Source organism: Pipra filicauda, unplaced genomic scaffold (genome assembly GCF_003945595.2).
Source record: "Pipra filicauda isolate LSUMZ 115617 unplaced genomic scaffold, ASM394559v2 scaffold63_size3267554_pilon, whole genome shotgun sequence".
Lineage (NCBI taxonomy): Eukaryota > Metazoa > Chordata > Aves > Passeriformes > Pipridae > Pipra > Pipra filicauda.
Window position 1 is genome coordinate 1,320,051 of NW_024104798.1, and position 104,432 is coordinate 1,424,482.

At 46.1% G+C, this 104,432-nt stretch overlaps 2 protein-coding genes across 3 annotated transcripts; both read left to right on the top strand.

The window, feature by feature from the left end:
- The first annotated feature begins 5,116 nt into the window (after positions 1-5,116).
- FRMD4B (FERM domain containing 4B) lies at positions 5,117-87,486 on the top strand. The gene is made up of 23 exons (XM_027723028.2): positions 5,117-5,594; positions 26,491-26,556; positions 27,169-27,263; positions 29,285-29,377; positions 33,686-33,770; positions 45,347-45,403; positions 46,382-46,404; positions 60,241-60,324; positions 61,528-61,593; positions 62,640-62,697; positions 63,626-63,712; positions 73,399-73,475; positions 73,959-74,097; positions 74,586-74,727; positions 74,853-74,986; positions 75,075-75,194; positions 76,452-76,680; positions 79,859-79,915; positions 81,374-81,521; positions 81,968-82,093; positions 82,770-83,575; positions 84,136-84,268; positions 85,883-87,486. The coding sequence occupies exons 1-23, from the start codon at positions 5,433-5,435 to the stop codon at positions 86,001-86,003; spliced, it is 3,108 nt and encodes a 1,035-aa protein (XP_027578829.1). The 5' UTR covers positions 5,117-5,432; the 3' UTR covers positions 86,004-87,486.
- Positions 87,487-97,694: 10,208 nt separating this feature from the next.
- On the top strand, positions 97,695-103,291 carry LMOD3 (leiomodin 3). Of its 2 annotated transcripts, none has more exons than XM_027722939.2 (3): positions 97,695-97,991; positions 99,773-101,161; positions 102,771-103,291. In XM_027722939.2, exons 1-3 carry the CDS (start codon positions 97,695-97,697, stop codon positions 102,795-102,797), a joined length of 1,713 nt encoding a protein of 570 aa, XP_027578740.1. In that variant the 3' UTR covers positions 102,798-103,291. The 2 variants fall into 2 exon arrangements, with proteins under 2 accessions (XP_027578740.1, XP_039244296.1); XM_039388362.1 differs by lacking the exon at positions 97,695-97,991 and adding an exon at positions 99,548-99,661.
- Positions 103,292-104,432: the final 1,141 nt, after the last annotated feature.

Sequence of the window (104,432 nt, forward strand, 5' to 3'; positions counted from 1 at the left end):
GCAAGAAATTCGTGTTTCTGGCACAGCGGCTGTTCGTCTTTAAAAATGTGTTTATCTGTCACGATGTTATGTTTATATCATTAACGTAGAGCAATACAGTACAGCCCAGGCTCTCTGAGAGGAGGGAAAACATCAGCATCTCATTTACAAGTATGTAAGGCTGTTGTTAAATAAACCTATTAGGGCCTGTGCCTCACCCAGAGAGGAGGCACTAAAGCCTCCCTCTGCAACCATGGATCACTTCAGGTGTAGTTGTGGCTTTCAGCTTCATCAGTCAGGTGCAGCTCAGTGGACAAAAGTTGGGAACCAAAATTCCTGGTATAGCACCTGGCGAGGCATCCAAATACCTACATTAGATGCTGTTGTTAGCATTAAAGGAGAGTGGCATGGCCCTTTCATGCAGATTGAATTTTGATTCTAAATTAAAGTTTGATAATGTGAATGACAGTAAATAAATCTTTGTGGAAGTGCAGATTTATTTCTGAGAGATCTCAAATTTGTGCTAATACAAAGGATTAAGTAGGTTAGTTAGGAATATATTCCAATTTTTTTCCCTCAGTACTCTCAAATAACCAAATTGGTTTGCAAACACCTTTTACCAGATGTTGAATCTTGCTTCAAAAGCTCTCGATCAGGGCAGGTTGGATTACAGGCTTATCTGCTGCACTGGTGCTGCTACTTAAGCATCTTATGTACTGAGAGGTTTGAACATCAAAGAGAGGGCGCCCGATGTCTGTATTTCACTTTAAGTTGGTAATTAAGGGCCAGAGTGTAGCAAAAATGGTTTTTGAAAAGTCACTTCATCTTTATTTGGGGTTAATTGCATTAATGCTCACAGCTTGACAGGCTTGGTTCATGACAGGAATTTAAAAAAATGAAGTTGTAGGGGATATGCAGCTTCAGCATTGTCTGAGAAAGTCCTAATTCCCAAGTAATCCTGTTGTTCGTGCTCATGAAACCTCCTATAAAACAGCACCTTTGAGCAATTTTTAAATTTATTTTTAAAGACAAGGTAATGGTGTGGTGTTGGCTTCTAACTTTGAGGAAAATGGGAAGATTTTGATGAAAATCTGCACACAGACTTATACAGAGCAGAGAAACACATCTGGGTGAAGCAGGGTGAGGTGGGGCTGGTGGGAATTCAGGGGACAGGGTGGTACCACATGCTTTTGTATCCTAGCATGGACCTCAACAATGCTTATGGGTTTGAGCCCTTGGAGTTGAGGTCACAGCAGATGTCAATAGTGATGTGTGCCATCAAACAGAACTGTCTCTCATAACCTTGTGAGGACGCTTGGTATTTTGGGGTTTTTTGTCTTCCCTGAACTTTACTGCTTGTGCTGCAGAATATTATGAATATTGGTTGCAATCATATAGTCAATATGAGTACAAATTATGAATTAAAGCATGTTTTAAGGCATGGGTCAGGACAGACATCTGCTGGCCCATAGAATTAGGCATTTTGTGCATCTGTACAATAACTCACTTTTTATAGTTGAAGGTTCAGAGACCAAAAATGATCAAAGCTTTAATTTCATTAGCTATCACTAGGGACTGTGTGTGTGTGTGTGCTTTTCTGTATGTCTAATCAAAAGTCTTATCTAGGAGCAATGCTGCTTTGTAGGTTTAAAAAAAAAATTGATTGTCTTGTCCTCTGGCCTCACAGGTAGATGAATTTTTTATTCATATGAACTTCATATGATTGACTTTGAAAACAGAAGCAGCAATTCAGCTAAGCCTCATTCTGTTCATTGCAGAATATAACATGCAAGGAAGCCTGAGAATCCACTTGGGATCATCTTTTCCTATTATGTTGGTAGCAGACCTTTGTTCTTTTTAATACTCATTATTCCGGACCTACAATCAATAATATAAGGAAAAGCGTGAATCTGCCACATATCAAGTTTTCTGTCGCCTTTTAAAGTGACATTCTCCTTAGATCCCTGTGGTGTAGGCTTATTCCTTATCAGAAATGAATGCTGTGTTGTTCACATGGCTGTACATCAAACAGATCTGCAGTAGCTGCCTCTTGTGTTCCCTTGACAGTGGTACATATATCTACAAAGACCTTTTCTGAGATCTCTCTCTTCCCCCTCTTTTCCTCATGGAATAGATATCTGGATATTACAGCCTTTGGAAGCCACCTGGGTATCTGTGCTACTGACTTTCCCTTGCTGAATTTTGTGATCTCTGTTCTGACTCTTAAGGAGCTTGGATATTATTTAGGTATTTCAAATTAACCCACTTGCAACCAGGTTCTGAAAGTGGAAGACAATGTAAGACTAAGATTGGTGTGCATAGGTAATTCATCAGCTGCATATAAACCCCATCAAAATTACCCTAAAATTGCATTTAGCTGCTCTTTGCATCATAAGCTTTCTTTGCTCTTTTTTGTTCTGTTCTTCTGGGTGTTCAGTGTTATTCAGGTTCAAGGGACAGCACACCCATGTACTCAGGTCAGCTGAGAAAGTGAAGTCCAGATGGCACTTGATTCATATCTTTCATCACCTACATCATCTGCTGAAGGGATGACAAGATGGGTGAAGTTTCTATTCATGAGACTGGACTTTAATTCCATGTTCCCTAAGTAAGTGTGGGGAAATGGCTCGTTTGGCTCAAGCCTACTCATGGAGCTGTAACTTTACTGTACTGAGGGAAGGCTTGAGTACTCATGGCTCTGTCTTCCAAGGTGGAGCTGTCTGAGGTCATCACTCAGGTTCACAGTAACTTGTGACGCATAAAGAATAATTGTGCAGAACATTTAGGTTTAATTTATAGACCAATTGAAAACAAATGATAAACCTGAAAAAAAACCCACAAACAAAAAAACTGCACCAGAAATCTCTTGTGCTCTGTTAGAGGGGGGGAAAAGCCTCACCATCCTTATTTTTCAATCTATTTAGGTGATGGGGGGGAAGCAAAGGCAAAACAAAAAGGCACTGAGGACATCAGGCGTAGTGCAGAACCACGTAAACTTTTCCTAGTGGGTTGGTTGGATTTTCCTGGCGCAGGACAGGGGGCTGTTCCCTGCCCTGTTTCTTTAGCTACAAAGCTCCTTTTCTTTTCTTTTAGAACTGCAACTTGAAAATTGGATTTTCTTTCTTTTTTTTTTTTAATCTGTGTTTAAATTTGGATATGACTTGACCACAGTGCGCAGATGCCACTGGAGATCTTCCTGACTGGTTCCTCTCCAAAGCAGTGTTTTGTGAGGGAATGGCAATCACCCACTGCCAAGCTGGTACTGGCTTAGGTTAGTGGAATAACCCTGTGGATATTTGTCACCACTCTCTCCCAGTGGAAGATGGAAATTTTTTCTATTTTGTGCATGTGGGTTGATGTCAAAGTCCTCTAAACACAGAGCAGTATTGGGCAACACTGGAGGAGGAGGATTTCCTTGTGGTTACAGGCTCTAAGTAATTCCAAAAGGTGATAAAACCCTTGGGGTGGGAATATTGGTGCTGGATTTCATTGTAGAGCCCAAATCCTTACTCGTTTCTTGTTATAAGAAGCCATATCCTTCTCTGCACCAGGTCACTTTGTAACAGCTTCTAATAACATTTGAAATATAGTTGTTGTTTTCCCCATGTGAAAGTAAGGCTCGGAGGGATTGAACCTACCTGGCAACAGCATAGCCAAGGGATACCAGCACCAAGAGGGGCAGAGTTGCTTTTGCTCCGTTATGCATGAAAGGAAAACGTGTGATCTTGTAGACACAGGTCTAAAGCCTGAATGAAACAAGCTTTCATTCTGTCTGCAGAATTACATCACCCCAGCTACGGCACCGGAGCTCACTGTGCATGAGCGTCGGCTCCTGCAATACGGAGAAGGTTGATTAATAAGGAATGAAATGGGATTTGTGAATACTTGCACTGTGCTACAGGCATGCAGGTGTCTTCCTTCCGTGAGGAGCATTTGGGACAGGCAGGCAGTGCCCTTGGGGAAGCAGTGCCAGCAGTGCTGTGGGATTTACCTCTCCCATCCAGCCTTTATACAAGCTGTTCCTGCCCCTTTCCAGTCATTTCGTTGCATAAGAGAGTTTACTCTTACAGGTTTGTCTTGCTGATGTTTTTAGCCAAAAATCTGCTCTTTGAGTAGTTTCTTCAGCAAGGTGCTGATGGTGGCATGTGGGCTCCCCATGGTTTCTGTCCCAAAAAGCTTAGGAAGTGTCAAATCCTCTGAGGGGGTCTTAAAAAAGATTAATCACGCTTTGACTTCCACCCTCCCTTAGCTTGTGCTAGGAAGGAGCTCACAAATGAAAGGTGCGGCTTGGCAGCATTTAACAGTTTAAGCCCCAGAAGGGCAGGGTGCTGCTTAATTTTAAACTGACTTGAGGCAAGGCTGGAGTCTCTTGTGGGTTATTATTTCAGTGTTTATTTGCTGTAGGCTGCTTTCAAAAAGCTCAACTAGAACATGCAGCTTTGTTTTTCTCATGCAGCAAGTGCTGTGTTAATGGAGTTAGTCTGAGCATAGAGCAAAATCATCACTTTAGCAGGTGTTGGGTGTTTAACCCGTACGATGCAACAACTGAGAGGGAAGTGTTGAACAGAGATGGCTCTGAGCTGTAGGTATTTGCCACATTCTGAGCTGGAAGAGAAGTTAGTGTTTCTGTGAGGCGATGTGAAGGTGATGAGGCTCTGGCATAGGAGCCCAAGAGAAGTTGTGGCTGCTCCATCCCTGGAGGTGTTCAAAGCCAGGTTGGAGCAACCTGGTCCAGTGGAAGCTGTCCCTGCCCGGGGCACGGGGTTGGAACGAGATTTTCTTTAATGTCCCTTCCAAGGTGTATTCTATGATTCTGTTTCTGCAGGACTATTCTGAGCTCTTTTTATTTCCCTCTTTCCTCCACTTGCTGGCTCCCAGAGGTGCTTTTTTTCAAGTAGGATTCCTAGTGTATAATTTGATCACGGGCTCAGCCGGGAGAAAACGATGACAGCTTTGTTCCCTGTATGGCAGATAATGAGGTGTCGGAGGCAGATAGCGCCGGGTGTGTGTGTGCAGCGCCTGCCCAGCTCACTCAAGTGCGGCAGCGCTTAACGCCGGCGAGCGGCTTCCTCTCCTCCCGCAGCGTCTAAATGGGGTTGTTGTCAGGGCATATGGCAAAAGGGTTAAAATTTAATTAGAAAACATAGTGGTAGCTACTGGAGCTTAACAGAGCTTTATATAAGCTGCTAAGAAGGACAAGGCTGCTGTGTGAGCTGCTGGTAGGGCTGAGCTACTGCAGCCGCTGGCTGGGCGTCAGGCGCCGGGGCATGCCTGGGAATCTGCCCAGGAAGCGCCGTGAAAGAGGAGTTTGTTTTAAGGCTTGACCCTGGCTCTGTGCAACACCCCTGCCCGCCGCCCGCCGTATAAAGCCAGGCTGCCGTCATGCCAGGCGTCTGAGCGAGGCAGCGGGAGCCAGCCGGGACGGGGGATTTGTTTTCCCGGCGGAGCAGCTCATGGCTTCGGTGTTCATGTGCGGGGTGGAGGATCTGCTGTTCAGCGGGAGCCGCTTCGTGTGGACGGTGACGGTGGCAGCGCTTAGACGATGGTACGCGGCCCGGCTGCGGGCGTGCCGGCAAGCCCTGCGAGCGTGGTGTGGCCTCCGGGATGTCTACCAGGTAAAAAAAAACCCCACCCTGGTCATCGCTCCAGGTTTTGTTTGGAAAAGCATCGTGGCACCTGACGGGTGCGTGCTCGCCCTCCGGAGCGGTACCTCTGTGCGCACCCCGCGGTGAGGCGGGGACGGGATGGGGTGAAGAGCATCGAGGCAAGAGCTGGGAAAGTACTCAGCGTTCCTAACCTGGGTCTGAGCTGATGCTGATGTCCGGTATTGCTGTGCCTGAATTCAGGGTTTGGGAGAGATGTTTTCTGTGCCAAATACGTTTTATAAGTCAGTTTATCTAAAAGTGGGTTTTGGCAGCCAGCTGCCCCCTTGTATCACAGCCCCTCGGAGCCCCTCTTGCTGCTGTCACCATCCTTGCACTAAGATCTGGGGGACAGAGCTCAGCTCTGGCTGTGCTGCCATCGGGCACTGGGAGCACAATGCCCCCCCCATGGGAGAGACTGGCTGTAGCTTTTTCTGCTGTGTTTGTGTCACTGAATAGTGGCAGCTTGTAACGTGATAGTCTTTTGCATTGCAAAGTGGTTCTGCCTGGGGGGGCTGCAATGAGTCCGGGAACAGCAGTTGGGGGGCTCCCCTTCCTGCAGGCAGGGAACACAACCCATGCTTGCAATGACTGGTATCCAGTTGCAGTGAGGGTGGTGTCACTCTTCTTGGAGTCTGTTCTTGCTGGCAGTTGTTTATTTCTGTGTGTCTCTATATCTGTCTCACGTGTAAACTAGTGCTGCGTGCCGGGTCCCAGTGTCAGTGTGCGTGTTTGCTACATTACTTGAATGTTTCAAAGCAGCTTCTTCCCTCCTCCTGGTGTGTTGCAATACAGAGAATGACACAGCTCGTAGCAAACAGACACAGCTCTCCAGAAGCATCAAGATTTAACTTCCATGGGAAAGTCATGCTAACAAGACATCTGTGCCTATTTAATCCTGAAGGGATCTGTTGCTATTTAGCTTTAGGGTATGCTCAGGAATGGGAGAACAGCTTTACAGTGACAGAACTGCTTCCAAGTGCTGGAATGCATCTTGGCATTTTGTACAGGTGATGGATGTAAGCACTTTGTGATGTGTCTGACACGGGTGTCACTTGAGGAATATGGATAATGACTAGTTAGGGAATGCAGGAGTAAAGGTATCATTTGCCCATCTTTACTGAGCTGAAGGAATATGGTGGGATGAAGTCCTGGTGCTCTGCTTTCTCTAGAAATAAAATCTAGCTACACCTGTACTTAATGGGTGTTTATTTTTGGAGTCCATCACATAAAGAGTGTGAAGCTCAGACTGCCTTTGCTCTCCAATGCATCCCCATGGAGGCAAACCCCATCCTTCCAGGGCTGGAATAATGGCTTGGTGAGGACCAGCTCTGACAACAGCTGTATTCAGCCTGTTCAGCTGCCATTCTCTGATGGTTGGCTTGAAGTGAAAAGAGATTTTTTTCAAAAACAAAGTGTGACTATCTCTGCCCAAACTTACTGTGTCCTAGTTGCTGTTCGTATGTTAATCTTGTCTTTGTGAAAAGCATCACTGACTTGTGCATGTGTCCAAAAGTGAAAATGGGTAAAGAGAGGAGGTTGGTCTTTCTGTCATCTTTCCAGGCAGACCTTGAGCCAGGGGAGTGGACAGGGAGTGCCTCTTCCCCTCTCCCCACAGCTTGTTACAGTCAGATTGCTGGGGACATACAGGGACCTGTTGCTCCACACTCACTGCTCCAAGGGTCATCCCTGGGAGATGAAACCCAGCAGGAACAAGGCAACTCTCACATTTTAACATCAGGAATTTCCTAGTGGTAATTTGGGATGTATTAAAGTGAGATGGCTGAAAGAAAGCCCTGCAGCTCTTCCTTGCTGGGTTGCGTAACACTTGGCTTTTTGTGCTGGAGTCTTGGCTACTCAAACCTCTGGCTGAATCCAGCCAGTGCAGGACTGAGTACACAGCATTAAATGTCACCCAACTGGTTAGATACCAGAGCCCTGCAAGAAGTTGAATCAAATATATTTTTTTCATTTTTTTTTAGGCACTTTAAGCTATGGAAACAGCTAGAGATTGTAGCTGAGTGGCCTTGACATATAGGGATGAACTCTGAGCTGTTCTGGGTTACACTTGCTCACCTTGGGCTCAGTGGAGCAATACAGGAGCAAAACATGCAGTGCAGAGCTCTCTGTGGGGTTGTTTCTCTGAGGAGGTGGATTTTGCAGTGTCTCTGGCACTCAGCTCTAATCTTGGGCATGGGATTGTGTGTCCCATCATTACCATAGATCCTGCATTGTCTTGGGGCAGACTGTCTTCCTCCTCTGTGCCCCTGTTCTTTGTATAATGGGTATAACAGCACTATCCTACCTGCCAGGGGTGTTCTTTGTCCTCTCAGATATTTGCTACAAGTCCTGTACTTAGTGCAGCCACGTGAAAGCACCTTTTTGCCCTGTGTTCTTATTAAAATTGACACCTGGACAGGTGGTTAACCAAGTCCTTTCCCAGCCTGGCTTCTTGAAGACCGCTTATATTTCTGTAACTCCTTGGCATTCCTATTCCAGATGTGAAAGATAACACTGGTTTTATATGCAGGCTCTTCTGACTAAAATTACACTTTTGCCCTCTCTGAGGACTCTTTGGGCTGCAGATGGTATAACTGATCAGGAAACAGGGCAGAACTTGGTCACTGAGCTTTACTCATCACATGTAAGCGATGAGCAGGGAAGGGTGAGGTGACAGGTGCTTGTGCTGCTGCTCAGCCCAGGAGACTTCAGATGGCTTTGATCTGTATTTGGAGTTCATGTTGTTTTGTGGGCAAGTGGTTATTTTCGGGTGAGTTGGACACTGCTAGCAGAACTCTGTTTAATCATCAGTACATTACTGTGGTGAAAGGAAAGCCAGCAGAATTCCTTCTCCCCAGGCTGCTACATCTGTTGTTCTGGTGAGTTTGGGGTTTTTTTTCTGCTATTTTAAAATATATAAAATACTTCCTAGCCTCATGGGAGATCTGAGCTCAAGTCCCAGCTGGAGAAGCCACTAACACCTTCATGTACCTGTGCAAGGCTCCCACCTCTGCCTTTTGAAGCCAGCAGGTGCAGAGGTGGTCACGGGGCTGCACCGTCTGGCCAAGGGAGGCTGAAATCCTCTCTGCCGGCATAAAGCCCTTACCTGCCTTAGCAGCTTTAAGTACAGCTAAAACCCACCCCAACATGAACAAACCAGCCTCTGCCAGTCACCTTCTCCTTACCCTTTGTGTTTCTGGCATATGTGTGTGGGAAACACCTTCCAAGGTCTTACCTGGTCACTGGTGCAGGAACTTCAGCCCCAACCCTGCAAGCCAAGCTCAGGTGCTTCCCTGGTCCCTGCTCCAGGGTGCTTGCCATCATCTGTCCCACCTGCCAGAAGAGAACGGATGTCCTGTTTGCCCACAGCCTATTCATCTGGAGGAGCCTGTGAGCCAGAGCACTGCTGGGGTGTCCTGTTTCACTCTGAAATAACCCCTGAACCCAAGCAGGGCGAGGGGGCTGTACAGTTTGTGAGTTTATCCTCTGAGAGCTTGGGTTGTGTGCCAGGGAACATTGTCTTGTCCGTAGCAGGGAGCATTTGAAGCCTGTCCTAGAAATAACAGATTCACAGAGACAGCTGATGGAAAAGCTGGCACAAGTCTTCTGTCTAACAGCAGCTAGTTAATATGAGTTATTGGGGCTGTTAGGGCTTGGAAAAAGTCCTGGGTGACAACTCAGCATAAAGCCTTCACACAAGGGTTCCCGTTTCCTGCCAGAGAAAGGAGTTTGGGCTGTTTTTTGTTGTGGGGCTGTGGCCTGCAGCTTGGCTTTGGGGGTCATCCCAGAGCCCCTCTTGTCCAAGATGGGACAGCATGGCATTTCTAGGTGTTCTGATGCTCTCCCAAAAGAAAGCTTTCTGCAGGGCTCTCCACATGCTAGTTTTATAGGCCACCTGTCTTAGATTTAATTATAGAGCAGTAAAACAAAGTGAAACTTTTATATAAATGAGGTTAATAAACAGTGGCAAAGCCAAAAACTTTGAGGATCGACATCTGTCCCGTGTTCAGTCAGCTGTATTACCACTGGCCTGATTTTCATTAGGATGTCAACACTAACAGATCTTGGTGCAAGTCTTCCCCTGAGCTGTCAATGCCAGTTTCCACCTATACATCCCACAGCACAATGATTCCTCATTGTGTTCTAAGCATGAATGAAACTTTCCATCAAATTCTATATGCAACTAACTCTATAAATTAAAAACTGGTCAAGTGAATGCTTTAGTGTCAGGGTTAAATGTCTGTCAGTCAGTCTGCTCTACACAAAGTGGAAGAGAAACCAGGCAAACTGTCCCCAGATTCCCTGCAGAATACAGTGGCATGTTGTGATTGATCTGCTGGATGTGAAATCAAGTATGAGTGCATCTCTGTGACTAAGCAGTTTACAAATAACTGTGATTACCAGTTACACTGGTAATTTGGCTAATAAATTCTGGTGTAAAAGTGTGAACTTTTCGTGTGGGCCTTTTGGACAAAGTGCTTTTTAGCCTCTGAAAGGTCACTTCTGCTGTGTGAAGTGAAAAAATTTTGCTGATGAAGCACAATAAATCAGCTTTGTACGTGTGTCTGGCCCATAAGTACCTGGGGTGGAGGAGCGAGAGAGGAAGTGGCTGACTTGTGTTTCCTCTGGTGCTAACGTAGTTGGTTTGGATAGTGAGCACCACGTTTCCTCTGCTACCACACCTTAACTTTTCATTATAGAAAATGCTGACATCAAGTCGAGGTGCCTTTTTTCCTTTTCTTTTCACAGTGATAAAAAGCAGTGCTGGAGCAGCGGGGGGGGGGAGGATGGAGTGGGGGCTGCATTGTCAGGGCAGAGCTTTCCTTCTTCCACACCAGACAGACCTCAGGAGTGATGCTTAGCAGAAAGATCTCTAGCGTCCTGATGGATCAGAACTTTCCAAAGGGAGCTTGAAGTCCTTTTTAGAGGACACAGAATATGTGCCTGTGTCCCTCCAACGATTTAAACTTGCACACTGGGGATTACTGGTTGTCCTGGAAAAGCTTTACTCTGACTGCTTTCATCCAGATGTTTTCCTTTTTACAGGGTCTGATCTAATGCTCTGATGCTGCTCATACGTCACCTGCAGAGCTTTGACTCTGCTAAAACCCCCATCATGTCCAAACAGGACACGTGGAGGTGTCCCTGTGGTTGGGACTTCGGGGGAGCCTCCAGCAGAGCTGAGGAAGGACTGGCTCTGGGCACTGCCTCTTGACAGCTTAGAGTTAATTTTGGCTCTATGTGCTTCCAACAGCAGCTTTCCAAAGTGCTCTGCCAGACATATTTTCATCTGAGCTCATGATACAGCGTTTGCTGTTTGAGAGAGTTTATTCAAAAAAAATTATGATTTTTGTACCGCTTCTCCCTCTTCTCTCACAGACAAACTTCACAACCAGACTGTGAACTTCATCTCATTTCCTTTGGGGTGTCGCAGTGCCAGTTTCAAACAGTGCCTTCTATTCATGAGCCACTTGGGCCTGTATAAATATTTTTTTTTCTTCAATCTGACGCAGCTCACAAATACGTTAGATTTCGAATGTCGCTGGCACCACTTCTCAGAAGCAGAGTCCTGTACAAAGGTATCACTGTATGAGCTTGCCTGGATAAATCTCCAGTTTGGTCTTGTGCAGAGAGGCTGGTGAGCTCTCTCTGACTGGACAAGAACCATGTGAAAAGGTAAATTGAAAGTGTTTCAGGCACATACTTAATTTTTGTCCTTCTGAGTGTTTAGCTCTCTGTCACTTCTTTTGCAAGCGCTGTCAGTGCAGTGCTTTGTGATCTTGGATGGACAGTCCATGTGCTTAAAATAACGCTGTGCTATCTTTGTCTCCTCATTTTCTAAAAATCAGGCCATGCTTGTACAGTCTGCATTGCTCTTAAAACCTCTGAGTCATAATTAGTGATTAGTAATTCTACTAATCTTCTGTACAGATGGAGGTCAGTTCATTCTCAGGGACTGCAAAGAGGATAAAGCTATCAGTGCTGGAATATATTAGCTTAAATACCCTCCCACACACAAATACACATGTACACTTTTCCCCACTAATTGATCTGTCATTCATTTAAACATGCATCATTGGTGTATTGGGGAAGGAGATGGGGAGAGTAAGGGTCATCAAAATGCTGAGAAGAGCCTGAATGTGCTGGTTTTAGCCATTAAAAGCCATCATTGAAAGTCCAAGCAACATTAGGATTAAGACTGTGACATTTGTGATTGCTTTTCCAGCTGAGGTGGAGTAGGTGCTGTGCTGGTGATGGGTGTCCAAGTGATGGGTGCCCCACTGTGCATCTCCCCACTTGCTGTTGGGCACAGGTGGTGGCAGAGCAGGGAATAGTGATGGTGAAGTCACTGCACACAGCACTTATGCCCATGGCACCACTGGCTATGTGCTGTTTTCTGAGCATCCTGGCTTTACCTTTTGTGGGGCTGGTGGTTTTTGGGTAGGGTGAGGTGGCTGGGCACAGTGTGTGTGGTTTGGAGAAAGCCATGCTTGTTGGTGTCTCATGCAGGCTGCTTACTGGCTTGTGCATGGGCAAGGGAGGCAAAGGACTAGAGGATGGGAGTTAAGCTGGAAGAGTGGGAGAGGGTAGTGCAAGAATTACGCAGCATGAGAAGCACATGCTGTGCGAGCAAGGAAAGAGAGGGGAGAGACCAAGGAATAAAAAAATAATAAGCTTGACTCCATTCAGATCTATGTTAAAACCCCCAATACTCCAAACTGAGCACAAACTTGAAAAAGTGTGGGAAAGTGAACAGGTAGGAAAAAAAGGCAGCAGAAGTGCAGTGGGAGAGGAAAACTGAGGTTGGAGATAGGTGGGAAAAAGAATGAGGGGAACAGTGTTTCCAGAAAGGTGTGGCTTCCCTAGGCAAAGAGGACCCTGTCGTGCTGAGTGCGGAGTTGTTTGGCTGCCAGTGGACTGGACATGCTTGGTTGCCACAGTTGTTTAGGGAAGGCAAGTATGTTGGAGGAGATGAAGCCCACATGGAATCTGGTTGGGCAGGCACACTTAGCAGGTGTGAACGGTGGTGTTTGCTAAGCCATAGGGAAAGTGGCAGTAATTCCTCTCTCATATCAAGCACACTGCATCTGTTCACCTTATCAGAGAGGCTGGGGTGTGCTGCATTTGCTGTAGGGTCGTGTACCCTTTGAGGTTTGGCACTGCCATCCCCAAACCCAGCTCGGAGCTCTTCTGGGGCCTCAGAGTTGCAGGGACTTCCCCCTGGTCAACTCCCAACAGCTTCCCACCTCCTATGGGTGCACTGTATTTCTTTTAAACTTTTAATTTTTCTCATTTAGACAAGTTTTCTGTACAGCTGAATTACACAGCTCAGGTCTGTGTTTGTTTGGGAGCCCCGGATCCCCTGAGCAGCCGTGCTCTTCTCCTCCAGCTATTCCCATCCCTGTGGTTATCCCAGCAGGGCAGAAGTTGGCACCACCCAGGTAACCTTCACGTCATTTCTCTAAGGAAACATGACTCACTGTCTGTTTTCCGTCTTATTTTTGGGGCTTTGGAGTCTGTGTTTTGGAGACAAATGCAAGTTTGTTGCTCTGAAATCCTCTCCCAAAACTGTCTGGGCTGCCACCCCTTAGGTTGCTGGTGCAATCTGGACCAGCTGGCTGGACCTGACCTGGCACCCTCCTGCCTGATGTGGGGCCAGCTAATGTTTTTTTTATGAAACCTGTGATATTGCTTGGAAAGCTTTTGTAGTCTCATGACTATGAGAATGTTGGCTTTTACAAAGTAACTTTGGGGAAAAAAGACAACTCTCTGTCTGCAGCTATTTAAAAGGTGGATATTTGATCAAAGCTAGTTCTTCTGAATTAAACAAGGAGAGTGAGACACCTCTGGCATCTCACTGCATCCCAGGTGTCTGGGGTAACTGGGGCAAGTTGCCCTCTGGAGGTGTCTGGGTTGATGGTAATTCAGAAAGGCAGCCCCAGGTGAGGGGATCTGGGATGACACACTGTGTGATCGGGTGGACCAGCCCTGCTTCTCTCCCCAGCAGGGTTGGGAAGGCTTTTGGTTTACACAGTGCTCTGCAGCTTCGTGGAGCCCCTTCTTGGCCTCAGACACTCAGTACACAGAGCCTCCTGTCTGGGGGACTTTATTTGGACCAAGAGGGCTTGGAACCTCTACGAAGTAGGAGCTGTGCCTCTGAAGTGTTGCTTTCAAAAGTTTGACCCTGTGGTTCTTGCTTTCCATTCTGACACAAGCAAATTAGTTTGTTCCAGGTGTTGAGCTTATTTTTTTTCTATTAAAACAGATCCCTGGATTATAAAAGTTGGGGTGGAAAGATCTTCATAGTTTGTCCTCTCTGTTCATAGTGACTACTCAGCTAGGAGCATAAATAACTGAATAAGAGCATCCAACTGAACAAAAGAGATTGTTCTTGCTCTCAGGTGAGGTTGTTTTGGTGCTCCTGTGCTCTGTTGATGTTCTGTGATGCTCTCCCAGCCCATGTTGGTTGCTGTGGTCCTGGAGTAGGTTGTTCTGTTGGCATCAGTTTTCTTACTGTAATTTGTGTGGCCAGAGGATGTGAGTCAGTGGTGTTATTTAAAACCTTGGGTACCCGTCCTCACAGCACATAAAAGGAAATTAATGATCCTGGGCTGTGCTTGTGAAAGAGGAACAGATTTGTATTTTAGATTTTGAAGTAGCTGCATGTAGTAGTGTAGATGTGAGATCAAGTGCCTCTTGTGTACTAGGCTTGTAGGTCACATTGGAGCTCTGGAGGTTGCAGCCTCCTGGATTTGGGTGCACAGTTCTCTGTTCTTTCTGTCTGCAGTGAAACCAGTGTTACATAGTTGTTTGCCTGGCACAATTACACAGTTAGTGCTGCTGTGTCAGAGCCTAGAGGTGTGTGAAGCCTTGCGGGTTGATGTGTCAGAGGAGAAGAAATCAGGGAGACGAAGTGCAGCTCGGAGTTCTGCACACAGAGAACAGCCTGCAAAGGGAACAGCAGAACAGCAGGTAGATGACTTGCTCTTGCATCTCTACCAGTAGCAAAGTGCACTCGTGGAGCCCAGCCCTGACCCCAGAACAAATTCAGATTGATGTCCAAGGGAATAAACTGTGTCTGCACTCCTAGTTCCCTCTCCAGAGGGCAGCACCCACATCAGAGACAGCAAACCCATGCTTTGGAAAGAAGTCTGGGAGAAATCCAGTGAAACGCTGTACCTGGGGGTGTCTGTTGCAGGGAGGGTCTGTGGAGGTGTGTGTGTGTGTGTGAAGTGAGGGTGGATGTGCTGAAAAGACAAGGTCTGGTTATCTCCATTCCTGTATCCCTTCAGATGGGTCAGAGAGGCTCCTGCTGCTGCAGGGCTCAACCTTGCTCCAAGGGATTGAAAGTGGGAGTGACTTGAAGTTCTCATTGTGCTAAATTTTAAGGAAAAGGCCCCTTCTGTCTCCTGGATGAGTGGGGTGGAAGAGCTGGAGGGGTGATGGCAGCCCCCAGTGAGCACAGAGCTGTTGGTGTGGGGCTCCTCGGCTGTGTACTGGGGTGCAGGGGCTGGCAGGGACCAAGGTGTCACTGCCTCAGGACTGGCATCTGTGATGTGCCTTCAGTTGGTAGCTGCTGGTTTTTAACTTGGTTTTGTTTCACCATAAAGGGGTTAATATTACAAAGGAAAAAACCCTGCAATTGTAGCTTTCTCAGCTCGCCTCCATTTTTAACAATCACATTTCAACCCCTTGTGTCCCCTGACTCACAGTGGAAGGGCTTTTGTTTCTGAATCTGTAATCAAAGCAACAAATGCGAAGGTCACTTCCTTCAGATTATATGGCAACGGAAGAAGCCCGGGATCGTGTCTCCCTTCTTCCCCCAGCTTGAATGTACAGAAAACATGAAGGCTTAGCACATGCACGCTGTGAGTACTTCTTGAGTTTCTTCAGTCCTTTTAAATCAGCAGGGTGTGTGACGTGGAGGTAAGAGGCTATATTTTAATTTTTGATGTTTAGCAGTGGCGGATAATGTTGTTTAGTGTTGTTCAAGCGTGCCCCCGAGTTAAACATTGTGCAGAACTCGGGGCTGTGAGTGCAGGAGAACCGGCAGCCAGAAAGCAGCACGGAGCAAAGAGAGTTTGTTTTGGGGTACTTGGGTGGTACAGGCTGAAACCTTTCTGCTTGCTCTTCTCTTTGCCTTGAAGGATCACTCCATAAAAATTTATTTTGCACTCCATTGTGGAGATAAGGGGCTGTTTGTTTATCCCAGCATTTACAGCTGCTTTTTCCTGCCTTTGTTGTAAGTGCTGCCTTGGCTGCTTTAGGAAAGGGCTAAATCTATGCTGGATTCTGGTAACTTTGCTGTAGCTGGAGAGCAGGTCTATAACTTCTTGTTATAGAGAACCTCTTTTCAGAGATTACTCTTATAGGCTGCTCTGAGATATGACTTAACCCGAACAAAGCACAGATTCATGAGTCCCAAGAAAAGGCAGTCGGAGCCTGGTACAGTAACTCCTTTCAGCATGCAACTATTAAATGTCTCCTCAGAAGGTCCCCACCCCTCTCACCCCCCAAAAAAGCCTTGTGAAGAGGTTGGCTGGAGGTGCAGCAGTGCACATGGAGCTGGGTAACGGCTGCTGAGAAAGAGTCTGTGATCCAAGACACTTGTTTTGCTTTAAAAGTGGAGTGTGGAGCCTCCCAGATCAGCCCCCCTGAGTGCCTGGCAAGGTGCTGGCACTGGGCTTGCTTTCTCCTTACCACACAGAAGCCCTGCTCCCTGCCTGCTCCAGCCCACTGCCTGCTATTTTGACTTCTTACAGAAGGCTCAGGATTTTTAAAGTTATAGATTCAAAGGCAATGCAGGTGGACTTGAGCTATAGCCTTTTTTAAAATTATTTTTCATCTCCTTCTCATCTAATGTCTTTTCAAGATTGGCATCTCGGTTTCCTGAAGGTCTGCTGCCAAGCATGAGTGGCTGGAAAAGGCCAGGAGTAGGATAAGCACAAGCCTGGAGAGGATGGCAGATATTTGGTCAGAGCTTGCTTTGCCTGTGTCTCCTGCCTCGGGAACCTTCCCTCAAAAACCCAACCCAGGGGGATGAGCTGGAGGTGGTGTAGGGGGGGGACAGAGGAGCATCCTGTGAGAAGCCACCAGAGATGGGAGAAGTCTTCAGGGTTCAGGAGAGGCAAAGAGGCATTAAGGGTAGGATGCAGGTCTCTAGAGATGGGAAACCCCTCTATAAGGGTGTTTTTTAGTTTTCTGTAACTATTCCCATTACAGGGAAAGCAGAGTTTGTTCAGGTGGGTCAGGGATGGCTTCTGGGGTGGGGTAAAACACAGAAAAAGTTGCCAGAAGCTCTACGCAGAATATCTCCTGAGATTCATGTTGTAGAGACTTAAGCAAAGAAGCAGGAGCTTCTTAACTGCTTTGCCTCCTGGCTGAGGAGTGAAGGTCAGAACAGGTCATGGGAGGGCAGATGTCCAGTCCTGCCCCATGGTGGGCACTGCTCGTCCAGGACAGAGGATGCTGCTGCCTCCACACAGTGTCCTTCCCCAGGCTGCCAGTGCATTTGTTCTGTCAGGGAACATCAGGAAAGCTCTCTGATCCCACAGGATCTTTTTTTCCTCTGAATTCCCAGGAGATTGCACTGGAACAAAACATCACCATGGGCTTGTGTGCGGTAATGACCTGCCTGCAGTGTCTCAGCACTGCTGGTGATAAGTATGTCTCCACCAGACACAAATTTATTAGCTGTGTTCTGCCAAGGAAAGCAGATGTTGGATTTCATTGACTTGATATTTGTACTGATTGTTTCCTATTAATTTTCCTCTTTTTTTTTTGTAGCTTTAGAGTTGCCTGTCTTTTCCTTTCTTGTTGTTGTTTTAAATACATTGCAAAGTGATAGGAATGGTACATCAACACTTGTGAAATGTTTGAGAAACACTTCAGTTTTCAGCATGAGACACCTTTAAGGAGAATACTCATGCAGCAAGGGGACTGTTCTTTCAAGAGGATGGCTAACCTCTCCCCCTCTGTCAGAGGGACTCAGCATCTGTGATAACACTGCCAGTGAGATCCTGTGGCCTTTGGCAGTGTCAGGAGAGGTGAAATGCTGCCTGAATGCTGATTGTCAGCTGGAAAGTCTGGGGCCAGCATAGCCAGGGAAGGCTTTTCTGCAGCAGTTTGTCCCTCTGCCTCCTGCCATGGGAGCGTGCACAGGTCATGGGTGAACATCTCCTGCAGCCCCACGTGGGCTGGAGCAACAGCAAGTACAGGAAACAACCATGGGTGGCATCAGGAAGAGCATCTACCCTGCAACATTTCCTTGTGGGGAGGAGAGGGGTGAGTTTTTTTACATTGCATGCTCCTGGTAGAGAGCAGGAAGCAGCAACTCTCCTGCTTATATTTTGCTCTTGGCAAAGGGCTTTATCTCCTGGCTGGAATATTGGATTTATCATTTTGAGGATGATTGAATTAATTGATTCCCTGGATTTTAATTTATCACTGCTCTTTAATTTTAGGGTTTTTTTTATTGCAATGTGCTCATCATTATTTCTGAGAACTTTGGGAGAGGAGGAGGAGATTTAGAGCTGCACGACCTGCTCCAATGAGTGGGATCTTTCTGATGACCACAAGAGGCTGTGTCTGTCATCCTGTACAAACCATCAATAGAGAAAATTAAGTCCCTTAGATTTGCCATCCCCTGCAATGAGGAAATAATAGAATAAATGGGAAAAAGCAGAACTGCATGGAAAGTGTGCTGGCACTTGGCCCTGCGAAGCCAGAGTGCCTGCGGTGAGGGAGAGCACTTGAGCTGTTTGTTTGCCAGACTTTTTCACTGGCTCAGCTGGTGGGGCTTACATGAAAGTCAGTTGATGCTCTGCAGGAGCCAGTTTTTTCATCAGATCTCCAGTTCACATGGCTATTTTAGGAAGGTGCCATGCAACCCAGGGAGCCTCTCAGCCCCCTGTTCCAGACACTGTGTTTTATCTCTAACTCTCTGCCAAACTTCAGCAGAGCCAACATTTCCATGTAAAGCATCATCAAAGGGGCATCAAAGTGCAAAACTTGCACTTAAGATGAGGCAGGCTGGAGAGAAATGAAACATCGTTTCTGTACGTGTCATTCAGTCATCTGTCCCTGCCTGGCTGGTCCTGAGAAAGAACACCAAGGCTGGGAATGGCCCTGTACAGTTCCTGCAATTGCTGTGGGTAAAGCAGGGATGGGAATGTGAAGAGCCAGGGTGGGCTCTGCAGCACTTTGGAATGATGAGGGTGGCACTTGGAGTCAGGCTGGTGAGATGCAATAGAATGGGCCTGGTTTGGGAGTGACCTTAAAGATCATCCAGGTCCAACCCCCCCGCCACAGGCAGGGACACCTTTTGACCGGATTGCTTAGAGCTCCATCCAACCTGGCCTTGAACAGGTCCAGGAATGGGGCATCCACAACTTTGGGCAATCGTGCCATAGCACAAAGGGTGAAAGATGTAGCCAGTCACTTCAGTGCATCACTGGCTATTTAACATTAAGCAGATACTGGCTTCTGTTAAAGGTTAATAGTAAGATAACAAATGATTTAAGGCAAAATCTTGACCCTATTAAAATTAATGGCAACATTAATTGACTACACTGAAGCCAGGATTTCCTTATTATTTAAAGATTAGGAAGGAGAGGCAGTATGTCTGGAGACATGGTCTGTCCCTGTAAAGCTGATAGAAGTTCTGCCATTGCCATCACAGTGGGTTTATTGTGTCTCTGTGCCTTGGCAGGAACCCACTGGCTACCTGGGCTGGTGTGAGCAGAGACTGGGAAAACCTGAGTTTTTGGGCCCTGAGTGACTTGTGGTGTTTTGCAGGAGGAGCTGTGAGTCCAGGACACTGTAAGGGGAGGGCAGCCATGCAGAAGAGGCATCACTTGGGAGCTCTTGCAACGCACCCCTCTCTGGCAAAGGAGGTGGTGGAGAGGCACACAGTGGGGTGGGATGGGGGTGTGTTTCCCAGATCTTCACCTGTGGGAGAGGGGAGCATTTCTAATCCTCATCTGTTTCCCCCTGAGCACCTCCCACCCTGGGACACTGGGTGACAGGCACCTACATTGGTCAAGGAGGACCTGTGGGCTGCAGACAGGCTCCACAAAATGTGCATCATAGTGTTTTTGGAAACCTTTGCAGATCCTTTAAAAAGCTTCCTTAGAAATGCTGGTATAAACCCAAACTTCTGTTTGTTATTTTTCTGCTTGTTCCTTAAAGTTTTGAGTGATTCCAAGTGCTGGAATATGATGAAGCTTTGCTCTCCCAACAGACACACCAGGAAACTCTGAGGTCATTTAAACCATTATAACTTTTTCCCTCTTCCCCCCAGCTGCATGCAGGCCCCTTCCTTCCAGAAGGAAAAGCGAAGGCTTTTATTTTCTTTAGATGTGCCTAGTTAGGGCAAGCTCCATGCTGGAATACATTCTTGCATCTGATTTCATATTTTGATCAGGCCATGCGCGTTCAGGGGCCAGACCTAAGCTAGCTGGTTGTACCAAAGTCAGTGAAGCAATGCTGATCTGAGGCAGCTGAGGAGCTGATCCTACACACCTTTAGGACCAAAGGAAAAAACCCACCTAAATGCCAGTGAAAATCTGAAGTCAGTGTAGGGGCTTCAGTATTAATCTTTGAAATCTCTTATAGGCTTATGATTTACAGAAGAGAGGTTTGGATAAAAAAACCAAAGCCCTGACAGGAAATTATTGGTGATGCTTTATAGGTGGTTAACTGCAGCTCAGGCTGGGATTTGGAGATGAAATCCTTTAAAGTTTCAGGTTGTTCTCTGGGCTCATGCACCTGCAAAACAGGTGCTGCTGCTTCTGAGTCACTGGCCAAAAGCAGGATGGAAGAATTTTGGGACCCCCTCATGGTATAGGCTTTGTGGAGGCTGGGTCAACGTGGCAATATTGCTCTTTGGCTTTTTGTTATCTACAGGATTTTCTTCAGTGCTCTGACTGCTTGAGCCACAGTGTTGTGCCTGTTTCAGGAATAAATGAGCCAATTTTTATAAGCTATGTACTAATGATGCACCACAATCCAATTTCTCACTTTCAAAACTGCAGTTTTAAGGCTGTGTGCTGGCCATTTATTTAGTCAGAATGGTTCCCCTTTCTCTCTCATCAGTGCAGGTGGTTTTTCCTGCCTGTAAAATACCTTCTGGAGCTACTCACCTGCCAGTGAAGTTTAATTTCTCGTGGATACCCTACCAGGAGCTTATGGAAATAACATGCATAGTTCAGTGCAGCTGGGATTGAATCCCTGGTGTCACACTCAGATGTTTCCAGGCAGAGCCCTTTGGGTGTTCAGGAGCAGCACCCAGTCTGAACAAAAGGGTTTATCTTAGGAGGAAGGGGAGAACTGGGTGAAAAGGTTTACTCCTTCCAAAAGACTTGTCATGGAATTCAGGGTGTTAAAGGTGTGAAGCCTTGCTGGATGGTGGGAGTTGGTTTTAAATCTTCTGGTGATGATTATTTAGGTGGATGCAGGGCCCTGGCACAACCACCCTGTCCCTGGGCAGGTCACACCCATCACTGCAACTTGGGCTGCTGAGCCCAAATCGTGGCATGTCCCCAGTTGAGAACAGCTGGGAGGCATGGACAGACCTCTGAGTCTGTGGTAGAAATACCACAGTGGTATTTCAGTGGTAGAAATAGTTCCCAGTTTTGTCTTAATTATGTGCAGCTTATGTATAATCCTTCCTTCTTTGTCCAAAGAGTTGTGAGAGTTTGGGGGTTTTGTTTTTGTTTTTTGTTTTTTTGTTGTTTTTCTTTGGCTTTCCCTGGGAATGAAGACTCCAGACTTTCTTAGAACAAAAAAGGCTTTAAAATAGAAGTCAGTGACAGATATGGCCAAGCGACTTCTCTGTAGTTTGCCCAGTTCTGGGAGGAGAAATCTGTCCTGAAAGGAAAAGCAACACATTGGAGGGTTTGCTTCTGACTTGAACCCTTCACGATTCCCATTCCTAAGCTGCCCTTCAGGAGATGTGCTATTCTGACAGCTTTTTTTTTTTTGGCTCAAGTTTTTTTTTGAGATTTCCTGTTTACACCCTGTCTAATTACTCTTTTCTTTTTCTTATTTTTTCCCTAACTGGATGACACACATGGATGTCTAAAAATATTGCATGTAACAACCAGCTTCGAATAGGGAGGATGTTTCTGTCCAAGAGAAATAGCATAAATATCCTGCATATGGTTTTTTTCCCAAATAAACATTCAGGCTCAGGATATCATAGGGAATTGGTTTAAGTAGCCAAGAAGTAGTTTTTTTCTCTCTGCCTTGTTGATTTCTTTTTCTTTTTAAAGGATGGATGTTTTAGAAAATCCACCTCGATGATTTTAGATGGAGGATTTCTTATTTTTTGTCACAAAAAATGGAGGGCAAAATGTTGCTTCTTCCAGCTATATGAAACCTTTATGATAATGTTAATTTGCAGTGTAGAATCACAGTCTCAGCCTATGCTTTAATTTCCACACATGGATATTCTGAGAATTGTGTGTTTCTTTTCCGTCACTATCTGCCTTTTTTACTGAAGATTTGGGTAAATCAGATTCTTGCTGACAGCCCACTACCTGTGAGTTAGGAGAGCTGCAGTATTCTGATGTAACTACTTCTGCATTGGACAGTGTTTGTCTCCTTTCCAGTCCTCTCCATTTTTGAGTTTTTATTGCTTACTTGTGTGCAGAGCACAAAAGTGACTTTGGGAAGCAATAAGTACCCAGTATCCAGTATGGTTTTGCCAAAAATAGGACTGTGTAATGCCTCTCTGCTAATTTCATACTGGGAATGAGATGAGATACAGGGATGCTTCATGAATTTTGTGCTGCTACTTCTTTTACTGGATAATTGCTTAAGTATTAGCAAAGCTTTTAAAAATAACTACTAGGAAGACCAATTTGGGGGCATGTTGCTAAAATATAGCAAAATTCATTTGTACAAACAATGCAAAATCAATGAGAATAAGCTGAAAACAGATGTGTGTGTGTGTATATATATCTCAAGACTGCTCACACCAGCTCTTGACTGAGCCAGACAGTGATGGATTGGTCCAGCCACATAGAAAATCAATTACATTGTTCAGATTAGCAAGGTGTCCTGAATTAAAGATGAAAGAAAATGTATCAGCAAGGGCTCCAGGGTGTTGGGTCTTTGAGGAGCCCAGAGCCCTGAGAGCCAGGGAGCCAGGATGAGTCTCTTCCAGAGCCTGAGGAAACGGGCCTGTGAGCGGATGTGCTGAGGGGAAATAAATCACACCAGTGTCACTGGGGGAATTAAAAACGAGTCCTTTGCTGCTTTGGCTTCAAGAGCTCAGGGTCTCCAGTCACTGAGCTGGAGGCACTCTTCCAGGGCCAAAATCCTTATGCGTGCATGGTGATGAAGTTCTCTTCATGAAGCTCTCCAGCTCTTCTTCAGGTGAGAGGAGGGGACCTGACTGTTGATACCTGTGCTGGAGTGTGTGGTGTTGCTGCACTGCAGTCATGTCACACCTCTGTGTCACTGTGCTGGGACCATCCAGGGCTGGTGGAAGGGGATTGACACTCCAAAGCTTGTGAGGTGGGCTTGGAGCTGCAACAGCCTCTGAAGCTTTTGGTTCTGCCTCCTGTACAAAAAAGGCTTGTGAAATGTGAGTACTGCCTTGTGTATCAGAGCCCTGTCTGCACAGGGGGGCAGCTCCATGTGGGGGGAGAGCTGTCTCCTGGACCTCTCTGGTGGGCGACATTCCTGGTGTAGGATGGGCTTGTGCTGCTCTGTGATGGAAATTGGGAGTGATTTGCTTCTGATTGTGTTTGTAAGAATGGAGTAAGCCAAGTGAAGTGCTCTCTGCCCCATCAGGAATGGGGTGTGGATAGTTGGAGTGAGCTCCTGCACAGCTGCAGGAACCAGAGTGCTGGTTGCTGAAGTCTTGGGTCAGCAGGATGGAGGATAAGGGCTTGGACTGTCCGGGTTAACACCACTTTGCTTAGGGATTGGAGCCTGCAGATGCAAAGCTGGTCACCGCGTTGGCAGATTGGCGTCCCTTGGCCAGGCTGTGGTGCCACACAGTGAGTACCCACGTTGTGCCTCAGCCCAGGTGAAGGCATCTGAGTAGGGATGTAGCTCTCAGGTGTGCAGGCATAGGCTGGGGGGGGCAGAGGGATGCAAGCAGCAAGGGTAAGGAGCTCCAGAGCCCCCCTCTCTTCTTGGGGCTACAGCCAGCAACAGGCATTTCATGGCCCTGGACATTGCTGTCGTGTCCACCATGCGACAGAGTGTTCCTGGGGTGACACGAGCCCCTGGCCACACAGAGCTCTGGGGATACAGGTGGGAGCTGGTAGGTTTGTCACAGCAATGGCATTTCAGGGCGCTTTGTCACTGAGCACTCTGACATCTTCTGCTCTTCTTGGCTGAGCTTTCCAGTACTCTGGGAAGTGGCTGTATGATCTCTGAGATGAGATTCCTGGAGTCCCAGGTACTAAGTGTTGTCTGTATCTATATCTGTAAATCAGACTTCTAAGCTGTTTCCTTATGTTTTGTCATCAATAAAATCAGGGATAATTGTATCTTGCCTATCTTCAGGGGTGTCATAAGGTTTAATTACTTTCGAGTTGCTTTGCAATTACCTTGGACAGCTGAATAGAAGCAGAGACTATACTTGGTATTTCTTTTGTTTTAATCCTCCCAGCTACCTTCCTTTCTTCTCAGCACAAGGCTTTGTGGATGTGTTTGCTATAATAGAAACCTTTTTTACTTAACAACAGACAACTGAGGCAATTAAAACAGTCAGAAGTGATTAATGTGATTTCACTGGGTGAAAGCTAAAGCAGCTCGCAATTAAATAATGGCAACCCTCGTGCTATCTCAGAGCAACAGATGGGGAACAATTTAAAAACACTATTGGATCAGACACTTCGCAACAGGGGCAGATTGGTAACAGTGTGTCAGAGCCAGAAATATGCTCCACCTTGAAGGGTGCGCTGATGAAATGATTAATTGATGGTAACATGCGACTTAGTTACGAGCGTGTGATGACAAACCTTCAGCTCTCGGGAACAAATGGACCTGTGATCGGATCATAATGGATTTAGCGGCTCTAGGTGGTGTGTTTGGAGAGCTGACAAGTCTCAGGGAGCGTGCTGGAAAGCTGGAATTGGGATGGTGCAGCTTTGCTTCCAGAACCTGAAGGATGAAGCGCTGGGAGTGCAGGGCATGAGGGGGGTGAATCCTCTGCAGGGAGCAGCACCAAGGGGTGCAGCTGTGTTTTTGCATGGAGATCATCACTGCTGTCCCGGGATGATGCAGCCTGTGCTCTGCACTCCTGTGTGCACGACGTGTTGCTCTGCATCTGGCACTTTGTAATAATTCCTGTTCACAGCAGTGGGAGAAAAGGAAAGGAAGGAATTTCTTTCCGCTAGACTTGCTCTGCAAACTGTCCTTGTACCAGTATTGCTGTTCTGGTGAGCGATGTGATATTTAGCAGTGCCGTACGTGGCCAGTGCTGGTGCCACAGATGCTGCAGCCCAGTTTTTCCCAGACACTAGAGAGAGTTGTGCCCACAAATGGGTCGTCTCTGACCTGTTTGCAGAGCTCCTCAGGAGGGCACTCCCTCTTCGGCTTTTGGTCTAAATGAGCTCAATTAGTTGAAACAATGAAGCTTTGTTAATTTGGGTTCTTGGGGCTGACGGGCTGGCTGGTGACAGAGGCGGCTGTGTCTCAGCAGCCCGCCCTGCACAAACGGCCGCGCGATGAAACGGGGGCAGCGCAGGGGGGAGGTGGGAGGTCTCCTCAGTTATACTGCAGTCATGTATAAATTGCATTTATTTTTAAGTCTCTGTAAGCTTTGGGTGTGCACCATGCCAGGGCAGGAGGTGACGAGAGGTGCTGGTGGCACTAGAGCTCAGCCCTGTCCCTGCCGAGCCAGAGGGATGTGAAAGGAGAAACCATTCACATTGCTGTTAAATCCCTCTGGGAGCCCCTGTCTAAGCAAACCAGCCCCAGCCTCTGCTCGCAGCTCACAATTTGTAATCCACGAGAAGCTTGTGCTGTTGGGAAAATGAGTTACTTTGAGGCTGGGAGAATAAATATAAAAGCCAGGTTTCCTTCACCAGCTCTCACCCAGAGACTGGTCCTCACTGCAAAGCTGGTCCTCACTGAAGCTGCTGAAAGGCCCAGAATTAGAACAGATATTAAATAATGTAGAAGCTCTCATCGTAATGTATTAGATTTCAAAGGGCAGATATTAAGAGGGCATAATGTGCAGCTATTTCTGAATTGCTCACCTCTTAAAGAGAGAGACTTTGTTTGCAAGAGATAAATGGGACACAAAATAGGTGGTTCAGATATAGCATCAGAGGTTCAAAGCTCATTCGTAATCATGCAGTTCAAGCACCTTCTTGACGTGTGCAGCACCTATATAGGAATTTTATGGAGGCAACGACTTCTAAGGCTTCATGGAAGTTATCCAAGGGAAAATGTTAACATGCTGTAGAGACTCCATCTCAACTAGACGCGAGGTCAATGGACCAAATGTGCGCTGATACCTGGATAGATTTGGTTTCATGGGTCCCTGGTCGTCTGCTCCTCACCAGAGCAAACAGCCGTGGCTGCTGCTTGTAGCTGTGGTATTGGCCAGGCTGGTTCATCCTCAGGTTTAATTCTCACAGCATTTGTGTTGTTTTTTATCTGATCCTGAGTGCTGCTAAGCACCCTTAATTCTAGCTTGAAGCTGAGTGCTGAGGCAGCTCCCCAGACTGAGTCCTTGGAGAAAGATGCTTGGCTCAGGTACAGAGTCAATTCCCTTATCCCTGCAGATTACACACTTGCTCCACACTGTCCTTGTCCCCGAGCTGTGTGTGTTCTGGTGCCAGCCAGGAAAGCTGGGAATTCTGCCCTTCCTGACAGGACTGTGTTGTTGTCTTTGCAGATGACAGAGGGCCGGCACTGCCAGGTGCATCTCCTCGATGACAGGAACTTGGAGCTGCTGGTTCAGGTACAGACCTCGCTCTTTTGGGTACTAGAGTAAGTCACAGAAGTGCAATAAACAGGCATGCTCAGGCACATGGGCCCTTCCTCAGACTTGGAATAGCAGGAGGGTTTCCCTGTGCATGGTGAACAAATAATATGCCATCAATTCTGCATTCAGTTTTTGCTTTCACCAAAATTCACAAAGTGTATTAAACACGTCCCTTGTGGTGATGTTTTTTTTTTTTTTAGTCATTTAGGTGGGAAGAAAAGTCTGTGGGTTTGAGGATGTTTTATTCCCATAACAGAACCCAAAGCATGAGATTCTCAAATAGAGTATTTTCTCAATTGAAAAATCTCTCCTGCTGTAAGTGCAGGAAAGCCTGGGCTGCTGCCTTCTCCCCCAGGAAAAGGAAAGCCTGTGCCCTTCAGCTTAATGTCATGGATTAAGTACAGAACTGCCTCGCCATGCTCCACACAACTCCACAGAGACACCCTGACTCTGATGGAGCCACTTCTGTATTGAATTGTCCAGCACGGTTTTAACGTGGCTATGTGTACTTAAATGTCAGTATTTGCAGAGAAAAGTTTTATTTTACGTGAAAAGCCTGGACTGAAATGAATTTTATTCTTTCAATAGCCCAAACTTTTGTCTAGGGAGTTACTGGATCTGGTGGCCTCACACTTCAACCTGAAAGAAAAGGAGTATTTTGGGATAACCTTTATCGATGATACGTAAGTATGTTCATTTATTTTAGACAGCTGTGTGATTATTGCAATGTGAAACCTTATCTCTGACAGCATGGCAGTTTGGTGTGATGGAAGAATGACTTTTTTGAAAAAGAAAGATTTTCCTACCTTGTGCTTGGCTGAGGAAAGGGGAAGGCATGAAATAGAAAATATTTGGAAAATATCTTTTGGGCACAAACCAGAGAATACTTGCAAAATATTTTCCTGATGCTTTCACTTTTCATATTTGTCTCACAAGCTGAAAAAAATGATTCAGTGGTAATTTCCCTTGTGAGCATCCTCAGCTTTCCTCCTCTTCACTTTTAGTAACAACAAAAAAGTTTTGCATTGATTTTTTTCAAAATGAATTGCTCCTCTTGCTTTGCACTTGAATTTCAAATGTCTTATCGAGTCTTTTAAACCCAAATTTCCCAAGCAGCAGCAAAATATGAGGTTAGTCCTTCCCATAAACAGCTTTCCTCTGGCTGGGGCTGGGTGTGATGCTTGGCTCCAGGGTGCTGTGGGAGATCTGCTTCCATGGCATGAACCCAGAGTCAGCTGGGTTAATTGAAATCCCAGCTGGTGTTTAGGCTCATCTGTCAGCGTGGCACTGAAACGTGGCTTCCCCACATCTGCTGGGTGCAGGACCAAAACCCACAGGCAGGAGTCTGCTCCCCAGGGCCAGTGTCTCCAGAGGAGTTACCTTCAGCTCCCCCCAAAAAAGCTGGAGCAGAGCTGCTTGGGGCAGTGGGGACATGGAGTTGTGCACTAATAAATAAATAAACCTCTTCTTCTCTAATGGGAATAACATTAGTTCTTGCTGCTCTCCATTGCTGCTTTTTCTGGAGTCCTGGATGAAAGCCTCCCCTAAAGATCATGTTAGAGCCATGTTTGGGGCCACCCTGCCAAGGCAGATCCCATGTGCAGGTGCAGGACTGGCCCTGAGGACAGGGCTGGTGTTCCTGGAGCTGGTGGGAGCCGCTTGCTCTGGGCCCCTGACCCAACACTGTGTTATTTTTACCAGCCACTCTCATTTTGAGCTATCCCTGGAATATTTTTGCCACATCCTTGTCCCTTCACTTCTTGGAAAATACTTTCTTCCAGATCTTCTGTAAATCCCTTGAGGACGCTGTTGGCACTTGGCTTATTTTTTCCCCTGGAAGAACTGCCATGAAATTTTTCTAAAAGTTTTTTGGCTGCTGGCACTCCTTCCCAGTGAGCTTTAAAGTGCTGCCCAGGGCATTACCTAAAAGCTGTTGGCTTCCCCAGAAACACCAGTGGGATTCCAGAGCCTGCCTTGGGTGTATGGCACAGGGCTGGGTGCTTGGAAGGGAGCATGTGGCCTCTGGAGGGCACCCATGGCAAGCCTTTTGGGGCAGCCACAGGTTTCTGTGCTCCCCAGAGTCCTCAGGGAGGTTATTGGGGTTTGAATCATAGTCTGATTTGAGGTGGAAGGGACCTTAAAGCTCATCTTGTTCCACTTGATGAGGTTGTTCCAAGCCCCGTCCAACCTGGCCTTGAACACTTCTAAGGATGGGGCAGCCACAGCTTGGCAATGCCTTTGGAGGACTTTTTGTTTTCTTTCTGGCTGATTCCCATTTCAGTCAGAGAAACCACTGCAGAGAGAACTGCCTGGTTTAAGGAGGGGTGCCTCTGGTAAACTCCTCTGCCCTGAAACAGGGGTTTGTTGTGCCGAGGCAGGGGCAGAATAGGAGGAGGTGGGGATGGAACTGCAGAGCTGAGCCATCTCCATGCAGCAGAAGGATCAGACCCATTTCTGCCACTAGACGTAGAAAGTCAGTGGAAGTCACTGAGAGCCAAAGAGCATTCGTGAACAAAAGTGAATTGTATGAAAATCTGAAAATTAGGAGAAAAAAAAGGAAATAATTTAATGACATGTTTGTCTTCTTTGGAGCTGAATCTTGAACTTTTAAAAGTAACACCTGGAGTAAACATGAGCACTAAGAACCCGTTTCTGTGTTTCACCCATCCTAGTTTTTCACCTTCTCCCCAACCTGTTTCCACAGAGGTCAGAGTGTCTGGCTGCAGCTGGATCATCGTGTCCTAGACCATGACTTGCCCAAGAAACCAGGGCCAGCAACTTTGTATTTTGCTGTTAGGTGAGTAATTGTTTCCACCAAGAAAACATTACCACTTGGGTTTATTTATCACCAGGGGCTTTTGTTTAAAAGAACTGATTACAGATTTGATAAAGGAAATAAATGTCAAAGCCAAGTGTTATTTTTAGAAGGAGATTAGGTCCTGGATAAGTGCTGCTCTCTTTTGTATTTAACTATTAAATGAAGTAAGTTGGAACCTGCTACTTTTTAAACTGTTACTAGGACATTATTACAAGAGTTTTGTTGGGTTTTTTTGGTGGGGTTTTTTTGGTTGTTTGTTTGTTTGTTTTTTTTTTGGTTGTTGTTGGTTTTGTTTTGTTCAAAACCTCATATTTTAAATATCTTCTTTGCTTGACTTGTCTTTAAGTGTGCTAAATTGTAATTCAGTTTATTTAAACAATCATACTTAGTTTTTTCCTTCTATTTACTTAGGGGTTGTCTGTACTTGAAAGGGATTGCTGATGGCTCTTTGCTTTCACAGCTTAACCAGTCCTCAGGAGAGAATGAAATCCCTGACAAAATGATGATTTTGGCCAATGTAATTGCATTACTTTAGGGCTGTTGCTGGCAAAGCTCTGCTGGTTAAGGGCCTGGAAAAAAACATGTCCTATGAAACAGAGCTGTGCAGGCAGAAAAGAATCATATTCTTAATATTGTTAGAGTTTTTGGTTTTCCTTATAGTCTATGAGGAAAATGAGAGCAGACTGACCTCATTTGCTTTGCAGATCTTGGTAAATTTGTGCCTTGTGTGCTTAATTATGTGAAGCACTTCCAAGGCAGAGCCTCTTGTGTAGCTGGGTCGATTGGCACCGTTGTCTCATCACATCCCCCATGCCCTGGTCATCGAGGGAACAGGGCAAACAAGTGGCACTTTGTTTTGGCTGAATACGTGCTGATTTGTGATGGCATTCAGAGCTCCTCTTCCCCTCCACACTTTCTGATAGGAAAGAAAAAAAAAACCGCAAACATTTTAGAAGAGATGAAGGGCTCTTCACAATATTCACTGTTTGATGAGGATCTGGGAGGCCATAACCTCTGGCTGCCCAAGAGAGCTGTGAAGGCAATCCTGTGACCTGAGCACTTCTTGGTTTGGGATTCCCGCTGTTGGCTGATGGAGTTTATTTTGGCCCTCTCTACTGCACAATGGTCCTCGACAGGACAGGGTGTGCAGAGACCTGGGCAAGAGTTCACGTGTGAGGAGTGGGCTTGGAAAGATCAACTTCCAGAAGCCAAATTTTAAGCCTGACTACTCTGGGGTCATGAGATACAAACCAAGCAATTAGGACCTGAGGAGGTGGGTGGTGAGTGAGATGCAGAGCAGGAGAAGGAGGAGCATATAGAAATAATTTGCACTGCAGAAACTGTCAGATCAGTAGAAAATTGATATTCCAGCAGAAAAGCCACTTCAAAACCTGCAGCTCTCTGCTCTATTACAACTTTTTGGTTAAGGAAGCAACTCCAGGCCTTTGCTCCTCAGCAAAGGCTCTGGGTGGTTAGTTCAGACACTTATCTTGTGTGAACACATTTACCTTGTCATAGCCTATTCCTTAATTAAACTCCCATGAGAGCAGCTGAAAGTACACACTTACAGCTGAATGTGCCCATGTCTTGAGCGGAAAAGCAAGGCTGGGTGTGCGATGAATGGCATGGAGGGTGTGGGCAGAAGCCCCAGAACTTGGCACATGTTCCCTGGGCTGGATGGGCTCCAGCCCTGCACGACGTGACCCCAGTGGGTGCTGCTGCAGGGGCAGGGTGTCCCCTGGCCTGGATGAGCCCTCCTGTGCCATCCATTCCTTCTGAATGTCTGAAATCGGCTCAACCATGAGTAGAATAAATACTGAATACTGCTTCAGTTTGAGACACAACTGTAATGAGGCAGGGCACTGAGCTGCTGTTCTCCTGACCGGTGGCAAGTGTGCAGCAGAATCAGTTCCCAGCATCTTTTGACACTGCACTGGACAGTTTCCAGTAGCATAACTGGAAATAGGGGAATCCCCAGATTCCTGGTTATGACCCTCTTTTTCTTCATCACTTCTCATCTCTGAGCTTTTGCTGTTTCATAAGGAACTATGTGATAATCCTTTGAGGCTTTTAATTATTGTCAGCTGGCAGAAACTCAGTCCAGTCACGGAAGCTGTCCTATGGAACACACAGCTGAAGGGCTCTGTAATGCAGATGTAGGACTTACAGAAGCGTCATTCTAGTTTCAAGGATGCTGACAGCTTTGGAAATAAAAGCAGGACGTACGCTTTATGGTGTTTCCAAACATGCCTGTCATCCCCTGAACATCCTTATCTCTGTGGTCCAGTGTTCCCCATCTGTACTGGGGTGATAAGAATGTACAGCTTGTACCATGGAGGAAATAGAGCACAGGGACATGGCTGGGGCAGGGGGCAGTGCCCCCCACGGCCCTCTTCCTAAATCCATAGATCCTACAGGCTCCTGCTCTGTACCAGCAGTGACTGGGAGCTGCCTCTCTTCAGAGCCAGGGGTACTGTCCTGCTTCTGAGGGTAAATCAGCCATGTCTGACTCTGTTTGAAAGAAACTGCAAGTGCAAATGAGGTCGTTAGTTGAGGAAAATCACGTTCTGGTGCAGTGGAGGGAAAGAGGCTTTACCAGGCTGAGGAAGGTCCACACTGTGAAGGGCTGGTCTGGCAACAGGATGGGAAAGGATGAAGGGTGAGGATCCTGCCCTCTGCTCTGCATTTCTGGAGAGGAACACTCAAGGGTGTTTAAAGTAAAATTTAGCAAAGCTGTTGGAAAAAAATATATCAGGTGTGATCAAGAGAGGGTGAAAATACCTGAGGCTCCAAGAGTTCACATGGAAAGGTGAGTCATGGAAAGGTAAAGTAGCCTTTCAAATGTCTGAGGCAGGCTGCTGGCCTCAGGTCTGCCCCTTGGACAGGCTGCATGCCTGTAAAATGGGTAAATTATCTTCAGAGGCATTCTGGAAAGTGCTTTAAAATTAATTAGATGGAACATGTTGTAGGAATGTGAAACATTAAAACAATTACTATTGTATCACTCTTCTCAAGCCACAGCATAAACACTGCAAACATTCCTAACACATGTGGCAGGTCCCAGCTTCACTGCTCCCTACCACATGCTCCGTGCTGCTGCTGTGGGCTTCTTCCAATGTCTTGCAAACCATCCATGCCAGGAGATCAGTGGCTGGAGCCTGAGGCTGTGAGGAGCCTTAAGAGCACCACGGGGCTGCAGGAGGGTTTGACCTGCTTCTGATTCACACAGTGGGCTGTGTGCCCTGTGTTGGCCATCCAACCCTCCTGCTATCAGGGGCAAGGCATTGAAAAGCCTTGGGGTGGAGGATTGACAGGACCACCTTCACACAAATTTGTCTCTCTTTAAACTGACTTGGCAGTTCCATGCTCCTCAAATTATAGATGTGTTTTCTCTGCACCATTTAATGCACCTCAGCACTGCTGGGTTTGATGCCCCGAGTGAGTCACAGAAGCACACGGGCAGGTTGTGTGTGATTTTGCCAGCAGCAAAATAGGTGATGTTTGGTGTAGCTCTGTAACAAACTGGGGACCCATTTGCCAACCTTGGCTAGGCCAGAGTAACCAGCAGTTTGGTTGGGTTCACTTTGGTTTGTGCTTCTGTGATTGACCTATGATCTGGAAAGAGGAAGCTGTGGCTGGGAGAAGGGCAGTGAGCACCAAGGCAGTGAGCGCTGTGCAGAGCAGTGTCTTTAAGGCTGAGCCAGTTGCAACCCTTCCATGTAAGCCCCTGGTTTTGGGGCTCCCATTGCCAGTAGGATGGATCAAGCTGACCCAAAAGCGTTCCTCGTGATTTTTTTGCCTTTCCCTGCTTGCTTGGAGCAAGGTTAATGGCTCTCATTAACACCTTTGCTCTTTCCTCCTGAAAGGAAGATGGTCCTGCAAGGCTGCCAGCCCCTCTCCTCCAGCAAAGTGCCGGGCTGGCTGTCCCACCTGCAGCACCTCGTTTGGAGTTAATCTTTTCCACTGCTGTGGCTTTATCTGCATAGGAGGGATGGGCTTTGCTCCTTTAGCGTTAGACAGAGCTCTCATCTCATTTGAAAAGTCATCAGATATCCAGGATCTATTGAACCAGGAGCTGCTGTTCCCTGTGTGCTATCAGCCTGTGATTTTCTGCTGTTCTCTCCTAACAGGCCGGAAATTAAGTGCAGTAGCTCATAGTTCCTCTGTGCTATTTTATTGCTGGAGAACAAAACACTGAGGAAATAAAGTGACTTGGGAGGAAGATGAAACCTATTCAAGAAAGCAACTGAGAGTTGGTTTCTTTTTTGTTTTGTTTTTAATTTTCAGGTTCTACATTGAAAGCATTTCCTTTCTCAAGGACAAAACTACAGTAGAGCTGTTTTTTCTGAATGCCAAGTCATGTGTACACCAGGTAAGGCTGAGTGTCCTTCAGAGCTCCTTGTTGTGCGTCTCCCTTTCATTGCTCCTCCACCACCTACACTTGGTAGGAACTGTGTTTGATTTATAGATCTTATTGAAGTATTAAGATAGCGTGCTGACTCTCCTCTTTCACTTAAACACTGATTCAAGCAAATGGATAAGGATGATGATGTTTTCCTGGTCCTGTTTTCACAGCCCCACTGTTTGCTCACTGCACTAGAATGAGTCTTAAACACTCAAAAAATTTTTAAGTTGCTTGAAATCTGAGTTGTAACTTTGCAGGTAGGCTCTGCTCAGTGGCACATCCTCCTACACCCTGCATAGCAAACACTCAAGTCAAGCATCTCTCTACTGATCTAGAGTCAAACTTGTCTTAAGAAGAAAAAACCCATGAGGAATGTCCTATGTTGTGGATTTGGTCCCTTATTTCCTGCCTTAATTCAGTTAGGTAGTAAAGTAATAGTAAATCCTGTGAAGTAGCAATCACAACTAGTCATTAAAATACTTTCTGTATTTACTCTCTGGTTAAGAATCTTCCCCTGTTTCTTAAAATGTTCAAATTGGTAAAAAACATATTTTTATTAGTTACCTCATGATATGGCAAGCAAAATCTTAAAAAATAAGGTTGATTTGCTGCAGATACATCTTGGTCTGAAAAAAGAGGGGTGTGGCAGCCACCTTTGCCATGCCCCTACAGCTGCACTTCAATGAACTTTACTCTGTGATTTTTCAGTTAATGTCAAACTCAAGCATCTGGTGCCCTTTTTTTTTTTTTTTTTTTTTCACTCATGGTTCAATCAGTCTAAAGTGTCTCTTGGTTCTTACAGCCTTTCCTTGGAAAGCAATCCTCTTTCACTGGCTGGTGGTGGAGCTCGATGTAGCCAGCCAAAGTTTTCACCTTTAATATGCTTCATATTTTAGAGGATTCTTATTCAGTATCCAGTATTTATTATTTTATGGTGGGGCCAGAAACCTGATGTGAAAGTGGTTAATGGCAAAGTTGTGACTGTGCTTTGTACAGGAGTTGCTTTCTGGAAGAGTGGAGGAAATTGGTGCCTTTTTACAACATGCTGAAGTTTTAAAGGTGCTCCAAGAACTTGGGGCCTCACTGGTTAAGGTTATTAAAAAGCAAATTTCCACTTGACATATCTGCCACTTAAAATGAAGGGTTTTGGCAACTTGTAGGCATCCTTTCAGGGAAAACTGGTGAAGTTTAACTAGACAGACAGCACAAATGATTCTGGAATTGGAAAATGGCTCTGGTTTGGGGATAGAATGTGAAAAATTCCATTGCTGTTGAATACCAATACTGCATTTAATATTGAAAAATATTAAGTGTTTATGTGTATACGTAAAGCATAAGAGAGAGCAAAGGAGAAGAGAAGCATTAAAAACATTGTTCTCACTGCTCATAGACAAGTATGTCATCAAAACAATGAGGAATCACTTTTGGGATGGGTAAATATGATTATTCAGGCAGCATAACCTCATATCACTGCACTGAAATGCTGATAGCACCTGAAGCATTGATGGTGCACTGAGTAAGGCAGTCAGCAGACTGTGCATCATCCAGTGGAGTTCATGGCTTTGGGATGTGGGAGTGGTTTGAAGGAAGGCTGGCTCATGTTTCCCCCCATGGCTTGCAAGGTACATGCTCTAATTGTAGCAACCCTAAGTGTGGCTTCCCCATTCCTGCAAGCAAAACTGCCAGAAACAGAGGGTTTACTCTTGTGTCCAGTTTCTGTGGACAGCGTAGGGATGAGGAGCATCACTTCCTCCTGAGAGAAGGAGCTCTGTGGGCAGTGCCAGGTGACTCAGCACGTAGGGAAAGCTGGGAGCCCTGGCTGTGCCTGCAGTCCTCTCTGTGCTGGGTGGCTGTGCTTAAGCCTGTGGCTCTTTCAGCAGAATCCAGTTTGTCTACTTCCAAGATACACTTGGTCGAGTGGCTTTTAACCTTCAAATTAGGTCTCGTAGAGATATTCTATCCTACTTGTCAAACTTACCGTCAGTCTCTAGGTTTCAAGTAGTGCATGAAGAGCACATGGGAGCAGTCCTCATCCTTAAGCCATGGGATGTGGGCAAGAGGATACACAAAGGCCCCTCAGATGTGCTTGCACAGTGTGTCCTCTCCCGTGGTGCTGCCAACTCCCTTGTGCTGCAGGGAAGGAGCCACAGGATGAGCAGTGTCCGAAAATGAGCAGATCCCCAGCTCCGTGGAGCCGGTGGCTGATGCTCACTGATGACAGCAAGGAATGTTCCCTGGCATTTCTCAGTCATTAATCCAGCTCCATGAGGTTAGACCTGCCTCAGCTTGGCTTTATTTTCTTTTTTTTTTTCCCCCCTCTCTCTCTATTCCTTGCTGCATTCATGGAGTGAGGAAACCCGAGTGTCAAAAAGCAGGAACCCACACCCAGCCCTGTGCTCAGGAGTGCTCCCCAGTTTACTGGCAGTGCTGGAGGATGCCCTGCCAGGGCAATATCCTAACCTGGATCTCTGCACAAAACCTCTGCTCCGTGTGGGCCAGGAACGTGGCTCAGGATAGATGCTGCAATACCTGGGGTGTGCTAAGACCTGCGTGGATAAGATTGCTTAAAAGTCAGTCATGTTTTCTGCTTTCACAAAGGTGTTTCCAAAGTTTTCACAGCAGCTTTCCCCCATAGGGGAAGCCCAAATCCAGGGTGGTGCAAATGCCTGATGCTTGAGTGCTCTTCTGACATTCCTGAGTGCTGGCACGTGTTGACAGCACAGCAGTGTGTGGGTACCTGTGCTTCCATGGCTTCTGTGCTTTAAAGGACAATGATGTTTTTCTGAGCAGAGGGGGGGCAGGGTGATTATGCCCTGCATGTGACATGGGCATCATGTCAGTGCTCCTGCTGGCACACAGGACACACCAGGAGAGCCAGATGAAGGCTTGGGGGAGCACAGCCAGCACACTGGTGAAGCTCCATGCCAGTCCCTCCTGGGGAGGGGATTTATCCATGCCTTACAAGGTGTGAAATCCTGGAAGTGACTGTATCTAATCAAAGAGAATGGCATCTCTCTACTGGAAGTTGGGCATCTCTGGGGTTAGGCTGGAGCTGCTGGGCAGCGTGTGCTGGCCATCTTGCCCCAGATGACTCCAGAGAGGTTTTGCTCCCAGATGAATACAAATTTAGAATAAATAGTATACCATATAAACAGTATTATCAGTTATATAATATATTACAAAATATGATTCTGGAATAATATATAATTGAATAAAAATCTGCATGACAGTTCTGACAAGGGTGAAAGCCACAGTGCACAGCCACACTTCCTCACCTTTCAACCCCACATTCCTTCTTGCAAATCTCTCTGCTCCTTTCTGCGAATCAGGTACTGCTTTACTCTGCCAGGACTTGAAGGAATCTGGGACTTGTGCATTTTGCAATCTCTGTAGACATTTTGGCAAGGAAGGGACAAGATAGACAATAAAATCTCAGCTGCCAAAAATGTATTTCTTTCTACTCCCCACCCACTCCCCCACCTCCGTGCTCTTCCATACAGTCAAAGCTCCTTTGTGCCTCTGGGACCTTTGCTGGCACGTGCCAGGTTTGTGCATCCACTGTGACCTGTGCTGTTCTCTGTGTGGTCTCCTCTGCCTGCAAGCAGCTGAGGAGCCAAGGGAGACCCCTGTGCTGAAGGCACAAGAGGGCTGAGTTTGTGAAGTCTCCTTCTGTGTGAACTGAACGCAGCACTTGCTGTTGTACTTGCAGAGCACCCTGTGCCTCCTCACCACTGGTGCGTGCACAGACTTGGCCTGCAGCCAACACAGCAAATGCTGCCACAGCTCTTGCCCTGCCTTCTTTTATATTGAGCTGCCCATTTTTTTTCCCCTGGTCTGGTGCTGCAGTCCCCCAGGCTCTCTGCCCTGTGTGGTCCAGCCAGCTGCCTGCTCCTGCTCTCCAGCATCCGTGCTCAGGAGTGCCAGGAAAAGCCTGGGCCACCGAGCAGGAGGTGGGAGCTGGTGAAAATTAGATCTCCAGGTCTGTGGAAGGGCCTCCCAGTGACTTAGTTAAAAACTCATTTGTCAGGTGTATTTTGGGAGAAGGCAAAGGCTAGAAGTAAGCTTTGTGCACGTCTGGGCTCTGTTTTCTTACACGCCTCTCTTTTCCAAGGCTTTGAAAACCACTGCCCAAAAACCTTCAGTGGTGACAACTTCAACTGAAAAGCTTTCTCCTCTGTCACTGACTCTAAGAAGCTGGGTTAAGATTTATAGCTATCTGAAATCTACTGTACAGCTGGAATTTAAAGGAGTGAAAGCCTGGCACTCGGTTCCATGTGAAATGGGTATCTCAGAATGGCTGTGTTTGCACAGGGAGCTTTGTAACGTGTTCAGTGTGTTATTGCACAGCCCATGACCATAGCTGGGGTACTTTAAAGGAGGTGGGTCAGAACTGGTCACGCACATGTTGATGATAAATTTGGAAAGATAAATTAGCCTTTTCTTCTTTTGAAACAGCCAAGTTTGGAAAAATAACACCCTACTTGGCCAGCGAAGCGCTGTCAAGTTTATTATGCGTTAGAGCTAACCTCCTTATAGCTCTGCAGCCATACAGTTGACTCTTTGCCAGTCCTTAAAATATGTTCTGTAAACGAAATCTTGGTCAAGTTGGCTATGTTCCCCTTTTCCTCTGTATATCTGGGTGTTGGGGGGTTTATTTAATTTCCCATTTGTTTCAAGGACTTGTAAGAATGGCTTTGGGAAAAAAAAAAGAAACGTTAAAGGAAATGGAAGTTTGGAAGTTTTTGGAGGAGTCTGTAAATGTGATAGCTCCATGAACAGCAATGCTTGTGAGCACTTGGCAGCCTGAAGACCAGTGCTTACCAAGAAGAGCTGTTGAAACAGACCCCTGGTGTGAGCATAAAGTCTGGCTGGTTTCCAGCTCGTGGGGAGCAAAGTGGTCATATATCAGAGAGCTCTCGAAAGCTTTATAACAGATATTTCCTAATTCTCCCCCATCTCATGGGAGAGGGGAACGTTCCCATTCAGCCCTGTAACGTGGTGTAGTCTGATCCTAGCCAAGGCTATTAAATAGGTGCTGTCCATTGCCTGAATTTGCTGTTCAGCACATGTAAAGCCCAGGATGAGGTTCAGCAGGACCAGTTGGCTTCTGCTCCTTCAGGGCTGTCATCTCCCATGGATGCTGGCATGGCAGCCACCTCCTTGGCCCAACCTCCCCAGCAGCTTGTCAGCAGATGAGAAAGATGGAGCGTGGTTGTGCCTGTGTACAGAACGTGACAGGAGGAGGAGGCAGGACCCCATGCTGATGTGAACTGGCAGATCTCCATGGAACTCCCCACTCATTACCCCAAGAGACCTCACATGGGGCTGTGCTGGTGGCTCGGGGAGGGACTTGGCTGTGGTGTGGGTACAGTGAAGGGACTCCTCTGAGAGGGGCTGAGGTTGGTCCAAGGCTGCCTGCTGTAAAGGGTGATGGTGTCCCAGGGACCTGTGAGGCTCTTGTTGAGGGAGGTGTATGTTGTGTCCCAGCTGGCCCATTGCATATGAAGATTCAGTTGGTTTGCAGCCAAGGTTTCGTACCTCACGTCTCTTATGCAGTCACCTCCTCCTGGGTCTAACTACTGGGTTAATTGCCATGGAAAGTTCTGCACCTTTGATCTCTTGGCCACAGACTAAAGATGCTGTGACAGCTCAGCCAGTTCTGTTTTGGTGTGTGTTGGAGTAGGAAAGCAAAAGACTGATTAAATGTTAAGTCTAATGACACTTGCTATATCCCCTGGCTGGCAAACAGGGAAGTCTTTATGTCTTTCCCTATTCTCTGCTTTTACTCTTATATTAATGAAAAAAAGTGGCAGTAAATGTGTTCCTGTTGCACTGAACTGTACAGACGACTCTCAAAGTAGCTGCTGCTGTCTCTGGAGCTTCACCTAAGTGTTGGCTGAGGCACAAAAGGCAAAGGGAGATGGATGAGATGGCTGGCAGAGACAGCAAAATAAAGGGTGTAACAGAGAAACCTGAAGCTGCTCCTCACTATGAGGCACTAAGAGCTATTTTTTTTTGGAGGAGGAGGGGGTTGGCCCAAGCCTCTGAGTTGGGAAGCAGCAGGTCCTGCCAGGAAAGAGCTGTGTCGGTCACTGCGCATGAGCTGAGCTGCATTCGGTCTCAGGCTGCACTCACTTGTTTTGGGTAGGAAGGGCTGTGGCATTCCATGGATGAAATTCAGACATCATGGACCATCTAAATGCTGTGAAGCAGCTGTGAAGCCTCCTGAGCCACCCAGGCTGCAGTGTCCATAGGGGAAATGCAGCACGAGTGGAAATCTGAAGTGCCCTTCAGGCTTCAATTTGCTCCTGTAACAGCTCATATTCCACATCTCCTGCTGGTTTAGTGCTTTGCTTTACTTCCCTGTGGGTTTGGAGGCAGACACTTGCTTTGCTGTGCTTTTTCTCAGCCCGGTGTTTCTGCTCTTGGGAAATGAGTCCCAGTTAAGATGCTCAGCAAAGCTTGGAGGAGGGAATGGGTTGTGAACAGCAGGTGACACCACCAGGACTGAGACGTAGGTGTGAATGCCAGTAATTAGGACAGGCAGTTTAAGGTTGGAGGTTATCCATGTGCAGCCAGTGTTTGTCTCTGTACGGTAATTACCCGGCACAGCCACTCTGACAGGGCGAGTTGTTGGATCTGCCTGACCTAGTTCCTCCTGAGCTGCTCGGCTTGTGCCGTGTAACAGGTTGTGGCCAACACCCACTCCCCGCTCCAGCCTGTCAAAAAAAACCTTAAACACCGAACAGCTGCTAAGCTTCCTGCACTGCTGGGACCTGTCCTCCCATCCTCCGGCTGCCAGCACACACAGGGATACTGGATGCCTGCTGGGAGGTCGCCACCGTGCTGGGTAAGGGCACGAGGTGCTGGCATCGCTTTGTTCACTTGTGCTGGGTCCACACCCAGCTAATTGCCTCCCTCCATTTGAACACCTCGTTGCAGACATTTGGGTCCTTTCTTTTCCCTCTGACTAATTGCACCCTTCTTTCAGCTTTTTTTTAAATCACCTCCCAGTAATCACAGGTAATTGTATTCAATATTGTGGCTGTCTCGAGGCTATTCAATCATAGTACGTGCATATTTGGGGGTGTCTTTGGTTAATAGAAATTTTTAAAGGGATTGGTTTGAGGGAACAGGTGTGTTGGTATCTCAGTTCTCAAATCTTCCTGTGAAATGTTTCTGTTGTCACTCCTTTAACCTGTGGAGGTTATGTGTGGTCTGAATAAACCACATCCACTTTCACTTCTTCCTCTGGCTGTAAAGAGTTAAAGTTGACAGTTCCTGTGTGTTGCTTATTTTTTTTAAATCTGCTTTAATCTGAGTTTAAAGCCTAAAGATTTGCTTAGCACAGTTAATGCTCATCTGACTATCGTCACTCTTGATCTGAGTTTTCATCAGGATTTCAGACTTGTATCTCTATGGCAGTAAATTCTAGTGTTGTTGCTGTGTGTAATGAGGGTTCACTGCTCTATTCATGACCAAGCTTGTGATTTTTATCACATTCTAAGTCTGTGTCTGTGCAGCAAAAGACTTGAGCTCCTCTTTGAACTGGGGACTAAATTCTGCCTGTGGGCCCTGAAGGGTGAGTCGGTCTTTGCCAGCTACTGAGATAGTGACCTACTCCTGCTCTACAGTAATTGCCACCCAGTTTGGACACCTGCTACAACCCTTTATTACTCTGCTGTTTGTCAGCATGACAAAAGCCACCACCGGAATCTGCTGGACCAAATGCAGTGTTTAGATAAGCCAGTGGCTTTTTGGAGGAGCTACACAGGGGGCTGAATCTGTCTCTCTGGTTAAAATGATTGGTCCCTGTGCAAACTCTAATTGAAAAATATCAGTTTCATCCCCTCCCTGGAGCTGCACCCGCTAGTCTGTTTAAACTTATTTACATCTCAAATGTAGAAGACTCAGATTCCATTATCTGAATTACATGCATCTACTTAACCTCATGCTAGTGACCTTGTTCCCACTTGGGATAAATCTAGGAAACCCTTCCATCTTCAGTCTTGACACACAGCCATGGGAGCACTCACTGCCCTGGCTCTCAGGGCCCCCCACTTGCTCACTGAAGTCTCTGCCTGAATTACCCTGGTGATTGCAGGGATTGCAAATGAATCTTCTTACAGCCGTTTTCCTCATCTATTTTTGAAATCTGACCTTGCTGATAAAGTGATACTAAAACAGAAACCCCCATCTGCCAGCCTCCAGGCTGGAGGATGATTATAAAATCAAAATATTGCCTGAGTGGGAAGAGTCATGGTCCTGCACTCCAGAGTGACATGTATAGCTGCATGGATTTGTGTCAAGCCAAGGGCTGTCCAAACTCCGTGAGAGCCCAGGGCAGGGCTGGATTACATTAGAGCAATGGCCAATTGGGGAGCCAGATGGCAAATAACGTTATATTATGATGAAAAATAATTCCAGGCTCAGAGGGAATTGTCCAAGAGACTGTCACTTGTAAAGCATTAGTCTGTCAGATAAAGGCTGAGCTGGGCTTTGGATCCTTTGCTTCAAATCCTTACTCTGCTACTTAGCTACTGTGGGACTTGAGGGCAATCCCTTCGTCTCCCTGCATCCTTTCTTCTGTGATTTTTAGCCCCTTCAAAGGGCAGGTGTTCTCCTTATTGCTCTTTGGGGGTTTTTTTGGCACTGAGCCTCACTCAAGAGAGTGGGCCCAGTCTCTAGCCACTATTATCGTATGGTGATACAGGATAACAATTAGAGCTGGTCCACCCTGTTCTGAGGTTTGCAACAGCTGGAGAGACATGGTGGCAGCCCTGCACCTGGGGCATCCTGTTTGTCCCCTTTGCTTGGTCAAGACACCTGCAGCATCCTTGAAAGAGGTCACGTTAGGGAGGACCCACTTACCTGTTCACTCCTCTACAGCTTCTAAGCAAATGCCTTCAAAACTGCTTTGGCACAACAAATCCCTCACTCTGAAAGCAAAGACTGAAACTTCGTTACCTGGAGAAGTCAGTCCCCCTTCAGCCTCCCTTTGGTCTCCTAAAACCCTGTATGAAGTGGTTTGTGGGATCACTGTAACACTTGTAGCAATGCCATAGCAGCCAGTAAAGTGACCAGAGTTTCTTAACCCTGGTATCTAGGAACGAGTAAAGAGCAGCCTCGTAATTACTATTGCTAATTAGATAATGGCTGTGAGGTGCTTTGAAGATGAAAAGTAAGGAGGTGCTTGGTTATTAAGTCCCAAACACCCCAGTAAGGCCAGCAGGAGCTATTGCTGTGGGTCAGCAGGGACTCACTGCTGCAGCAGCTCGTCGAGTGCCGCCAAGTTTATCTGGGAGCCAGCAACAAATCGGACAGGGCTTTGGAGAGTTAAATCTCCTTGAGTTTCTTGTAGGCTTAGAATGTGATGAGCCACATGTAGCTGATTCTGCCTTGGGGCAGGGAGATGGTCTTGATCAGCTTTTAAGGTCCCTTCTGGCCCTGTTTCCCCTGATTTTGTGGTTCCACAGACAGCTTTACTGAACCAGATCCCATCTTTCCTGCTGAGCTGAGGTTCCCTGTGATGGCATTTTCTCATGTCTGAGTTCCCTGCCTGCTGGTGCAGGAGCACACGGTGCCTGGATGACCTGATCTCCTGTAATCCTCCTCCCACCATAGTTGGCTTCAGAGGCTGTTTGAGGAGAAGCTTTAAAAAAGCCAGCTCAGATGTGCATGACAAAGACTAACCTGATACAGACCTGGAAGTAGCAAAGTGCCTTAAAATTGCACCTACGTGAAGAGATCTTGCCTCTTTTCTTAAGCATCAACATGAAAGAGATCTGAAGGAAGGGAAGGATGAACTTCAAGCTATTCCTTTTTCTCTTAACTTGTGATGTGCCCCTCCTTCTCTTCTAATGCAATATGTCTGGGAATGCTATGGAGGCTACTCCTGCATAGCTGTTGCCACACCTGTTGGGAAGGGGAAATTGCTCTTGGTCTGCCTGTTGGAGAAGCCTGGGGGAGCACTGCTGCTGGAATGTTTTATTGACAAAGCTGGCAAAAAAACTTCCTTTCCATGAAAATTGAATTATTTGTTTGTTCACTCTTGAATTTAGTCTCTGTGGGCCAGACCTGCAGCTGTGGTAAATTAGCTCAGCTCCAGATGTGCCCTAATATATTTTGAGATGTCATTTTGTGTATCTGTATGTAATTCTGTAGATCTTCCTGCTACCTTGGTTTTGGCATTATTTCAGCTTTCAGTCTGCTTTGTCTCATCATACAGCAAATGGATCCTGGGGACAAAGGATGTGTTGGGATCTCAGTGGCAGGAGACAGGCATCATGACACTATCTTCACTTGCAGAAGGTCAATAAGAAAAATCTCTGTTTGTGGGGTCAGTTTTGTTCTTCACGCACCATTTGCAGCATGTAGGAGTGTAAAGGGTGGCTTTAGCCTTCCAGTGTTATTGCTGGTCCCAGAATAGAACCAACACCCAGGTTTTTGCTGGTAAGAAACTAAGTTTGAAAGCTTGCACTTAAGCTTGCAAGCAGTTAAAAAAAAAAAGATCCTTGTGTAGTTTTGATATTTTGGCACTTCTGGTGGTATTGAGTACATGGTGCTGTCAGGGCAGGACTGGTGTTGGAGCAGGGTCAAGGCACAGGAGATTTCCAGCATGAGAGTCCATGCTGGAACGTTGCTCTACAACTCCAGTGGACTTGGAAGAACTGAAGGCTGTCAGATCCAGATTGAGTGGGGCAAAGGAAGCTTAGTTATGCTTAGTCAGCATCGGAGGGCTGTGTACTACCATCAGAACAAAAAAATTAATTGTCCTAAAACTACAAGCAATAAAACTCTTTACCAAGAAATGGATGCAGTTTTTTGGTGTTCTCCTGGCTGGCACATGGCTGTCACACTGGATAGCTGTGCTACACCCAAGCCCAACTGCCACAATTTGGAGAGCATTGAGCTGGGAAGTGCCTTTTCTTCTAGACCAAGTGAGGGGTTTAGATCTTGTCAAATACTGATACCTGTCAAGCTGATGTGTGCTTCTGCGTGCCATCCAACCATTTATTTGCCATGTCCCATCCCTGGACATGTCTGAGGCCAGTTTGGGCGGGGCTTTGAGCAACCTGGTCTAGTGGAAGGTGTCCCTGCCCGTATCAGGGGGGTTGGAACAAGATGAGCTTTTAAGGTCCCTTCCAAAACCATTCCGTGATTTCGTGAACTGTGGACCTTGCCCTGAGGCAGGTGTGTACGCTTCGAGCCCTTAAAATACCTTCGTTGCTGCGTGGCAGGGGTTGCCAGTGTGCGGGACCGGGTCCCTGCTGCGGTCGCATGCAGCAACACGGAGCAGCATCCGGCGAAATGCAACGAGGGCAAGATGTGTAAAGCAAACGCGCCGAGGGCAGGGCTGGGGAGGACGGGCTGTGTCGCGGCGTGCGCGGTGGCAGCGGAGGGGACACGGGGAGGGGAGCGGCCGTGCCGGGGCCGGTCTGGCACCGAGAGCCGGCACCGCCTCCGCGGTGCCCCCTCCTCCCCTGCTCCCTCCCCGGGGCGGTGCGGGCGCTCCCGGCTCACGCTCTGCTCTCTCTGCACAGGGGCAGATCGAAGTGGAGAGCGAGACCGTCTTCAAGTTGGCCGCCCTGGTGCTGCAGGTGAGTGTCTCTGCCCCGGGACCGCTCCCTCGGGCTGCCTTTGGATCAGCGCATTCCTCCTGCCTTGTGTTTTCCCTCTCCTCTCCATACGGACGAGACCCCGCAGGGTTGTTTATGGCCTCTGCGGCCGTGGGGGGAAAGCTGGAATACTTGGGAGTTGTTTTTTTTCTCGTAGGCAAGTGAGGGAAATATTTATCTGAGGAATTTTACATTGAAAGAGGAAGAACTCAGCAAGGGAACTCGTTTATTTGGGCAGATTTCCATTCAATTTATCACTTATTCTAATTTAAATACATTCCAGAGATCTGGGAAGAAAAGAGTAATTGCTGTAGCTAAATCTGCTACATTATGCCTGTGAATCTTCCTTTCAGAGCATATGGTTTTGATACCTCTGTTATGTTGAAATATACAGTGTCAGTTTTCCCTCTCGTTAATCAAGTGTCGTTGTACTCAGACTTAAACTCTGATTATGTGCTGCTTTCTGTGGAATAAAATTCTGCCTTCAAAATATTGGGGGTATTTTCCCCCGTTGCATTCTCATTGACAAAGTGCCACAGCAAAGCTGCAGCGGCTTCATCTGCCTGAACGGTTGTTTTCATCTCGAGTGAGCACAATTCCTCCCAACTGCTGACCTGCCTGTACAGCCGACCTTTGGCTGGATGTGGTCGGCCGGGGGAGAGAATTGTATTTCGCTTTCTGTGCAGTAAAAGCGACATTTGATTTGCAATGTGAAATTCATCCCCGTTTTGGAAGCAGTTTTATTTATGCTGTAGGTGGATTATCTACAGCTGGAAGCTTAAAAGGGGCCAAGTTCAGCTCTTGAACACATGCAGGCAGGCTCCGTGTTTTGCAGGGAGTCTGACGGGGGGTCACGATCTGGCTGCAGGGCTGTGGGAGTGGGGAAGTGAACAATGCTGGGAAAATCGAGGGCTTTTGAAGAGATCATGTTTTAATTCTGTCACTGTTTTTCAATTGTAGGAAGCTAAAGGGGACTATTCCAGGTAATAACATTTTCCTTTCTAATACTACTGTGCTTGATGGATGTGTTTTTCTGTGTTGGCATTGTATTGCAAACAATCACAAATGGGGGTAAAGTCCAGCTGTGAGCAGTGCCTGAAGAAAGTGAAATGTGCTGCTGGGCTGGATAAAATCTGAGTCTGCAGGGTGAGTAATGCCTTTTGTGAGCAAGCTCTGAGTCAAAACAGTGTTTCAGGCCATCACACTTTGCTCCCCTCCCAAATGTGAGGGCTGAAGTGGAAGAAAGGGGAAGCTCCCACAGTTCCTTGCCAGAAAGCCTGTGCTTTGCAAAACTTTGGAAAGCAAACTTTTGCCTGTGCTTCTTCAGAACTGTGGTTTGTGTCCATCTGGGTGACCTTGCCCACAGCCCTGCCCGTGCAGGGACGAGGGGCCCGTCAGCTGCCTGCACTGGGATCAATGAGCCGTGTTCTCCTGCAGCTGCCCCAGAGCTCCACCTCCCCACACTTGACCCAACAGTTGTGTTGTGCCTCATGTGCCGGGCTTGAGCTGTCTGAAGCTGCATCATCAGACTGGGCTTCCCTGTGGAGGTGCTTCTTACCCTGCACTGATTGTGATAAGGGGCTGTGGGGGGGAAGTGGGGTCACAGTCGGACCTGTTGGAGCCTGGGGGAACGACCTTCCATTAGAAACAGCTCACTAAGCAAATAGAGATCAGAAGGTTGGTAACGTTAATATTTTACTACTTGCTGAGTTTCCATATGGAAAGAGAGGTGTGTTTCACACTTTAGCTACAACAGCTTCGGAGAGCCATGAAGACGCTCAGTAAAGAGCTGTCTGCTCAAATGCAGGGAGCAAGTCACGTCTGACTGCCAGAGTGACATACTCTGCTTTCCCCTCAGTGTGCAGCTGTCAATTAAGTGCCAGTGCTGCTGCCCAAGACCCCTTCTCTGCTGAAGGACGCAGTCTGTGAAGTCCATCAAACCTCCTCCTCCTTTTTGTTGGCATGCTGTCACACCTGCAGGGAGGAAGAGACGTCCTTGGGACTCGGACCGGTTGGGTGGCTGGCGGTGCAGACCATTTCTGTTCCTGTGCATGCTGTGGACCCACACTGTGTTGCTTGTACCTTCAGTGTGCTGCATTTTTCTCTAGAAAAACCCCTTATCCTGCCTGATCTCACAGGGGACACCTGAAGACACCCTAAGCTTAGCTCAGTTTAGGCACAGATGCACAGATAACCAGAAAACCACTGCTGACTCAACAACTAATTTGTTAAGCTGTAGCAACTGGTGGCACGTGCTCTTGATAATCAGGAAAAGGGATTAAGGTTAAAAACTACCTTTGCAGTGAAAACCTCCCTGACATGGTTTAAACTTAACGCCAACTCGTTATCATTTGCCATAAATAGGTTTGTACGTGGGGCTTCACGTGCCCAAGAACTGCATCTGAGGTGGTTTTCTGTGCTTCCCTGGACACATTGCAAGGAGTGGATTGCCTGTGGTTGCCTTCAGAAGTATTTCAGGAAAATTGGAGGGAAGAACACTCGGCTACAAGAGTGATTTCCAAGTACAGCTCTTCCCCTAGGAGTTGCATGAAAATAGCTGCAGCAATTGTTTTCTCTGTTAAACGGAGCATATGTTATGCCCCTGTAGCAAATGAGCATGGCCAGCTGTCCCAGGCCCAGTGAGCACGCCAGAAGTGAAGGAATTCCATGCCACATATCACAAGTGGTCCTTTGGGCCAGTGCTGATAAAGCACTAGCTTAATTACCAGCATATCTTCATGACGATACCAAAGGATTGGCCTCCACTGCCCAACTTGCTGTAGTTCAAGCACTGTGTCCTTGCAGTGGTGTTCCTGTGCAGCGTGATTTGCCTCCCTTTGCAGTTCCTTGGGTTTGGTGTGTTCTCTGTTTGCTGTCATTTGTCCATTCTGCTTTGAATCACCTTCTGGAATGTGGCTCTTGCACCATTTTTGCTTACGTGAGAACGCGCAGGTTAATTTTTTTTGTATTGGATTAGTGCTGGATGAATGTGGGTAAATACAGGAATTGCCTGAAGTCCTAGAGATTAGCTTTCTGGGAGTGAGGGTTGGAGCAGTCCAGGCAATGCTGAGGATCTGTGCCTGGCTAATTTTTGACATGTCCCACAGGGAGCTTTTCCATGGGGACACGTCCCATGGTGGGGTCACCATGTGGCATTACCACTGACTGGCAGCTCAGTACCAGGGTCCAAATGCTTCACACTCCTGTGGTTCTGCAGGAACCCCTTTCCCAATCCACTGCTCAAATTCTCAGATAACACCTTGATGGCAGGGAGCAGCAACTTCCCAAGAAACACTCTCCCTTGGCCTGAGCTGAGTGGGTGAGCACATTCCTTGGAAATCTGTTTATTTTCAGTGAGCAACTCTGACACGTGGGCGCTTGGAGAAAGTAAAAACTTTCAATTTCTACACCAGAAAGGTCACTTGAGGGGCTTTGCAGTCTGGTACCACTGATAGCATGGAAGTATCAGGGTCTTTGGGGTTTGGCCCTTGCAGGTAGTTTGCAGTAGGACCCTGAGGTCCCAAGTTGGGCTGTCACAGGACAAGGGTTTCATAGAATTATAAAATGGATTTCGTTGGAAGGGACCTTAAAGAACCATTTAGTTTGTACATTATTGTTTGGAGAGAGGCTTTATGTAAGACAAGCAACCCCAGTCCCACTTTGAGAGGACTCTGGTTTTTAAGAAACCTTGATAAAACTTAAATACATGCTTCAAAATTGTACCCACAGCATGTCCATGCACTTGTGCCTCCTTTGGGCAACTCTGGATTCTCAGAGGCAGTCCAGACTGGCTTCGGGATGCAGGAGGAATGAGGAATAAAGGTGGCAGTGGACCATGGTTGGTGTAGCTCACCATGTGCCCGTTTCCTTTTCCTGTTTACCCAGCTGGTGATCCCAGCCAAGATAATTCCCTGCTGTGTGTGATGAAGAGCTCAGTGAGCCATTCCTCTCCCCCTTACATGGGACTGTGTCAGGGCTGCCGGGGGCTGGATGATTCCTCCACAGGGTCCTGCAGCTGTGCTGTTCCCAGCAAGGCTGGGATGCTCCAGATTCCTGCCCCTCTGCTTTCCTGTGCAGTGCTGGGCACACTTTTCTCAAGAGGAAGGATGTAAGGCTTGCTGGTGCTTGGTTTTCATGGCTGATGGCTTCCAGTTGACTGCTTCTCAGCTGAGTTCCCAGCACTTTTTGTCCAGCTCCTGCAATAAGAACCCTGAGCAAGTATTAGTCATTGATTGGAATTTTGAAACTCTGAGTTAATTGCACTCCTCCACTCTCCCATTGACAAATGAAACAAAAATCTGCAAGCCTGGTTTTGCAAAATCTTGGCTTTTAAACTCTATGCAAGGGTTTAAAAAAGAGAATGTGATTCAAGTTACAGCTTTCTGGCATGGCTCAGTTTTGGGGGAAAAGAGTCCGTATTCTGTTCATGATAGGAATTTTATTTAAGTTTAAAAAAAACCTAATGTCTTGGCAATCTGGTAGTTATTCATCGTGTAAATTTGCAACATATAAAGTCTTGCCTCCTTAGGAAGTAAATGATTTCTTTGTATTTAATTTACAGACTAAGCATCTACTCTCAAAAATGCTGTACAATAGTATAGAGTGTTATTTTCCTTTGTAGCTTGATGAAAAATTTTATAACTGAGAAATCCTAAATGCTGTCCTTTTAACATTGGAAAAACATTTATTAAAATCAGATTAGCTACAGGGACTATATAAGGAAAGTAACTTCAAAAAAAAAAAAAGTTTATTGCCTGACTGATAATCCTGGACTGTATTTTCCCCAATACCATTTCCAGGACTGAAACCCAGCCATGCTCCCTGAAAGTTAATTAAGTTGCTGGAGGAGGGCTTCTATTTTCTTTAAATAGCTGACGCATTTGATTTTGGTTCTGGCCTGTGGGCTGCAAAGATAACTCCCGACTGGTATAACATAACACAGACAAAATAATGAATTCCTGATAGTTGACATGTGCAAGGCACCGGAGTTTATCGTTATGTGGGTGATAAAGGCAGTTTGTAAAAGGAAGAGGTTGGTGCGAGAGATAGCCCTGTAACTGAGGCTGTGGAGTAATTGGTTCAGAAACCCCTGAATTTAAAAATTCTGCTGAGGAAAAATGAAGTTCTTGGTCTAGGTGCAGAAAGCCCATATTAACAGTTTCCTCCTAAGAGTGAGTGCTCACTGTTAGATTTTTGGGTAGTGTTTTCTTGGGAAGTTTGCTGTTCTGCCAGACAAACTGGAAAATCTCTTGGTAGAAAAGAATGTGGAAATGATAATGTGGGCAGTGCTAGAAAATAGCTGTTGGAAAGAAGTTAATAATTGTCCGATAGCAAAGCACCTGCTCACTCTACTGCTAACTCCAAGATTAAGGTACCTTCAGGACAGGACACACCTGAGATTTGTTGGAGGCAGCTTGTCCAGCTTGTTTTTGGAAATCTCACCAGGTTCATGTGACCAAAACTCCAGGCGTGGCCATGTCCAGGACTGGAGCTGGAGCAGGAAGACAAGTTTGGACTAAATCTCCTGGTCATTCCTACTCTCCTCTCTCAGGTTGGCATCCTGGAGAGGTCTCAGGGCTCAAGGTGGGTCTGTGTGGCAGGAGTGGAGCCCATCTCATGGATGCAGCCACTAACAGGAGCTCAGGCTGTGGAGCCAGGCTGGAGCTTGCCTGAGGACAGCCTTGGAATGGGCACGGTGTGGCTGTTGTGTCCCCAGCACAAATCCTCCTGCTCCTTTAGGCTGCTCCTTCCTGTTGGGGAAGGAGACCTGTTGTGAACTGTTCACTGGAAGATCCTTTCCAGGGCCATTGGGATTGGGGATGAGTTACAAGGGGACATCCATGTTGGTCTCATGCAGCAGCCAAAGATGGGAGCCCAATCTGGGTGCCTCTTTCATCCCCCGGAGATTTCCTTACACCTGTATCAGTGGGTGGTACAAAAGAGATGGTGGGTCACCAGAGGATTCACTCTCAGGGCATCCATCTGGTGCCTGTCATAGGCAGCACTGTAGTTCAATTTTTTATTTTGTTTTCCATGCCAAGTGTACTTTTTAAGTGCCCATGCACTGATAACCTCGGAATCTTTTCCCAGCAGGACCCCAGCTCCCCATGGGCTGTGTCTGCCTGGCTGTAAATCAGTGCTGGGCACTGGTGCTGCTGTTGTGCCCCTTGTGCTCCTCAGCCTTGTTTGCCAAGTGAGTCATTGTGTGTTCTGCCTTTCAGCTTCGACTCTGAACATTTTTTCTTTAAATACCTTGCGAGGCACTCTCTGAACCATTAACTCTGTCTCAGTCAAACCCAGCTGAGTGCTTTCCTCAGCTCCCTCTTTTTCAATAAACGGTTAATTTGAGGCAAGATAACCGAGATCTACTAACTTAAAGCCTGTTTGTTGAGGGGGTTTATTATTTATTTCACTTTATTTGGGATTGTCTGATGAACCAAGGTAGTAAATGAGCAAGTTTAGGGAAAGTCATGTTTGATATCTATTTCATGCAATCGTGATGATTCCCCTACTTACAGGTATCAAATATCCACTTTCCCAAAGAGCTCTCTGCTTAATTGAATTTTATACCCTCTTCAAAGAAAGCTGGTCGAAGATTGCAGTGATTTTTCTCTAAAGGCATGCAAATCTTGCTTTCCTGCAGTTTGGTTTTGGGGTTATATGCCCCTGGTGTGCCACGAGGAATGGGAGCTGAGGGAAGGCCACAGGCAGAGGGGAGCCAGGCAGGGATCTGCTGAGCTCCATCTCCCAGAGCACTGAGGCAGCAATTCTGAGACGAAAACATTGTTTTCACCTGGTGTTTTATTTTTCAATAAAAAGTGGAAATTCACCATGTAAACCAAGTGTAATTACAAAAAAAAAAATGCTTAAGACTCCGTTTTTTGGATAGCCTTTTAACAGCAAGAGGCTTTTTTCCACTGGTGCTGCTTTAGATTCATCCAGTTCATGGCAGACTAGTGTGTATAGTCTCTGCAGTGATGTAATTTTAATGGGTTTTTTACAATTCCCTATTTTAAAGCAGTGCTGTAAGGGCTCTCAAGGAATTCGTATAGAATGCTTATTATGTAGCAGATTAATTAGGTGGAAGCACTGTGGGTGAAATGGGCAAAAAGGATTAGATAAAGAGGAAAAAAAAAGATGTTTCCAGTAATTTAATAATACGATCTCATGGGATTTACTGCTTCTATATAGCAGTGTAACTGTTAATATTCACACATAATTTTGGCAGTTCAGTAAGGAACAGTAATTTTTTGTTTCATATGCATGATGTTCATACAGGTTCCTGAGGGCCAGCAAGTGGGTTGTTGTGTTTTGTCCATTTTGTCTCTCCACAGTACTTTCTTTTCTTTTCTTTGGTTTTTCTTTTTTTTTCAAGTTACTTTTAACTCAGAGAGCAGTGCTATAGTGAGTACAACCCAGCCACCTAAAGAGGTGTTTTGTGTGTGCTCTGCACACACAAAACAGATGGGAGACAAGTCAAGCATGGTGCCAGGAAATTCATCGTCCCCAAAGTTGTCTCCCACACAGGGGACAAGTTGTCAGAGCTGTTAGGCTTGGAGTAGCATCATGGCACCCACAGCTGTAGGTAAAAGATGCTCTCCCCTTCCCTCAAGTACAGATTCAGCATTAAAACGTATTCCCTTTTCCTACTGTAAAAATCATGTTTCATGGTTTATGCATTATATTGCCTTTCTTTTTGTTGAATATCTGAAAAACTTTGTCAGGTCTACAGAGAGTTTCTCCAGTCTTGCACCATCAGCTGTGAGCAGGAGTTTGGGCTCTGGTCTGACTTCTAACAGCATCCTCACTTTAGTAAAGCAAAAATAAATCTTTTGCTTTTCCTTCTCATGGGTGTTGGGATCTGTCGTGCGAGGTGTATTTTGTGTTTTGAGGAAATGGAATGACAGCTTTTCAACCTCAGCTTTTTTGCTTTTGCAGATTTGTCAGGTCTTTATTGTTATTTGGATACTTTATTTTTCTTGTGGTTCAATGTATCTCTGTATCAGCATGCCGGGCTGTGATAACAAGCTTTAAACTTCGCTGCTGTACTCAGACATGCTAAAAACCCACAACTAATATGGCTAAGCTGACTTTTGTGTGAACAGGAAGAAAGTGTGGGTGTTAGAAATAACAGTCTGTTGTTGCGAGGAAGGGTTTGGGATCCTTCAAGCATTGTATCAACTGTGAATACCCATCTTTTGCTCGGCAGTAAATCCCCAGGTAAAGCAGAGCCATTCTGCTTCTGTCTGGTCTGTTGGGGAAGCACTGCTAATGTGTGCTGTGGGTATGGCCAAGCAGCTCTTTAAACATGTACATGGGATGTGAGCCATCACCCGTTGTAGGTGGTAGGTTCAAGGAGCAAAAAGGTTTGTCTTCAAAATATTCATATTTCACATCAAGAGCTGTAAAATAAGACCTGAGGATTTAGGGCAGCTTCAGACTGCGGATTTTCCCTAGCCATGGAGAGCTGCTTCCTCAGCACCCCGTTCCTTGTCTTCAAAGTGGAAATTCTAACAGTGCCTAATCTGCAGGGGTGGCTCTGGGAGCAGCTCACGTTCCCATTTGTCTGGTCACCATGTCCTCAGATAGAGAGGTGTGGGGATATAGCTGATATGAGAAATGTTGCATTTTCCTTGGTGCTCTTGGTCCATCTTCCACAAGCTGACGTGTGGGGTCACCAAACCCCTGGGGTCACCAAACCCCGGGAGATCAGTAGGCGCTGTTGCTCCTCTTCTCAACAGTCAGACGGTGCTCAGGAAGCAGAGAAATTAGTCTCAGGGAGCAGGGTTGGAGCTGGAGGTCAGGCCTGGGACTCCAAGTCTGTGGTCTGTGTGTGGGGAACGGTTGGCCAGTCCCAACCACACTTCGTGTTCGGTGCAGGTCCCTCTTGAGCTGTGAAACTAAAGCTGTTGTGCAGCAGCGCAGGGTGGGAACCCACAGCACAGCCACAGCATACATGTACAAGAAGCTGGAGTTGAAAAAGCCATCTGCACTGCTTATCACGTTCCTTTTCACGTATGGGGTTTGGAAGGCTCTTAGAATGCTCCTTCAAATACCTCTCAGAGCAGGCGGCTGCTATCTGGTGCTCAAGTGGCAGACTCTGCAGCCCTGCTCCCAGCAAAGCTCCCTGCTGGCTGTGGGGGAAGGTCAGGCTCTGGCTGTCCTGTGCCAGGGGGAGCCCCTTGTTCATGGCCTTTCCGCATCCTGGTCTTCCTTCAATAGAAAAATAACTTTCTTGAGTGTGCCAGCAGACCATAAACTGAAAGGTTGGGAAATGATGGGAAGCGTCTGGCATTCGTCACAAAAGAGGATTTGTCAGAGAGCACATTTCAAAATTCTGCTGCCAAGATCCTGCTGCTCTGGCATACTCAAAAGCTGCTAAATCCATCGTCTCTCCCTGTACCTCCCCTGCTCTCTCTTCCTTCCCCCCTTTTTTTTTCTCTTGCACTTTTAACCCCACTCATATTTTTCCCCTCCGTTGCCTTGCTGCTTCCTCCTCACACCTGTTTCTTGTGGCACCTCAAAAGGCAGACTGGCCTCCATGAGAGCCTGAGGTTGCCACGCTCTGCCCTTCTGTTTATTTTAAAACAAACCCAAAGCCTACAGAAAAGTCCAGCTGCAGCAGGATGATCTGTGTTGCCAGTTCTCATCTGTGAATGTAAGGAATGGGAGAACCTCGGAGACTTTGGTGATGCTTCCCTAAGTCTGATCGCTTTAGAAAGTCGCCTTAGGATCAGGCTGGGTTGTGAGCAGCAGCGCAGGATGTTTTTGTACTGTTGCAGAATTGCAATTCAGAATTCAGTGGTTATTTTCAGGAAATAGGACCGTTACTGACATCACCTGAGTAACCTGACGAGCCCTCTGAAACCCCTGACTGTCAAGCTTTCAAGTATCTACTCTAATTGTGTGCTGTTTCAGTGTATTTATTTTTCTGGCTCTAAATATCTTGAAGGGAATAAGATGGGAAATCCGAATGGAAATGTTTTGAAGCATCTTTGCAATGCAGGGTAATAATGTATCATACTTTAGCTGTGAAGCTCCACATTTTCTTGTATCTCACCTGAAATTCTAAGAAGTATTTGTTGATATTTATGTGTCCATGAAATAACTTTCAGGTTAACTTGAGAGGCTGGTTGATATTTTCTAAAAGTAAGGCCACTCTAAATTCTGTCTGTGGTATGCCTAAAATTTATTTCAAGAATTGACTTTATATAAAATAATGACATTCAGAAGGACCCAGGGGTGACTTATTCCAATGATCCCGTAGCAACACAAGAGAAAGTATTTATGTGAGGTCAAGAGGCATCAAGAGTAGAGGAAAGTCACTATACAAAGCACTTTTCCCAGTGATAAATTCCTACTTTATGAAGTGTTATCAACACAATTCAGCGGAGGCAGACACACCTGCCATCCCTTTAGTCACTTAAAAGTTTTCTGAAGTCTTGTCCTCATCGAGTTGTTAATATTTACAAAGAATCTGTGGGCTGATAAACTCCTATGCTGTAGTCCAATATATTGCTTTTGCTGCTGGGTGTGTCACTTGCTCTTCACGTTTTGTTAATCTCATTAACCACATCTTACTCCATCTAAGCTCTTACCTGCATTAGGAACAGGCGTGAGCTGGTTTTTGACAGTGGGCACAGGGAAACGCCTGGACACCCATTGACAAATGGTCCTAATGAGCACAGTTCTGTAAATCTTTGCCTAGCAGGGAGTGTTGTATCACTCCATTACAAGCTGTCAAGATGCACTTTCTGGGGCCGTAAATATGTAAGTCTGTTTTAATTTTCAGTGACATGCTTTAGGCAGAGCATGCCACAACAACCTGGTTTGGTTCCTTCACGGATTTCTGGTAGGGTTTTAGCAAAATGCCTAAAATTTCACTGTAATGTCAGCAGGTTGTAGGAAACATGGGGGATTGGTCCAGGTTTGCTGCTAGGGATAGGAGTTGGAAGTGGGAAGTCCTATTGATAGTTTGTTGCATGATTAAATATTAGTATTGCTTATTTTAGAGTCAAAGTGCCTTCCCTCTCCATAGACCTGGCACTGATGAGCAGAGTGTGCTGCTGAGGACATTGTCCTGCCCAGTGTTTGATCGTATTGAGACAGAAAATTAATTATGGGCAGTACTGGGAATGAAAACTGAGGTTCAGCGTGAGGAGGGTCTGATGCAGATTTTCATTATTGGCAGTTGCATTGCCCAGATTGATTCACGTTCTGCTTCATATCTGCCAGAGAGAAAACACCCATTTGGAGGGTGGAATAGGAAGGAAAGGATCTGTCTGACGGTTTTCTTTAATTCTTCTCCATAGTGGAAAAATACTTGAGATGAGAGTTTCCTATATTCCCCTCTTGGGGAATAAACAAACCTTTTGCCAAAAAAATGTTCAGTCCTGTTGACTCTGGGCTGTTTAAGTTTATGTATTGAAATTATGCCAAGAACCACCAGTCAAGAAAACCCCCTCTGTAGCAGAGGTCAGATTAAATGCAAGGGGGCCTCCCCGTCCCGACAGCCGCGTCCTCCTCCTGATGGGAACCCACCGTGGACATGCCAGATACAACACTGGTGTGTTTGGCTGGCAGATATCATGGATGGTTGGACATCTGGAGCCAGGGCTGTCTGCCCTGAGATTGCTGTATCGTCTTGTGGTCGTTGTGAAACCAAACAGGAACAGGTAATAATTCAAACCGTCGCTCCTGCTATCTGGAGTTGTCCCCTCTGGGGAACGGCTGGGTCTCAAAGGGCTTGGGAAAGTGATCCTGAAGGTCAAGGGGAGACGTGCTTGGTGCAGATGAAGTGATAATGGACTCTGTGGAAGGGGAGGAGGGACCATTTGAGGCTTTTATTATCCCTGAAGCCGTGAATCATCCGAAATGCTAATCCTTGGGCGTGCAGTCAGCAGATCCAGGCTGTTGCTGTGCCAGCCTGCACTGTCTGAAGGCATCCAGCCTGCAAGGAGTTGTACCCTGTTTCTCCCGGGTCTTTTACATTTTTTCTAGGGTTGTTTCACGCTTGATTTTACAATTATGCAGGGCAAAAATCCTCATGTAGCTTCTCAGGGACTTTCAGACCTTATAAGTCCATTTAGATGGACTCCTCCTGGAGCACGTGGATGGGATGGTGTGTCTGAACCTCAGGGTGTGAGGTTGGGTCCCTTCAGGAAGGCAAGTCCCGGGGGCCAACTTTGCCTCGTAAAATAAGTGTATTCTCTACCGTTGGAAGAAGTTGGGTGGGTTTGTAGGTTGGCAGAAGACAGAGTAGATCCAGCTCTCCTGTAAGTTGTCGCAGCTCTGTGGACTGTGCCTGCTGGCAGACTGCAGCAGGGCCTGTGGCTCTGGGTCAGTGCTGGAGGGATGTGCCCCCTGTCATGGCACAGAACTGGTTACAGCCCTTTGATCTCTGTGTTACCCAGCTCAGACCCCACAAGCCTTGTCAGGAGGTGGGTGTGCTGGCTGGCCCTCCATTTAAATTCAGCGATAGACGTTTCCATATTGATGAGCTGCTGCTTGTCACTCAAGCTTAACTGGGACCCTTGTTTTGGCACTGATGAGGATGGAGTTGCTACTCAACCAGATCCAGAGAGGCAAGAGGCTCAAAAACAAACAGGAAAGCAAGTAGCACTGTTGGAGGCCACGAATGGTGCAAAAGGTGGCATTACATAGCATAGGAAACAGCTGCCAGGATTTGTGGCATTTCTGCAGAGTCTTGGTGATGGGGGGGCTCCTGGCCCTATAAGGGCTGGCAAAGCAGAATTTGGGACCTCTACCCATCCATATTGGTGACAGCTGGGGAGTCACCTGTCCCTCCATCCCAGTTACCTCTGCCAGAGCTCAGCCCTGGCTTCCCAGCATGAACCTCCTTATTGCCTCAGCCCTTGCAATGAGCTTTCTAAATAGAGGTTTAATGACCAGGCATTAACCCTCAGATTATGAATACTGCAGGCTGAGAATCTACATTGAGAGGAACAGCCCTTTTGTTTGGTCAAAATGAGCTATTTTGTTATTGCCTTCTTTCAAAACCTCTCCTACTTCACTCTATTTCCCTGCCAACCCTGCCTGCTACAGCAGCCATTGCAGGAATGAGTCAGGCTTAAAAATAGGAGGAAATTTGTATTTTAATAATCAGTTGTCCTGTGAGGTTCTGACTGAAGCTGGAAGGGACCTTAGGAAGTCATCAGGCTCAACCTCCTGCTCCAACAGGGAGTTCAGGCCAGGTTACTGAGGGCCTGGCTTTTTGGTTTAGGGCATTTTTTATTTTTTGCTCTGGTTTCTGAGGCCTCAGGAAAGTGTGCTCTGTGACTGCGTTTTCGTGTGACCCTATGAAACCCTGGTAATCTACCTTCTCTCTGCAAGCCAAGATGTCCTGCAGCCTTTTGATCCCGTCAAAATGAGCTTGTAAGGGATGAATAAAACCCTCAGCTTTTGTGAGCATTGGCTGTATTTGAGCGCTGGTAGGAGAGATCCTGATTTTCTACCCAGCTGTCCCCGTTTGTGGCACTTGGGTGCTGGCCAGCTTGCAAAGAAAAATGGATATTTCTGGCAGAAGAGTGCAGCAACCAGCGCTCCTCGGCGCTAATTGACCCTTTCTTGGCAGCTTCATCAAAGACGTTGAAGAATAAATAGGCTGTTGATTGAACTGTTTCCTCGTCCCCAGAGGTGGTCCCTCTTACTCAGGGCTGAGGCACATTGTCAGGACTGGGGAAGAAGCTTGCAGAGCGATTAGGGGAACAGAGGAACCTTTCATCTCCCGCACTTTCCATGTGGCATCTGGGAACTGGAGTCGTGGTGGGGGTTTGCTGCCTCCTCTGGTGCCCACAGAGCAGGTTTCAGTGCTCTGGTCCACTCCAGTGATGCTCAGGGTGTGGATTTTGAGGGAGGAAGGGGGACGTAGCTCAGGTTAAAACTCTTTATAGTGGAATCTGTTGAAGACAGAGGTCTGGAGCAGGAAAGCACCTTCAAGGAGAGCCTGGATGCAGAAGCTGAGGCGATGCTGATGGACGTGGCTGGTGCATTCTTTCCATACAAGAGTCGTGTTGGTGCTTGCTGGCCCTGCTGCAAAGGCACGCAGAAACCTGGACGAAATGAGGCGTGCAGGTTTCAGCTGATTAATTAATGGAGCGTGCAAGGAGAAAATATTAACCGTTTTACTGATGCCTGTAAACAGGTTTTTAAGTGTTCTACTGGGATTTTTCTTTGTGATAAATTGCATTCGTGTACTTCAGCCTTCCCTTTATGTCGTTCCAGGCTGGGCCTGGAGTCCAAAATATTTGAACTTTCTGTAAGATGGGCAGTCCAGAAAAACTATTTTCAGTGAAAATATTTTAAAGGATATGAACTGAAACCTTTTGTTTTGAATCAGATCACTGTTAAACTCTGACATTTGACAAATACCATGCAACTTCATGAAATTTGTTGTCTAGAGGTAGGGTTTTAGATAAAGACAGAGCAAAACTTAGCACTACAAGCCTTGCTCTTGGGCAGAGGCTTGCTTTCTGCAGCTGTTTCAGGGCTCATTCTGCTCTCAGCAAATAGAGTGAGGGTGTGCAAAATAAATATTGATATGGTGCTCCTGCCATGGTGGCCTGAGCATCACGTGTCTGTATAATGAGTTACAACTTGAGTCTGCATGACACCATATACATCACTGTCATGTGAGAGGGCCTATAGAGTTACGTTGCTATGACAGCCTGATATGGGGCAACGTGCCATGTTCTTGGGCAGCAAATACAGCCCTTCCTTCTGCCCAAACTAATGAGTCCTCCTCTGATTCACCAGCAGTGACTCTGTGCCATTTTTTATTGTTTGGTTTTTTTTTTTAGTGATGAAAACACTAGAAAAGACTTGAAGACACTGCCCGTCTTTCCTACCAAGACGCTGCAGGAGCATCCATCACTCGCTTACTGGTGAGATGTTTAATTTAAAATGTAAATCATTGCTATGAATGATAATGGCAAGATCACTCTAAAACAGTTTTGCAAACTCTTTTAAAAAGTTTTCAGCCTGTGTGATGCAGGACTTGGAGTTAATTGCTCGTGTTCAAGCATTTCCAGTTTTTTAGAAGGTTATAAATTATGCAAGATCCAATGCAAATTCCTCCTTGAATGTTCAAATTAAATTGTTGGATTAGAAACTGCTGGATCAGAATATGTGGGGACCACGCATTAGAAGGAGCTGAAATCTGAACTCCAGCCAAGCCTGGGTTTGCAGAGAGCACCTTGATCTTCATCTGTCACACAGTGGAGCCTCTGTGGTGGGGTGACCTTTGCTGGCTGCCAGATGCCCACCCAGTTCCTCTCAATGGGACAGGGGGAGAAAATAATTTAGAAAAGCTGGAAACAGAAAGGCATATGCAATTTTGGGGCTTGAACCTGCTGTAGAGGAGCACAGCATTTAGGATGAATCAGTGATATTGTTTCCTTGGAGTTGATGCCATTTGTGCAAGTTTAAGTCCCTCATTTGTTTCATTTTTTTTTAGGCTTGATGTGTACGTGATAGATTTTCAAATATACCAGTGCTTGCTTATGATTTGTTTCTCTCAGGATGAATACTGCCGGGTTTTTCTTTGCTTTCAAGTCTCTGACACATAAATGCATATTTTATTTTGCATTCCACCAAAACAAAGTGTTGAAATATATAACAGAAAAAAAACACAAAAAGGTCACTGCTGACAAATCTGTGGTTTTTTTCACCTATGAAATGTCAGGGGAAAAAAAATAAACTGGAATGAATACAGTTCTGGTTTAACTTCTTCTTTACATATGGAGCATTAACCAGCCTTTGAAATTTGGGTCCCTTAGAACGTTAAAATGAATTTATACAATTAGCACCATTATTCTGCAGCAGCATCTGCAGCAGAACAGGCTGATCCGAAACGATTCTTTAATTAGTCTGGAAGGCAGGATGCAACGGTGGGATCAGCCAGGCAGCTCCATGCTGCCTAATGAAGGGTGGGAAAGAAATCAGTAAGAACCAGAATGTAAACCAGAGCAAGGAGCGTACAGAGGGACACTGCTCTGCTGGCTGAGCAGGTGGCTGAGCTCCCACAGATGCCATCACATGAACAAAGTCACTGAGCCTCTAAATTGGGTTTTGTGCTTGCTTTGCAGTGAGGACAGAGTAATTGAGCATTATACACAAATTAAAGGTCTGACCAGAGGACAAGCCATCGTTCAGTGAGTATGACACTTGTTAATTTGTGAAGATTATCTTTTCACTTTTCTTCTGTTCTTCTTTTTTTATTGAGAGGTGGCAAGGCAGGGTGTTGTGGTCATTATTGCCTGCAAACGATTCCATTTGTGTCTGTCAGATTCTTTTTCACTGAGTTATATTTCAGAGTTGAATTTTTTTTAAGTTTCACATATCACAGGCTTGCACTTTCAGCATGTGTTCTCATTCATATACCTCAAATACAAAAGAAATAATTTGGACCTTTCTCTATTGGAAGACTCTACTCCAAACCCTTGCTTGCTATCAGTTTTCCCAGCAAACTCTTAGGGTGAGTTTTACCCGAGTCCTGTAAAAAATTCTGCAGTGTTCAGCATTTGGTTTTCAAAACAACCAAGGTCTTCCAAGATGCACACAGAGCCTGTGGAATTGTAATTTCCATTTACCATTAATATTACTGTACTTCCACAAAGTAGAATGTGTTACAAGATGTTTGAGATAATGCCCATGGCTGCACAATGTAGACAACTTGTAGTTTTTCCTCACATACCTCAATGCCTGTAACTGTCTCAATATTTCAAGGGCTTTTTTCAATAGGAACAAGGGAAAAATGGTCTGTTCAGTGTTTGTTTGAATTGCCTCATGAAACAGTCATACAATGGCATCAACACTTTCATTTGGAGCCTCTCCATTGTAACCAGAGCTCCATAATGGAATAATTACAGGCAGATCTTTACCGCCAACATTTCCCAAAAGGCTCACTTGTTCAGTTCAGAATTTTTACTTTCAGTTCTGTGATCTTCTGATAAGATATTGAATATTCTGTTATGTGAGAGATTTTCCATTTGCTTTAGCTGGGCCAAAATATCCCATCTTTCCCCAAGCCAGGCTGCTAAGTTGTTTTTTTCTGAAAACATAGGTCTTCAATTATTAAGGCCTTCAAAATATGCAAATGATAAATGACGTGTCCTGGATGTATGTGTGAAAAAAATATGTTAATAGATATTACTCCCTCCAGAGAAAATCATCTGATATGCTATAAATCTATCTGCAGGTACATGAAAGTGGTAGAAGCTTTGCCAACATATGGAGTTCATTACTATGGAGTAAAGGTTAGTAACTGCCTATAGATAATGTGATTGCTGAGCTTATTATGTGTGATTACATTCCTTTAGGAGCAGTTGGATGATTCAGTACTATTCTATCTGTATTAAAGCCCACATTTTTCAACCTCTGTAATTTTCCCCCATTCAATATACTTTAAAAATTGTTTCCAGAGTGCAGCATTACGTGCTACAGGAGACAGAAAGGAATCTTTGTAAAACCTTCTGTAATCCTATCAGGACCTAAATTCCTATCACCTTAATTAAACTAGATATCACTTCGCGATCCGAAGCAATTAATAGTTTCCCCAGAGACATTAAACAAGATTAGAAAAAATACAGTGAGGAAAAAATTTATTTCTATGTGGCAGGTGATTAGTGGTGCATGCTTGGAGTGGGGAATGCTGAGAAATACTTTTGGAGAGTGATGGAAATACACCATTTATTCCCATTTGTAGAGCAGAGCCTGGGCCACAGTGTTTTGTGCCGAAGAGCTCAGCAGAGATGGTATCTCCTTACTTTGAGTCATGGCCATGACTGTGGTACCTGAGAAGCTGATGTTTTGTGCTGTTCTCTCCATCTGTGACTGCCCATGCCTGAATTCAGTGAATGCAGTCACTGGCCACAGTTTTTTCTGTCCCATATCCTTCCCCCCTTCACGGCCACTCCTGCAAATGGTGACACCCTGTTGTTTCAGCAGCACTGTTTCTTTTGTGGCCACTTTGCACAGCCACCACCTGGTTTTGTGCCTCTGCCTGGGAAGGCCAGGGTAGAAAATTTCCGCATTCACCCCAGCAATGCACTTCACATCAATTTGTTTGCCAGAAAATCTTTGTTCCGTACCTACTCGTACTTGTCACGGAGTAAAAAGGGCTGTAATCTTGGAATTGCCTAATTCTTAAGTGGCTCTTGGTTTACAAGGACATCCATTTTTTAGGATAAACAAGGAATCCCATGGTGGCTTGGAATAAGTTACAAGGGAATCGGCCAGTACGACTTGCAAGACAAAGTTAAGCCCAGAAAAGTAAGTTTCTTTTGCATCTGATATTTTTTTTTGGGTGGGGGGGGGAACACAGGATGGTGTTACATGTCAGAATATACTTCTTTAAGCCGTTGCTTAGTACACTGATGGGCAGAAGACCAAGGGTTGGAGGCAGAAGGAAAATTCTGCTGGCACTGAGGCAGTAAATGTCTCCCTCTCACACAGATAGTGGAAACTCCCTTTGGGAACTTTGGCTTGCGTGTCTGGAGTTTCGTGGTCTCAGGACGGGAATTTTGGCAGCCTCCAGGGATAACTACAGAAATACGAAGCATTTGGGTTTCTGCAAGGCCTTTTACTCGAGCAGTGTTTTCACTTGACTTCTGTGCTTGTTTTGTGTGTGAGGTGTGACAGGCTCCACTGATACCAGTGGAATACGAGGGGAGCTGTGTGAAATTGCAGGCTTGTTGAGGCGACCGTGTGTTCCCGTGAATTTAAAGGGGGGACTGAGAGTAAAAGCCAAGTACTGGAGGTCATACTTCTCCTTTTTCACCCCGCTGCTCCCCAGTATGTCTCCTGCAGAGTAGCTCTGCCAACAACATCCCTTGTTGTTTGAACAGGGCAGAGGGTCCTGCATTGCTCTGCTGGCTCCCTCAGAGCCCCCGGCAGCGAGCCCAGGCAGGCTCTTCTGCCAGCAGCTTTGGAAACCCATCACACATCCAGTACACAGGATATTGGGATCTTGCCCCATCCTGTAGCTGCCGTGTGTCTCCTTGTGACAGGACAGAGCCCTGAAAATCTTTGAAGGGTGATTTAACTCCCTGGGTTGGGGGCAAGCCAGGGCTGCACATGCCATGCTGCTGGACTGGGGGGTGGGGGGTGTTTCTGGTCATGTCTTTGTTGAAACATCCAAGTCTGGGGTTTTGCTGTTCTCCTTCCTCAGGAATGGTCTGGGCAGGAGTTCACATGAAGTTGTGCTCCCTGCCAGGGAATTTTACGTTTGCAAAATGATATTGTTTAGTGTATTTGTGCCAAGAAACGGAGCTTAACAAAACTTCGTTGTTAAGAGTAATTCCCCTTTGAGCTTCCAATTTGATCTTCTTTTTATTCCAGAGAAGGCTGTGACTTGGTTTCTCTCGGTATATTTATATACCTGTGTGTCCAAGGTGATGTCTCATGTCTTTTCTGTGCTTTCTGTAGTAAAGCAGAGTTTCTTCCCAGGTTTCTCTTTGCCTGCCTGCACTAAATGACAGCGACACAGGAGGAACCCCAGGAAATCAAGTTATGTTAATGCAACCATTGATGGTCAAAGGAGAACATCAAGGAGCTCCTCTTGCCCCTGAGTACTTCCCCATTTTTAGGCAGCATCTATAAGGTTTTCCGGTCAGGAAAGGATCATTCTCCAGCCAAGATGTCCAGCTGTGACCAGGAACACTCTCCAAGAAAATGGAGCCAGCCTGGCTGGAAGCATTGCTTTGCCAAGCAGTTTTTATGCTTGTGGGATTTCAAGTTTACAACATCAACCAGGCAGATTAAGAAAATTTTTTAAGGTCAGCAGGGCCCAGATACCAAGTCACACCCTGCTACAGTTAGTTATAAGGCGTTGTCTTTGAATGCAGCAGGAGCTGTGTTTAAAAAAAATAAATGAAAACCAGAGGTCACCTCTGTAGTGGAAGTGTTACAATGGAAATTACAATGGTTGTTGGCTTTACTGAAATTATAATTATACAGCAGAAGATAGAGATTAAAAGGGAAGGTGAGAGAGGAGCCTAAATGCAGATGGAAGGTTTAATGCCAGTAAGCTCATTTGAAAGTGTGGTGATGGATATGGCTGTAGTATCTTTAAGGATTTGTGTCTGGTGTCAGTGTGAGGGGACAAAAATGATTTAAGCCACAGCTTGTCCTGAGCCACGGCTGCTTTTAACATGTGTCTAAGTATGCAAACAGGTTCTTTATAGCAAGCGTGTTTCAGGGCTTGAAATAAAAATGCACTTCTGATATGATCCATGGAAGTGATTGGAATCAGATCATTTTTGGTAGGAAAACCAAAGGGCTAGAGGGGCACCCATGTCCAGATTTGGGTTTGGAATTAAAATGCCGAGATACTGCTGTTTGTTTCGGTGTAACTGTAGCCTTGCTGCCTGTGATGTGGCAGGCAGAAGTTTCCTTTTCATCAGTATTATTGTTTGCTCATATTTATGAATGTATCAGAATTTATTTCACAGAGAGAAGAGTATGTACAGCTTACCTAAATCTCCTAGGAGTCAGCAAGCACAGTCCTCTCTGTAGCAGTAGGCATGTAAACTATCCATGTCTTGTGGAGCAGAGGTGCTATCCTTGCTGGATTTAGCAGAATTTTCTTGCCTTGCTTTTTGGGATGGAGCCAAACTCACAACTGCCATGTGCTGGTGTTATCCTGCTGTTTATACTGTGGATCAAAAGTTCTGTTGTGTTTATCCTTAGCCATCTGGGAAAGAGCATCCTCAATGTGCTCCACTTCTCCAGTTGGTGATGTTTGAATATACGTGCAGCTGATTAATTCAGTAAAAGGGAAAGGCTGAGTTCAAATCTAATGAAGACCATGCTGGCCTTTCCGAATTTTAAAGATGTAAGTGGTCTCAGAGTCTGCAAACCTCTCTGATACTGGTTGTGGTGGGAAAGCTGTTGTGCTTCAGACGGGAGGCTTTGAACAGGAATTGGTGTCTGTGCCTCAACTGAATTCACACCAGGGGGATTTATTCTGCTCCTCATGTCTTTTCTGCAGTGCTGATGGCTGCTGTCAGATGTAGCTCTGTTTGCTTAATCATAGAATCATAGGCACTTGGCAAGAGCCAAGTCCATACTTAGAATATAATTTAAATAATAATAATATATATGTATTTTAGCTGCACCCATTAATGCAGTGGCAGTTAAATCCAAGCAAATATAACCATCCTCCTCAAAAATAGAAATCTTTTGACTTTATCCAAGTAGGTCTTTAGGCAAAGAGACCTAAATACGAGCCTTGGAGCGCAGCGGTTATCCCAAGATTTTGTTATTGGATCAACACTGTTGCATGAAGTCCAAGGCTGAGAACTCTTTACAGGAGGCAACTTGCATGACAGCCCTGGATGAAGCAATCTCCAGATCCAGCAATCCACCCAGCCCTGCCAACACTTGTGCATCTGCCATCACTCATCCGAGCGGGAAGCGTGTGGTGTTGGAGAGGACGGTGTGTAACTCGGGGCTGGACCAGGAGAACCTGCCGTGTCTGTCTGTCTGTCTGTGTAAAGCTGGCTGGGGAGGTTTGACTCCGGCTATTAATATTTTGCTGGTTGACCTGAGATAGTTTGGACAAGGGAGTTTTGTTGCTCTAAGTCACTCCTGGAAGCTTGTGTTGCTTCGGAAGTGGTTTCTAGCGAAGCAAGTCCCTCTCGCCCAGGACTGCCAGCTGATGGGCACTGAGGGAAGCACTGTGCTCCAGCTCCATAATACACTGAAAATGGAGAGGTATTTTGGGGATCATTTTTGGAAACTGTCTTTCTAGATAAAAGCAGTGGCTCCACACTGGCTAGAGATTACACTGAGCTCACTTGATTATCATCCTGAAGTCTCACAGGGCATTAAAAAAGACTGAGTTTGGCAACCCTTGCTCAGATTTGAACTCAGACCTGGGATTATCTCTGCAGTCCTGCTGCTTTGCAAACATATTCTCCTTTCAGCTGCACTTAATACCAAGAGACACCTCCTGCTTGGAGAAGTGCCTCCTGCTCGCAATGGGATGGCATGCCAAGATCCTGTCCCCAGTCTCCTCTGAATCAATTAGGAAAAGCATAAAATAGGTCCCAGGACTTTGTCGTTCCAAAACAGAATAGATCTCCCTTTATCTCTAGCCTATTCTTCTCACTGGTGAGATAAACAATGCGTGTCTTGTTAATGGAGGGTGTAATTAGGGCAAGAGTTGAGTTGATTCTGCGTTCAGCCAGTATGTGGGGATCCTCTGAGGGTTGGAGAAGGCAGCTTACTGGCTTTTTGACTTGTTCTCCCACTTCATTGTGTTTCTGTGGGCGACTCCCTGGTGATAAATGAACTGCACTATCTGAAGAGAAGAACTAATCTTGCTACGTGATTGTTTCAAATGTACAAGAAATTGGTTCTGCTGCTCGATGCCTTGAATACATTGTGTTCTCAGAAGTGTTTTTGTTAGTGTATACTACGTCTGAAGTGGGAAACGTTTGTCACAGGATGGTGTGGGCTGGAATGAACCTTTAAAGTAATCTAATTCCAATACCCCTGCCATGGACAGGGACACCTTTCACTAGACCAGGTTGCTCAGAGCCCCATCCAACCTGGCTTTGAACACTTCCAGGGACAGACCATCCGCAGCTTCTCTGGGCAACCTGTGCCAGGGCCTCACCTCCCTCACAAAAAAAAAAACTTTTCCCTGACTGGATTTAATCCTATCAGGGCTTTAGGTTTCCTAATGAGATTCCTGGCTGTTCAGACAATTTCTGTGTATTCCTCCCGCCCTCTGTAGGGTTCCTTTTTGTGTCTGAGTTCGTTCAGGAGCTCCTTGCTCATCCACACAAGCCTCTTGACGTTTTTGCCTGACTTTCTCTTTATTGGGTTGCATTGCTCCTGAGCTGTGAGGAGTTATTATGATATATCTCTCTTAATTCAACATATGCTAAGAGCTGATGCTGAAAGTTTTCCCTTGCAGAACATTTACTTCATGTAAATTTGCTGTCCTGCTTTGTTGAATGGTTCAGAACACAGCAGCACTGGCTTCTCAGACAGTTCTAATTAGGCAGAAATTTCTTTTATGGTGTTTATTTCTCACCAAGCCTTTGGTTTAGACAGAAGATACTAAGCTCACATAATTAGTTAAAATAAACACAGAGCTGTTATGAGACTGCTCTGAAATTCAGTTCTTTCTAGATGTGCAGAAAGTTGCTTGAAGCTCACCTGCCCCAAAACACACATGTTTGGGGACAGTTTGGTGCTGAGACATATCTCATTAATGCCAGTGCTAGTGAGGACCAGGCAGGGACTGATCATAATGTATTAGGAAAAAAAATTGTGATTGAAGAGGTTTTTAGAGGACTGGCTTAATATTTAAGAGATGAAGGATGCCTGCAGGTGAGCTCTGCCAGATTATGCTGGCACAGGTGGGAGCTGTCTGCCTCCTTCCTTCAGAAGTTGCTGCAGGTGGGGCATTTTGGCTGTCTTGCCATCTCCTCCGGTGCCTCCCTCCACAGCCAGGCATAGCAGTGTAAAGCAGAAAGATCCCAGTTGAAGGCAGGATGCCAGACAGCAAAGTGCAGCAGAGGGGCTGAAACACAGCCCTCCTTCCAGCGCTGCGGGCAGGGTGGTAATTTCCTTCGTCGGGTGGGGTGCATTCCTGTGGGCAGAATTCTTTTATGTTTCCTTGCTCTGAATTGCCAGATTTGTCTGCAGATTGCTGTTCCCAGCCAGTTCCTGAGGTGCTGGTTGCAGAACCTCCTTACGAGCACTGCACGTACCATGAGGTGCTTTGGAAGTGCTTCTCGAGGGAAAGGCTGCTGCAAACACTGCAGTGTGGCTTGCACTTCCATGCTGACCTTACCCAGTGATCCCTTGGGTGGAAATTCGGAGATCTGGGTAATTTAGCTATTTGCCATCAGCCTTGGAAAGATCCCAGGTGCAACCTTGGCATGTGCTGTGCCTGGCACAGCAGTGTGTGGCCGCACAGCTCCTTGCTCAGCTGCTCTTCAGATTTTCACCTCCTTGCAAAAAAAAAAAAAAAAATCAGAAAAAAGACCCTAGAATATTTTTTTTTAAGCAAAATCCAGCAGGCTCATAGGAATATTGAGCCAAGGCCCTGGAGCAGCTCTCCTGAACACCTCTCAAGGAGGGGGGCTCTGCCAGCTCCTGCCTGCAATCCTGATGGAGCCGTTTTTCCAAGCCAGTTTGCTCCTGCTGTCAGGCCCAGACAAACTTGCATTTTATTCAAAACTGGATGCAAGATTAGCCAGGTAAAAAGCCAGCTGCTTCTTTTATCAATGTGCCTCACCATTTAGGCAGTCTGTGTCTGCTTGGTCACCTTGGACCACAGTTACAGCTCTTTTTATACGGGAAAGAGGGTGATCTCTTTTTTTCTTTCAGTGTTCCCTAGTATCTGGAAGAGGATCACAGTAGAAATGCAGGAAGCCTAAACTCGTGGGCTGGGAAAGCAGCAGCTGGGTGGTAGGAGTCTGGCTGGTACACAGAGGTGCCTGAGTAATGAGGTGTGATCAGAGCTGCACCTCCTCTTTTTCCAAGAAGACCCAGAAAACCAACCATGGCCAAAAAACCAACCATTCTTCCGAAAGAGTCAGACTGTGATGCTCAGTGGGAATTTTTGGGAGCTTTTAAGAATCTGACAACCTACATGGATGGGAAGGCTATTAAGAAAACATTAATTAGCTCAGGTGGACTTAATCACCTGGTTAAAGGGAACATACATTGCAAAACTTCCACAAAAACATTTTAATTATTCCTAATTGTTCTTCCAGCCCTCAAAAACCAGTTCCAGATTTTATTTTTTTTTTTTTACAACTCTTTTGTCTTTAAATATGCATGCAGTTTAGGTAAGATTGAAATTAGGAATTATTTAGGAACATGTCTGTACAGGGTTAGGGAGTATTTGAAGGGAGCAGGATATCTCTAGTGCAGTGACAGTTTCCCAAGTGTTGCCTTTTGACCACAAATTAGAAAAATTTGGGGGAAGAAGTTTATTACTTTTTTTTTCCCCTTTGTATTGAGGCCATTTTTTTTTCTTGTCTTCATGAATCCAGGCATGTTAGGCAGAAACTTGTAACACTTTAATTCAAGATTATTTTTAAGTGCATCTGTATAAATATTATTAGCTTACAGCTTGTTCTGGAGCTGCTCATTTAGTCATCAGCCTTTTTTTTGAAGGACCTGACTTAGGAAGGTTTGTCAGAGGAGCTGATTGCTAAGGAGCTTATATTGTTCTTAAGTGGGATAGTTTAAGGACAGGGCACTTTTCAGTCCATAAAAGCAAAAATGCGTCCTGGGTGCAGAATTACAAATACTGCTCCCCCATCTCTCCTGCTGAGGAGCAGCAGAGGGGGGAGCTGGAGTTATCCCAGCCTTTGGGCAGGAAGGCAGATGTCTTTGTGCTGAATGTACCCAGCTGCAAATGCTTGGGGCGCCTGTCAGCTCCTTTTGGACTGGGATGGATCTCACAGGGTGGGGAGGAAGTGGGGCAAAGCTCTACCCGCATCCTGAGGCAATTCCATGCAGGTTTTCTTAAAAATGCAAAGGATTGGGTTTTTTTTCCTTCTCATCACCGCAGATGATGGTGATGTTGGATTTGCACAGGCTCATGGAAGGGTCCCCCCGGACCCTTGGAGTGCTGGCATGTCTCTCTGTCTGGGCAGGAGGCTGCTCCAGGTGGTGGGGCTGCTCCATTTTGCCCTGCAAAACTCGACCCTCATCGCGCCCTGCTGCCCTTTGGACAGGTGGCCCCTTTTACCGCAGCCCTCGGGAATGCCGAGCGCATCCGGAGGGGAAAAACCCAAAGGAAGTGATAAAGGGGACGAGGAGTCATCACCCGCGACGATAAGAGGCGGTTTTTTTCCAGAGGTCATGTTTGAAGCACGCCCATCGCTTTTACGAGCGTGGGAGCGGGCGCCGGGATCGGCCGGGAACGCCGCGATGATGCTTCTGGTCGAACCTGTTGCCTCTGGGGTGTGAGTCAAGGGCAGCGGGGCTGGGACACGCACCGTGCGGACCCCATGGCAGCCCCCCGCACTGCTCTGCTCCCACCTCGGCCCCCACAAGGGCTCAGGGTGCTCGGAGGGGTGCAGCCCCTTGGTAGAAGCCGCCTCTGTTCCCTCCTCTGTTGCGTTTTCCCTTTATCGGGGAAAAGGGGGTGTGGGAGGCGTTGCAGCGGAGCTGGTGATGTCAGGAGTGTGTCAGCAGTGGGAGGCGAAGCCGCCAAAGCGGAGCAGCACGAGAGGGACACAGAGACTGCACGGGCACCTCCGCTCTGCTCTGCTCATGTTGCCCCTGATACTACCCGGGGGGGCCGGGAATCCAGGATCAGTCCTGCAGGGAGGTGAGTGCGGGATGGGGGGAGCAGCCGGGGCCGTGCTGGGATCCCTCCCTGCTGGAGCACCCACGGGCACTGTTGCTCAATGTCCTGACATAATGCTTGGGCTGTTTCCTTTTGTATCTTTTAAAATGTATTTGTTTAAAAGTCTGGTGCCAAATTGTAAAGAGGCACTTCCGAGAGCAGCGTGATTGGGCAGAGGGGCTGTAAGATGAACTTACTGAAGCAGCAGAGTAAAACTTCCACGATCTTCTGGAACCTGATTTATTAATTTAAGTAAATTGCATTTCCACTTGCTTCGCTTTTTCTATAGCATATTTCAGTACTCAGTTGTAGTCCTAGAAAGGAAACCTTCCATTGAACAGAGGGAAAGGCTGCTGAAAGAGCCACTTTTCCCCCCAAGCACATGCACTGGGCTATGCTTCATTGTGTTAAGAATGTTTCAGATGCAGCACAGTGGAACATACTTTTTACAAAACTTGAAGTGCTTCTGTAGTGGGAGGGAGCATAGCAAGTCAGGTTCTGGCAGAGGTCAGCGGGAATGTTGTGTGTCCTGGGGGTTTCTGGTGTGGTGGCTGCATCCTTGGAGGCTTTGGAAAAACTCCAGTGAGGAAGGGGGGAGTCACTGTGAGGGTCTGGGTGCCTCGTCTGGATTGCTGGTGTTGGAGGCTGATTTGTAACTGGATGCTGTCCCTGCCTGCCCAGTCTGGATGGAAGTACCTCCAGTACCTCTGTGTGGGCTGTAGCTCTGGAAAGCAGCTGGATGTAAACTATAGTGTGCTGCTGCAACTGTGCACCCCATCATCCTCAGGGGACATCCCTGGGGACACCCACACAGACCCTGTGTCTGCCCAGGCACCCTGGCACTGCTGGAGAGGGGCAGGAGGTGGTGCTGCCCAGACCTGCACTGAGGGGCCAGGGAACAGCTTGGCCAAGGCTGGGCTGAGAAGGTGCAGCCCCTGATGGATCATCCCTAGAGGGTGGCTGGTGCTGGTGCAAAGGGAGAGCAGATTCATATGAAATTCTGATCCCACGGGTGCAGCTGCCAAGCCCTGACTGCCTTTGATCTCTTCTCCCAGCTGGTACTTTGCAGGAAATATGTAATTTTCTAACAGATGTGTGTGCTGGGGGGTGGCTTCCTCCTGTGGCCGCTCTCTCTCTGTACATGGTATACCCCTGCTCCAGAATGTCACTCTGGATCTCTCACACACTGTCTTCAGAAGAGCAAGGTCTTGGTTTTCCCAAGCTGCTGCCATTCCCTTGCGATGTTCTGACTGAAGGACCATAGGTGTCTGTGCAATTACTTTGTAAAGAGATTTTCGGTTTTGATCAGAGACAAAAGGACTTGGTCTGCCCTCATAAGACTTCTGGGAACTTCTAGGAGTGAAATTAAATGTGGTATTGGTGGAAACAGGTGTTGTCACTGGCAGAATCCCCAATTTGCAATGCATTGTCTATAAGAGTGTGAAATTACTGGAGGGACATCCTTCATATTTATATTTATGTGCTTCTTTTAATGGATGTTGTTATTGCTCAGTCCATGCCATAGAGGATACACAGGAATTGTAATTTGCTGAGATTATATCACCTTGGGGAGAGAGGTCTGGTGATTTTTTATTGATGGTGTTCTGCTTCTCTCTCCCAATTCTCCTAGCTATTTCAATGGAAACAGCTGGAAAATCTCTATTTCCGTGAGAAGAAGTTTGCTGTGGAAGTACACGATCCCCGCAGGTAAGGCTGGAGGAGGCAGTTCTGCCAGCAGGATGAATCTTTACCCAGAGTGGGGATTCATCATCTGGTGTTGGTGGATGGGCTGGGAGGTGTCTCTGAGTTCAACACAGATAGGAGTTTACTTTGGGCTTTAGGACTGATCCTGATCCGGCATTTGGCAGGGGCTGGATCCGGGCTGTGGGTAAAGAGCAGTGCTGGGATGTTGCAGAGGGAAGGTCACAGTCGTAACGGGCAAGCTGGAGAGACTGTTGATGTGTTACAGCTCTGAGTGTCCTCTCAGACTGCCTGTGGTGTCCACTGGGGGAGTTTGTGGAGCACGGGGAGGACTGTTTGTCGTGGCCAAATTCACGGCAGCACTGGGTGATGGGGAGGAGGAAATCTGAGTTTTTGCATCTCCAAAGGCTGAGCCTTGCCCAGTTAAGAGAGAGGCATTTGGGACTTTAAAGACCTGTCATGAAATTGCATTTGTTTTCACCTCCTCAGAATTTCGGTGTCGAGAAGGACCTTTGGTCAGAGTGGACTGGTAGTGCAGACCTGGTATGCAAACACTTCCCTGATCAAGTCCATCTGGGTGATGGCAATCAGTCAACACCAGTTTTACTTGGACAGAAAGCAAAGCAAAGTAAGTTATAAGGCATTTTACTGAGGACATGAGTTTCAACACCTTTCCTGTATATACTTTGGTGTATGTTTTTCCACAAATGAACTACTCTCCAGAGAAAAACTACAAATTGTTTTTGTCAGCTCTTTGAGCAGTCTATTAGTGACAGTATTGCTATTCGATCCATTTTAGCCTCCTGCAATTAAGGGCTGTGGAAGTATAATTACAGAAGAGGGAATTCCCACGTCTGGGTGTTTAATCTGCTTTTTCTTTTGTCTCCTTCCTGTGTTTGTTTTGAACACGGTGCAAATAGCAAAGAGATTTTTGAGCTGGGAGATTGGTTCAGGTTTTGGGGCAGAGGAGAGAGGGATGGCAGGACTGATGCTGTTTCTTTAGCCCTTAATTTTGCGGTAGATAAGGTGTGAAACGTCATCTTGTATGATCCTATGTTCTGAAGTTAATTAGAGGTAACTCAATGAGGCTGGATTTTTTTTTTTTAACTCCTTCAGGCAAAAATTCCTTCAGCCAGAAGTTTGGATGATATCGCCATGGACCTGACAGAGATGGGAACACCAAAAGTTTCAAAGCTGGTGACACTGGAGGCCAAGAACCAGCTTATCATGGCCAGCAATGGCAGTTTGATCTCATCAGGTAATACTGTGTGCAAATGTGAGGTAGCCAAGTACAATGGGGCTTGTGCATATTAAAAGGGAGACTAGCAGATGATAAAAATGGCTTTTACCTGGAAATCCTCTTATATGGAGTGTGTTTTTTAGGCTCTCAAGATTCAGAGGTCAGTGAAGAACAAAAGAAGGAGAAAATTATGGAACTAAAGAGGAAAGAGAAACTCCTTCAGGAAAAACTGCTTCAGAAAGTTGAGGAGCTGAAGAAAATCTGCCTGCGAGAGGCGGTGAGAGAACTGCACCTTACGCTGGGGTCGGGTGGGTGGGAGCCCTTCTCTCCCACTGGACTTTACCTGGACCCTCTCTGTTCCCCAGGAGCTGACGGGCAAGATGCCCAAGGAGTATCCTCTGAGTGCTGGAGAGGAACCTCCCCAGGTCAGAAGACGTGTTGGCACAGCCTTCAAGCTGGATGACAACCTGCTCCCAAGTGAAGAGGTGAGCGTGGCACTTTGTTTTCACAGCACGGGTGGGGTGGCCAGACCAGTGGCCAAAGCCACTTGTAAATAATCCAGCTCTTCCCTGGGTGTTTAAGAGGAGGCAGCTGGGACAGTCACTTGCATAGAGAGGGAAATTTAGATGGGTACTGCCCTTCTTTTGCCTTTGAAATGACCAGGAAATTGGCTGTTTGAAAAGGCCTCAAGTTCTCCCAACCTGAACCTCTGATTTGTCCATGCTGCATGAATTTTAATGGACATTTTGCTGCTAATTAGAGGAGAGCAGGTGCATAATGCAATTTGGCAGCCCATGGCTCCGAGCTTTTCTGGAACATTGACTTGCGTTGTGTTGGGATTGTGTTTGAACCCAGAAGGTGGCAGGGGTGTGCACTGTCCCCCTTGCAAAATCATCTGTTTGTGAGCATAGTTGTGTGACAGGTGACAGGAGGAGGAGTTTTATCTCTAGCTTAATGCAGGTTCCACCTAAGTAAAACCTCTGTGTGTTGCTCAAGAAGCTAAAATGAACTTTGCTGGCAGAGACTGACTCGGGCGATATGGTAATTCAGATATTTACAGTTTCTGGATGCATATCATTCCCCCTCATCCCTTGTGAGATTTGTTAACAAGCTGTATCATCCAAGCAGTAAGTAGGTGTGGGGCACTTGGCATCTGTCTTTCACCAGAAACTTGCTACCCTGGCTGGCAGGGCTGGTGTGTTCCATGTCTGCAGCAAAGTGATTTTATGTGACTGCTTAAATGCTATTAAACCAAAATCCTGCTGACCAGATTTAATAACGTGTTGCTTAGCGCTTCTGCAGTGCCTTTCATCTGAGCTTCTCAAGCAGTTTACAAACAATTAATTAAAGCCTCCAACTCCCTGTTACGTAGGTATGGTGATACAAATTTCCATTTTTATTTTCTCCAAAGTGGAGAGAGATTTTGAACAGATGTTTTCAGGGTTGGTCTCGTAGCAGGAGGTTTAGCAGCCTAAACTTGAATTTAAGTGTCCGTGTTATGTCACCCAGGCTTGAGAACTTTGGATCTTGCCCAAGAGATCTCATAATCTTACACTAGTCATAGAAATAAGATCTAAGAGTTTCATATGCTGAGATTTTTCTTGTGTATAAACTTTGGTGTTTCTGTATTTTGTGCTCAAGATTTCACTTTATTACCACAAAAATAGATGTTCTGTTTAATAACCTTCATTGATAATTTCTACCTGGAGTATGAGGAAGTAACTCATGTCACAAATTTGCAGGATCCTACTTTGCAGGACTTGGAGAGCAATTTTATCATACACCAGAAGCTGGTGGAAGCTGCAAAGAAACTTGCCAGTGAGCCAGACCTCTGCAAAAATGTGAAGAAGAAAAGAAAGCAAGAGTATGCTGATGCTGTAAAAAAGCTGCAAGAGATAGAAAATTCCATAAATGAATATAGAATCAAGTGTGGCAAAAAACCAACCCAGAAATCAACTCTTGCTCTACCAGGTAAGCAGGAGAATTCCCTGTGTTCTGATGAAAACAGGAGGGGGGGGGAAATAATTTGGCTTACTTAGAAGCTTTGTTTACATCTTCTCTATATGGTTTTTATCTTCTCCAAGGCAGTTAGATAAGAAAATAAAAGATGCAATTGCTGCATCTGATACGCTCAGTGCACTGCTGTAGGCTGGGGGCAGAGCAAGCCACAGTTTTAGGAACAAGTGCAGACAAGTTCAAGCACCAGGTATGGACTGAAGGTGCTGTACACAAAAAGGCTGGCAGGAACAGCTTGGATGAAGCTTTTCTGGTGCCTGAATTCCTGGTGTATTGAGTGCAGCTGCTCGTCTGAGCTGCCACGTGCAAAATCTCTCCCCCTTCCCTCCCACAACACTCCAGTTTGAGCAAAAATAGAGCGGGCAAATTTTTCTGCAGGATCCAGGAAATAAGGATCAAAGACATTGTTTCTTGATTCGAGATTCCTGATTTCCTGGAAGACATAAGTGAAGTTCAGGAGTTGATGAATGTAAATAGTAGCAAACAGATTTTTTGCTAAATCTGTTTACCAGTGATGAGCATGGTGAAAGCAGATACCCTTGGCTCCTCCATTCTGAAAATGTGATTTTCCTAAGGGAGGTAAGGTTCTTTCTGCTTCATAGGATAATGTGTGGAAACCTGCTAGTATCCAAGCCAATTGAAGGATTTTGGGAGTAGTAGAAACTCAGGGATATTGTGACTCTTCTAGTCTATATAGTTATTAACAATTTTAGGTCATGTATTACTTCTCCCAGTCATGGAAAATATATAGGGATAATTGCTAATGTTTAATTGATTTATTTCATCCCCCCTTGTGTGAGAGGAAATGCTGTTTTGTGAGGTCAGTGAGATTTTTCCTGGGAACTACAGGGTGGGAAAGAAAATGCAAGGTTTTTCTGCTGTTTATGTTGGTACCCTCTTACTGGCCCTTGAGACATGACCTGTTCCCAGTGTGTGTTCTCCCTGGAAGAGACCCTTCTCCTGTGCCAGATGTCTGTTGGGGAACCCTTTGCCATGTCCCATTCTTGTTGAGGGCTTAGTTTGGATCCTTACCCATCACACACCGTGGCAGCACTGGGCTGTCCATCATCACAAGGTGCTTACTCTGAAAGGCTGATGATCTCTGTTTAATGTGGCCCAGCTAGTTCCTGATTGACAGAGAGGAAGGAAACATCTGTTTTTCCAGTCTCTTGCTCACCAGTGTGGATGCTGATTGTGAAAGGTCCTGTATTACCTGCGACATGTGGTGTGTGGTAACGAGCAGGAAGGGCAGTGAGCAGCTAGAGCCCAGTGAGGCAGCATCCATCCAGGTTGCTGCTGTTTTTGCTGGCAGCTTTCTGTCCTGTTGTGCAAACAAGCAACTTGGGAGTTGGTCCTTATGCATTTATGCCATCATTTAGTACACGACATCCTTGTTTGCTCCCTGAGAAGGTGGGTACAGCCAGAAGGGACCAGATTCTGTGTCTCAGAGGGTCTCCCAGGAGTTAGGGACTGCAAGACAGTGAATACTTAGCCAGCAATAAGCAGCTGCATCCCTTCCAGTTCCAGGCTTTTGCACTGTGTATTTGTTTACCTGAAGCAGAGCTGTTGTCTGCTTCAATAATTGATTTTATGTGTGAACTTGTCACCATCACCAGCGGTACTCTCAGGCTCAAGGTACAGCTTTCAGAAGGCTGAGCAGTGATGAGTCACTTGTGTCTGTGAGTTTGGGGGATGACTCGTTGGAAATAATGTGTTACATAGTACCATTGATTTATTGAATCAAACAATAGCTCTTTTCCTCCCAGCCCCAAGGGATAGGAGGTGAAGAAAATACTGGACTGCTCCCCATGTTCCACTTTCTCTTTCCTTTGCTTCCTCTGTAGCCCAGAGTTTCTTCCCCTTTTGCAGGGAATTGCATGGATTTGGGACTTAAACTCAGATATGTCAGCATATCTGAATATGTCAGCACTGCAGACCCCACCTGAAACCAGCAGTGTAGCTTTAGGCTTTAGCTTTTTTCTTTTCCTGGGCAGGTTTTCTTCCCTCCCAGCACTGGGCCGAGTTCCATCTTTACCACCCCATGGTCAAATCCACATGAATCAGCTCCCCTGCAGCTTTTTCCCGGTGTCAGGTTGCAGAGAGAGCTGCAGCCCATCCTCGGTGGTCTGACAAGTCCCTCCAGGGCAGGGGCCAGCCCTGATTTTTGCTGTTCTTGAACAGCTGCTCTCTTTACCAAATTCTTGTAACCAGACCTTTCCTCACAGCAAATTGTGACAGCAGGGAAGCAGCTTACATTGCCTGGGCTCCTGATGGCTGTTGGGAGAGCCAGGTGTCATAGACTGCATGCCACTGCCATCTTTTGTTGCTTCCTTTCTCTCTTGCATGGAAGTTCATCCCACCAGTGCTGAATCTTGCCAGAAACAGCCTAGCAACAGATTCTTCTGTGGGTTAATTATCTCTAGTGCAGCCTAATTTCTCTGCTGCTGCTGGTCTGCTCCAAACCTTAGCAAGGACAGGCTGTTTCTCAGTGAGGTGCAGTGTGTAGTATCAAGGTGAGAGGACAGGCAGGTGCCTTGTAAAGTGCTTTGAATAAATAATAAAATGTAAAAGAAAGGAAAAATTTGTATGTCCATGCAACAGTTCCTGCTTTCTGTGTTGCTGGAATTTGCAATAACTTGATGGAAATCAGTGGAATTATTCTGGATTGATATTAATTTAATTGAAACAGAATCTGCTGATGGAACATTCAAAAACAAATGCCAAATTTCAAAAGGCTTTTTGTACCTACCTGGTGGGGTTTCAGGTGTACCTGGAGGAGATTAGATGCTAACAGCCAAGATCTACATGTCTGTGTAGGTTCCTGATCTCCAAAACACCCTGTGAGATCTGTTGGAAGTTGGGTGGAAAACACCCTTGTAAATCTTGGCCTGATTCCTGCTGCAGATGAAAAAAAATCTCCTTTGATAGTTGCCTGGGTCGCTTGCTGAGCTGCAGCAAAGACACGAGGGGATGACACGAAGCAGGACTGTCTTCAGGCTGTGGGGCTAAAGCATATGGATTGCAGCATTACAGATAGTAGCTGGCTCTGAAACTGTAGAAAATAAACTGTATTAGGATATTTTGAAGTTGGTGTTGGGCCTCCTATGCTTAAAGTGTTTGTTTTCATTCACAGATGATATAATTCCATCTGAGAGCAGCTCCCTGTCTGACACAACCACCTATGACGATGGTATGATATTTATCCTTTTCTTCCTATGGAGTGTGTCCACTCAGAGTCATTCCTTTGACTTAATCTTCTTTAGCATTTCCCATCCCTGGAAGTGTTCAAGGCCAGGTTAGATGGGGTTTTGAGTGAGCTGGTCTAGGTGGAAGTGTCCCTGCCTGTGTCAGGGGTTTGGAACTAGATGATCTTTAAGGTCCCTTCCAACACGAATCATTCTATGATTCTGTGATATTGGTGGCTTTCATTGATAAATTACTTTGTAGCAGAGGAATAACAGCTTATCAGGAATGTCTTTTCTCTTAATGGGTTAGTTCTTGAAAGTTTCTGCTCTGTAAGCTGATCGGAGTCATCTTTAGAGAAGGAAGTTGGTTTTAGCATGACCAACCTGCAAGCTGAGGGCACTGTGGATGTCAAATACTAGATCCCTAGGACCTGGCCAGAACTGGATAAGAGGTGAAGGACTTTAGAAGCTTGGAGGGACAGCCCTTCTGTCCTCACAGCTACTATAAAACTTACAGAAAAGTAGAATAGTCACAGATATTAACACTGTTTACATTTATCTGTTCCCTAGTGAGCTTGCATCTTGCTTGGGTTGGTGTTTGCTCAGCTTACTCATTTCACACACACACCCACAGACATATACTCACGCCCTGTTCCACCAGGTGGAAAGATCTTGGCTTGCCTCTCCCTTAAACTGGCTAATCATCATTTGGGGACAAACATTATCTAAATTATTACTCACTTTTCAGTTGGGGCCTGATTCTGATCCCACTTTGTCCCAGTTTTACACTGGTACAACCCATCTGGTGCTTTAAAATGGAGTTACACCTGATTCCTGCTTGTACAAGTAGAAGTAGAGCCAGGCTTGTGAACATGTTCTCTGTGATGCTCGACCTGCATTTATATGTATTAGTTGGAGTTTCCTGTTGGCTCTGTCAGGACCTGAGTTGTGCCTTAAGCAAAGTGAGAACAAGGATCAAACCAGCATCTTCCCAGTTGCCTTCAGCCAAATTTGTCTGTCAGTTGTCTTTGCTCATTCAGTGGCTTTTGAAGTCAGTCCCTTTTAGGTTTTATTTCAAAACTAATTCTTAAAATGTCATTTTCAAGTAAGAGTTGGAAGGTGAGGGATGGGAACTGGTCTTTGCAGAGGCTAAGCTTGCCTGCTTGGCCCTGGAAAGGATTGCTCTGCAGAGTTTTTCCAAGGAAGTTCTGTTTGTGATCTGGCACAGCCCCAAGCTGGGTGTAATCTCCGTAGCAGTCAGTGGTGCTGAGATCTGTAGGAGCCTCCACGATGTCCTGTCCATGTGCAAGAGAGCTCAGTGCAGGCAGGAGAGCCTTTCTAGACCCACAGCTTCTGCCCTTGTCTCTGGAGTGCAAAGTACTTCTCCTTAGGGGCCATGGATTTGTATACAGGGCAGAACCACCAAGGATTTTGCTAACAAAATACATCTTCCTTTCCAACAGTCAGTGAATCGCTTCCTGTGGCAGCACAGAGACCCAGCTCTGCGCAGCTTTCTCCAAGACTTCCTCCACCAAAGTCCCTCGGGGTGGAGAGAATTCATCTCAGAAAGTCATCCATAAACGAGCAGCTCTTGGAAACCAGACACTCCAGGTAGGCACATCTTGCTGCTGCAGTGCATGTGGAGAACCTGCTGGCATGAGCTCCATCCTGCCCCTGCCCAGCCCCTGCCACTGCAGAACACTCCTCCCTGGGAAGTTCAAAAGTCAAATTATAGCCATATGTAACCATTTAGCTGTGATATGCTTCATTTTCAAACTCGATTCCTTTGCTTCTCTGTTGCCTGCTCTGTCCCTTCTCCTTCATGCTTCTGCCCTTTGGCAGCAGCTTTTCCTTTCAGCCATCCCGTGAGGACCAAGAAGGGGTTGAATTTTTTCTTCCTTTTTAACAACTTTGTTCTTTACACAGGGAAGCACATCCAGTTATGCCCTTCCCTGTTTGCTCTGCCTTTCGTTTTTTTTTATCTCCGAGATTTTGGAGCTCATACTCAGCATGGTACAACTTGTGTTTAACCTAAACGGGGTTGTCTCCTGTTACAGGGACGTGCTCTCGACCCACAGCAGCCCTTACCGGACACTGGACCGGCCGCCCCAGCCCCACGGGGGGAGGAGCATGCCCACAACCCCTGTGCTCACACGAAATGCCTACAGCAGCAGCCACTTACAGTAAGGGACCTTTGCTTTGAGTGACATGTCCGTCTTAGGCAGCAGAAAAATAAAAGTGGATGGTGTTAACAGGGTGAAGGGTCCTTTGCCATACAGCTTTCCCTGCTGTATGGGGTCAGGCTCTCAAAGTGCAAGTTAGTGCCATTACTGTGGGAAGAGAGCTGCAACGTGACCTCACAGGTGTTATTAGGCAGCTGAGAATCCACGCTGGGGAAGGAGGCATGCTGTGAATCTTCCAGTGTTATCAAGAGCCCAGAGTTGGTTTGTTTGGGGTAATGCAGCTTTGGGAGATGGAGCCACAGGAATCCCACCTCTCCATGTTCTCCTCCTATCTCGTTACTTGTGTAGGCTTTACCTGCTTAAAAACTGAGGGAGCCCTCCTGTAAATCATTACTAAATGTGTGTTTGTGACCTTCGCTGTGTGTACCCCCGTGACAGATTAACCTTGCTCACTGTGACAGATTATTATGTGAGAGATCTCCTAGTGTTGCAGCAAATAAAAAAACTCAGCCAAACTGAGCTTCTTGCGGTGCAGATATTCTGTGAGGAAAGATAAGGCTGGGTTCATACTGTGCTTGGATCGGGAGGCAGCTGACATGTCCGTGCATGCTCTCTCCAGCTCTGTGTGTATGGTTGTGTGGCTGCCTTTCGCCGACCAACATCTGTGTTGTTTCAGGCCAGATGTTTCCCCACACCACTGCCGGCAGCGCAGCGGAAGTCTGGAATCCCAAACCCACCTGCTCTCCGAGACTCCCGCTGAAAAGTCAGCCTTCACCCTCTCCAAGTCCCAGCGAAGCAGCAGCACAGAGATCCTCGACGACGGATCATCCTACACTAGCCAGTCAAGTGCAGAGTATTACTGCGTGACACCCACTCCCAATCCGTATTACACTACTCAGACACTCGACAACAGGACCAGGGGTCGAAGACGGTCAAAGAAACATAATATTTCTGCCGCAAATTCAGGGAGTATGCCAAACCTCGCCCATAAGGATGTCCGCAATGGTGTCTACCACAAAAATCAGGAGCAGCCTTCCTCTAATTACTATATTTCTGGATATTCCCCGTACACCGAGCCCGACGTTTATTACAACGGAGGGTATGTCTATGAGAGTGACACGGAGGGGCAGTACAGCGTCAATCCCTCCTACCGCTCATCGGCACACTACGGATACGACCGTTACAGGGAATTCAGGGCTTACCATGAGGATGAAGTGGACAGAGTACCACACAACCCCTACGCAACCCTACGGCTTCCCAGGAAGCAGGTTGCCAAAACGGAGCACATAACCAAAAACATTCACAAGGCCTTAGTAGCAGAGCATCTCCGTGGTTGGTACCAACGTGCCTCCAGCCAGAAGGAGCAGGGTCACAGCCTGCAGGCAGGCTTTGAGTCTGACAGAGGATCTCAGAGGAGTTTGGGCTTTGCTGGTCTGCAGACGCCGTGCTCTCCGAGCAGTCGGGTGTCATCTTTCTCTTCAGGTAATGTCTGAATTCATCTGTGCTGAGTGTTTTTGTAAGTCCCTGCTGTGCATTCAGTTCTGCCTCACTTCGCTGCCTAAATGAAGTCAGAGTTAAAGCCAGGCTAGAGCTCTGTCTTGAAAGGTGGATGAGGAACCGAGTAAGATCTTGTTCCGTTCTTCGGAAGAAAGTCTTGATTGTTGCCTTCTCCTAAGGGTAAAAACTGCCTTTTGCTCTTTGTAAGCTCAGTAATCCAGAGAGGTACAAAGAGCCAAATGTGTTTCAAAGAGCAACTAGAAGCAATATGCAAAACTTCATGCCATTTAAATGCAGTGGCTGTGATGGCTTCCAAAACACAGTCCAATGGACACCACAGAATGGGTCAGAAAGTCTTTCTAAAGAGATTCCCTGGCTTCAGGACACCATCTGTACTTTCCTCCCTGTTTTGTGTTTGCGTTGTCTGCATGAGTGTCCTGCAAAAACCCATGGAGATCACTGATGAGAATTGTCTTGTTAGTCTCAACTGATTTAGCTGGAGAAACATCTAATTTGTTGTAATTATTTTTTTGTTTAACTTACAGCATCTTCTGCGAACACTGCTGGGAACTGGAGAAACCCGGTTGCACTGGGACTTTCAGACTACGATACGTTGTCTCATTCCTCTTATGCCAGCTGTTATGGGAATGTTTATGGCAACCTTCCTTTGCAGAGCAGGTGAGTAGAGTATATCTGGGTTTTCTGCCCTTCCTCCTGCATTTCACAGGCTCTTAAAACTTCTGAGAAAATCAGCTTTATTTCAAAGAGCCAGGATGAAGAGTACTTGTAAAACTGGCGTCTTGAGAGCAGGTTTTCTCTGTGTGGAGTAGATCAGCTGTACCATCACTAACTGTACCACTGACTCTCAAGGAAGGAGGGAGCAGTCATAGTGAAGGATGAACTCATTGGTTGAACAGCCTTTTCATCTGGCTGGTGCTGGACCATCACAGATCTCACACTCCCTGGTGACTGTGATGCTCTGAGCAATGTTATGGGCAGAGCACCCACTGAGCCCAGTCCCTATCACTCCTTGTGTTGGGGGGGTCTCTCCTGCACCCCATCAGCAGTTTGGCAGCACACAGTCCTGCTGGGTTTCTGAAGCTGTAGTGCTTATGCTGATGAACTTTTGGAAAAACAAGGAGGGGAAGCAGCTCTCTGCAGCCTCACGTCTTAGTGCTTGCATTCAAAGGCAATACCACCTCTGCCAAGTGCATCTTCCTTGGCAGAGCTGGACCCAGGAGCTGGGGGAACCTGCTGCTGCTTGCAGAGCCCCCCTGCTCGTGAGGGCTTTCCCAAGGGCTGCAGGGAGCTTTCCCCATGCTCGTGAGGGCTTTCCCAAAGGCTGCTCGGGCCTTGCAGGAATTCCTGCAACTCTCTCGCTGTTTCTACTTGGCATTTTCATATTTCCCTCCCCACTGTAGTAGGCTGTCTGTTGGCAATGAGGACAGAGAGCTCCTGCCCTGGGGAGTGACTCTGCTCCCACAAATGCCATCACATTTAAATACACTTATGCAAAGTGGAGCCAGCCATAGTAAGTACCCCACCCCCACGTGTGCCTCCTGCTTTGTGGGTTGCAGTTTGTGCTGGCTGCCAGACAGACTTGTGTGAAAATACTGAATTTTTAATTTTGTTTGTTTTAAAATAAATGAAAGTGTAAGAGAATATGTAAAAGCTGCTGCTAGATCCTTTTTTTTTTTCTGAGTGAAATGCTATGGGCTGTTTTATTGCAGTGATTTAAAATATCTACAGCAACAGTGTTTAAAAATACAGTTCCTACTAATTTCTTAATTTCCTATAATTGGAGTTTGAAAATTTGGCTTATACTGGCAGCTTGATCTAAATGAAGTTTATTAGCTATTAATTTTCAGTATTCTGAACCACTTGTCTGATTGTTCATCTGTTTTATTTTCTGCTTTAATGTGATCATGGCAAACAAGCAATCAATATGTTCAATGGTCTTGACAGTGCTCAAGGCCAGGCTGGATGGAGCTTGGAACCTGCTCTAGTGGAAGGTGTCCCTGCCCAGGGCAGGGGGTTGGAACAAGATGATCTTTAAGGTCCCTTCCAACCCAAGCCACTCCGTGATTCTGTGACAGTGTTGATCAGCTGAGGTGCCTGTTGCATGCAAATTTTACTAATTACGGCACAAAAACCGGGTTGGTGTTTGGACCCAAATTACAGCGAGGTGAACTCACAATAACCAACATTGCTTTGAGCCCAAGGGAGGTGCATGAATTTGGGGGGCTGGGGAAGACCCTCAACTGATCCCTGGTGCTGTTGTCTGTCTTACAGAACGTACACGGAGCCGAGCCAGCTGGGTGCTGACGACGAGGATCGGTTGGAAGGAGACTTGCCCAGCAGTGAGCAGAGGTTGTTCTGGCACGAGGACTCCAAGCCCGGGACGCTCGTGTAGCCCACCCGCGGCCCCACATTCCTGCCCCCGCGTGCCTTGCACAAAATGCTGTGACTCCGAGGCGGATCTCGGGTGGAACTCCCAAACTGAACAAAAAGAGGAAGCAGGCTGTTTTTGCTGGGAAAGATTAAAATCAGCATTAAGAGGGACTGTAGCAAACTGACAGAAGTCTTACCGTGAGTGGCGTTTCTTTGTGAATCCGGACGGCCCACACGAGCCAGGGCAAGCCACAGTTCATCTGTGACTAGATGCAGCACTTGGTTGAAGTATTTATATTTAGCAAGCACTTTTTGGGAAGATTGAAAGATGTTGAAGGCAAACCTCAGAGGAAAAAAAAAATGTGAAAAGAAGACTGTAATGGAAAAACTGGGAATTCTAGGAGCACAATTCTGGTGTCTGAAAGAAGAAGAAGAAAATGAAAATTTATTCTGCCATGGCTTATGATGACCTGGAAGGATTTTCATAGGCTTATGAAGGATAGATACTGTGTGTGTGAGTGAGGCAAAGGGTGACTGAATCAGTATTGGAACATTAGTTGAAGGAAGGCTGGGGTTTTTTTGTTATGGAGGTTTGATTGAGTTTATCCAATTTTTGAGGTGTTGTTAAGAGTGTTTGTTAGCACCACAAGCAAGTTCTGGAAAGAAAACTTGCTGACACAATATGTCGTGTAAAACTGTAGGCGATTGTGGATTTTGGAAACAGAAGCAGTAAACTTTGAACTCTCTTTTCTATGATAAAGCATCATTAATAACGACACATTTAATGACCTTTCCATGGTACAACTGTGTGGAGAACTAGGCAAATTTTCACAGTGGCTGCATGGTGACCCCTGTTCATTGGGTGACAATTCCGTGTTACTCTGTCACAGTGGATCGAGGATCCACGGTGGGGAGCTCCAGTGATCACACAGGGAACAATTTGGTAGTAATGGCCAGTATTTGAAGGTGGATGCAAATACAAACAGCCAAGTGGGTGCCTTAAAATGAGGGGCATTAGGGTTGTACCGCCAGCCATCTGAACTGCCAGGTGCGTTGCGAAGTCACTAAGTGACAGAACAGCATTTTCACAAAACCATTTGTGTAGGGGGAAAAAAAACGTGACTGCAGTCTTGATTGAAGAGGGATAAACCTACCTCACATCATCCACCTGTAGGAACAAATTGGCATGGGTTGTCCTGCGAGATTCCCAATGACTCGTCTGCATACGGTAAAATCTCTCCCGTTTCTCAGCTGTACTGTGCTTCAGGATTCCAGAAATGGTGCTCTTTTGTTCTTTTATACAAAGGATTAGTTACTCCTTGTTCATATTGTGAATAGAAAAGTTTCTGATAAACTTTTTTGACGTTTTTTTACCAATATTCCAGAGCATGTAATATATACAGGAGGACACACTTGTTAAGCTGGTACTTAGTCGTTTGTATTATTAGAGTCGCGATTTGGAATTAAACGAACAAAAACAAAATAAAAAATAACTTATTTCCTTGGTTTTGCATATTTGTATAGCCTTCTAGAAATGCGAAAGCTCTTTTTGCTTATTCTTTTACTACTTCTGAATTTTTTAGACCTATTATTTTGTATAGGTCAATAAACTAAAAAGTGTGCTATCAAAACCATGTCAGCATTCCTCCTGTTTCTCCTTGAGTGCTTGGAAAACTGCAGTGTGCGTTAATTTCAGGACCTTAAAGTAAATCCCCATGGTGTGATTTCTTTTGGCCTGTGGTGTTAGGTTGGGTGCAGAGGGTCGGTGGCTTCATCTGAAGGAAGCTTTTCCCAGGACACTTCAGAGACTCCCAAAACACATCTGTAAGTCAGAATTTCTGCCTCTCCATCAGCTGTCCTGAGGGAAACCAAGCTGGGCTCACTCAGCATCCCCATGGGAGGGTCACAATCCCTGGGACCTGCTGCCCAGCCCCAGCCTGGCAGTGGTAAAAGAGACAGGTGGCCTCATGTTGTTGAAAATACTTCTTGCTTGTCTATCCTTGCACCTAAAAATTGCCACAGCCTTTCCCAGTTGGAACATGGCTCTTGGGATTGTGTTGCTCATCTCCTTGGTCCTCTTTTGAGTTTGTGCCCTCTGAGATACCCACCTTTCAGTAAGAGTGACTTCTGGATGTACAACTGCTTCTGCACCCTGGTCACTCAGCAGTTGAGATCATTCGGTCTTGCTCTCCTCTCTCCAGAGTTAATTGTCATTCCTTACTTTTTGTGACATCCTTAAACTTCACAACCACCACTGAACTTTATTCTTATTTCCAGGTTGCTGGTGAAAATAAGTATTAACAAGAACTTGCAGGCGTTCCCAATAAAAATACCCCCATGTCGTCATACTTTTCCGTTTCTCCAAGTAGTTTTCGTGGTTTGTCTGTTTGCAAATTCTTCATTCATTGACTCATACTCCTGGCTGCTATAAACTGTCAGGGCTTTGAGCAAGAAGCTGAGTGGTTCAAAGTCCAGTTCCCTACCCAGAGCTCACGGCATCAGTGCAGGCTGGCAATTATTTGTCAGCCTGCTTTGAAACCTTTTCATTTAAAAAGGAAATGAGGTGTGTAAAGAAGTCTGTGCCCCGTTTAAAGTATTGTTTCCATTCCTTTATTTTAGTGGTGTAGCCATTGAGTTTTGTGTTGGCTTTTCCATCAGTGGGCAGGATTTAGCTCAGCTCAACACATCCGTGTTGGCACAACTCTGGCACCTGGCCTGGCCTCCCTGCTTGATGGGACAGGACCAGGGTGATTTTGGATGATATTGTTGAGAAGATGGGAGTTTGAGGTGGGTTAGGGTGTTGAGGATGGTTTGCTATATTTGGGGATATTGGATATAAAACCTCTATGACCAGAGTTCAGAGCCTGACTGCAATTTCCAGTAAGCAGGAGCTGAGCTGCAGAGGAGCTGGAAATGGAAGTGGAGTGGTGGCAGCTGCAGCACTTGAACCCCTTTTGTCATTCTCTGCATGCTTGGCCCTGCAAGAGTTGTGTTCTTAGGAACTTCTATGAAGGGTGGAAGTACAGAGTGAAGGAGGCCCAGATGAGGAATAAATAAGTTCCAACTTTTCTTTCTCAGATGTTGCATAGAGTCAGTCTCGAGTGGCACTGGGAAGGAGAGGGAAGGCACAACATCCCCCTGGCATCTCCTGCCCATCGCCAACAAGGGATCTGGTGATGCTGGTGATACCTGACTTGTGCCAGTTGTTCCCCAGGACCCTTAACTTTGCCTTTTGCAGACCTCCAGTTTGCTTTGTTGCATTTCTGGAGTGATGTTTTGATGTACATGTACTGGTGTTCCCAGAGACCAGATGTGTGTAATGCAGCTAAAGAGGTAATAAAGACATACTTGTAATCATTATCTTATTTGTTCACAGCTGAAATACAAATTGCCTGTGCTTTGTTTGAATTCCGACCTCATCTGTGTGTTTTGCCGTGTGACCACAGCCTTCCTCAGCAGGATAACTGAGGACATCTAGTGCCTGACCCGCAGCGTTGAAGAGCCTCCCTGCCTCTGGTGCTCCTCTGGAATCCTTCCTGCCTCTTCCAGTGTGAAGAAATATCTAAAAATTCTTATTGGGTATGATCAGAGCAAAGCCAAGAGGTGAACAAGGTGAAACACCAGACCCACAAGGTTCAATTTACAAACATTTCTCTGTTCAGAAGGCAGATGCTGCTGATGGGAGTGTGGAGGGGAAATAAAACCCCACTTAAATCTGTGTGTAATGGAGCATTTCCAAATGCTTTTAGTTGATGGATGAAGAAGAATAAAACCCAGTTCTTGCCAGGAATCCTTAAAAAGGCATTAGGGCACTAAGCTAAAATAAGCCATGCCTCATGTTTTTAATTGCTGTCTGGTTTTTCTCTGCTGTTTTGAACAGAAATACTCTTGGAGATGTGGGAGGACATTCCTGCAGCGCAGGGACCAGGAAAGGGACAAGGCTTAGGCCAGGATCCCCATCCCTGAGCTCAGGCAAACCCTTAAAGATAACAAATCTTTAAAATTCAACCCAGTATATTTAGGTAAAACTTGTTGGCCAAAGTGACTCAATATGTGATGTGACTCTTGCAGGTTTCTGTTGGCTTTTCATTTGTGATCTTAAAACTTGTTCAGCATAAGTGTGAGCAATGCAGCAGCAATGTTTACAGCTCCTGGGTGGGTGAGAAGCCTCCACCATGGCCCATCCCAGACCATTTGTAGGAAACCCTATAAAGACTGAAGGTTTGCTCCCTCTCCTGGGCATTGGGATCAGTGCAGGGAGCCTGGGGAGAAGCTCCCATCGCTGCGCTTGCTGGCACTGTCTGGATAAGTTAACACCACTACTAGCAAGATTCCTGCTTTCTACACTATTCTTCCTTCTCCTTTGTGCTTTTGTGTCATATTTAATAAATTTCTGAGGTAGAAAGGTGAGAGTTTCAGCTATAGCAAAGCCTCACACAAACTTTTAATTGTGTTTATTTGTTGGTTATTAATTTAAGTTTAGTTGTCTGTTTTCCTTGCATTTCTTTTTTTCCTAGGGGTCTTGTGCTAAGGAAAAAATTCCATGTCCTTAGGAACATTCTGTCTTGTTGGTAACAGAAATTTCCTGCAGTGGTTTTCAGATTGCTTCTGTCACTTTTTGAAGCTGTTAGAGATAAATACAGCAGAGAGGGAAAATATATTTTATTTTGCAAATGTGTGAAGAGGTAGAGCTTTATTTGCTGCTTCTAACTGTGCTGTGCTGGACATTGTGTCTCTCCCTGACTTATCCCTTGTTCTTGTTCTGAAGGCACCAGGCTGTTGGCACCGACTGCTTGGAGAGCCCAGCATCCATCCTGGGATCAGTCAGGGACAATCTGACTGATAATCAAGGGAGGCAATGAACGTGGTATTTGGGTAGAGCCCGGGAAGGGAACCTACAGCTCTAATTCGGGGGCAGCCACATATTCCCGCTTAAGGCAGCCTTCATCAGAATCAATTAGCACTTGGATTTCTGTAATTTGGGTAACTGCATGTGTGGGTGTTTGCTCTTCACCCAAGCAGTGGGAAAATGGACCTTCATCCTGGCATAGATGGAGTTGCCAGGGGAAGGGCTGCACATGGCATCTGTTCCTGATTTTAGGTATAAACTTTGTACAGTGGATTTTGTTGTGGCTGGTGGTTCTGGTGACAGTCATTGCCCACAGTGATGTGTGGTTGGGACACTTTTGTAGCTCTCTAAGCCTGACCTCAGCATTGTGACCTACTGGGTGAGACCACAGAGTTGATCCCCCCACAGACCTGGACAGAGGAAGCAGAGGCAATGTTTGCTGTCTTGGCATCCACCTCTTTTCCCTCCTGTTCAGCTCTGTCCTCCACCTGCCCTGTCCCATCACTGACTGGCCAGGTACCCTTGCATGCCAGGACAGTGTATCCTCAGCTTTCCAAAGAAGACCCCTGTCTGGTGCTCAACCCTTTGCACTGTCTGTCAGGTCCTTCCCCTTCCTCTCCAAGGTGTTAGACCACGTGGATCATTTCCCAGGTCAGGATTTATTATCAAAGATAATTACCCTGCGTTCTGACTGAGCAAGACAAATCTGAGGTGACATTTCCTCCTTGGAAGAAGAAGAGATAGTGTGAGTTGTGATCAGTGCTGGCAGCCCAGAAGGACACATGACACAGATGTCAGGGCCTTAGTGACAGTTGCAAGACTTTAACCAAGAAGCACCTTCTTGCCATCCATCCAACTTCGTTATCCCTGCCTGTCCCTCACAAAGGGAATCACCATAAATCCTTCAGCAAGTCCTTGACTGCAGAGGGATGTGCTCCATGTCCCAGGACATCTCCTGCCCGGCTCACAGCAGGCATGAGTCTCAATTTATATTTAATCATTAGAGTGTCATCGAAGAACTGCAGACGGAGAAGAGTTTGCAGCCAGCCTGGGCTCAGCTGGAGTAACTCTAGAAGAAATCCTTCCACCTGTTCTGGGGCTGAGGTTAGGGAAGGACGTCTCCATGTGTGCAGAACGATCTGGCCACGGGGCCTTTTCAGCATCACTGCTCATGGGCATGTTTTTGATGGTGGGATGACATGAGGTATGGGGCTGTGATGGCTTTGGATGCTACAGAAGAAAGATATGCCTTAGTTTAATGTGAAAGGTGACACTGTTCCCTCAAACGACTCTGTTTCTCATCTGATCTGGCTTGGGCTGAATTCAGGTTTCATATAAATGTGGAGGTGATTGCTCCTTCCAAAGGTTATGAAGGTGGTGGTGCTCCTCGAAGAGTCCTTGGTGTTGTGTTATTGCAGTTCTGATTTAACAGTCCTGCCATGCAACGTTGGAAGGGAAACTATGAATTTGGCTTAAAAACGGAGGGAACATTTTAAAATTTAATTCTAGCTACTGGTTTTAGTATGAGGCTTTTATCACTCCTGAGGCTCTGCCATGCAAACCCAGAGCATAGATAAATCATAGGAATAAAGGTAGAGTTAGCAGTAAATAATTGCTGAATTGCACATACTGCCACAGGCAGGTTCTTATGCAGTTTTCAGGGAGATGAATGTCTTCTCCAAGGGTCTGAGCTTGCATTTCTGATAGAAAGTATTGAATCTCTGAGCCTATCTTGCACACAGACTTGGAATAATAAGCCCTCAGTTAACAGTAAATATGTAGGTAAATGTCCTGTGTAATGCCCATGGGTGGTGTGAAGTTCAGCACCGTGTTTGCCTTGTGCTCTGTGAGCTCTGGCCTCAGACAGGAGCCAGTGCTGCCCCAGGGACTCTGTCCCCAGGTGATCCCTGGCACAGGGGATTGATGTCCCCCTTTGATGGCCATAACAAGCATCAGCTCTGTCCCACACCACGGGAAGACACATGGAGGCAGCTCAGGCCACATTTTGGTTTTGCTCATTGGTGAAAAGTCCCAGGCAGAGCCATAGCTCAGTCCCTGAAGTTGTGGTCAGACAATCAACATCATGAATCGCCTGCTCCCCATAAAATAACAAAATTCTTCATGGTGTCTCACAGACTCAGTTTGATTCACCACAGGCTGGTTTTCCCTTTTTCTGGCAGCTGTTAGTGCCATGCTTTGGGAAGAAGAGGTAATGAACCACCACTCAGGGATGAAAACATTCAGGTATTTGGAAGTGCTTTACCAATGTCACGTAAATAACACAAGCTGGAAAAGTAAAATACCAAGTTAGCAGTAACTAGTGCTGACCATTTCAGTGTTTTGCCCATGGTTGTTCTATAAATGATATCTGGGAGTAGAAACCCTCTCCTGTAGCCACAGCCCTGCTTCTGTAACTGAGCATGGTGGAGAACAGCAGCCTGTCACCTCTGGCTGTGCTGGGGGTGCTGCTCCAGCCACTTTAAAACATGGTCAGTAAAAAAAAGAGCATATTTGTGTTGGCTGGGGGATGGTGGGGAAGGCACAGTGTTGTTCAGTGGTAAATCAGCACAGAAACTCAGGCTTTGAGGGTGAAATTGGGAACATGTTTTGGCTCTGAACTGGGCAAAGGTTTGCCCTGGGTCAACCCAAACCCTCAGGACCAGCTCAGCTGCCTGTTGTGCCAGCCCCAGACCCCCATCAGCAAAATGTCAGTGCCAATGTTCATATGTGGGGCTGATTCCTGCCACAAAGTCGTGGGGGTTTTGATAATACTTCTTAAATGGTTTGAAACAGTTGAAATTATGTAGAAATCTGTCTGCTAACTATTTAAGCCTTTTTGATGCAAAGCAAGACATACACATCTGACCTGCCCGTGGTTTTCCCTGTGGGATTGTTTTGGACACACTAGTGTGGGAGGTCAGTGCCCTGCCCCAGGCTGAAATGTTATTTCCTTAATTTCTGACATGACCAATGTCTCCATTCTCCCCTTTTCTCTCTACACATATTATTAACATTTTCTCTTCCCTGTAATAAGGAAAGTGGATGATGACACTGGTGCTTTTCTACTGCATAGGAAGGACCCACTGTAGCTGCCCTGACTTCTCTAAAAATGGAAAGCAAAAAAAAAAAAAAAAAAAAAAAATTAAAAAAACCCACTAACTTCTCTTTGGGGTCAAATTAGAGACATCCAGGTTCCACTGAAACAGGAGGTGAAACTCCACTTGCTTTTCCAGAGCTGAAGGAAATCATCAGACCTCAATACAGCGATATGTGGTGATTCCTTGACCTGGGGAAGGTGTGAGGGGCTTATACCTCCCTCCCTGCTGCTCCATCTTGCCCTGGTGCCAGCTACTGCTGTGCCTGCTGCTTCACACGAGGGGGGTTGCCTCTGCAGCTCCCTGTCAAACTACTTGGGCAAGTACTTCAAAAGTCAGATGTCCTTACCCTATTTAAACAACAAACTTAATCCCATATATTTATATCTGTAAGGGTTTGGAGGTATGGTGGGTGTTTTTTTTCCCCTAGTGTTTTTCCCACAGGGTGTCTCTCTATGATTGCTCCTGTTACTTAGTGGTTGTTATTGTTAAGATCCCATCATCTGACCCTTTATAATCCCTGTATTGCATTACACTGCACTGCTGGACATGCTTGGTGTATGCTACTGTTTGTCAATTTTAGATTCTCCCATCAGGCTGTGAGTTTCTTAAAAGTAACACAAGGTTATGTTACACGGGCACACTCTGACTCTTTCCGTGGCACTTGGGTTGGTAATAGAAGGGAATAAATGTGGGGGGTTTAATAAACAAAAAAAGTGAAAGACAACATTTCAGAAATTGCTCTCAAATATTTGGCACCAGCATGTGCCTCATCAATTACCTCAAAAATAGAACCCTTTTAGGCACTTAAAGCATGGGATGATGGGCTGCCTCATATCAAATGGTGGCACAGGGGTCAGGCACTCTTGGTATTTGAGTTAAGAACTTGTCAACCTTCTTGCTTCCAAGAGTGAGAGGCTGGAATTTTTGAAGAAAACGTGCAAATGAGAAAAATCAATGGAGTGAAGCAATCCTGCCAGGAGAGCCTGCTGAGTTTCATTCCAGAGCTCATCTGTATGAGCCTTAGAAACAGCGAGTAGTGAGCAGGAATTGTTCATTACCAAGGGCAGACCTCTTCTTCTACCAGTTTGCTCCTAAAGTGCTTCTGTTTAACACTTGTTGGGTACCTACTTAGCATGAATTTTGAGCTGCTACCTGTAGGAATTGCTTGTGATTGCTGCAGGTACCTCTTGTGTTCTGCTGGGGCTTTGAGTGCAGCTGCTGGCACAGCACAGCTCTGCCCTCTGGTAACAGGGCAGCTCGTGCAGCAGCTTATTAGTCTGGGGATACCTAAGCAAGTGTCAGACTGGTGTGAAAATAGCAAGTGCCACCGATGGAAGTGCCTTTCCTGTCTTAATGAAGGTTGAGGAACGTGTGATTATTTTGGAAAGCTCCGAGGGGGGATACCAACAAATGTTACTGGGAAGAAGATGGGACTTTTGTCTTGAAAAAGACTTCTAGATCTGCTGTGAGCGTGTCCCCAGCCTGGAGGGTGCTGTTTGTTGCTCTAATGTGCTGTTTCCAGAACACCAAAACACTAAGCAGTGTGTTAGGAAAGGAAGTACGTCCTGAACATGTAATTTATGGAGGAGAGACCTAAAGTAGGCAAAATGTGATACCCACCTTGGAAATCTGTGGGATTAGCGCCCGTGTCACCAGGAGAGGTGTCACCAGGCAGCTCCTCACTCTGCATCTGATGGGGAAGGCATCACTCCTAGTATAATGTTTCCCAATCGTGGTATTGACAAGTGATATATTTCTGTTCAGAAGAAAACTTGCTTTTTAAATACCCGGTAGTGGGTTCTCAGTATCCCTGTTTTCCTTCTCAAGAGGGCTTCATGGGTTTGACCCTGCTTAACTTAGATGATCTGACAAGACCATGGCCCAGGATGGCCTGGCTGAAGAGCATGGAAATCCAAGAAGGTGGCACGGGGCTTTATTTCCAGTCAAGAAATTAGCAAGCGGTAAGTAAGCACTGAATACACAACTTCTGTGACCCAAACTGCATCGTCTGGGAGAGTAACATACCAGCTACCATGGAGCACTGATTTATTTGATAACATCAGGAAACTGTTTATGGACTCTATTATGGACAGCAAACCTGGGGGTTAAAGCTGCTAGAGCTGATAGATTGATGTGTGGGTCTGCTGTTGTGCTTGCTACTGCATAATATAAAACAAGGATAGGGATGCCCTCTAAAATACCAAAGGGGCAGATGGAGCCATTACATTCTTGGCTCGGGTTTTTATTATCTTTTCCTTTACCACTTACTTAGTTCTTAAATTTTTGCCCTCTTCCCTGCTGTGTAACAGCATGAATCAAATGAGGACCTTTGGATAATGGCCTTTTAATAGAGGTTAACAGGGCTTTGAACACTATGTTTCATGTTACAGAACACAGCAAAGAGAGACCATCGTCATGCAGAGCCTATTTTGCTGCTGGCAGACTCCAGCAGAGCGTGGTTGAGACTGCAATGAGAAATATGGCTTAAAAATTGGAGAGTCTTGGTTTCATAGCCTCTCCTCTGTGGTTTTGTTCTTATGGAAGTTGCATTTGCAGTTGCAAGGTGAGGATTTGATTTGACACCCCTGCAAAGAAAATTTGAAATTATGAGAGGAAATCTTGCTAATCCAATGAACAGCCTAAACTGTTCATTGCACCCTACTCTGCTGTTACAAAGCAGCACAGCGGTGTTGAAGGTGTGGCTTTCTGGTTTGCCACGTGAATTTAGAAGCCTACAAAATATTCTGAACAAAGAAGGAGGATGGAAGGGACACCTTATGAAAGAAAGGATTTTGGATAGTTACGTCAGGTCTACGACTATAGCAAAGTAAATCTCTGTAGTTTCTATTTAATTCTGAAAAAAATGGTAGAAAGTAGGAAAAGGAGGATACTGAGATGAGCTGTCAGACAGGATGCATGGACAGTTCAAATAATGTTCATGATGGAGACAGGCCAGTCGAGAAGCAGGGCATTGGGACTGTCCCTGGGCAGACTGGATGGGAGCAGGGCATAGATGTGCTGTGGGAAATGCTCCTGTTGGGACGGCTCAGACTGGTTCAAAGGACTGGAGCTGGTTCTTGCGTGGACCTCTGTTACCAAGCAGAAGGTATGTGTTGTACCAACTGTTCACCTGCTTTTTTCCATCTTGGAGGATTTCACCTTAACCAGGATGTGGTGTTTGGGAGAAGTCATCCACTGTGGATGGCTGCTCTCTCACCAAAACCACCTGCGATGTCCAGCCAGGGTTTAGACCTGGCTAAAGGCAGTGCAGAGCCTGCAGTCCCTGCTCCTTTTGTGATAGATCAGAGACACTATGGATACAGAGACCTTGTGCTGATTCTTCCCACAGGCACCTCACAGGTACCATTAATGTCACTGCCCACCTACAGGAATTCCAGCGTGGGGTGAAGCACTGAATGGTGCAGTGTCCTGGGAATCCTCTGGAAAATGGCCGTCCCCTGCCTCCCTCAATGGGGGGGACACCAGCTGCACTGAAATGTCAGAAGGGTTTGCACAGCTGACAGGTTGCTGAAAATGGAGCATTGCCATAAATTCTCCTTATCCAGCCAAGTGCAGCTTAATATAGTCTTAGCTGCACGGGCTGTCCCCTGCACTGAGACCGAGAGCTGCCACAGCTCATGACCAAAACATGAAGTTGTCGATTTAACAGGATGAACTACTGCTAGTGAAGGGGGAAAGAACGTAAAATCCTTTGAAATTTAGCTTTCTCTGTAGGTTTAAGAAGTCACAGAGGAAGGAGAGAAGAATGAACATGTCTGAACTCGGCCAGAACTCCGATGAAGACGTGTGTCCCGAGGACATCGATGAAGATGAAATCCTGGCAAACCTGTCCCCTGAGGAGCTCAAGGAGCTGCAGAGTGAGATGGAAGTCATGGCCCCAGACCCTGAAGTCCCGACTGGGATGATACAGAAGGATCAGACGGAGAAACCCCCCACGGGGAGCTTTGACCACAGGTCCCTGGTTGACTACCTGTACTGGCAGAAGGCATCCAGACGCATGCTCGAGGATGAGAGAGTTCCCGTCACCCTCTTGCCCTCTGAGGTAACAAGCAAAAAATCACAAATATTTATTATGCATCTGCTGTGGGATCTGTTTTATAGCTTTAATACCTTAACCTGCCTCTGCTTCTGTCCCTTACGTAACGCATAGTACAAACAAATTTAGATTAATCCTAAAAGCCTCAGCAGTGACAGAATCCAGCTTGGACTGATGTCAGGGTTAGTAATTTTTTAATTGCTTTTCCCAAATATTTACTTAAGCTTTTTAATTTAAGGAAATCCTAATTCTGTTTCAGTAAAGCAAATCACTGAGAAATTGTCACAAGATTAGTTTGGGGGATGTAACTAAAATGTGTTTGACTTTGCATATGAAACAACACCATGTTGCTTTTCCATAAAAGACTGCATTAATTGTATTTCTTTAATTAATTAATTGACAGAATTTAATGATCTACTGGAGAAAAACCCCAAACCACTGTATTTTAAGAGTGAAACATTCACTAATGACCAAGCATGCAAACTCCAGGAACTAGTCCAACCTTATTCAATACAGTCCTTAAATTTATTTGACTGTCCCTACGACTTTGAAATAAAGTTAAGGTCATACTTAGATATCTTTCGGGATGAGGGCCACACTTAAAAATATGTTAATAGAATTGAAACTTGGCCAGATGAAACACACCCATACCCAAACCTAAGTGAATTTGAGGTAACTGATTTATTTTATTTTTGTTTTAAATACCAATGGTTCTGCTAATACAGACCAACAAGGTACATTGCAGACTTCCCTGGGCAGGTTTCTTGGTGAAATTTGTGGTGTTTTCACTTCCTGTAACACTCTCACCCTCAAAGAAACAATTTTTTTTAATGTTTCTGAGGTTAAATCTGGAATTTGGGTGTGGAGCTGGCTGCTGACAACTGGTCAAGCGATCCCCACACTAAACCCATCCACTACCACAGGAGACAGGAGCCACAGCCCCAAGGGCAGAGGTGACTGTGACCATTTTGTCAGACTTCGGGTGCGCCACAAGCCCTGCCTGAAGTAGTGCCAATCTTTGCAAAACAGCTTGATTTTATTAGCATTTCTCAGTGATGGAGGATACACTTGCAAAAAGATGTTTGAAAAAAAAATCTCAGCCGGGGGGATGTCTCTGGAGACGGTAGAAATCTGCAACTAATTTTGTTTGGTTGCTAGAAGCCCCACGCCTTGTAACAGCTTTGTGCCAGATCTGGTTTCCTATCTCTGGACTCAAAACTGAGCTAATATTTTGCTTTATCTTCAGTGAGGTGCTTCTTTGGCTGTGATGCTCTGGCAGTACCACAACAGGCGGCCTTGTTGTCCCATGTGCTGGGTGATTCCACTGTGGTCACAATGTGCCCTCTTTATTCCCCCTTGGGCTGAGCAAACCATGAGTGGTTCACACTGATTTCCAGTGGTTTGTGGCATATGAGAGAAATTTTGTCTCTTGTCAAAGAAAAGATACAAATTACACAAAACCCAGAAAGAGACTTTGGATCAGAGACTCAGCCCCCAGAAGAGTTCAAGGATCTTAACATATCATTAAATATGTTCAGGATTTAATTGTCAGGACTTAATTTTGTAAGCAAAGAAGAGAACCTGGTTTGCAGCCTCTTTAAGAGCAAGTTGTTCCCGTGTCCGCCAGCACAGCCTGGACTTCCAGGCAGTGACACTTTGAAGGATTATTCTCTAAGGTATGGCCATAGAGAGATCTAAGTCCAACTGCTACATGTTTATTTGAGTAGAAAGTTACTGTAACAAAGCTGTGTTCAGTTATTTCAGCTGTGAGGTTTTGTCTTTCTCAGAGAAGCACTGCAGAGGAGATGGAAGGAAAGGCCGGCAGCAGCGGCGAGGCAGCCGGCGGGAGGATGCCAGGAGCAGAGGGAAAAGAGAGACATTACCAAAATGAGCATGTGTCCAACTCAGGAACACAATTTGGGGAGACAAAGAAAGACGGAAACGATAAAGAGAGAGGGGAGGAGGAGGATGAGAAAGAAGAAGCAGAGGAGGAAGAGGAAGATGATGAAGAGGAGGAGGAAGAAGAAGAGGAAGATGAGACTGAATTGCAAACAAAGGAGAATTACACCAATGAGAACTGTCACAATGATCAGATAAATAAGAAACCAAGTACAGAACCAGGAGAAATCAAAGAAAAGCCAAATGAAAATGAAAAGAAAATATCAAAATTGAACATCCCCCAAAAGTTAGCTCTGGATACCAGCTTCATGAAGCTCAGTGCCAGGCCTTCAGGGAATCAAACCAATTTAGAAGAGAGTTTGGAGAAGGTCCGAAAAAACAACCCAGATGTGAAAGAGCTCAACCTGAACAACATCGAAAACGTCCCCAAGGAAATGCTGATAGACTTTGTCAATGCCATGAAAAAGAATAAGAACATAAAAACATTCAGCTTGGCCAACGTGGGGGCCGATGACAACGTGGCGTTTGCCCTGGCCAACATGCTGCGGGAGAACAGGAGCATCACCACGCTGAACATCGACTCCAACTTCATCTCTGGCAAAGGGATCGTGGCCATCATGCGGTGCCTCCAGTACAACGAGACGCTGACGGAGCTCCGCTTTCACAACCAGCGGGGCATGCTGGGCCACCAGGCAGAGATGGAGATCGCCAGGCTGCTGAAAGCCAACACCACCCTCCTGAAAATGGGCTATCACTTCGAACTGCCAGGGCCCAGGATGGTGGTGACCAACCTGCTCAGCAGAAACCTGGACAAGCAGAGGCAGAAGAGGCAAGAGGGGCAAAGGCAGCAGCAAATGAAAGAGCAGAAAGAGTTGATAGCGATGCTGGAGAATGGACTTGGGTTGCCTCCCGGGATGTGGGAAATGCTGGGGGGACCTCTGCCCCAGGTGAGGATGCATGAGCCCCCCCAAGCCCCGAAACCACCCGTCCCTGCAGCTGTGTCCCTGAGCAAAAGGCAGGAGAGCACGAGGCAGCCGGCCCCGGAGCAGCCCTGCAGAGAGAAACCCGCCAGCTTCAAAGTGGTCAAGCTGAAGAAGATTCAGCGCAAACCCGCCGTGCCGGAATACGTGGAACCCGCCGAGAAAACCAACCTCAAAGACGTCATCAAAACGCTTAAACCGGTTCCCAGGAGAAGACCTCCTCCCCTCGTGGAGATAACCCCGAGGGATCAGCTCCTCAACGACATCCGTCAGAGCAACGTTGCTTACCTTAGACCGGTGAGTGCCGGGCTGTGCTGGGGAGGGGAGGGAATCACATCCACCCAGCGTGCTCCGAGCTGGGGTTGGAAACATCTGGCATTCGTGGGGCTGGCAGTGCACCTGCATGCTGCATCATCAGTGCTGCATCAGGCTGCTGTTCCTGGGATGCAGGTGGTTGTTTTCCAGCAGCACTAAGGTCTGGCTTGCACAGAGAAATGGCAACAAGCACTGAGGCTGCAGCCTCATGCATCCCTGTCTGCATCTGTAAGGTAAAGGAATGGAAATTCAATCAGGAGATTAATAAACCCACAGAAACTCAACCTTAGCATACTACTAATAGCATATTAGTTGTGATAGGCACGTGCTATTATAAGATGCTTGTTTCAGGAGAGCAAGAGGTATTATTTTTCACATTAGCCTGGCCTCAGTCCTCCATAAAAACCTTGTTTCTCTCTTCAATAGCTGTGTTTTACCTTAGCTCTCACTTTACACAGGAAAGCACCTGGCCCACAACAAAATCTAGCCTAGACTCACAGCCTGCAGCCCTGCTCCTGCCTGCCTCACCCGGCAGCAAGGGGTGTATCATTTTAGTGATCCTTTGCCACTCAATATTTTTTTGCCCTTATTTAAATCAGCTGCAAAATTCTAGTGCTGTTAGGAAAAAAAAGAAATTAGAAGCACCAGCAGTGAAGATGGAGCAAGGCTAAAGGAAGAAAGTAGTGATACCACAGGAGTTTTTATATTTGTTCCCAAGTAAATCTTTGCCACTGAAAAGTGCTCAGTGGTCACGACTCATGCGAGCTCAGTGTGAGAGCTCCAAAAGTCCCAAACTGAAAGCTGCCTCTTGGTGATGCTGTTACTTGGGTATCAAATTCAAGGGCCACTTCTGAAAATGTTGGCCACCAGATTTAACCTTTTGCTCTCCTGACCTGTTATATTTCCTTGTGTTGTACCATTATTCAAGAAATCCTAAAAGATGACTGATGTATTTGTAGCTAGTGATGTTGATGCCTCTTAGTGTTGCTAAGGCTTGAGGAAGAGGACAGAAAATCCTTTGTAATTAAAAATGGTCAAGTAGTATTTTGTAATTAATTTTTCTTTTAATATTGACATTTTAATATAGTGGGCCTCATTTTGCTTTCATTTATACCCACATAGAAATAATTATTCCCTCAGCAAGTCCCTCAGCAGGGGATACATGTGTTGGGGGTTTGGGGTGGATTTTTTTGGTGTTTTTTTGGTGGGTTTTCTTTTTTTTTTTTTTCCTCATTGGGCCACGTGGCTTGGATTTGGGAGCATTAGGCAGTTATTGTCCCCATCCTGTGTGATCCTTTTTTGCCTCAATACCCTCAGCTTCATCTCTAAAATAGGGTTTGAGCCAAGCTGGGTGCTTGTTTGCTCCATGAAGGGACTCAATGCCTTCAAATTGATTTCCTGAGCATAAAGCATCACAAACAGCAAGTGGAAAATTACAAACAAAAGAAATTCCCAACCAGAGGTCCCTGGAGCTCCCAGCTGTTATATTTTTGATCATTTTACGTTTTCTGAAGGTTTGTATTAGACTAAACTGGTCTGGGAAATAAGACTGAGAAATTTCCTCCTCCTCACACTTACTGTCCTTGTCCAGGTGCCGTTGCCAAAGCAGCTGGAGTGAGACCAGACTGACCTGAAGAAAACAACTTGGAATAAGGACTGTTCAAGTTTTGCTTACAACAGTTTCAGCAGATGTTTTCTGCAGAACCCAGGTGGTATATTCAACTCTTTGGGAACAAAGCTTGCGATACACACTTTTATAAGTGCGGTGGAAACGGCTGGCATGGGAAAACCCAGTGCTAAGCATTTCCACCAGGTATCAAACAATCCCGCTGCCATCTGTCTGCCAAGTGGATTTGAGGCTTCAGTTTGTTGTGGGAGTATTTTCTCAGAGGCATCAATAACCTTGTCTTTCTAGTTTGTCAGCAAACTACTTTGCTTCCACGTTGTCCTTCTGCTGCCAGATTCTGCAGGAACACGCTGTGCTTTATCTTTCTTTTCACACACATGCTGCTTTATTATTCTCTTGTCTGTGAGAAATCTTTTTGGGTTCCATGTATACAGCTTCATTTTTTAGGCTAAGGAAACAGAAATGAAATAAAGCTCTCTCTGTAAGATGTGTGCAGCACTTCCATCACTAACCAGATGCTCACAGACAGAAGGACTGCTCTGGTACAACAAACATCTCGCCTGGATGGTTTCAAGCTCTATTTCAGAACATAGTCTAGTGGGTACTGTACCTGATCAGCATATAAAAGATGCTGCTACATTCTGCTTTGAGAGCTGTGATCTTCATTCCCCATGATTCACCTCTGTCTTAATGTATTCCTTAATTGCAGCCACCTTGGAGTGCACTGAAATGCCATTTCAGGTTTTTTTCCACATTGTTCTTGTGGCAGGAGGATGGGCATTTTTTCCTCCTCGTGCTTTACTATCACATTAGATTTTTCTGTTGCATTTTTTGTAAAGCAACTGCAGGTAAGTCACACTCTTGTAAAATACATCCATGAGATACCAGTTTGGGAGCTTTTTGTTCGTTTTTTAAAGCTGTAAGGCTTAGGGAAAGAACAAAGGCCAAAATGCAGCTCCCCTGCCTTCCTGTGGCTGATATTCGATCCAAAGGCACAGCTTTGCAGCTCCTGGCAGGATTTCCTTCAGGTGAGTTAGACTCTTAGTGGTAACTCTTAACAACCTTCCTCTGGCACCTAAATCCCAGTCCCACCCTGCTCCCCCTTCCCATGTTTATTATAATAGTCTTGTATTATCAGCAATGTCCAGGACCTCATTGAATCCAAGGTAGTCTCTACTATCATTAGTTTAAATTTTCATTTGTCCTTGTCCTTTCTGTATCTATCACCTAGATAGATATGGTCTATGGAAATGGTCTCTTTCCAAGCTCTATCTTTCAAACTTGTAAAGCTCCTTCTCAGCTCAGCTTCTGTTTGCAACTGTAATGCCCCAGACTTGGGAAACCCTCTTGGTTTATTGTCTAAGACAGAGCAAGTAGCTTTTAAGTATCAGGTAAAGGGAAAGGAAGAGCCATGTCTGCATGGCAGAGATATAAAAAAGAAATTGAAGTAATTTTCATTGCAGCCCTCACTTTTTGTAGTGGGTAAGAGTAGGAAAGGGAAGGAGCTTGGGACTTCTAACCAAGCCCTTGCATGGAGCACAGCAGCAAATGCAAAAAGCAACTCCCCCAGAAAGCTCTTGTAGTAGCTGCTCTCCAGACTGGTTTCAGGGCCAGGCTAGTGCAGCT

What these genes read in the sequence shown, in the direction of transcription:
- FRMD4B (XM_027723028.2), top strand. Translation starts at nt 5,433, where the DNA reads ATGGCTTCGGTGTTCATGTGCGGGGTGGAGGATCTGCTGTTCAGCGGG. An exon ending in ATAACCTTTATCGATGATAC is followed by an intron (nt 27,264 to 29,284) that starts GTAAGTATGTTC and finishes CTGTTTCCACAG; the next exon opens with AGGTCAGAGTGTCTGGCTGC. An exon ending in ACCTGCTCCCAAGTGAAGAG is followed by an intron (nt 75,195 to 76,451) that starts GTGAGCGTGGCA and finishes ACAAATTTGCAG; the next exon opens with GATCCTACTTTGCAGGACTT.
- LMOD3 (XM_027722939.2), top strand. Translation starts at nt 97,695, where the DNA reads ATGAACATGTCTGAACTCGGCCAGAACTCCGATGAAGACGTGTGTCCC. An exon ending in TCACCCTCTTGCCCTCTGAG is followed by an intron (nt 97,992 to 99,772) that starts GTAACAAGCAAA and finishes TGTCTTTCTCAG; the next exon opens with AGAAGCACTGCAGAGGAGAT. An exon ending in ACGTTGCTTACCTTAGACCG is followed by an intron (nt 101,162 to 102,770) that starts GTGAGTGCCGGG and finishes GTCCTTGTCCAG; the next exon opens with GTGCCGTTGCCAAAGCAGCT.